Raw genomic sequence first — 144179 nt, forward strand, 5'->3', positions numbered from 1 at the left:
AGCAGGAAACCCATGATTTCCTGACACTCGGCAAGCTGGAGGAAGCAAGAAAAGAACTCCATTAAAAAGCCCAGCTTCCCTCCATGTTAGAGGCGAGCTGGAAAATGGGGAGGATTTAAGCAAAATTCCACCACGCCTTCAGCCAAGCTGGAGAACGGGTAAAACACAGGCTGCTGAGATTTCTAGACGGCCAGGAAGCCTCAAGAATTCTGTGGAAATGAGAGCTTCCTGACTCAAGCCGAAAGGGGAAAGGGATAGACCCTTTTAACAACTCCCCCAAGTGTGTGTTACCTTCCTTTCCAGTATGGCAAGCACCAGGGCATCGAGCAGCCTGGGCCGTGCCTGTCTGATCCAGGGTAGCCAAAATAAGGCAGCGTGAAGCCAAGCCTGGCGCTCGCCTCCAGACCCTGCATGTGCTTTGGAAGCAGCAGCAGCAGCAGCAGCAGCAGCAGCAGCAGTTACCGCAGCTGGAGCCGCAGGCATGAACTGCAAAGAGGGACCTGACAGCCGCCGCAGCTGCAGGGACCCCGAGGAGAAGAAGATGCTGAAGTGCGTGGTGGTCGGGGATGGCGCCGTGGGGAAGACCTGCTTGCTGATGAGCTACGCCAACGACGCCTTCCCCGAGGAGTATGTGCCCACCGTGTTCGACCACTATGCAGGTAAGAAAAAGTTGGAGACTCTCTGAGTTCCCAGATGAGCAGTGTTGGGGGCGATCCCCCCAAGTTCCGAGGGGCCTGCCTGAGTTAGAACGTTAGTGCTAAGCCCGGGCCTGGCAATCACCAGGTAGCTCAGCACAACATACAACCAAGGACTTGGCCAGAGTTGTAGGGAGAAGAAGATGTGCACTGGTTGATATTTAAGCATCTTCTCCTCACCCCTCAGAGCAAACAAATAGCCCTGGGAAAAGACCCTCCACTGCCCTCCAGACTTTGGGGCCAAGAGGTTTGACTCCATACAACTTTTTATTGTGAACATTTTTAAGTGGATTGTAATTATATCACGATTCTTTCCTATCCAAAAAAAAAAAGAGAGACTAAACACAAAACTGGTGAAACAAATATTCTTGTCACGTTTTATCTATATATTTCATGTCATTTTTTTTAATGAAAATGCTAAGTGCTAGTAAGTAAGACACATCTTTTCTATCCCCCTTGGTACCAAAATACTATACTTTCACTTTTCCTGGAGTTTTTAGATGGAGGGAGAAAAGTATTAAAAGTTTTTAAACTTCGGTCAGGCAATCTATATTTTGCATTTTAAAAATGTTTTTATTAATATGTCATAAAATACAAGTACAAATAAAATCTGAATTATTTTAAAGTACTTCTTGAAAGGACACACCTGAGAAAATATTTTAAAGCATTATAATTAACACACCGTGGCCACAACTTATTCTTTCGGAGGGGGTAGATTTTGAGTGCTCTAAAGTTCATCGGCATACTCTTCTCAGTGTGATCACATTAACTAAATTTTCCGATTTCAACTCTGGCCTTTTCTCTTAGCTTCCAAAACAAATCTTAGGAAGTTTCCCCTGTGGAAGTTCATTAAATTCTCCAGACTTGCCGTAGCGTAAGCTGCATAACTTTTTGTGAGTGTAGTGATGGGAATGGTGTGCCATCAGAGACTTGGTATTTCGTAAGAGGGCTGTTTCTTCACCTTGCCTTTGGATCAGGCACAGCAAGGAGGAAGTGGTCCACAGGAAACCAGTGTGAGTGTGTGTTTTGCTCCGTGGCCATATGAAATCCTTCCTCCATGGGACGGAGCTTCTTTTCCAGGGCTAGACAGCCACCTCTGTCTGTCCTTCTTCCAACTTGTACATGACTTACCACAAAAAGACAGAACAGATAAAGAGAGACCCAATGAGGACAGGATCCATTTCCCAGCAGGTTTTCTATCTTTGCAGAAATTATGATCAATTTTAATACTGGATCTCTTAAGTCTTTCTGAAAATATAACTATGCCCAGAGAATACCATTTTAATGAGAACAGTATAAAGAAGAAGAGATAAACTTTCATCATGAGAAAAAAAAACTATAATATTTATGGCTCTGTGGTGCTTTGAGAAAGTTACTCAGATTCTGGCCTTGAAAACATAGTAGCGAAAGTTTTTTATTCCACTTTTTTCTTCCATGAAGGGAAAATTGATGAGTTCCTTATTTTGAAAACTTTTAGGTCAAACGTTAAATTTAAAAACTGCAAAAAGGAGAAGCTTCAAATGCTCAGGAAAATTATATATCTGGATCCCCATCTATTGAGTGAACTAATTACACTGGTGTCAGGAAGAGAAGAAAATTGTCTTTAGAAATAATATCAGCCTATTAAAAAGAAAACACCTTAGAGATCAACCAAGGCTAAACCACAGCTAGATTCTGCCAGGACCCAATTATTTTCTATTTCAATTATGTACACATTTATGGCGTTTGAGCATGAAAACATCTCAAAGACTTTGGCTGCATTATTATTTTTAGCACCCAAGAAATCACAGCCACTATACCCAGAGCAATTCTTTGCACATAGTAGGCATCCTTAAACATGGCTACTTTTTTTTTTCTCTAAGGATGGAACCCGGGAGATTCTACCTCCCAACTATATTCCCAGCCCTATTTTTTGTTGTTGTTCATTATTTTGAAATCGGGTCTCACTGAGTTGCAAAGAACCTCATTAAGTAGCTGAGGCTGGCCTTGAACCATGATCCTCCTGTCTCAGCCTCCCAAATGCTGGAATCACAAGTGTGCACCACCACACCCAGCATTTATTTGCATTTTAATTCAGTTCCATAACTATGCACAAGCATATAGACTTTTTAAAAATAATAATAATAGTTACTAAAAATCTAACAGTTATCACATGTGGGTGGGGTACTAAGAACTTTACAAATATTAATTCATTTTTCTCATAAACAAATCTAACACCTTTATTGTGCCTGTTTTCACTGTGTCACAGTTGAGGTACAGAGAAGCTAAGTAATTTGTTTAAGGCCACAAGATAAATAGCATAGCCAATATTAGAACTGGCCCTTGGCCCTAGAGCTTGTCATTTTGAGCTGTATGTTTACATCCATATTATTATATTTTTGCTTTACCAGGATGAGCATTTTTTAGTGAAAAAATCTTTTTTGTGTGATAGTGGGGATGAAACCCAGGGACATTCTACCTTTGAGCTACACCCCCAGTCCTATTTTTTCTTCTTTATTTTGAAACTGGGTCTCACTGGGTTGCAAAGAACCTCACTAAGTAGCTGAGGCTACTTAGTCCACGAACCTCGATCCTTCTGTCTCAGCCTCCCAACTGCTGGGACAAGAGGGTCGCAGTTCTAGGAGAGCCTCAGCCATTTAGTGAGGTTCTTTGCAACCCAGTGAAACCCTGTTTCAAAATAAAGAAGAAAAAAATAGGGCTAGGGGTGTAGCTCAAAGGTAGAATGCCCCTGAGTCCCATCCCCAGCACTGCAAAAATAAAAATAAATAATAAAATAATAAATAAAAGATAAGAACTACAACAGGGAAAACTATAATTTTACAGGTATCTTATAGAAGTATAGTCTGTGATAGGGTATAGTTTTCCTTAACAAAATAGCTACCACATATACTGATAATTGATGACTATGTATACATAAAGTTATAGTCAGAGGAGGAGACCTTGTCAGTTTTGCATGCGTGATGTCAGAAAAATTAACAATCAACTAGAAAAAAAAAAACTTGTGTGTTTTATGAATCCTGGTTTTATCCCTTCCTCCTAACTACCAGAATGAAAAAGTAAATCTCCTCTATACAGCTTTCCTTGAGTCTCTAAGGAGAGTTTCTCATTCCATCTTTAACCATCTCCAGAAATGTGTTTACATCTCTAGGGCACATCACTGCTGTCTCTGCAGCTTGTGTGTTTCCCCACTTTCCCATCCTCAATGGGCAGGAAATGTTCCTGCCTTGCCCAATCCAGTCTTCACCTTGGTCTCTTAGAAGGCCTCAAAGGCTTCTTCTCTTAGGTTGCCCTCAGTTTATTACTATCCTTGATACACTTTCTGCACTGGGTGCCACATTCTCCTGGTGTTTATTCCACTCACCAGCAAACCTCTCTCCATCTCCTCTGCCAGCTCTTCCCAAACACTAACTGCTGAAAAACTTCAGTGTTCAGTTCCTTGAGCCTCTATTTAGGTTCATGTTGTGGTTGGCTGTATCTCATCTTGTGCTTAAAACATTATATATATGCTAACAACTTCCAAGTTGATATATCTACCCCCCAACTCTGAACACTCATATATATCTGGCCATTTGAATACTTAATGGGCATCTCAATCTTAATCTGTCCAAAGAGAAGTTTGTGTGCCCCAAATCCACTCGTCCTCTGCTCTTCTCCTTATAAAAATATAACCATTCTCTTCTAAATGTGACTATGAAAAATCTTTGGTGTTATCCTATTTGATTTCTCTTTTCCTTTGACAACACCCTCCTCCTTCACCAAATGATCAATTATTATCCTAGCTCCTTCTAGTTATCTCAGTGTTCAAAATATAATATATCCCAAACCTGACCACTTGCCACTACCTCCATTGCCTTTTCTCCTGTCCAAACCACCTTTGTCTCTCGTCCAGACTACTATAACCACCTCTCAATTCCCTACTTCCAATCTTGTTCCCTATAGTCGATTCTCCACACAATGGCAGAGAGATTCACATCTTCAATTCCTCCAATCACTTCCCTGAATGCTCAGACTTTTCTCTCCCACTTCATCCCCTAGCACTCTTCCCTTCAGGTTTTCTGCTGTGGTCCCACTATCCATCTTGCTATTCAACAAAAAGACCAAAATCCTTCTTCCTTTGCTCTTACCCTAGCCTGACACTTCCCCCAGATTCTCCTTAGTTTGAATTATCTAAGCCATTGCTCATATACACACATGTGCACATGTGTGTGCCCATACACACACTGACACTCTGACTATTCTGCTATGTCTTCCTTCCCAATATTAACACTGAATGACATTATATATTTATCTTCTATTCTCAGTATCTAAAAACGGAGCCTGACATATAGTAGACTCTCAATAGATAGTCATTAAACTAACTACTATGTCTTAATGATCCTGCTGCCGGGCGTGGTGGCGCACTCTTGTAATCCCCATGCTTGGGAGGTGGAGACAGGAGGATCGCGCAGGTTCGAAGCCAGCCTCGCTGGCTTACGAGACCCTCTTTCCAAATAAAAATATAAAAGAAAATAGGTGTTTGGGAGTGTAGCCCGGAGGTAGAAGGGCTTCCAGAAATCCCAGTACCACCAAAAAAATAAAAAAATAAAAAATAAATAAATAAAAATTTTAAAAAATGATCTTGCTCCCTCCAGCATTCAAATAGAAGTAGTCCATCAAAACTGTGCTGAATAAAAGAACAAGCTGGTCTGATAGATATATCTCTAAAGATAAACATATAAAAATGTTTATTAAATTTATTCCTATTGTTGAACTATTTTGTTCACATTTTAGATAATCATTTTACCTCTATTGTAATTGTAATACAATATTTAATTGTCTTGACCTAAGTGGCCAGTGCATCACTGATCTATGGAACAGTGATACTTTATCATGTGTATCACTTGATATTTCTCCATTTGCATTCATTTCAAAAGTTAGCCTAAATTCGGAGTGGCCCATTCAAACTCTTGCAATCATTATATACAAAGCATACTCCTGAGTAACCCCAAGTTCAACAGAGGGCTAAGACTAAAGGGTAAATGGGAGTGGGCTAAAGGTCAAAGGGTAACTCCTGGTTTTCAGTGGACCAAGTAGACATCTCTGTGCCCTGCTTCCTTCTCCCTTCAGGGACTGTCCTAAAAACCTTTGGAGCCTTCACGGTTTACCAGAGAACAAGCATGACCCCCAATCTTATCTTTTTCTTTGAGTTTTATAGTTGATCCCTTCCTGATAAAATCTTCTTATCAATTAGTGACATAAGATAAGACTTCTATTTTAAGTTTAGTTGGATTGTATGCTAAGTTAGATTGTATGCACACCTTTTCTATTTGGGTAAATAAGTGTGTAAAAAGCTAAATCCAGTTGAAAGCCCATTGTGTATGATGTACCTGATTCATTATCTCCATCCTTTGTATTAAAACATATTTTATCTAAAGATTTCTAACACCCCTCCTTCCCAGAGTTCCTCTGCCAAAAGCCATCGAATTTGGAAATTCACTTTATGCCAATATTTGCAAACCCAGACAGCTTATGCAGGAAATTAACACAATTCATGGAAAAGAGGAAAATCCAGCTACTCTGTCAGCTGAGTGAGGTAAAAAAGGAAGTTGCTTTCATAGAGAACTGAAAATCAGTTCTAACTTTTTCCATCAAGTCAAATGGTAATCTGCCCAAGGTAGACTCAGTCACAGCCAGGAAGGTGAGCAGGAGAGGAGCAGCTCCAGATCTAAGTCACAGGGGTGAGGGCAGGGGAAAAACAGAGAAATTTTTAAAAATTGAATAAAATAAAGTCTTGAGCTAGGCGTGGTGGCACACGCCTGCAATCCTAATACTTGGGAGGCAGAGACAGGAGGTTCACAGGTTCAAGGCCAGCCTCGACAACCTAATGAGGCCCATAGAAACTTAGTGAGACCCCTTCCCAAAATAAAAAATAAAATGGGGCTGGAGGTATAGCTCAGAAATACAATACCCCTGAGTTCAATCCCCAGTACCACACCCACACTGAAAAAAACGTCCTGAGCTGGGTGTGGAGGCACACACCTGTAATCCTAGTACTCAGGCGGCCAGGCTCAGCAACTTAACAAGGTTTTGTGCAACTTAGTGAGACTCAGTTTCAAAATAAAATAAGGCTGGTGGTGTAGCTCAGAAGCAGAATGCTCCTGGGTATAATCCCCAGTACCACATTAAAAAAAAAAAAAAAAAAAAGGCCTGGGTCCAGAAAAAGTTCTGCTGTATGGGTAAACAGGAGTTTCTTTTCTGCTCCTTCTGAAACACCTAAGAGTCTCTGAAGAAAGGATGCGTTTCAGTATGTATAAGCCACAAGAAAAGTTAGAGCGAGTCTCATGGGACTATGAAATAAGTCACAGGTTCTTTTTCCTCCTACCATAGGAGATATGATTATTTTTATATAAAATTTAAGAAAATCTAATAGGAAGCTATTAGAATTAAGATAGTTTGACAGTGTTTTTCAATGTAGTATCAATATGCAAAAATAAGCCTGTCCAACAAATTCTTATTATCATTATTACACATATTAATTACACAAATCAATGAGATTCACTGTGGCTTTCATACATGCGTAACCCATGCATCATGCTTTGCTCATATCCTTCCTCTAACCTTGACCCCACCCTCAAGCCCCAACAATCACCAGGTTCTGAACATCAGATAAAAACATACAAGAATGCCAGGCATGGTGGCACATGCTTGTAATCCCAGCATTTGAGAGGCTGAGACAGGAGGTTCAAGGACAGCCTTGCTAGTCAGTGAGACCCTTTGCAACTCAGTGAGACCCTGTTTCAAAATAAGGAACAAAAAATAGGGCTGGGAGGTAGAATGCCCCTGGGTTCCATCCCCAGTACTGCAAAAATAAAAATAAAATAAAATAAATACAAGAAGTTCATGAAAGACAAGACAGGACCAACTCAGTCATTCACTCTGCTCCTTCTAAACACAACGACAAAAAACAAAAACAAAAAAAAAAAAACAGTGTCCCATGGGCATCTCATTCCCCAACCTCTCTTTCTGGAGCAGTGTGATGCTTTTTCTGAACTCAAGGAGGCCAGACTAAAGGTGCAGTAGCAGGAACCTTATAGACACTTACATAGTTCCTTCCGCAGTCTACCTTGTGATGTTTAGCAGACTTCCAGGATGGAAATTGCACTCCAAAAATAAAATATACGGAGAAGGTACACTGCAAGCTTCTTAGAAGTGAGAAAGAAAAATGAATAAATGAGGAAGAAAGAAAAGTATGTTATCAGTGGCCAAAGTAGCATAGGAAAAGCCCACTCCAGGGGCAGAAATTATATCTGCCCTCCATGATTCCCTGGCATCCCAGCTTTAGCCAACCACACATCAAGGTCAGCAACCGATTCAGGCCTCAGCAGACAGGCTTTCTGTGAGCAAAGCGTAGCTTTCCACAGTCTGGCTCCTCTCACTGTACAGGTTAGGAAATGCGTCAGAAATTTGACCACCTGGTGAAGAGGTGAACTGCCCAGGTGAACAGCTCCTGGGATAGCTTTTCTAAAACCATCCACTTTTCCCTCTTCTCTTGAAGCAAATAGCAAATTTGGCTCCACAATGGTAGGCTGGATGCTCATGTCTTTGGATGTGGTACCCTGTTCTGCAAAGGCAGCATGGATGTGGATATCTCAGGACTCTCAAGGAGGGATGGGTAAGAAAACTCAGAGAAAGTGCCTCCCTCATTCATCCCGAGCATAAAGTCCGCACAGATCTATGGAGTTCCTACCCTGCAGGGGCTCATTTGTTTAAATTTTATTTTTCCACCAATAACAATCCATGAAACTTTTCTGGGTTAATTAGCAGAAACCGAACAGTGAGTCTTCTGAGGATAATCTGTGCTAAACCCCATCAGGAATTCAATAGGGGCCAACTCTGAGTCTCAGGGTGGCCTGGCATTGCTCCTGCATCCCCTGAAGTCCACCAACTCTTTGGGTGTGCCCAGCCTCCACAAACAGAAGGACGTGATTCATGTGTATTCGCTCAGCATTTTGCCCTGGTTCACAATATGGCTTTTATCTACTCTGTCCGTTCCCAATCATAGCATTGATTTCATTAGGGCTACCATGCATACCCTCACACACAATGTGGTGGTGAATCACGAAACTACTACACCACCAGGCTACCTGCTAACGGCAATAGCAAGAGCTACACACTACACAGACCTTGCCATGGGTTCAGGCATAATTGCAGTATTTCAATTATCAGTGAATGGCCTCCTCACAATGATCCGATGAAATGTTATTATCTTCTCAGTTTCACTGATGACAAAATCAGGACAAATAGATATTAATCGATTTTCCTAAGGTTAAATTGCTTGTAATGAAGCCAGATGTGGTGGTGCACACCTGGAATCCCAGCATTTGGGAGGCTGAGACAGGAGGATCACAGGTTTGCTACCAGCCTCAGAAACTTAGGATGAAAAATAAAGTAGAGCTGGGGGTGTAGCTCAGAGGTAGTATGTCCCCAGGTTCAATCCCCAGTAAACACACACACACACACACACACACACACGCGCGCGCGCGCACACACATTTATTCATAATGGGGTAAGTGGACACCATCAAATAGTAAAAAATGTAAACAGTGTATAGATTTATAAATGAGAGTATTTATCAAAAAGCCACTGTTAAGGTATACTAATCTACTATAACAAACAGACACAAACATGCAATGGATTAACTTGGTGGAAGGATATTCTTTGCTCATATTGTGTTCCTGGCCCAGGACTCAAGTTAGCAAAGCTACTTTCCACCATGGGGTCACTTGGGGCTTCAGGACAGCTCCCTCTGTGACCCTTGGATCTTGTAGCTCCCTGCATCCAATCAGCCTAATGAGAAAGAGTGTGGGAAATAGGAATGGACAGTTTATAGAAAAGGTTAGAAGGGACAGACATCATTTCGGTCACTCACCACAGGTGAGAACTTAGTCACAAGGCCACACCTCACTCTAAAGGAGACTAAGAACAAGCCTACCCATGTCCCCAAAGAGTCCGGGATGGATGTTGATGGAAACAAGCAATCTCCCCCGCCTCCTTATACACTTTTTTCCTCAAATAAAATGAAATCATCCCTTGCCCCAAAGAGACCACCCAGAGTCTCACTGTCCCTGGAACCAGACGAAAGCCCCACATTTGTAGGAGCTGCCGGGTCCTTTCAATTCAAGCTGATGTTGGCTCCGTGTTGTCCAATAAAGACTAGTTATCTAGCCCATGTGTGTAACCATTCCTCGTGCAATGGTGGAAACAGAATGGAATGATCAAAATAGTCAAACCCCCTTTCAGAAAGATAAGAATGGGAGACACATGGTGATAATAGAATCCTCATGGCAGCTTTGGGAAGCCCCTTGCCCTGGCAGTAGAGGAAAGTTCTTGAATTCACTATAAAGCTGTGGTTTGGGAAAAATAGCCCAGTCCATTATTCTTAACTTCTCCTGCCTCAGCCCTCTGGAGGCTTCTTTTTTCTTATCCATTATCTTCCATGACCCACATTTGAGTTGGCCTTGGGGACTTGGACTTTCTTGTGGACTTCACAGCTTTCTGAACCTGCTTCTTGCTTGTGTGATTTGGGGGCTCGGTTGTTTTTTTGTTTTGTTTTGTTTTTTGGTGGTACTAGGGGTGGAACCCAGAGGCTTTCTACCTCTGGGCTACACTCCCAGACCTATTTTATATTTTCTATTTGGAAACAGGGTCTCACTAAGTAGCCGAGGCTGGCTTCGAACCTGTGCGATCCTCTTGTCTCAGCCTCCCAAGAGCAGGGATTACTAGCGTGCGCCACCACGCCCGGCTCTCGGTTGTTATTTTATAGTCCAAATTTGGAGTACCTTTGGAAATATAATGTCCTCAAAAATTTGCCAGGCTATCTAGGCATGGTGGCACACAACTGTAATCTCAGATACTCAAGGGAAATTACAGGCCAGTCTTGGCAACTTAGTGAGACCATGTCTCAAAACAGAAATTATAAAAGGGCTGGGGATACAACAATAGAGTGCTTGCCTAGCATGTGGGAGGTTCTGGGTTCAATCCCCAGAAAAGGACCCCAAAAAAATTTTACCAGGCTTCTAGTGAGTTCTTCGTGCCAGTAATCACATCAAAGGTCCGTGTATGCCTTTCCTAGACATCCTCTTAAATGTGTTTAGTCTGCTTCCTTTGTTCTGAACTTAACAATAGCTACTTGGGGGCTCAGATGGGAGTATGACATCCATCGTTAATACAGAACAGATTCTCCTGATTTAACAGAAATTTTCATGTTGCTCAAATTCTTTTTTAATTGTGTCTTCTATTGCAATTTTTTAGCTTAAGGTCATTAATATCTGTGTTATATCAATCTCTGCTTAAAAGAACAACCAATTTGGCTTTTTTTACCTTGTCTTGCTAAACATATAAATTAACAATTGATGCACACTGACACTGCGGCTCGTCACAATCTTTTCGTAGAGTGCTGTAGACTTACCAAGTTTACCATCCAGGTTTCACTGACAATGGTTTTACAAAATGTTTGCAACAGTATAACCTAGATGTTCATCTATCCAACCTGCTCTGTTTTCTTACCATCTGCCACCTAATAGCTAAGCCAATGGGATACTTTTTAGGTTTTTGTAATGACAGTAGCAATCTACTAGGTTAACCAGAATGCTGTAACAAATAGATCCAAATAGTCAATGGTTGAAACTATTAGAAAGTAAATCCTTGATTATATAAGAGAACAGGGCAGGTGTTCAGGCTGGTGAGATGGATCTATTCCATGTGCTCATTAAGGGATCTGCTTCCTTCCATCATTTACTCTGCTGTTACCTAGGTTTTGTGATTATCTGTGTCTAGAGGTTGGAAGATGGAAGGCTATGGAGGAGTGGAGGCAGGGACTAGTGGTGTGGGTGAGGCTCACAAATAGACTGTGTCCCTTCCGTTCACATCTCAATGGAGAGAATTTGGACTGTGGGCTATATGTGATCTCAAGGAAGGCCAGCTATGAGCCCAAGAAACGGACAGATTTTAATTGACTATTGTTCATCTTTACCGCAATCACTAAGTTGAAATTGCTCACATCAAATGCAGTAGTCAAGCTGGGCGTGGTGGCGCACACTTGTAATCCCAGCATTCGGGAGGGAGGCTGAGACCAGAGGACCGTGTTTCGCAGACACAGCTACTTAGCGAGGCCCTTCGCACTTCAGTGAGACCCTGTTTTAAAAATTTTAAAAAGACTACAAACTAGGGCTGGGAGTGTACCTCAGAGGTACAATGCCTCTGAATTCCATCCCCAGTACCCCCCCCATATATATATATATATATATATATATATATATATATATATATATATATATATACAGGAGTCAAACTGTACTCAGCACCAGATTAAATGGCTATTTACTTAACTATAAATGACATAACTGTATTTCTCAAATTTGCCTGGTCATAAGAAAAAAAAAGTGATTGTTAAAAATGCAGATTCTTTCCAGGCGTGGTGGCGCACGCTTGTAATCCCCACGCTTGGGAGGCTGAGACAGGAGGATGGTGCAAGTTCAAAGCCATCCTCAGCTACTTAATGAGGCCCTCAACAACTTAGTGAGACCCTGTTTCCAAATAAAATATAAAATAGGGCTGAGAGAATAGCCTGGAGGTAGAAAGACTCTGGGTTCCACCCCCAGTACCACAAAAATAAATAAATAAATAAATAAATAAATAAATAAATAAATAAAATGCAGATTCTTAGGTCCATGCCTGGGCTGCTAAACCAAATCTATGTGAAAGAGACATAAATATGTATTTCAACCAGCATCTTGGGCATTTCTTATAAGGTGGAACCTTTGAAATTCCCATTTTGTAGTTCAAAACCATGTGAACCCCCCAAATGCATATAGCTCAAACTAATGTAATTTAGCAAGTTCAGTAAACCTTTCTTTATGCGATAAAGATGCCTATAAATCAAGCCAAAAGGAGCAATTCTGTAATCAGCCATCAATCAGTAAAAAGAAATTGAAAAGCAAATATGCATATAAAACTTCTCGACTTGGGAGTTTCTAACAGATTGTGTGAAACAGAAGAGGCTTTTAGAGTCTGTCAGAACCAGCTAGCGGATTCCTAAACGAGGAAGCGGGGTGTGCTCAGAAAATATCTGTACCCAGGGCTGAGGCATGAAGAGAGACCCTGGGAGAACACGGAAGCCTGAGCATCAGCAAGTGTCGGGAGGGGGCTGGTGCAGGGTGGGAAGCGATGCCTCCAAGATTCCAAACAGAAGCGCGTGGGACCCATGAGACATAGTAGTGGGGAGTGGCCAGGTCAACGTGAGGACACCGAGTACCAGCTGCTGGGAAAAAAACACTGGAGCTTGGGAATTACTTGCAAAGATGCGTAAGCCTGGATCCCCGCTGCCTGAAACTGCTGCCCGCAAAAACCAGGATGCCCCTAAGACCCTTGGAGGGTCACCGAGGGAGGCTAGAGAACACCTACTCTCATGGGAAGAAGCAGAGGAGTCGTAAAAAACAGGAAAGAGCCTGGGATCCTTGGGGTGGTTTCAGTGCAGCCCCGTCTTAGGAACTATTATTGTTCCTCAAGATCCATCTAGCCCTGTGATTATGAAATGAACAGTCAACATCTGTTTCCCCTCTGCAAACCCTTCTGTTCTGCTTCATGCTTTGACCTAACATTTAGGGGGAAAGGAGGGGGGAAAAAACAAAAACAAAAATGAAAAGCCTCCTGCAATACAATTTTTCTGAGTCCAAAAAAGGCCTCAGCTGGGGCTGGAATCTGGACCCTGAAAGAGGGAGCGTATAAATTGTGGGAGAGGCAGAAACTGCACAACTGGCACCCAGCCACCGTTGGCTGGACAATCCTATGATGAACACTCCAGCTGTGGGGACCAAGCCTTCCTGTGGGATCTCTCAGGTGTCTTCATGCAAGTTGGTAAGTCAGGCCTCAGAACGTGACCCCACTTGCTAACACGAGAGCAGCAGCGCTCCACGCAGCCTGAGCAGAATACGCCATGACCAACAGAACTGGTTCCTGATCGTTTCTGCAGTAATGGTCACAGCTTATTCATGAAAATAGCAATCAGCTCACATTAACCAGCTGAGCATTTCTCCCCCATCAAGCCCCACGCAGCCTCTGTTATCTTGCATGATCTTCACGTTTCCTTTAAGTACTAGGTTTCCTCATCTCACAGGCGAGCAAACTGAAGCTCAGGGGATTGGCTGGCCCAGCACCCTGTCGCTAGGAAGTGGCAGAATTGGGATCAATCTGTCATCACAAGTGCTACTTCATGAGGCCAGACCCCCACCCCTTATGAAAATGGCTCCTTTTTAAAACCTGTTTATTTACTCCTTAGATCTTAGCTTATTTATTTAATTGTCCACTGCTACTCTCCCCCTAAAATATGCACTTAATAAAGGCAAGGCTGTTCCTGTCCTGTGTAATATTATATCCCCAATGCCTGGGAATACATTGCATAATGCAATACAACAGTCACTGAAAATGTTTATTGAGTGTCTGGATGAAGAATGAATGGACAGTGGACAGCCGGACCCCACTGTCTTGACCATCACATTTCACCTAGCTTAGCTTTCTGTGTGCACAGTCAGGATGATTTTCTAGGTTGAGATTATTTTATTCAACCACAGCTTAGAAGGATAAGCATTGCTGAACATCCCTTCCAGAATATTGTACTGATCTTGTTTAAAACTCATAAAAAAATTAGTTTTCTAGGAAAATAATTCCAACAGATTTTGCTTCCAGTCAAATTTCAAACTCATGGGTTCGGAGTGCTTTAACTTGGCATAAAGTTGTTTTCCTAATTATATTAAGGACTTGATTTATTTCTGTTTTTCTGATGCTATATCCTATGGGCAAAAAATAATAATAATTCAATTCCTTAAGTGTGTGCTGTATAACGTTTTTCAAATAATGAGATTAATTAGAAGGAAAATAACTGGTAATATCCTTAATGTGTGCCATGGATAAACCTCCTAAGAATTATGAATGATGTTTATAAAATACAACTATTCATTTCTGAGAAAGCATGGCAATTTTCAGCTGGTATGCTTGCAAGAGCTGCAGTGAATCTGCTCATCTACACTAATAATGGGGCACTTTATACTTGTCAAAGCAGGAGTTCTTGGGAAAAGAGGCCATGCTTCCTCTCCTCAGAACTCTTTCCCTGGGCTCAAATTGGATTAGCTTGCACTACGAGTGCAAAATGCTTCTTCCTTCAACTAAAATAATTTTCATATGACATTTGCAATAGTTCGAGCTGATAAATAAAAGCCCTAAATTTTTTCAATAATAAATATGCTTTTAACCAAACCTCAAAAAACACAGAGAGTGGATGCTAAGTCTTAAGTTTCAATATTAGGCATACGCTTTGCTATAAAAGTTCTTCTCTATTCATTTGGTTCTTTTATCCCCTTACTAATGCTCCATGTCATATTCTTGATTTTCAATAAACTGAGTGTATCAGGCTGTGGATGAGAGCCAATGGCCCTCCGCAGCACTCAGCAACAATGGAGAAAACCTCATTACTCTGCTCACAATAATTGTTCTTCGTGTATTTGAAGACCAGGGAGATTTTCATCCTTCTTATCCCCAGATTTAATGATACATCCAGATTCTTTCTACTCCCCTTATATTTGACCTACTCTTCCCCTTTTTTTAATGAGAACCTTCTCATGAATTCAAGTCCATCACAACAAATTGAGCCTCACACTATAGCCAATACAGTCACTTTTCCAACTTTTTGGTAGGGATGAGTCTCCTGTCAAAATAGTTAGATGTAGTTCTAACAGAACATCTAAGTCTAGACTGTGATTTTTATATCATCTCTATCTTTTGCTTTTTTACTCTCCTTGGTTTTCAAATTAATTTAGGTCAACTTAAATAAATGTAGAGAACTGAAGTCCCCGATCAGAAAATACTACATTTCTGGCCGGGCGTGGTGGCGCACGCTTGTAATCCCCGCGCTTGGGAGGCAGAGACAGGAGGATCGTGCAGGTTCAAAGCCAGCCGCGCGCGCTGGCTTAGGAGACCCTGTTTCCAAATAAAAAATGTAAAAATAGGTCTGGGAGTGTAGCCCCGAGGTAGAAGGGCTTCCAGGAACACCAGTACCACCAAAAAAAAGAAAAAAGAAAAAAGAAAATACTACATTTCTCTTCTAACATGCTAATAAATCTCTGTCAAATTATCCCCATGTCCATATGCACTATAATATCCATACTAACGCTGTCAAAAGATAGAATTTCTTTAGTTCTTAGAAGTCAGTTACTGCTGGGCATGGTGGCTCACACTTGTAATCCCAGCATTCAGGAGGTGAAGACCAGAGGATTGTGGTTTGCGGACAGCCTTAGCTACTTAGCGAGGCAATTTCTAACTCTGTGAGACCTGTTTCAAAAATAAAAAGACTAAAAAATAGGGCTGGGGGTATAGGTCGGAGGTACAATGCCCCTGGGTTCCATCTCCAGTACCACAAAAAAAAAAAAAAAAGAAGTCAGTTACTTAGGAGATCTTCATATAAGTTCAAGGCTACATATGGCACCCTGACAAGTCTACTCCATCTTGGCTTCTCAGGTTAACAAATTTTTTGGTATTGTAAGAGACATTTTGAACAGTGTGATTACCATGTGTCACTGTGTTTTTTATTACTCAATACTTCTATTCTTTTTGGGGGGAGGATACTGAGTATTTAAAACAGGTACCTTCTACCTCCAAACTACACACCCCTAACTTTTAATTTTTCATTTATTTTGAAAGAGTCTTATTAAGTTGCTGGGGGTCTTGCTAAGTTCCGAGGCTAGCCTCGAACCTGTGATTTCCTCTTGCCTCACTCTCCCAAGTACTGAGATTACAGGCATGCGCCACCATACCCAGCTTGAATGCTCTTATCACTTTAACAGATACCCTTGCCTTACTAGATTTAGTATATGGGAAACCACAAATCGTCATTCTTACACTTAATTCCCTTTCCTCCAGCTAACACATTAAAACCTTCAAAAGATTGATGCACGTCAGCCAAACATCCTACTCAGCAACCTCATCGGCTACAACAGATTGAATGCAGATTCACACAAAAAAGTCTATACTTATACTAGGGTGATCCAGAACTCAGTGGATTTTTCTAGAGCCAACACAAAATCTTAGGCTCTCAACTATACACAAACTCAGAGGCCCCTACAAGAGACCATCAATTATTTTGGTCCTACAACATCACAACCAACAAACCTTAAGTACAGTGATACACAAGTAAAATACACTACTTCACACAGTATCTATTTCTATATGTGGGTCCTAGAGTTGTTTTCAAAACATTAAGTGATGTTAATTATGCTGTAAAGCAAGAGGAATGAGGAAGGGCTGTAGATTTCTTCTTTGGTGAATTAATCAGTGATTCAGAAGAAATAATGTGAGTCTACCCCCAGAGCAATGTCTATCAAATCTATAAAAAAAAGAAAATTAAGCAAAATGTTCCTCTCTGATTGTTCAAGGACAAGATTCTTTCGATCTCAGAACCTTGGTACTTTTTCCACTAAGATTCTTTAGGGTAAGCTGGGTACAGTGGTGCATGCCTGTAATCCCAGTTTTTGAGAGATTGAAACAGGAGGACCACAGATTCAAAGTCACTGTGGTAACTTAGTGAGATCCTGTTTCAAGATAAAAAAAAAAAAAATTGAAGGGCTGGGGGTAGAGAGAGCTCCGACGCAGGACACCCTAGGTGTATTCCCAGTATCACAAAAGGAAAGAATAGAAAGAAGGAAAGGAAAGGAAAGGAAAGGAAAGGAAAGGAAAGGAAAGGAAAGGAAAGGAAGGAAAAAGGCTTATTAGGACCCTTGCTTTGGTTCAGACAGTGGTCTTCCTCTATTACTTCCCAAATCTTTTTTCTTCTCTCATTTCAATAACAAGTCTCAAAAACAAGAAGATTATGTCTGTTCTGGGGAGAAAGAAAAGCACAAGAACCCGCTGGCTCCTGGATTCCCTGGCTGGGGAATGCCATCTCACCACCCAAGAGAAAGAATTTTGAAAGCAGGATCTGTCTGAAATCCTGGTGTGTTAGACAGAGTAGGCACAGAACTCAAGAGGGGTAGATACTCTCAGAAAAAATACACATATTGCCAAAAATATAAATGAGTGCCATTTTAACTTGATTTCTGAAACTCCATCCCCCTTCCCATATTCTATCGTTTAATCATTTAAAAAGACAAAAAGCCGGGCGTGATGAGGCACGCTTGTAATCCCCGCGCTTGGGAGGCTGAGACAGGAGGATTGCACAGGTCCAAAGCCAGCCTCAGCTTCTTAGTGAGGCTCTCGGGAACATAGTGAGACCCTGTTTCCAAATAAAGTATAAAAAATAGGGCTGGGAGTATAACCCGAGGTAGAAAGCCCCTGGGTTCCACCCCCAGTACCACCAAATAAATAAATAAATAAATAAATAAATAAATAAATACATACATACATACATACAAAAAGAGCAAATCTGGAATTCTCTCCTAAAGTATGCTCTATGTCTTAATATCTGTATTGTTGTGTTTAGTCTCTTGAGGCAATAAGATCCCCAAGTTTTCCTACTCCTCAGTCTCTGTATTCTCTCAGCTGCATGTCCCTTCAAAATAGCTGCTTTGGGGAAAGAAAACAGACCAAATAAATCTATGTGCATTTATGAACCTCATTGTTCTGTGGAATTATAATGCACCAATAAAAGATTAATAAAAATAAAAGAAAATAGCTGCTTTTATCCCCTTTGCCAAGCTATTCCTCTAAATAAAGTAAAATTCTCCTTATCACACATGGGCATAAATTACAGATTTAGTAATAAATATTGATTATATGATAATGAATATAGCACCTTTTCCAGTATCCAGAACCAAATGAATGCCCAGGTGACAAGGACAGTAGGTGGCATGCCAAAGGAGATCAGCTTAAATCACAAAAGGAGGGATTTAGCTAGGTGTGGTGGCCCACACCTATAGTCCCAGCTACTTGAGAGCCTGAGGCGGGAAGATCACGAGTTCTCAGGTGCAAGACCAGCCTGGGTGATATAGCAAGAACTTGTCTGGGGAAAAAAATCCTTAATATGAAATGGGGATTCAGACTAGATAGGTGTGAAGATGATATTACTATATAATTTCCAAAAGGTAGTGGCATCTTCCTTCTGAGGACCTGATGTGCTATCGATGCAAGTGAAATCATTTCATAATGAAAGCAGTCTGGTATGGGGATGGTTCTGAATCTCATTCAAGCAGAGAATGGGAGCTTTCTTTTGTGTGTGTGTGTGTGGTAATGGGGGGTGGAACCCAGGGACTTTTCTACCTCCGGGCTATATTCCCAGTCCTATTTTATACTTTATTTGGAACAGGGTCTCACTAAGTTGCTGAGAGCCTCACTAAGTTGCTGAGGCTGGCTTCAAACCTGTGCGATCCTCCTGTCTCAGCCTCCCAAGCGCGGGGATTACAAGCGTGTGCCACCACTCCCGGCTGTATAAGAGCTTTCAAAGATCAGCTGGTGTCTTGCCCTCATCAACTCTGCTATCTGGCGAACACAAAGAAGCAAAGTGGGAAGGACGGAGACAGAGTAGCCTGCCCTCTACTCACCTCTCATGGTGGAATGGCAAGTGCAGGGTTGAGTCAGAGCAGAGTCTGGGGCTGGTGGGCAATTCTGCGGCTCCTGAATTTGTTTTCTGCAGACTTGACAGGTATGCATCACTTGTGATGTTCTATCTTGGAGGCACTCCCTACACTCCATTGGGTGTAGTTGAGAAACCAGAGATGAAGGTCAGCCACCTGGACCAGAGGTTCTAACAGGACCTATTGTACTGGGAAAGAGGTCCAGTCATTTCTTTTCATTGGGGCCCCACCTATCCTCTCTGCACTGAATGCTTCCTGCTCCCATGGACAGCTTAGTGTGACCAAAATTTTTTCTCTCTTCTCCATTCATGGTCCACATTCATACATGACATGTTTCGCCATTATCCTACTCCGCCATCATCTTAAGTGACCCACAAAGGTGCATAGAAAGGGGGTGAATTTAGTGAGCTGAAAATTGCCCACAAAACCCACTCTATCACCCCTGGATCACTGTTTCTCTTACAGTGAGATTACTGCCCACAGTATCCCATGGAAACGTTACAAACTGTTCACAGTGGTCAAGTCCCGTACATGTCTCATCAGCTTAGTAACAGGAAGGATGTTCTCAATATGAATATTCTAACAGTACATTTCATGAACATTTTGGGAAAACTGAAATGAGGGTGATCCAAATTCATGTTTCTGTTGAGTGTATGGATGTGAGACAAGACAGATGCAGAGACAAAGATGCAGAGACAAAGACACAGGTACTGTGACTCCTTTGGTGGAACAAGAAGAGGATATATATATTAATATTTTCCTCAAATATCGCCCTCCAGTGCCCCTACATAGCTGTTTTCTCAGACTAGGAGTCAACCTCATTCTAAAAAGATGATTTAAACATTTTTTTTTTTTAGAAAATATCCAGGAGAGCTCTTTAAAAGTTTTTATAACCTCTTTTCACAGTTCAATTTCACTCAACCCTGAGAGCTTCTAAAAATGTTTTGTTGAGTTTATGATCACAACTCTAACATAATTTTGCACTGAAACCAGGTATCTAGGAAATTGCCTGTCTCCTTGACAACTAGATGATGCAGGGGGCCCCAAGCAACTAATCTATGTTTGCCAAACACCCCCAAGAAATCACAAATTATATAACATACATGAAAGCATTGTGTGCTGGAAAATGCTACAGAATGTTATTATTTCTTATTAGCAATAAATCTCTTTATTTATTTAATGGGCCGTGAGTACAGAATGACATAATGCGTAATTACTCACCAGCTACAGCAAAATCATAAAACCCAGAGATGCTCCTCCTCTCCAACACTGCATCTCTAAAAATGCAATTAATCTTATTCGTTCCTTTACATACACATAAGCAATATGGGCTCAGAACTGAAGCTTCCTGTTCTGTAACTTACACACATGGTCCTCTTGCTCCTTTTATGGGTATAAATGTCTAAGAGCTGTTGGCATTATCTCAGCAGCAGGGGGAGGGGACAGATATCCAGAGCACAGATCACCCAGCTGTAATACTAAGAATTGTTTCTAATCAAGCATATAAATCCATTTTTATGACCTAAAAAGACTCACAATGAGAACATTTGGATATTAAAACACTCTATTCTAAAGACATAATTGTAATTGTACTGCTTACTGTGGATACTATACCTCAAGCAATGTGTTGCCTTATAAAAAATCTAGGCCTGCTTTATGCCAAATTCAGAGTAGTTGACATACTAGCCCCCCCTTATCTGTAACTGATATATTCCAAGACTCCAGTGAATGCCTAAAATTACTGATAGTATCAACTCTTATGACTACTGTAGTTTTTTTCTATACCAATCTATCTCTGATGAAGTTTAATTTATAAACTAGATACAGTGAGAGATTAACAATAGTAACTAATAAAATAGGATGATAGTAATAGTAAAAGTTATATGAATGTGTTGTCTCTAAATATCTTCTTCCTGTGATGATATGAGATAATAAGATGCCCATAGGATGATATCTAATGAAGTGAATGACATAGGCATTATGGCATAGTGTTGGACTACTACATCAGGGCTACTTGAATAAAAGCACTGCGATATCACAAGAGTCAACCTGTGAGATGACTACTAAGACAAAGACAAATGTGAGGGTAGCATATACAGCATGAATACACTGGACAAAAAGTGATTTACCTCCTTGTTTGGACAGACAGGGATGATGTACAATTTTATCACATAACTCAAAATGACATCCAACTGAAAAACTTATAAATTGTTTATTTCTGAAATTTTCTATTAACTATTTTGAGACCATGGTTGATCCTGGGTAATTGAAACCATAGATATCAAAACCATGAATAAAAGAGGACTCCTGTAAGCAGTTCCTACTAAAGTCCAGAATTTTTTTGAAAGATTTTGTTTCTTTACTAATTTTCCTGGCAGTCACTAATTTCTTTTTTTTTTTTTTTTTTTTTTGTGGTGGTGGTGGTGGTACTGGGGTTCCTGGAAACCTTTCTGCCTCCGGGTTACACTCCAAGACCTATTTTATATTTTTATTTGGAAACAGGGTCCCTTAAGCCAGCAAGGCTGGCTTCGAACCTGTGCGATCCTCCTGTCTCCACCTCCCAAGCGCGGTGATTACAAGCGTGCATCACCACGCCCGGTGGTCACTGATTTCTAAGTTAGTGCTTAGTTTGAGCCCACATCCCACTCTGGGCACCATTTGGTAAACTGAACCATCTTCCTCAGCCTTTCCACTACATTGTAGTTTTAGAGATGATTGAGGTCAATCTTCAAGGAAAGCCATTTTCCCAGTTGCATCAAACTATCACTATGATAGATAATTATCACTGAATATTTTTCAGCTATAGGTAGAAGTTGACGAGGAATAATTTCCCTTGGGTCAATATAAATTACCTCTGGCTTTCCAGATGGTTAATTATATTTGCTACCAAAGAGAATGTCAGCCAGGAGTAGTGGCACATGCTTATAATTTTAGCATTCGGGAGGCTGAGAAAGGAGAATTACAGTTCGAGGACAGCCTCAGCTGCTTAGTGAGGCCCTTTGCAACTCAGTGAGACCCTGTTTCAAAATAAAAAATAAAAAATAGGGCTAGGGGTGTAGCTTAGAGGCAGAATCTGCCCCTGGGTTCCATCCCCAGTGCTGCAAATAAATAAAATAAATAAATAAATAAATAAATAAATAAATAAATACTGAAACTTTTCATTTCTAAAGAAACCTCAAATCTAAAATGCCTATCCATAGCTTCTGAAAATCAATTTAATGTTTTTGTATTTATATCTATAAAAATAATAATATCTCACTGGGACTTCTGACATGACCATGATTATATAATTCAGTTTTTTCCACTCTATTTCTGAAAACCATCCAAAAGAAAAAATGAAAAACAAAAACACAAACTATATTTTCAGTAAAAATAGGATGTATGCTCCAAGATATTTTGAAAATGATGTCAAAACAGCAGAATTCACAGAAGAGACAATGAGAAGAAGTAGAAAGAAGCTGAGGAAACAAAGATTAATGGTGAAAGGTCTCAAAAACTTCCTAAGATATACTTTTTTGAAGGTAAAGGACACACCTGGAGGGAAAAATGAGTATCCTGCATATATAAAAGAGGTATATAAAGAGATTAATTGTATAGTTATCAGCAACCTCCAAAGACCTGACTTAGGTCACAGAAATTAAGGGCATCAGGAAGAATAATGGAAAGAATTAGAAGAAAAACCAATACCATCAGAGAAATATGTGTGGAGATTCCTAAGAAAACTGGGAATGATCCACCATATGATCCAGCTCTACCACTCCTGGGTAATTTTCCAAAGGGGTTGAAATCAAAGAACTACAGTAACATATGCATACCTACGTTCATAGCAGCACAATTCGTAATAGCCAAAATATGGAACCAGCCCAGGTCCCCAACAACAGATGAAGGGATTGAAAAATTATGGGAAATACAATGGAATTCTATTCCACTATAAAGAAGAACAAAATCATGTCATTTTCAAGAAGATGTAAAGACCTGGAGAGCATTATGTTAAGTGAGATCAGCCAAGCACAAAAGGAGAAGAGACATATGTTTCCTCTAACATGCCCAAACTAGGGAACATAGGGGATACCAGAGAGACTCCAGATAATGGAGGGGAAATCTCAGCAAAGTTCAAATGAAAAGATAGGAGAGGAGGAAGGCTTAACTTGATTAATGAGGGTCTATATTCGAATATGTGTAAAAGTATGAATATGGCATGGTTACCCTGGACAATCATTGGTGGGAGGGGGAGAGGAAAACAGGGGTGGGAGGGAGAGGGCACCAAGTATAGTTTAAATGTATACCATTTATTTTCAATAAAAATTTTGTATAAAAAAAGAAAAACACAGAAACAAAAACCCCATAAAAATATAGATCATATAAGATTAGATATTAAAAGTAAATAAAGTTAAACATAAACAACTTAAATTCAAAGAAAATTATATATATTTATAAGTGCAATAAATAAATAATGTATCAAAAATATGCAAAGGATATATAACCTATGTATAACTGGAGTTCTCAAAGTAATTTTTAAATAATTACAGTAAAACAGTAGGAGCAAAATAATGTCATGATATTATTCAAGAAAAACGTCCTGGAATGAAGATATAAATGTACATTTTAGAAAGATTTCACCAAGATAACTTGTCTGAAATAGTCAATATTGACACAACTCCTAGAAAAGTTAAATTTTAATAGCTTTGAAGAGACAAACAAAAAGATCAAACCACTTAATTTGGGATGTAGTCTCAAGATTTCTTCCAATTCTTGAAGATAATCAAGTAACATTTTAAAATAATCATGAAAAGGAAGTATGAGTCAACTATGCTTATATTCAACCCAATGACACTTCAAGTAAAGGTTTTGAAAAAAGTGATTTTAACACGCAATGATTCTAGGAATATTGGTGTCATGAGACTTTGTTGAGGAAGTGAATGATTAGAAATAAACTTTAGGCAACGAACAGTAAGGAACCTGCAGAACAGAAACAGAGATCACTCCTCAGTCTTTTGGCTAAGACCAAGTGAAATATCTGTTCTTGAACTTTAATATCTGATATGTCCTCTATCCATGGATAATATAGCAAATGGATTTTTGGTGCAGGAAGCTGAAATAGGAGTTTGTTTTATCCACTCCAACACATCAACCTGGTATTGCAGTAATTCCAGGAATTACGTAGCCTCCTTTCTATTGCTGGTGTCTACAGTCAGATGTGTTTGGGCCTTTCTTTCTGTGTTTACTCTTTCTTACTTTTTTCTTTTGTTTTTGTTTTGTTTTGTTTTGTGGTACTGGGGATTGAACCCAGGGGCATTTTACCTCTGAACTTCACCCCAGCCCTATAAAAGAAAATAAACAGCACTTATAGAGGTTTCCAGTAAACATTCTTAGCAGAAGATCTAAGACACAACAAATGGGAAATTGAGCTGACAGAATGCAAGGGTGCGGAAATGATACAATTAACACTTGGGTACAAAAAGAAAGAACAAGGAAGGAAAACACCACCTCTAACAAACTTAGACATGTAAATGTGATGAATCCTAAGAAAGATAGTACTATTGACCAGAGCTGGATAAAACAAAAAGGAAATGAGGAGAAGAAAAAAAGAAATATGCTCATGTTATCATTGCCAAAATGACAAGAAAATAATAAGTCCTCTCTAAAAAATTACCCATAGTACAAAACTAAAAAATAACCCATAGTACAAAACTATAAAGATTCTTAACTATCAGAACTATACAAAAATGTAAAATCAATAAAATATGCTAGAATATTTTATTAGAAATATAAAATATATAATATGAAATAAATGACAGAATTAATACCAATCAAAACTATTTTATCAGGGCCTTGACTATAATAACATCAAACAGTGAAATTCAAATCAAAATGTACAAAAAAGAAAAAAAACACTTTATAATACTAAAGGGTTCAAACCACAATGAGGATATAACTATCAATTTATGATATAACCTAGTACCAATAATCAAAAAGTAAAACTAGAGAATATAAAAAGATAATAAACAAGAATACGTTAGCAAAAGGAATTTCATATCAAGTGGAAGGAGATTTTAAAAATATAATCTGAGAAATTTGTTAAAGATCCAACAAAGAAAGAAAGAAAGAAAGAAAGAAAGAAAGAAAGAAAGAAAGGAAAGAAGGAAGGAAGAAAGGAAGGAGAAAGAAAGAAAGAAAAAGTGCTGGGCACACACTTGTAAAATCCCAGTATTGGAAGGCTGAAACAGGAGGATTGCAAGGTTCGAGGCCAGCCTCAGCTATTTAGTGAGGCCCTCCACAACTTAATGAGATCCTATGTCAAAATAAAGAATAAAAAATAGGGCTTGAGGCATAGCTTGGAGGTAGAATGCCCATGGGTTTAATCCTCAGTACCACAAAAAAAAAATCAAAAAGGACCAAGCACAGAGGGGTTTGTAGGAAGATCTTACCAAACCATTCCCATGGTAGTTAAAATATTCTAGCGCATCATAAAAAAGAAAAAGTTACCAGTACTTTGTGAAATAAACAAATCCTAATATCAAAGCCCAACAAAGATTTAACCAAAAGAAAACCACAATACAATTTCATTGTAGAACCAGGAGACCCGGCTTTTCTTCTCTTAGAACTCAACTCTAAGCTATAGAATCCAAGCGGCACTGAGTCACTGTGGCCAGCAGTCTCAGTGGAGCTGCTAAGCACATCAGCCCAAACAGCCACACTGTGAGTGGCCCATCTCAGAGGTTCCAAGCCAGTCCATCCCCACTCAGCCTCATGCTTCAAAATAAAAATTAAATAGGGCTGGGGGTGTGGCTCAGAGGTAGAAAGAATGCCCCTAGGTACCACCACCAAAAACAAAATTTAAAAAAAATACTTTCCAGTAGAACCCAGTCAATGCTCAAAAATGTGAGAGATAATGAAACAATTTTTTTTGTTTCACTGTGTTTTGTTTTGGCAATGGGGATTGAATCCAGGTATAGTCTATCTTCGAGCTACATCCCAGCCCTATTTTATTTTTATTTATTTTGAAACAGGGTCTCACTAGATTGAAAAGAGTCTCACCACTTGTTGAGGTTTTGTTGAATCTGCCATCCTTCTGTCGCAATGATCATTATTTTAAACCACCAATTTTTAATGTGGCTTGTTATATAGCAATAGGCAACTTATATGTTATTGTAGTGTTTGCTCATGTGGTATTTGATCCAACTTCTTTAGTGTTTGGTAATATCTCACCTCATAAATTTTATTTACCTTGGATATGATCCGTTTCCTAAATCCAAGAAATAGTAAATAACACAAATGCCCATAGATTAGACCAGTATGGATTGATATTAGTTGGTCTGTTCATAAGATACTGGAATGAGAAAGGGAGTTATGGTGTACATATAAAGCAGACACATAGCTAGAAAGACAATTGTCAAGAATAGGAGCAATATTGAACACAGGCATGGATGTGAAAGGAAAAGGAATGCTTATTACATATTGTTGGTGGGATTGTAAATTAGTTGTTACCGCTAAGGAGCTCAGTATGGAGGTTCCTCTAAAGACTATGCATGAAGCCGCCATATGACACAGCTATATCACTCCTTGGTATCTTTCCAAAAGAATTAAAATTGAAATACTACAGTGATTTATGCATTCTCCATGTGGGTAGCAGCACAATTCTCAGTAGCCTAGTTAAGGGACCAATCAAGGTGTTCATCAACAGGGAAATGGATTACGAAGGGATAGATGGAACATTAGCAAATTGAGAAGAATGTGAGGGTCGTGAGACAAGGTCTGTGGGATGAAAAGGGAAAGTTACTCAGAGGGAAAACATAGGGCTTTTATACTCAAACAATGGTCAAGAACAGAGCCTTAGGACTCAGGGAATAAGAAAAGTAAATTACAGATATATTTCTACTTACTATGGGGTTACATCTTAATAAATCCATCAAAAGTTTAAATTTCATGAATTGAAAAGTATTTAATACACCCAACCTACAGGACATTATTATAGTTCAACCTATAGAACATTATAGTTTAACATATCCTATCTTAAATGAGCTCAGGATACTTATACTATCCTACATTTAGGCAAAAATCATCTAATATGAATCTATTTTATAATAAAGTACTGATTATCTCATGTTGAATATCTGTATCCTGAAAATACTGGCAATAGTACATGAGAGTGTTGGTTATTTACCTTCATGACCTCACAGCTGGCTGGGAGCTATGACTTGGTACCACTGTCCAGTATCCAGAAGAGAGCATTATAGCAAATATTGCTAGCTCAGGAAAATATAAAAATTCAAAATTTGGTTTCTATTAAAAGCACATAGCTTTTATACCACCACTATAAAGTCAAAAAATCAAAAGTTGAACTATTCTAAGTCAGAGACCCTCTATAGGGCTTTCCATGGAGTAGGGAAATAAGAAAAAAGTTGCCTGAAGCTATTTGACAGTACTGACCCCTACATATACTATGCTTTTATCCTATATATACAAACCTGTGATAAAGTTTACTTTATAAATTTGTATACTTAAAGGTTCATAATAAAAATAATTCTAACAATATAGTATAATAAAAATTACTTAAAACTTATAAACTGTTTATTCTTAGAATGATAAAATAATTTGTAACACTGAAAATAGGGCTTCATTTGAGAAAACCGTAAAGAAGCTGGATTCCGTTAATATTTTCAGGCCATATTGACCTCAGATAAGAGAAATCCCAAAAGTCAAACTGCCATTAGGAAGAACTACCATAACTGAAGAGGGGAAAAGAGGGATGATCATGTGATCCTCTGTATATAAAGATTAAACTGAATAGTATAACTGAAATAATGCTGCGGGAAACTGTTTCAACCCCATAAAGTCATCAAGGTTCTCAGTGCCTGAATGCACATGCAGAATTTTATTTAACAGCACAGAAACGGCTGGCTAACACCAAATCACTCTTGAATCTGTCATCTCTACTCTTGTCACACATTATCTCTTCCCTGGACTCTGATAGAAGACGTTCACCCAGGCTGTCTTCTCTCTTCCCACTCATTCTGCAAAGCACCGCCAGAGACCACGCACGTCAGTGCTCTGATCTACCACTGTGTCTCCCAGTCATTTCCAGTGTAGAATCAGATATCTCTAGAAAGGCTTCAAATGCCTTTATTTTCTGTGCCTTGGCTCTTTCCCCCATATTTCCACCCATCAGCCCATGTGAACCCTTTGAGGATTGGGACAAACTTCACTATGCCATCCCCATGCTCTGTGTGTGTGCGCGCGCGCGCGCGCGTGTGTGTGTGTGTGTGTGTGTGTGTGTGTGTGTGTGTTGCTGGAGATTGAACCCAGGGGCATTCTACCTCCAAGCTACGCCCCAGTGCTCTCTATTTTTTGTTTTGAAACCGAGTCTTGCTAGATTGCTGAGAGTCTTGCTAAGTTGATGAGGCTGGTCTTGAACCTGTGATGCTCTGGTCTCGACCTCCCAAGTACTGGGGTCAGGCGTGCTCCATGACACCCGGCTCATCCCCATGCTCTTGTTTCCATTTGTACAAACTGCCTGGCGTGTCCCACCATCCTCGTCCATTGGAAACTCCTTTAAGACACAGCTCAAACCTCCCTCCTTGCAATCTGCTCTGTCTCCCCAGGTATTCTTGCTGGTGGTTCCTGCTCTGTGATCTTCATTAATCCATTGATTCAACAAATCCTTACTGAGTGGCTGCAGGACAGTGAGCTAGGCTGCTGAGTAGCACCTTGTATGTGTGTATTGCCTCCTCCCGCTAAACTGTGACCTTCAAGATGAGGGACTGCCTTTATTGTTCCTGTTTGCATCTCTGTCCCTAACACACTGTCCCTACAGACACACTGTAGTTGCTGAATAATTCTTTGGATAAATGAAAAAAAGAAAACCAAAAAGATAATTTCAATACTGTCAATATTGCCTACAATCTATTCTTTAATTTTAAAAAACTGACCTAAAAGATGTATATTTTATTGGTATTAATCATATTAATCATAGTAATGCCAGTTTTGTGGTTGTTCAGATATAAAGTCACTGGATAAGTAACATACACACACATATGTACATATGACCATACACATGTAATTATATAAGTATATATACATATATACTTTCATATTTGGACATGAAAGTGTTTTAAACATAAACCATTAACATAAGTTAACCATTTTTCCCAAAAAATAGACATGAGATTTGTTTTTGTTTTTGGTTTTTTGTTTGTTTTTTTTGGTGGTACTGGGGTTCCTGGAAGCCCTTCTACCTCCGGGCTATACTCCCAGACCTATTTTATACTTTTTTATTTTGGGAAACAGGGTCTCTTAAGCCAGCACGGCTGGCTTCGAACCTGCGTGGACCTCCTGTCTCCGCCTCCCAAGTGCAGGGATTACAAGCGTGTGCCACCACGCCCGGCTTAGACATGAGTTTTATATATGACAAGAAATGTTCTCTCTCCCCAAAGAGTTACACAAATAACTCTTTTCTTGAACCACAGCTTCTCATGTAAGCCTAAACCAACATTCCCAATAATTTGCTAAACATATCCACTGAGGGATGATGGCCTGTTAAATAAATTAATTCCCTTCTGCTTAATTTGAGGATATCTAAAAACCAGTAAACCTGGAAAAAATGCAATCTAAAAATACTATTATGTTTTCTGCCAAATTCCTTCTTTCCAATCTAATTCTCTTGGGGTTATGTTACTATGAAAGCACTTTGGTGAGTATCTCTTTACTATAGTACCAAGCTAAGTTCTTAAGGTTCTTCTTTTGTGGTTCTAAATTATTGAAAGGCATGTCAAAATTATTACTGGTTTTCCAAATGTGATACCATATGAAGGCAGGGGTAGGGGAGGATGGTGGTGGGCCCACACTAGATTAATTGCTATATTTTTATCTGATTACATCCTGATTTTCAAAGAAAAAAGCTATTAAGAACATTGTACAGGCAATTAAAGGTGTTTTAATATGGAATACTTTCAGTTATATTAAATTAATGTTAACTTTCTTGGCTATAGTGCTTATCTTAGAGGATGATCTTCTTAGGAGATGCTGCTAAGGATTTTGGGGAATATGTCATCACGCCTAAAGTTTACTTTCAGATTGTTGAGAGTGGGGGTGGGGAAGGGTAGAAGGCATCAGGTGTGTGCAAATACTGAGGGAAAGCATTTGATGCAAAATAATGTTGATTAGTCTAGGTGGCTGGGAGGGGGCAGGTATTGGGTGTACCTATTATTCTTTAAAATTTTCAGTGTGTTTCAAATTTTTCAAAACAAAAAAATTAAAATTAAATCCTCTTTGAAGGGCCGGGCGTGGTGGCGCACGCTTGTAATCCCTGCGCTTGGGTGGCAGAGACAGGAGGATCGCGCAGGTTCAAAGCCAGCCACGCGCGCTGGCTTAGGAGATCCTTTTGCCAAATAAAAATGTAAAAATAGGTCTGGGAGTGTAGCCCGGAGGTAGAAGGGCTTCCAGGAACCCCAGTAACACCAAAAAAAAAAAAAAAAAAAATCCTCTTCGAAGGAAGATGCTTTTAAAATAATACTTTGTCTATACCACACATGCACTTTTTTCTTTTAAGACGATCATTTGGTATTGAAGATGAGTAAGTCTGTGGCTGATAATTAATACTGCAGAGATGCCAGGGTTTGTTTCTGATTACTAACTCTGGCATTATGTTTAAATCAGAAAATTGACTTCTCTAATCCTACTCTAGGATTTATCAAAAAGACTTCTGGTTAGTATCATTTTCTCCAGGAAAAAATATCAAAATGCAAATTTATGGCCGGGCGTGGTGGCGCACGCTTGTAACCCCCGCGCTTGGGAGGCGGAGACAGGAGGATCGCGCAGGTTCGAAGCCAGCCGCGCTGGCGTAAGAGACCCTGTTTCAAAAATATAAAATAGTTCTGGGAGTGTAGCCCGGGGGTAGAAGGGCTTCCAGGAACCCCAGTACCACAAAAAAAAAAAAATGCAAATTTATAACTTTCTCATATAAATGTTTTTTTGGGGCTTGAGCAAGTATTCCCCAAGGAAAAAAATAAGCATATGGAAATATGTGAAAGAAATTCTCCTTTGTACTTATGTTTCTTCATTATTTCAATGGTCTAAAAAACTAAGCATACCACTCACAATGAATTTTGAGTTTTCTTTGTTTTGCTTTTGTTTTTGATTGATTTTTTTTTTTTTTTTTTTTTTTTTTTTGTGGTGGTACTGGGGTAAAACCCAGAGGCTTCCTACCTCCGGGCTATACTCCCAAACATATTTTATATTTTATTTGGAAACAGGGTCTCACTAAGTTGCTGAGAGCCTCACTAAGTAGATGAGGCTGGCTTCAAACCTGTGCGATCCTCCTGTCTCAGCCTCCCAAGCGCGGGGATTACAAGCGTGAGCCACCACGCCCAGCTAGATTGATTTTTTTTACTATTTCACATATGTAAAAATCTTCCCTTCCATGTCTTCTCTTCTTACCCTAACCCCACAGTTTGCGTATACAGTCAGCAAATTCCAAGAGGGCTAAAGGTTCTAAAAGATGATATAAGTTTCATGAATCTTTTCTTTGACATAATATATCCTTTCTTTAAATAAGATTTCCTCAACAAAGCCGGCTGTGTGAACAAACTGCTAATGCTTTCTAGAATATTCTTTCCAAAGTCTATACATAGCAAAAAAAAAAAAAAAAAAAAAAAAAAAAAAAAACGTTTTCTAATAGCCAATAAGCAGTTAAGAGTCCAAAAATTATCTTAATGGAAAGGTTTGAAACATATCCAGGTACCCATTCACGCTCACATTTACACGCAAACACGAATTCCAAAGGACTTTAAGCAGGCAAAAGAAGATGTTTTGTAAATATAATTTGCCTGTAAAAATAAGAGAAAATCTGAGCAAGAGAAAAAAAAAAAAATCAGTGTCCCTATTCGTTTGAGCACAGAGCTTGGCACTGTTAGGAAGCCAGATGACATGACCCAGAAAGCATGATCCGACAGAACATTAACGGGCTCAAGTTTATCTCAGGAGGAAAGACTTTCAAGCCTAAAAGAAATACTTTTCTTTAGCTTCCAAAGTGTTCTACACGATTCTTGGAACAGTATAAACCGCAGATCAATTGCATACCCTGGAAATTTTTCAAATTTAAACATTAAAAAGTGTCTACTCTTGAGAGTCATCATCATTTCTTAGATCCTCCTAGTTTCCCTCTTAGGTCAATAGCAGGAAAATGGTGTGTGACATGCATTCTGTTAGCCATTAGTCAAAAACTCCAATTACACACTTGTTAAGCTTCAGTTTAACTTCACACTTTATGGTTCCAGTGGGCAATTTCTTCTTCTGGCTTTCCAGTTGATATCCAAATATGGTAGACACAAGAGCTAGAACTGAGATAGGCTGATGAAAACTTAGCATAACCTACATTTTATAAATTTTATTTTTGTTATGAATTGCTACTAGCTTTGAAGGTTAGATTGAATCAGTTGATGTGTTATCATAAGACTCCTTCCATCGCAAATGCAGGAATGTCACACGTTTCTCATTCCTTAGCAAGTACAGCTTAGGTGTGAAAGGAATTTTTCTTGCCACAGAAGCCTGGCTGTTCTCCCTCCTGGCTCTGTCTTGCTGCTGCTGCAGCTGCCATCATTGGCAAGCCTCAGAGCAGATCACCACACTCCAGAGTCACTGTAATGATTTCACATCTTGGCATTGGTTTTCACCAGCAATAGATCACGGCTTGACATGGCAAATCTTTAATGTAGTGAGGAAAGTTTTCTTGGTAATTCACAAGTGCAAGATGAGAAAAAAGTATAGAGTTCAAGTATGTTTAGAAAGCTGAAATCAAATTTCAGAAGTACTATTAGAGGTAACTGCTGTGTTTTTTGTTTTTTGTTTTTTGTTTTTTGGTTTTTGTTTTTGCTTTGTTCCTGAATTTCTTTGGGCATATGAGAAAAATGTAATTCAGACCAAACCATATTTAGAAAGCAGCATAAATTGTTGACGCGAGTCATTATCAGCATGGGATAAAACTAGCATTAGAAAAATCAGAGTCACGAGAAAGTCTTGGACTGTGTAATTTTACTATTGCATAGGATGATAATGCAGGTTGGTCATCCCTAATTTTAAAATCAAAGATCTAATATGCTCCCAAATCCAAAACATGTTGAATACAACATGAAAACACTTTTGGGAAATGACCCACCTGACCTTGTGTGACAAGCCCAGTTAAAATGCAGGCACACTAAAAATAATACATAAAATTGCCTTTGGCCTTATGTATAAGTTGTATATGAAATACAGATGAATTTGTGCTTAGACTTGGGTCACATCCCCAAGATATCTCATTATATATACTAATACACTCCAAAATCAGAAAAAAATCTCTGAAACACTTCTCATCCCAAGCATTTGAAATAATGGACATTCAGTCTATACAATCCTAGAGTTTATGGAGTCCTGCTCATGCCTCAGGAAGGTTTTCATACTTATCATTACACATTCCTGGCCATTCTTAGTAGGTGAACCACGATTCCCTCATGTCTGGAAATAAGGACCATTACAACACAATAAAGAAGCATGGTGTGGTCACATCATATCTGAATGAGCAGCAGAGTTTGAATCCCATCCCATGCTCATAACCATAAAACCACATGGGCAGATTATACCCTAGGATGAGGGTGAGGGTAGTGGGAGCCCAGACTTAATGTGTGGCCTCTCTAGGTTATTACACACTGCTGAGCATAACCTATTCAAATGAATGACAACCCTTTCAAAGCTGGAATTTATTGCATAAAAGGCAGAAGTGCAAATACTCTTACAGATTCCTATGGGAAATTTAAATGCCTTCCAGTTTTTTCTGAGGGTTGCTTTGACTAGAACCACTAACTTGATTATCAGAGCCTGACATGACTGATCTCCTGCACCAATCAAGGGTTTCTTCTCTATTTCAGGAGTTAAGAAAGTCAAATCATGGTATCTATGCTGTAAGCATCATTATAGTAGGCACTGCTGTCTCTTTGCAGGACAAAGTAACAAACCTCACTCAACATGATTGGACAGAAAAGAGAAAACTCTTTACCAATCTAGCTCTAAAGTTTTCTTGAACTCACGGCAAAGGAAAGTAGAGATTACAAAGCAAGTCAACCTGGTGGATATCTGGATCTCACTCCCTTCAATCCTCAGGAGCAATGGCCCTGACTTGCATTTCCATTGCAAAGTATCACAAAATTTTATATTTTATTCTTTATGATAAGCACTCCATAAATACAGTAGAATAATAAAATAAGTAATTTGCAGCATTGAAAATAGGACTTTTGAAAAATCCTAGAGAAGCTATGTTTAGTTAATAGGAAATAGTGGTTAAACAGAAATATAAAAAGTTTTAATAACAGTATGTGAACACACTTTCTTCTGGAATAATCTAAGTGTAATAGTGTTATTTAAAAAGAAGGTAGACTTCCGGGAAGATGGCGACCGAGAAAAGCGGGGCTTAAAAGCCCCGCTAACAACCAATCTCCATTACTACAAAATCAGCGCCTTTCATAGCCAGAAAACACCATCACCAGAGAAACAAAAAAACCACCAGGCTCCAGAGAGAAAGTGGACTGAGACCAGAGCTCAGAGCCACAGAGGAGATACACCGGCCTCACGCCCGAGGATGCGACAGCAGCGCCATACTGCCGGCAGCAGCGGTGAATTCACCGGATGGCTACAGCAAGCCGAGGTGAGCCACTGCGGAAGAGCCAGGTGGAATTTTTCAGCGCAGGGAGCATCTTAAACTCCCAGTGGCTGAGCTCAGCACACACTGCAGGGACTCAGAGTGGAAATCAAAACCAAAAAGAAATACGCCAGCCTCACAGCCGAGAGCGTAGCAGTGGCGCCATATTGCCACCGGCGGCAGCAGCAGTGAATTCACCGAGTCCAGTAGAGCTACATCTGCGAACTCAAGAACAGTGAGTCAAATTGTGGGCCACAGAGGAGAAATCCCAGTACTGTACTCCCTGGGACTTGACCCAGTGGGGGAGGAGCAGTGCAGAGATATCACACCATAGGAGAACGTGCAACCTGGCACCCCCCACAGTCTAAAGCAGCCTCTATTGACTCCCCGGGTCAGAGACTCTGTGATACAACCCAGTAAAGGAGTAGTGGGGTCTGAGATACTACAGACTCAAGATCCAGAGCACCTTAAGTGAATCATAGTGACCCAAGGGAAGAACCCAGAGAAGGCACAAACTTCCGAAATCATGGGAAAGAGCAATAATACTGGAGCAATGAATGCCCACAACCCCACAACATCAGAACCCGATAAAACAGAAAATCAGAGATTTCTAGAAGATCAAATCAGGAAAATAGCTGTAGAAATAATAGAGGTGCTTCAAAAAGAACTCAGAGAGAGCCAAAAAGAGATAAAGGATGCAATTAATGAAGTAAAGGCCTCAATTCAAAGCACAAACAACCGATTAGACCACATGGAGAACAGAATCTCGCTCTTAGAAGATGATCATTCCAAAAATGAACACATAGTTTCTAATCTAGGAAAAAATATCCGACAGCAGGAATCTGATATTGAAGAAATATGGGCCCATTTTAAGAGAGCTAACCTAAGAATAATTGGAATAGAGGAGGGAAAAGAAAGTGAAACCAAAGGGATCAACAATCTCTTCAAGGAAGTAATAGCAGAAAATTTTCCAAACATAGAGCAAGAGGTCGATACACAGGTCTAGGAAACTTATAGAACTCCCTTTAGACAGGATCAGAGAAGAGGATCCCCACGCCACATAATTGTCAAAATGACCAATGTGGAAGCCAAGCAGAGAATCTTAAAGGCAACAAAAACAAAGGGCCAAGTGACATTCAGAGGCAAGCCAATTAGAATCACTCCAGACTTCCCAAACCAAGTCATGAGAGCCAGAAGGGCTTGGAGTAACATATTCCAAACTCTGAAAGAAAACAACTTCTAGCCAAAAATTTTCTACCCAGCAAAACTTTCTATCAAATTAGATGGAAAAATAAGAAGCTTCCATGACAAACAGAAACTGAAGGAATTTATGTCTTCAAAACCAGCACTAGAGAAAATACTCAAAGAGATTAACTACAAAGAAGAAATAGGTAACACACACCAGAACCAGAGAAACAAGATTTTCCATCCAACAGACAACTAAGATTGGTTATCTGTCGAGATTCATTATTTATGTTAGTCTTTTACCTATCTCTAAATGGTATTGTTTGCCTTTATTGTTGTTAATTTTTAGGATTTCTAGGTGGAATATTAATATACCTTCAGATATAGCATTTGGAAATATTTTATCCAATTCTATCAGTAACTTTTAACTCTGTTTACATTGTCTTTGGATATACAATATTTTTTTTTATTTTTTAGGGAGTTTGTATACTCTTCTGTTGCCTGTGCCATTGAAATCATAACCAAGAAATCACTGCCAATTTCAGTGTTGTGAGGTTTTATGACCCAGATTTTCTCCTAAAAGTTTATAGTCTTAAGATTTATATTTAGGTCTTTTATCTATTCTGAGTTAATACTTGTATATGGGATTAGGTAAGGGTCCAATTTTATTCTTTTCCATGTAATTATTATTTTTCAACAATATTTAGTTAAAAGATTATTATTTCCACCACCAAATGTTCGTGGAAACCTTGTCAAAAATAACTTGACAATATAGGGAAGAATTTAGCTCTAGGCTTTTATTTAACTCCAATGGTTTATATATCTGCCTTTAGAACAGTACTATACTGTTTCAATTATTGTAGCTTTATATGGTTTGAAATCAGAAAATATATATCTTCTAGCTTTGTTCTTTTTCACGATCATTTTGGGTATCTAGAATCCATATTCCATATTAGGATAGATTTTTTTCTGAAAAATAAATATATAAATATATGATAGTTTCACCTAAAAAATAGAAAAAAATATTCTCTGGTAAGAAAGAAAGCAAAAAGAAATATTGAAATGTTATCTTTAAGTCATCAAAAGCTTGGTATCAGACAAATGAAACTGTTATGTGAGATTATCATTTTTAATTTTGGATAAATTGCTATAATACTAGATGTCAACCACTAAGCCAAGCATGGGAAGGAGGGATGGGGAGAGAATGGGGTGGGGATCGGGTAGGGGCTGACTGGGTGATGTGTGCATGTATGTCTACAAAAGTTTGTATCCCACTATGATGTATGAATACAGTGCACCAATTTTTAAAAAAAAAGAACAAAAAAGAAGGTAAAAGCAGGTGTGGTGATGCATGCTTGTAATCTCAGAATTTGGGAGGCTGAGACAGGAGGATTGGGGTTTGTGGCTAGCCTCAGCTATTACTCAGTGAGGCCCTTTGCAACTCAGTGAGACCCTGCTTCAAAATAAATAATAAAAAAATAGGGCTGGGTGTGTGGCTCAAAGGTAGAATGCCCCTGGGTTCCATCCCCAGTACCACAAAAAAAAAAAGAAGGTAAAGATCTCATACATTTCTAAAATATATATTTACTATGGTAATCAAAGCCACTAGCTACTAAGTGCTTTTTGGCATGTGATAATTTCTGATTTTGTTGTATGCACAGAAATTTGGACTGAAATCTTCCCCATTCCTTTAGGAATTATAGTATAATTCCTGCAAGTGCTGCTACAATCCAATATAACAAATACTTGCTGGTTGGTTGATCTCAGAGAAGGAAAAAAAAAAAAAGATATGGCTGAAGAAGTACAGAGCGCCAGGCAGCAGAAGAGAAATAATGAATAATTAAAGAGATGCTGGAATATTCACATTGAATACATCATAGAAACAGCAAGGGAAAGGAATGTATGATTAATGCCCAGCAGAAGCTGTCAAAACTAAAATTTAAAAGATCAGCCTCCACAAACTATAAGACCGTGTGTGTGTGTGTGTGTGTGTGTGTGTGTGTGTGTGTGTGTGTGTTACTAAGAATTGAACCCAGGGGCACTCTACCTCTGAGCTACACCTACAGTCCTATTTTATTTTTTTTTAATGCCCTCACTAAGTTGCTAAGAGTCTTGCTATGTTTCTAAGGCTGCCCTTGAACTTGTGATCTTCCTGTTTCAGCCTCCCAACTACCAAGATTACAGGCATGCACCACCATGCTTGGCTTCTTTTACATTCTTATTCTTGGGTCACACAGGAGATACTTCAGAAATACCTACTGGCCTTTACAAAACAAATTTTAAAAATTGAATCAAGTTATATCAGGATTTTCCCCCCACAAAGTTATGTTTTTCAAGGAAAACTATTTAACTCATTTAATATAACATAAGACATCTGTAACAGGATTCCACTGCATTTATTTTCTCATTTTTCATAACAGTTCCATAAAATGGCGACTATAATTTGCAGTGTGTTCAACAGTGGACGGACAATATATCTAAAGCTTTTGGTGTTGAATTCAATTTCTCCCAATATTTCACTTGCTTTCTTCCCAAAGAGCTCATGAAAAATAATGACTAATATAAATAAGTGCTATATAATAAAGACATTGCCCAGGATCGTTCCTTTGAAGGTATTATGGATTCTGGAATGCTTCACAAATGCTGCTCAGGGAAAGGTCAGGTGCAGTGGGAGATTCCGCCATATGTATATTTATTCCTTCATCATTGGAAGTCTACATAAATAAAATAGAGACTTAAGCAGTGAATTAAAAACATAATGCCATCTTAAGAGTATTGATCATCTATCTCCTAAGCTTTCTGGAAAAGCAAAGACCAAAAATCATTTACATCCTCCTGAGTCTTTGCTAGAGCCATAAATACTCAGAAGTAACAAGACAGGGAGAGGGGGAGAGATTTCTAATTTCATCAAACTTGCCAGTTTCGTTTTTGTGTATTAAACAAATACTCATCCCCCTGTCTCTGGGCACACATTCAGAAGGATGACTTGTCAATAGTTTTCGGTGGCTTCAAGGGAGGATTTCAGATTTATTGATATAAAGAAAAGCAAATATAAGAAAAGGACACTCACACTAACTACCATTGTGTGCTCTCTGCAGCTGTGCACATGACAGGGACATCAATATCCTGTTAACTCTGCAGAGCAGTTAGTGATGTTGTTTAGAAGTTAAGAGGGGAAAAGCACAGGCTGGCACCCAGAGCCTACTGGGAAGTCAGCCTGAGGCTGTGGAATGTCTACAGGAGCAAAGCCCTGCTGGTGCTGGTTGATCCAGTAACTAAATGTCAAGCTAATTTATATTCAGGCCAAGAGATTCCACAGAATAAAGATAAATGAATAAATGGTACGAGGATACCATTTTTAAAGACCACATTACCCTCAAATGAATTAAAGTGTCATGGATGAAATCACCAGAGCCTCTTGAATTCGTCTACCAAATGCCAGTGTTTGTGGAAAATGACTGCAAAGCAAATCCTTTCATGGAAAGTCCAAAGGAAGGTCAAAGACTCAGAAAGGCTGCGGAGGCGAGGGGTAGTGTATGCGAGTACCCCGTAGTGGCAACTTTATAGTTCCATGCTTTAAAGTTCCATGCTTTATCTTGGCATTCTACCCCATAAGACAGTCTTCTTTATTTGAATGTGAAAATCAAATATTTGGTTGTACTACTGAGAGCTGATGTAGCAGGCTGAAGCACCCCTTTTTTTTTTTTTTTTTTTTGTCGTACTACTCAGACTCAGTTTAAGTTGTTGTAACTGGGTTCAGATGGAAGAGCCTACTCTGAGGGTCACCATAGGTTCCTCTGGTATGATTCTCCTTTAATAAGCCTGTCTGCACTCTCAGGTTAGGTGAGAAATTCAGAAGTTCTTAGCTAAACCAAATACCATTGACAGTAGCCCCACACGAGTGGTTACATTAAGAGTGACAACTCAAAGATGCAAAATGAAATGGCCACAGTTTTTGTTGTTGTTGTTGATACATACAATAGTCACTATAAAAATGTAAAACTCTGATAAATGACTCAAGAATAAAGATTCCATCTTTTACTGAGTTTTACCACTCACATCAATATGTTGTGTCATCTATATCACTCAATACAAGTAACATATTGGATTCTGGACTCAGGGGAATATATACATACCAAGGCATAAAAATATTTAAAGCTAAAAGATGGCCAAATGGAGAAATGCAGTCCTAGTAACTTCTCATACATTTTTTAAATAAAAAAATTAAAGGATGAAAACTCCCAAGGAAAAGAGTGATAAACTATACCTCCAGGCTCTCCCCATCCCCAATCTGAACAAAGCCATCTAAAAGCCAAGGGAAGAAAAGTACTTCTCCTCCTATGTTTTGAAGTAACCCAGAGGGCATAATTATTAACCAGTCTCTTGGCTGGAGTGATGGACTCATAAGCAAGTGCTGAGACTAGCCCCTCCTATTCCTCTGCTCCTTATGACAAAATAATGTGAAACAATATTTACTATGTACCAGAAAGGACTGGACCCAATCACATGATCATAGGTGATCTTCTCCTCACTTAGGCTCTGAAAGCCCAGGAACCCTCTGGCAAGGCAAGTAGAGGTCATTTATAGAGTTGTATCAAAGGCATTGTCTCTGATGTGATGCCAAAGGTGAACTTTATAAAAAGCCTACTATATAGTTGAATGGCTATAACTGGCCAGTATCAATTCATTAACTGTATGTATCTCTGCTCAGAACAGTTTCAACATTCACTAAACAGGTGATTCTACTAACTTCTCATTCTCAGTCTCCTCATCCCCAAGATAGGAATGCTAGAGTTCTGGCCTCAGAGGTCAGAGGGAGGAATATGTGAGGTACAATAGGCCCAGAAAAAGTGTCGGCAATGGTGTATTGCAAGAAGAAAACAAATCTTAGTGGCTATCATTATTATTATTATTACTGTTGTTTGTGAAACTATCAGGGACACTATCAAATCAAGGTAATGGTTGTCAAAAATGATTAGCTTCAAAAATGAACAATGGCCACTATTTTAGCACTTATCAGCATTACACTGGTGATATTCATGTCTTTTATCTCTAATCCTTACAATAATATTATAAAAGTATTAACTGCCCAATGTCAAAAATCAAGAAAATTGAGATTAAAATATATTCAATAACTTGCCTACTTAAAAATCAATTATCAACAAATAGATAAAGTCTCATGTAAAAGGGGCTTATCTTTGATGTCATTGTACTCACTTCTGATTGTCAACGACACACGGGCATTTGTGTGTACACCTGTGCCCACACTATCCAAAAGCAATATAGCATATTCAAAATAAAATGAGCTATGGATTAAACACAAACATGAATTTAAATACAGAGGACATGCGACCCTCTCTGCATCCCAGCATCCTGAGCTATAAAAGTTGTTGTATAACTAAGAAACAAACACTTTCCACTACTTTAATTATATCTTTGGCAATATTAAAGCCAAAATGTTTCCATCTAGTCCTAAATAATTCTGTATGTATCAACCTAAATTCATTGGGTGCGGTTGTTTCTGAGCATCACTTTGCCTCACCTTTGAGGATCTCTGCACAGACACAATAATGGGACAAAGTTCAAGAGAGCCTTGCTTCATTAAAAAGAACCAAAGAAGCTGGGCGCGGTAGCACAGGCCTACAATCCTAGTACTTGGGAGACAGATAGGAGGATTGCAGGTTTCTGGCCAGCCACAGAAGTTTAAGTGAGGCCCTCCACAATTTAGTAAGACCTTGTTTCAAAATATTAAAAAAATGAAGTAGAGCTGGGGGTGCAGCTCAGCCTGGGCACCACAAAAAAGTAAAAATACAAAACTGGATGCATCAATACGCAGGACATATTATTTAGGGGTGAAAACAGTTATATAAACTGTAAAAATCTGGCCTGAGTTTAGTCCAGTATACAGATTTGGAACCGTGATAGCTTAATAACTAGATAACAAAGAAAGGGTCTGCAACACTTCTAAACTCCATAACCCGTTGGGAAGGACCTCATAGATCTCCATAGTTACAGTAGCTCAAACCATCAGAGACGTCAAATGGGAAGAGGGGTGAGAGCCCAAGCGGAATGTAAACAGACCTGAATCCTAATCCCCGGCTCTGTCACCTATTATCCATGTAAGTAATGTTATTGTTAGGTGGTTTATGACTTTCTCATAAACCCAGAGGAGACCCCCTAGTGCAAGGGGTTCTGGTAGTTTCAAGAGCCAGTTTAGGAGTGCCTCATGCTCGCCCCCCGCTCCCCGTCACCACCCCAGCTCTCCTGGGAAGGGCACAGCCAGCACCTGCTTCTTGTCACTCGCTAAGCCCTCGCTGCCTCCCTCCCCCTCTCCTCACTCCCTTGGCTCACCACACATCTCTTTTCCTGTGGTCTTCAAAATATTTTTCTTTTAGCCGGGTGTGGTAGCGCACACTTGTAATCCCCACACTTGTAATCCCATGCTTGGGAGGCTGAGATAGGAGGATCACACAGGTTTGAAGCCAGCCTCAGCTACTTAGTGAGGCTCTCAGCAACTTAGTGAGACCGTGTTTCCAAATAAAGTATAAAATAGGTCTGGGAGTATAGCCCAGGGGTAGAAAAGCCCCTGGGTTCCACCCCCAGTACCACAAAAAAAATATTTTTCTTTTAGTCTCAGGCAATTTCTCTCCTCTCTCCTTTTTCATGTATGAGTGAAAAAAGCACAGGCTACAACAATAAAAATATTAAAAGTTAAAGCCTTACTAATTTACAATCCCAACTAATTCGCAATCCTTCATTGTGTCTAAGTGTTCCTTTCCCCACACACCCTCACCAACATTTATTATTATTTGTATTCTTTTTTTTATTGGTGCACTGTATTCATACATCATAGTGGGATACAAACTTTTGTAGACATATATGCACACATCGCCCAGTCAGCCCCCACCCAAACCCCACCCCATTCTCTCCCCATCCCTCCCTCCCATGCTTGGCTTAGTGGTTGACATCTAGTATTATAGCAATTTATCCAAAATTAAAAATGATAATCTCACATAACAGTTTCATTTGTCTGATACCAAGCTTTTGATGACTTAAAGATAACATTTCAATATTTCTTTTTACTTTCTTTCTTACCAGAGAATATTTTTTCTATTTTTTTAGGTGAAACTATCATATATTTATATATTTATTTTTCAGAAAAAAAAATCTATCCTAATATGGAATATGGACTCTAGATACCCAAAACGATCTTGAAAAAGAACAAAGCTAGAAGATATATATTTTCTGATTTCAAACCATATAAAGCTACAATAATTGAAACAGTGTAGTACTATTCTAAAGGCAGATATATAAACCATTGGAGTTAAATACAAGCCTAGAGCTAAATTCTTCCCTATATTGTCAGTTATTTTTGAAAAGGTTTCCACGAACATTTGGTGGTGGAAATATTAATCTTTTAACTAAATATTGTTGGAACATAATAATTACATGGAAAAGAATAAAGTTTGACCCTTACCTAATCCCATATACAAATATTAACTCAGAATAGATAAAAGACCTAAATATAAATCTTAAGACTATAAACTTTCAGAAGAAAATCTGGGTCATAAAACCTCACAACATTGAAATTGGCAGTGATTTCTTGGATATGATTTCAATGGCACAGGCAACAGAAGAGTATACAAACTCCCTAAAAAATAAAAAAAAAATATTGTATATCCAAAGACAATGTAAACAGAGTTAACAGTTACTAATAGAATGGGATAAAATATTTCCAAATGCTATATCTGAAGGTATATTAATATTCCACCTAGAAATCCTAAAAATTAACAACAATAAAGGCAAACAATACCATTTAGAGATAGGTAAAAGACTAACATAAATAATGAATCTCCACAGATAACCAGTCTTAGTTGTCTGTTGGATGGAAACTCTTGTTTCTCTGGTTCTGGTGTGTGTTACCTATTTCTTCTTTGTAGTTAATCTCTGAGTATTTTCTCTAGTGCTGGTTTTGAAGACATAAATTCCTTCAGTTTCTGTTTGTTATGGAAGCTTCTTATTTCTCCATCTAATTTGATAGAAAGTTTTGCTGGGTAGGAAATTTTTGGCTGGAAGTTGTTTTCTTTCAGAGTTTGGAATATGTTACTCCAAGCCCTTCTGGCTCTCATGACTTGGTTTGGGAAGTCTGGAGTGATTCTAATTGGTTTGCCTCTGAATGTCACTTGGCCCTTTGTTTTTGTTGCCTTTAAGATTCTCTGCTTGGCTTCCACATTGGTCATTTTGACAATTATGTGGCATGGGGATCCTCTTCTCCGATCCTGTCTAAAGGGAGTTCTATAAGTTTCCTGGATCTCTGTATCAACCTCTTGCTCTATGTTTGGAAAATTTTCTGCTATTACTTCCTTGAAGAGATTGTTGATCCCTTTGGTTTCACTTTCTTTTCCCTCCTCTATTCCAATTATTCTTAGGTTAGCTCTCTTAAAATGGGCCCATATTTCTTCAATATCAGATTCCTGCTGTTGGATATTTTTTTCTAGATTAGAAACTATGCGTTCATTTTTGGAATGATCATCTTCTAAGAGCGAGATTCTGTTCTCCATGTGGTCTAATCGGTTGTTTGTGCTTTGAATTGAGGCCTTTACTTCATTAATTGCATCCTTTATCTCTTTTTGGCTCTCTCTGAGTTCTTTTTGAAGCACCTCTATTATTTCTACAGTTATTTTCCTGATTTGATCTTCTACAAATCTATGATTTTCTGTTTTATCGGGTTCTGATGTTGTGGGGTTGTGGGCATTCATTGCTCCAGTTTTATTCCTCTTTCCCATGATTTCGGAAGTTTGTGCCTTCTCTGGGTTCTTCCCTTGGGTCACTATGACTTCACTTAAGGTGTTCTGGATCTCGAGTCAATAGTATCTCAGACCCCACTACTCCTTTACTGGGTTGTATCACAGAGTCTCTGACCCAGAGAGTCGATAGAGGCTGCTTTAGACTGTGGGCAGTGCCAGGTTGCACGTTCTCCTTTGGTGTGATATCTCTGCACTGCTCCTCCCCCACTGGGTCAAGTCCCAGGGAGTACAGTACTGGGATTTCTCCTCTGTGGCCCACAATTTGACTCACTGTTCTTGAGTACTCAGATGTAGCTGTACTGGATTCGGTGAATTCTCTGCTGCTGCCGCCGGTGGCAATATGGCGCCGCTGCCACGCGCTCGGCCGTGAGGCTGGCGTATTTCTTCTTGGTTTTTATTTCCACTCTGAATCCCTGCGGTGTGTGCTGAGCTCAGCCACTGGGAGATTTAGATTTTACCTGCGGCGAGAAATCCCGCCTGGCTGTTCCGCAGTGGCTCATCTCGGCTTGCTGTAGCCGTCCGGTTTCTCTGGTGATGGTGTTTTCTGGTTATGAAAGGCGCTGATTTTGTGGTAATAGAGATTAGTTGTTAGCAGGGCTCTTAAGCTCCACTTTTCTCGGTCGCCATCTTCCCGGAAGTCTTATTATTTGTATTCTTGATGATTGCCATTCTAACTAGATGTAGATGGAATCTTGGTATAGTTTGCATTTACATCTCCCTGAATGCTAATGATGCTGAAAGGTAATTGTTGTCCATTTGTATTTCTTCTCTAATTAGTGTCTGTCTGGATCAACCTCACTAGTAGGGATGGAGAGGACTGGAGTGTAGCAGGTTGAGGTATACAGGGAAACACCCCAAGAGGTACTGTATGCACATATGAATGTATCCCTTTGAATCTCACAACAATATGATTACAATGCACCAATGACATTCTAAAAAAATTGAAAGTTTTTAGTGTTTAAAAAATGAGTTTAATAATAAGCCAATAACATCAAGAACCTTGTAATGTCCAGAGGTTTTCTTCATAATTTTTATAAAAATCACACAGTAGGTAAAGCCTGGGTTTTGAAGCCAGACAAAGCTGAGGTCTATCCCCAATATGTTCTGAAGAAAATCACCAACCCTGAGACTCCTTTTTCCTTTACTCTTAAAGTGAGAAAGCAAATGAAATAATTCACATAAATCATGTATCACAGTGTCCACATCTAAGAAATTACATATATTAGAAGTACATTCATTAGAAGTAGCTATTGCAAATGTTACCCCCCACACTCCTATCTCAGGCACCTTACTTTTCTTAGACCACTAGGTTTCAAGTAAATTTTTAACAATTTTTCCACTATAACAGTATGGTGTGGAGTAAAGAAAACACAAAATCTTCTAGGGATTCTTCTTTCAGGGATTTTTAAGAAGTCATCTTTATTATGTTGGAGGCCTGCCTTGGAAGTTAGTCGCTGAGAAGTGGTGGGGTGGGTGGAAAATATATTTCAAGTTCAGCTTGACAAACGTGTTTAGAGGTCTTAAGATTTTGGGCTTCAAGTCAGTCCTAGAGTCTAGTAGAACAGACTCATCTATTCATCTTAACTGCTCCCTGGTTCCTACCCAGCTCCATCTTACAGCTTTTGAGACAGAACTGAAAGGGACTGAAGAACAAGCCTGGGATCAAAGAATTGGAGCTAATTTGGGAGATGTGAAGAAGATAATATGATGGCCTTTATCTTAGGTGAAGAATGAAACAAAGAATAGAGTAACCAGATCAAAGACTGAGTAAAACTTGTTGGCACCATATTGAAATAATGGACAGGTTTTCTAGTGTAGATGCTCCGTGTCATGTAGACTCCTTAGGTCCCCAGCAAGTCACCTAAGTAATGAACTTGCAGGAAAAAGGTCTGGAGCAGTTTATCCAGTGGTGGTTGACTGGTCACCAAATCCAAAGCGTGTGTGTGTGTGTGTGTGTGTGTGTGTGTGTGTGTGTGTGTGTTATGTGTGTGTTCTGCTGGGATTTAAAACCAGAGTTGTTCTTCTAATATGCATCCCCAGCACTCCCCTTTTTGAGACAGAATCTTGCTAAGTTCCTAGCCAGTGGTCCTCCTGTCTCAGCCGCCTAAGCACTAGGATTACATGTATGCACCCAGCTCAAAGCATGAAATTTGAAACTAATAACTTTCCCCTTTTTCTTCTGATTCTCCTTCCTTCTTTCCTATAGCCCTAGAATCTAATGTGTTCTAGTAAGTAAGAGAAAATGGAGAGAAAAAGAAAAGAGAGAAAGCAAGAAAAATAAAAAGGAAAGTATGTCAGGCATGGTGGCACATGCTTATAATCCCAGTACTGGGAGGCTGAGACAGGAGGCTTGCAGGTTCATGGCCAGTCTCAGCTACCTAGTGAAGCCCTCTGCAACTTAGTGAGATTCTGTTTCAAAATAAAGAATACAAAATAGTGCTGGGGTGTGGCTCGGAGATAGAATGCCCCTGGGTTCAATCCCTTGTACTGAAAAAAAAAAGTGGGAAAAAAGGGAGGAGGGAGAAAAGGGTAATGGGTAGAAGAGAGGGAAAAAACAGATAAAATTAAGAAATTATAATATTAAGGGGAGAAATGCTAAAAGTTTTCACTGTAAAATGACTGGAAATAAATTATTAAGTTTTCATTAGCAAATGCACACTATCCTTATTCTCACTTATAAAGTGAAATGTGTCTTTTCCTTATGTGAATGTGTCTTTGAGTAATATATTCTTATTCCTTACTTATAAAAGTGAAACATCTCTCTCATTTGAATGTATCTGTGGGTGAAATCATGATGGAGGCTTCATCATGATTTCTGGTAGCACTTCATTATTTTGATGCCTTCTTATCTATTTCTATATATGAAATAAGATTCCATATAAAATGTATTCCTAAAACCCCCAACAGACTATCATATTAATGAATTATTATATGGATCTTTGACTAGGTATACTAGTCTTGAGTACCTAAACATGGGCTTATTTTCCTTCATGACCCAGTGATTCTAAAAACACAAATATGGGCAAATTTTAATCATTGATGTCAAGGTAAATGTGATTAAATGTAGTGGAACATTTGCAGAGCTAACTTAATAATAAAATGCTTAAGTTTGGGAACTCATTGACTTACATACCTTAAATCTGAGTCAGACTTCCCTCAATACTAGCATTATGGAAAAAGAATTCGCTCCCTCCCATCCATCCCAGACCAGACACTATTACTGTTCTTTTCCATGTTACTCCTAAGGTAATCAGAAGGAATTCCTTATTTTGTTCTTTCAAATAGATTTCAGAGCCAAAAATAAAGTAGTCATGGGAGTTCAGCCCTTAACACCACATTTTTCTTCTGTGGTTATATAAACTCAGCTCTGATTTGTTTCCTCACATGGCTCGCTTTCCTCTCTTTACCGTGTATTCAGTTGGCATATGTTTATTGGAATAGTGGAGCCATGGAGTGGACAAGGCAGACACAGTCCCGTATTATTGCAAGTTTCAGGAGTATCCCTAGCTGCAGACTAAGTTTGATAGATTGCTTACACAACATCTTTCAGCCCTGCCTTCTCCGATTTCTCTCACAATTCCAAGATGACTGTCAGCAGCTCCTGGAGCAATATCCTTACTCATTTATTTCCAGTCAGAAAAAAGGCCCATTCCCCCATAGCTCAAACCAAGGACGTGGCACAGAGTCTTACCCATCTCTATGGGTCTCACTCAGGTCATATACCGACTCTTAACCAATCAATGTGATCAGGAACATGGGGTGTATGATAGGTTGAAGCTAACCAGAGCTCACTCTTGTAACCAGTCAGAGCCCACTCCATATGGATGAGAAACTCAGGCACTTTTAGGAAAGAGAGGAGGACATGAAATTGATGCTGGCAGGAAGGAGACATGTCCACTAACGTTCCTGTCCTTCCGGAGCTAATCGCCTCTAAAGAGTTGGCAGGATGATGAGAACTCACCAACTCGGTGCGCATGTGAATCATTTCTGATGCCCTGGGAATCTTCCATGGCAACAGGATGGAGACAGGCCGCACGTTCTGCTAAAAACCACCCCTGAGCAGCCGCCATATGCTCGGAGCTGCTGGCCTCTGGCAGTGATTTAGAGGTGAAACCTTTCGTGTCCAATTAGCCTACACTTTGATTCATGCCATGCCTAAGAATTCATCTTTATTTATAAAGTTCAGGATTTCAGATAAATTCAACAAGAGCTGCTGAAAGTTAAAGTGTTTGCAGGGATGTTCCTTTCCTCAATTAATCATGATTCAATTTTCCCCATGTAGAGCTGGGTTAGAGAAAATTGCACATAGCTCCATCCAATCTTGACGTTAGTAGAAATACTCTCCTTCTACCTTGCTTTCCACCTTGAATGCTGGATTGAGTTCTAACCTCACATTATATACCTCATCACCAACCTAATGCTCTCAGTCAGAGGTTCTCAACCTTGGCCACACAAGGCAATCGCTTAGGGAGCTTTAGAAAATGTCAGTGCCTACGTCTCAACAGATTCTGCCGTAATGGGTCCAGGGTGCAGCCAAGGTTACCAAGCAGAGCCTTGTTAGAGATGAAGATGTATATCCTAGGAAACGTGCCCAGTTTGCACACGGAACTGATTTAAATGCTGTAGCCAATCAGTTAGGAAATAGTTAACATCAGCCCAAGATTAAAGCAAATTCATAAATAAGGAGAAATGTTCTCCACAACACCAGCTTCCTATCTCTGCAAGCTTTGGCCTTAACTACAGACACATCTCCACATTTCTACTTAGACCATCATCTTCACCATCTTTTACTGCAGTAAACTTTCAAGATGCGAGACACACAAGCTCCTAGGCCGCCGTTCCTCCTCAATCGTTACCCTTCAGCCACACCGACCTTTCTTTCTGTCCACATCTCCCATCTCAGCACCACTGTATGCATTGTCCCCTCCGCCCACAATGTTCTCTGTACACACACCTGACCCCTTCCCACTGAACAAACAAATGTTCTGCCTTGCTCACTCTGCCTCCTGCTCAGGGCTTGGTTTAACCTCAAAAATGTTCCTCCGAACCTGATCAAAAGTAAGCTTCCTTATACTTTCTCCACACCCTATTTCATATTTTCTTAGTGAGGTGTTATTTTTACAGTATCTGCCTCCTCCTTCAAACTATAAAACCCCTAAAGACAAAGGTAATTCTGTTTTGTTGGTCTATGTATGACCCTGCACCCAGCCTTATCACAACCCATAATAGATACTCAATAAATAATTATCCAGTATAAATGAAAGAAGTGTGTTCTATCAATTTACTTTCACTGAGGAACATTGTAAAAACTAGTTTATGGAGTACATACCCATATTTATGTTATACCCGATGATGTTTAGAACCCTGTACATCGCCAGGCGTGGTGGCACACACTTGTAATCCCCGCACTTGGGAGGCAGAGACAGGAGGATCGCGCAGGTTCGAAGCCAGCCGCGCTGGCTTAAGAGACCCTGTTTCCAAATAAATTATATATATATATATGTCTGAGAGTGTAGCCCGGAGGTAGAAGGGCTTCCAGGAACCCCAGTACCACCAAAAAAAAAAAGAACCCTGTATATCAGTTACTATATTGCATAACTGTTCTCTTTATAAAAAGTCTAAGAGCTTTTCACAGTCTCTGTTCTAGGAATGGTTAAATTTTTCATTAGAATCTACTTGGTTTTCGCTACCATATTTCATAAATCATGAGATTTTGACTCATAATGATTCTATAAATCATTTGCCAATTAGGCTTCTCTCTTTGCTTTGACTAATTAAGAAGCTCAAAAAGCCCCACCCCATCAGCACCAGAACAGACTGCCAAGTTGCACACTATGCATTCTAACCTCCAGCTTCGCCTACTCAACCCTGCCTTCTATTTGCTCTATATAAGGTTCTGAGAATTAGGACATAGACATCCTTGAGACCATTAGCCTACCAGCTACAGTGACATTAAATAATTAGGTAAACACCTTCCATTCTTTATTGCTTATTTTAATATTCTAATAACCTGCCTTATATACTCTCTGGAACTGAGACCTAGTAAATAAATTAAATAATGAAAAATATAACTTATTCTAAGAAAAGAGAAAAAATATCTAGGTGCTGGGTTGTGTTTCAGGCAATTTAATAAATGATATCTCTTTTCCTTGTTTGAAAGAAAGAAGAATCAAACAGAAAAAATCAGAGTGAGCTTGGGCACATGGGTGGTAGGGGGCTTCCTGATCTATCATGAACAGCATTGGGAAACAAAGGCCGACAGATGGCGGGGGGAGCAGGGGAGAGGCTCATTAGCTCTAAACTTCAGCAGGCTTTCTGCAGACAAAAGAAGGGAAGGGCTGAGCAATGCTTGCCCAATTGCTGCCCATTTACCCATAGATCATCCTGTCTACTATCTCGGGCACAGGCGATGCCCTTCACTTGGAAGCACTAAGTCAAGATAAAGGCTGTCCTCTCTCCCTAAACATCATCGATTTCCTAACACTTATTTCAGCTAGGATGTATTTTACAACAGAAAGTCACCGTGCTCGTTTCCTAATGCCACTGTGACCAATGACCACATATTTATTATCTCCTCATTCAGAAGGTCAGAAGCTCAAAATGTCTCACTAGACTAAAACCAAGGTGCCTGCAGAAAGCATCCCTGGGGAGGATGCTGGCCTTTGCCAGTTTCTGGAGGCTGCCTGCTTTCCTTGGCTCATGGCCCCTTCATAGCTCTCAACCTTTGCTTCTGCTCTGATATCCCTTTCTCTTGCCTCTCCTGCTTCCTTGCTCCCCTTATATGGAGCCCACTAGGTAACCCAGGATAAGCTCTCCCATTCAGAATCCTTCATCACACCAGCCAAGTTCTATTTGCTCTATTTAAGGTTCTGGGACTTAGGAAATAGACATCCTTGAGACTATTAACCTACCAGCCACAGTGACATTAAATAATTAGGTATCTGTAGTACGAATTTAGGAAGTGGTTAAAATCATATCAAAGAACCATCACCATTATACAATGCCATAGACTCAAACCAGCTCATGAATTCAAAGAGTTCAACACAAAGACAAAACAGTGGATACAAAACAGTTTCCACCCTGGAAAAGTAGCCCAAGAAAATTTCCAAATGCTGATTTCAACCACCCCCCACCCCCAAAAAAATCATCAGCTTCCTAGTCAGCAGCCTTCTAGCATTCACTGAGATAAAAGCGTGATCATTCTTCCTGCCTGGAATCCTCCACCCCTTCTGTTGTCCCTCAAATCCTCCACACCCATCCCCTCCCGCTCCTACCTACTCCTAACCTCCTCCCTGCACCCCTCCACACCTGCCCAAAAATGCAGCAGCCGCAAAACAGAACCAGGAAGATGGAGTGAGACGTCTCTTAAGAACAGGAACATGAAGATGAGATACTATTTAACCGAGAAATTAGGAAATTCTCCATAACTTTTTGAAAAAAGATTTGGCGTCATTTTTATACAATTTTCCAGCTTTCCTATTCGCTTCAGAAATTTTTAAATAGATTAATTGTATAAAAGTCAAGTCCTCTATCATCCTCAAGGTGGATGTCCTCCAGAGTCCAGGGTCATGTTATGCAAAGGGTCCCTCAATAGACACATGTTTGCTATTAATTCTGAGGACCAGGCTCTCATTTGCCTGCATGGGCCACTTCATAATTCACATATCTACTAAAAGTATGCTTTCCTAAACATTTCAAGAGCATGTGTAGGTTTAGATAATATTTTAAGTCATTTCTTCAGGGGTTTTTTTTATCCTTTTATTTTCTTGTATTCTTTCTTGCCTTCCTCTGCATTCTTCCAGCCAGTTCTATTTTTAGGCAGGTCAGCACTTATTGATTTGTAAGGCTACTCCCTTCTTACTGTTTCTGAACTCATATGCAGAAAACAAATAGCTACAAATGCCATAGCTCATGGTGTGCCAGAAGACTTGATCTGAGATCATGGTCTAAAACAGAAAATCCTACTGAGAGCTGAAGTGTCAACCAATGTGATAGTTTAAAAAAATGTTTGAAGTTGAGCATGGTACTGTATCCTTAAAACCCCAGAATTTGGGAGGCTAAAATAGGAGGATTGTAGGTTTAAGGCCAGCCCCAGCAAATTAGTGAGACACTGTTTTAAAATAAAAAATGAAATTGGGCTTGGGGTATAACTCAAAGGTAGAATCCCCCTTGGTTCAAGTCATACACATACACTCACATACACACACACACACACACACACACACACACACACACACACGTGCACACGCACGCCTGAAAGAAAACCACAGATTGAATTTGTCTTAAGAGATAGAGATAATGGTCATTTATACTCACTAATGTTTTCTAAATCTGGAACATAATTAGCAGATGGCCACTGTTTTTCTTTCTGCTTCTTAGCTGGAGAGAGATTTGGAGACAGATTTGCTATGGCCCAAGCAGTATTCCCCACAGTGCAACAAGCAGCTGGGGATTAGAGTGAGGCGGAGCCTTTTGAAGTTCAGGGGTCAAGGGCTTGAGCTGCTCCCCTCCCCCACCCAATGCCCTGAACTTGACAACTTCAATGACAGCTGTATGTTCCACGAGACGGGACAGAGCAGCCCAGGCTGCCATTACTGGGAGCTTGCCCAACACTCCATCACTGTCTGTTTTGGAGTGTGCCCAAGCCATGGCTCCATGGCCTTCCTTGTTTTCTAGAACTGGCCAGTTTGCCTCTGTCTCCAGCATCCACACCTGAAAGTGTCACCAGCTCCCTCCACTGTGATTCCTAAGTATGGGAACACGGCAAGGCTCCACGCCGCCCTCGCATCCCCAGACAATCCTGAGATCCCGGCTCAGGCTCCCCAGTTGCTGTGCTTCATCTCCAGGTGGACACCCCTGGGGGCGTCAGGCTACCTGTTCATTCACTACCTCCCACTGATTAAATACTCTCAAGATGCCACACTGGGCCCTGGAGGCTTGTGCTTGCCTGTACGGAGCACACAATCCAGTCATCATTAGCCATTTATAGAGTACCTTGGTGTGTGGGGAACCAGAAAACAGCGTGGATTTTGATAAGGGCAAAGAAGAAGAGAGGATACCAATTACCAAGGCCGGAGAGGACAAAACAGGATAAGGGAAATCTTCCCAGAGAGGAGAGAAGATAAATTCCTTGACAAAACCAGCTGCCCCCAGAGCCACAGCCACCCAGTCCTCATGGCAGATACATGGACACATAGCCTTTGTGGTGGACATAAAGATGGATACAGACGGACACAAAGCCAGAGTAGATACTGCCATGGATGCGGAAGCACATTTTTGTTTTGGCTTTTTTTTTTTCACGATACTAAGGCTTGAATTCAGGAGCATTCTATCTCCAAGCTCTACCCACAACATTTTTTCTTTTGAAACAGGATCTCACTAAGTTGCTGAAGCTTAGCCTCAAAACTGATATCCTCCTGTCCAGCCTCCCAAGGACTAGGGTTACAGGTATGTACCACCACACTCAACTCAGAAACACATTTTTAAAAATTAGGTCATAGAATTTGAGAAAGACACTCAGAAGTTCCCATGTAAAAGAAACTGTGCTGAGTTTGTATGGGCCTCCAAGCTGCAGGGGTACAATCCACTGAAATCTGCAAGAAGCCTCTAGCACAGCAGCCCTTTCTGCAGCTCCCTTTGCCTTCATAGCTCCCTCCCTCCCTCCCTCTCCTCCTGCTCTCAAAGTCTGAGACCAGCGTGCCCTCAGCAATGACCCACGGGAGCGAAACATTCCAAGCCCTGTGATTACTTGTTTATAATTATATCTCTTTCATCTCTTTTTGGCCAAAGTCCCTTCCATGCTTCAAATCCCCAGAGGGGAAATCAGCAACCCTCTAGGGAGGCCCCAACCCAGCAGACCCCTGCAGCTCGTCACGGGCCTCACACTGGGGTTCTGTCCCCACTGCCTTAAGTTCTGAAGACCAGAGAGGGGGCAAGGAAGACTGAGTCCTTCACTGCATCCAGTCTGTGTTTCCTCTGAGGACCATCCTTCCTGCTCTTGTGTGTATCTGAGGGGATGGAAGAGGCCGTAGTTGAAGAAGGATGAGATCACTTGTCATTGGAGTGATTCTCAGGTTAGAAGCAAGGGCAAAGATATGCAAATGATAGGAACACCTATCATCTCCCAGGTCACCTCCTCACCTTACGCCACCCCAACACACCACAGCATGCTTCTAGTTCAAATGCACCACTTCGGGGGAGGGATGTACTGGGGATAGAATCCAGTGACATTCTACCTCCAAGCTTTTTATTTTTATTTTGAAATAGGGTCTAAGTTTCTGAGGCTGGCCTCCAAGCTGTGATTCTCCTGTCTGAGCCTCTCCAGTACTGGAATCATAGGCGTGCACTATCCCACCTGGCTCAAATGTACCTTTTGATGGCAGAAAGGGATGACAAGGTCTCCAGGCTTGCTCTCTGCCCTACCTCATGCTCAACTGAAGGGCTACCACTGCAAGCACTAACTTACCTACCTCTGATTTGGAGCCACATCTCTTGGAATCTCAAGTGGCTCTTGCCTTGACTTCACCAAGAAAGTGTCCTACACTGTGAGGGGAAGGATACTTTGCATCTTGGGTGGCCAAGGCCTCTTCAAATCATCTTCCCACCTTGATTCTTCATTGATCCACGTCATGCTTCTATAGTGCAAGCCCTGTATCACTTACTCCCGGTGCTATATGCCAACTGGAAACTGACATCAGTTATAGCCTAACAAACTGTATAACTAAAAACACTCTCATATTTGTTACCCATTTGTTGAATCCCTGGAGTGGTCCCAATACTCTGCTAGCCATTAGCCTTCTAGGTAAGAGTTTCTGTACAAGACCACCCAGTTTTATCACAGTCCTACCATATAGCCTTCATTAGAAATCAGTGATTGAAGCCAGGTATAGTGGAGTATGCCTATAATCCCAGTGCTTGGGAGGCTGAGACAAGAATATCATAGGTTCAAGGAACGTCTCAGCAACATAGCAAGACTTTTAGCAACTTAGTGAGACCCTGTTTTAAAACAAAACATAAAAAGTGCTGGAGGTGTAGCTCAAAGGTAAAATGCCCCTGGATTCAATCCCCAGTGCTACACACACACACACACACACACACACACACACACACACACACACAAAGAAATCAGTGATTGGAGGAGAAAGAAACAAGCTTCACAGGTAGAGGTGCCTGAGCTACAGTGAAGGTACCGGGTATGCACCTGCGGCCTTCATGATGATACCAACCTTCACTCCTTCATAACATCTTTCATCTAATCTTGACCAGTTTCTTCTTGGAGGGCAGGGTTCATTGGCATATGAGTCCACTCAGAAAAGAAGAAGAGTTTATTGTTCTCTCTCTGCTCAGTCCTCAACATCCCTGAGAGCTCCCCTGCCACAGCCAGCTTCAATGAGTTTAAGAATGCTCCTACATTGGTATGGCATTGTCTCAGTCAACATTCTAACTCCTGTAATCCAAAACAACTGACCACACAACTTAGAGGAAGGAGGATTTATTTGCTCACAGTTCTAGAGATTTAGAGGTTTCAGTCCATGTCAGGCTGGGTCTGTGGAAATCAGGGAATGGCAGCAGGAAGCAGAAAGAGAGGAGAGGAAGAACACAAGACTCCGCTCTTATGTCATGGAGGCCAAAAGCTAAGAAAGCAATCAAGAAACCCAAGCATAGTCCCTATAGCCAACCTCCAGGGACTTACTTCTTTCAACCACATCCCACCTGCCTAGGTTACCACCCACTAAATCCATTACAATGGACTTTTCCACTGAGGGAATTATAATCTTCATGACTTAATTATATCAACTCTGAACATTAATACATGAGCTCTTCGGGGGATTGAAGAGCTGTTATCTAACCATAACAGGGATTCCCTAACTGAAGTGTCAAAGTTGGAGATTCAGAGACATACAAAAATTCCACATGTCAGAGAGCTCTCTAGGTGACCAGGTCAGTTCAGGACAATAATGGATTTATCACAGAATCTAAGTAAGGTGCAGAGAGCTTAAGTATACAGCTTGAATCAGCTCCTTGAACCTGCCCTAGAGCAGGAATTGCCCTGGAGTGAGACCCCCAGGCTTCCAAAGATTGAGTTAGAATAATCCACTCCCTCCTTTCTCTTCATCGTCTTCCCCCACCCTAACTCCATCTAGCAAATTTGAAGTGTTTTCTCCTTGATTTTTTCACAAAATTGTCATTTCTTCATAATTACCAGCAGCCACTGAACACCACCCTTCACTAGTTTCACTGCCATAGCAGGCTCTGAGTGTCACACTTCACAAGCACAGGGTAGAGCAACGGCCCCACCCCCTCTGCACATGCAAAGTCCTGACCCCTCGTTCACAGAGTTCAACATTTGCCCCGACCAAGTCCCATTATCTGATCTCTAACTCCTTTTTCTACCCTTTGGCCTTTGACCTGGTCTAGCAGAGCTTGCAGTCCCAGCCACCCATGCTGGCCTTGGCAATGCACCTAATACCGTGTGGGCTCCAAGAGAGAGATGTGGGGTTAGTAATGAGAGTAATGTAAATGACCACTTGATTGGGGCAGAAAACACCTGTATATGTCAGAGCCAAGAGGGCGTTAAATCATCTTTCCCTTCTCCATATGTTCCCCTCTTTCTGCTGAGGAAAGAAAAGACCCTGGGCCACTCAGCCCTCCTCTCTCCCAAAGCCCAAAAGGAAAGAATAAGAGCTCCAGGTAAGCCTTAGGCTTTCCTGTGCTGCCAGAAAGAAGATGAGAACATTTACAGGTGGGCTCTTGAGGAACAGAGGGTAGAGGCGAAGCTTCTAGAGAAAAACTTTGGTGTCTGTCATTCAGGAAAGATTGGAATGGTTTACAAGCACTTTGGGCTGTTGCGACTGTGTTGTCCTAAGCACAAAACCACCCTAGGACTATACACATGGTTCCCCATTTATATTGGAGTTATATTTATTAAATCTCTTTAAATGCAGACTAATCATGGCTTACCTATAACCTGAGAGAAAAACATCAGGAAAACCGAGAATATCAATCCACAGCCTCAGATCACTAATCCATCAACTCCAGTGACCCCAGTTTCAAGCCTGGCACCTGGCATCTTCCTGGCTTCTAGAGTCAACACACACCATAAGCTCTAAAGGTAGACAACATTCAGGGCATCCCCTACTGGCTTTGGATCTTTCTTAATAGGACCGGCTAGCGATGCTGCTGATAGACACCCCTAAGATTCCATGTTCTTTTTTAGATGGTTTGAGGGAAAACAATTAGGAAAAATAGGTGACTGAGAACCAAAATTGGTAGGTGCTACCTTATACAAACTCAAAGCATATACTTAATAATAAAGATACAAGCAAAAGATATTTATTGCAGCAAGGATGCAAGCATTGTTTTGTTTCAAATAATCACATATAGATAGATCTTTATCTAGAAATAGATATATATACTTTGATCACAATTATATATTAAGGAGTAAAGAATAAGGTTATCTTATTTTTACTTGAAAAAAACCTCTTACTTATTACCTGGAAAAAAAAAAACCTCTATTCTAGTTGAAGATATTAGATGAAGATAAGTTAAATAAAGAAAAAGCCCACAAAGACATAAAATTTCAGGACCCTGAATAACAACAAAGCTGATGAGTAAATATAATCTTAGGGTAACAACTGCACACCAAAGTAGGAAACAGAAAAGTCATTGAATGTTCTCCAAATTATCTTGTAACACTTGGGAAAAGAAGTTATTGAAAACAGAAACACACACTCTAAATATTCACTTGACTAGTTTATCTCACTCTGCCTAGACTTTGTCAATAAAGGGCTATATCCGAAACCAATTTACTGCTGTTGTCTATACAGCTCATATACTTCTTTTGGTTTGCAACTGATATATCTTGCTAGATTCCAGCATTCTCAAATGCACATTATTTCCTGGGTACCTTTCAAAACAAGTATAGGTAAAACATTAGTGGTTCATAATAATTCTCTGAAAAGGATGGGTTGGTTTGCAACAGGCAGTTGATAAGCTTCCAGTGCAGCAGACCAATTTATCACACATTCTCCTCATAAAAACACAAGCATGGTCCTACAGCCTAGAATAAATCTGCACAAGCCTAACACAAAAGCTTCAGGGAGTGAAGCTCAGCAAAATAACAGAATTTAAGGGATAAGAGGCAGCTCAGATGACATTTAGCTCAGTCTATATATATAACAATAATAGTGGCAGGATAATAGTCACAATTCTTGAACATCCAAATTTTTTTCTGATCATTTTACATGTTCATAGTAACAAAGAATGAGAACATAGTTTTCTACATATTGCAAATATGCAATGTAGAATATTTTCCTTTCTATCTAGACCTTATATTCTCAATATTTTACCACATTCCTCATTCTTTAAAAGGTTCCCTTGTGAGCCAGGTGTGGTAGCACATGCTTGTAATCCCAGCACTTGGGAGGCTGAGACAGGAGGATCGCACAGGTTCAAAGCCAGCCTCAGCTACTTAGTGAGGCTCTCAGCAACTTAGTGAGACCCTGTTTCCAAATAAAGTATACAAATAGGTCTGAGAGTATAGCCCAGAGGTAGAAAGCCCCGGGTTCCACACTCAGTACAAAAAAAAAAAAAAAAAAAAAAAAGGTTCTATTGTGAAGGTGCTTTGTAATGGCCCAGGACCCATCCCTTATTATTGAATATTAGGCTGCTTCCAACTTTAGCCATTAAAAATGCATTGGTGATTAATATTTTTACTTGGAATGTTATTGTGCCCTTGTATGATTATTCCTTGCAATACAGGGCAGAAAAGATTGCTGAGTCAAGGGTGAAAAAAAATGTCATGTTTAGGTTTTTAATTTCTATTACCAAATGGTGTTTCAGAAAACCCAAGGAAATTCAGAATTCCTCCAACAGTCTACAAAGGCCTCTATCTTCATGCACTCAATGCTAAGTACCCCACTTTTTTTGTGGTACTAGGGATAGAACCAGGGGTATTCTACCTGTGAGCTATACCCCCAGCCCTATTTTTTATTCTTGATTTTGAAACAGGGTCTCACTGAGTTCCAGATGGCCTCACCAAGTAGCTGAGGCTGTCCGCGAACCATGATCTTCCCATCTCAGCCTCCCAAGTGCTGGGATTACAAGCGTGCACCACCACGCCCAGCTCCCCACTCTTTAATATTGCCAGTGTAATTGACCAAAGATGTAACTGACCAAAGATGGTAATTGACCAAAGATTGTAACTGATTACTGCTGTAATCCAAAACAACTAGCCACCATATTAGAAGAAGGAAGATTTACTTCCTCACAGTTCTGGAGATTTTAGGCATTCCGCCTATGTCAGACCAAGCACAGCTCAGAGCATAGTGGTAGGAGGCAGAGAAAGGGCCAGGGCTCTGCTCTTAAATCACAAAGGCCAGAGCAAGAGAGAACTAAGAAGCAAGAAAGGGGATTCAAAACCACAAGCAGTCCCCAAGGCCACAACCCTACATCTTCAGCCACACCCACTAAGTCCATTACCTCATCCACTGATGAGCTTAAGACCCTCAAGATCAACTCTAAACATCAATACATGAGCTTTTTCAGGAGATTCTATAACAAATCATAACAGCATCTTTGCTTAATTTGTAACTCTGTAACCCTTTGCTCCAATATTCATTGACTCTTTACATTTGTTTTTGTAAAATGTCTATATTCTTTCCTTATTTTCTTTTGAGGTAGTCATTGTTGATTAGAAAGTATGTTTAGGTATCAAAGATAATAACCTTTTTTGACCCTCATAATGTGACCATTTTTTCTAGAACATATACCTTTATTTTTTGAAAGTCAGATATGCCAGTCTTTTTTCTTTATGGATTTCTTCTTTTATATTTTCAACATCCTCTTTTATTTCCAAATAGTAACCAACTATCTAAATACCATATATTTATTACTTCCTCTTTTTCTACTGATTTGAAATGCCACTTATCAGATCCTAAAATGTTACCTATAAGCCAGGCATGGTGGTGCACCCTTGGGAGGCGGAGACAGGAGGATTGCACAGTTTCGAAGCCAGCTGTGCTAGCTTAAGAGACCCTGTTTCCAAATAAAAATATAAAATAGGTCTGGGAGTGTAACCCGGAGGTAGAAGGGTTTCCAGAAACCCCAGTACCACCAAAAAAAAAAAAAAAAAAATGTTACCTGTATAGGCTAGGGATTATTCTGTTTCATTAATTTTTATGCTGCTTTCATTAATTCAATATTGCTTTAATTAGTATGATTATATAATATATAATAACATGTTACATCATATAATATGTATTAACTTATATTATTCTCATTTTAATTATTAGGTTCTTTAATTTTTCATATAACCACTATAATCACTTTGTTATGTTTCTAATTGAAAAATCCAATTGTAATTACTTTAAACTGATTAAATTGGGGAGGTCTGACATCTTTCCAATAGAGCTTCTCAAACCAGATCACTTCTTTTATTGTATCTCAGCAAAGTGTGATGCTTGTTTTCCCATAAAGGTTTTGTACATTCCAAAACACTTTATGGTTTTTGCTGTTATTGTGAAAAGGATATTTTCCACCATATTTTCCAGGTAGTTATAGCCGGTACTTGATAGAATTTTTTATGAGCCTAATAATTCTTTGAAAGTTCTTCACAGGAATGTACTGTTCCGCTTTATCATCACCTGGGTTTGGATTTCTCGGTGACTGTTTCTGGACAAGGAGAGGAGGTGCTGTCCTCCAGGGGGCAAGAAAGCCAAACAACACGTGGGCTACCTTGTCCTTGTTTTGTGTGGCAGATATGATTTTAAAAAACATGCTTCTGTGTATCTTGCACACTTTAAGTTTTTCCCCATATCTTATCTCCTGTGATACTCATATACTCTCTCTAAAGTGGACAATATATTCCACAATATCCATATTGTGCTTCTCATCTTAAGCATGAGAGAACCGAGAAACAGGTCTGAATCACTCACCTGGAGAATTTAATAGAAATGAAGACTGCTGAGCCCCCCAGACCTATTTCCTCAGAATCTTAGGGGTGAGCGTAAAACCAGGAAGCTGTGTTTTAACTAGCGCCCCCTGGTGACATACAAAATATTTATATCAGTGAATCAAAGTCAAGGCTAACATGAAAAGTTTCTGCCTCTAAATCAGGTATTTTCTCCACCATGCCTCAATGACAATTACTGTGATTTCCTGGAAATGTATGAATATGATTAAAGGAGAAAGCAAGAGTTTCTAAGTAATCTCTCTACACTGGAGATCTTATAAAAATCTTACCAAAAAATCTCTTTGTAAAGGAGATCTTTCAAAAAGCACACTACAGTCTGTGGGACACGGCCCTGACTTACAGATTTCACCCACAACCTGGCTGCTTCTTCCCAAAGTCTTAGATTACAACTCTCTTGGCCTCTGCGGTTAATCCCAGGCTGGCTGGGCTACTATGGAATCAGGACCAGAGGCAGCGGTCCTGCTCCTCTGGCCGGGAGCCTGGCGGCCTCAGAGCTGGTAGCTGACTAGAAGAGCAGAGGCCACCATAGCACAGATGCCCCAGCACAGCCACGTGGCGTGGTGTCACCTCACAGCAGATGGGCCAACTCTAGCTCAAGATGTCTGGCTGGTGACCTCGCCTGTTCGTTTAGTATCCAGAAAAGCTCACAGTGACCTTTTGGGAGATGCCAAAGACTTACCTAAAGAAAACAGGTGCCTCAAAGGAAATCTTCTATTTGGTTGAAGTTTTTGTTTTATTTTGTTTTGTTGCTTGGATATTTTGGGGTGTGTGTGTGTGTGTGTGTGTGTGTGTGTGTATACATGTGCATGTGCTGATGGTTATTGAATTCAATGATTCTACCTCCAAGCTACACGCCAGCCCTTTTTATTTGTCATCTTGAAACAGGGTCTCACCAGCTTGTTGAGAGTCTTGCTGCATTGCTGAGGCTGTACTCCAACCTGCGATCCTCCTATCTTAGTCTGCGACATACTGGGATTACAGGCATGTGCTGCCACCCCAGGCTTAATTGGGTTGAAGCTGAACACACATTTCAGCCCCTCATCTGATATTTATGGAGCTACATGCCCATCTTGGGACATAAAAATAAATAACACATAGCCTCTTTGTTACCCAGTGGGAAAGGAAGCATGCACAGAAATAGATATAAAATACTTAGAAAGCATCTAGGATTATGGAAGTAGGTTTCCTAGGCTGACAAGTAGAGGGAAAGTATTCCAAAACTTCCAAAGGGAGCAATTTAAGCAAAGATGTCCTGGGTATAATAGGCTGCAGGAAGTTTGGATTATGGGAGGGTAAAAAGTAAAAGAGAACTGGAAAGGTAAATCAGGCGCCAGATTACAAGGACCTGGGTGCTCTTAGAAGGTGTTCATCTTTGTCTTGCATTGCCTTTGGTGGCATGGAGGAGAAAGAAGCCCAGAAGATGGAGCCTAGAGAATGGGATACAGGTTAGGAGCCTTTTCCAACTGATAAGGCAGGGGACTGAATGAGGACAGCTTCATGCATGGTAAAGAGAAGACAAATTGTAAAGACACTTGGCAGATAGAACTGGCAGGATGCAGAGACCAAGTAAAGGCTGAAGAAGTAAGGTTGGGGCTGAACATGACTGAGGTTTCTGGATGTGGCAGTCTTGCATTTGTGGCTCTTTCTTTGGTCTGGCCTCATCTCCAGTCAATTGCAGGAATATTGAACAGAGCAAATCCTTCTTCCCACTCCTCCTCCTTCTGCCCCCCTCTTCTTCCATCACAGAACAACTACTGATAAGGACAGACCTTTCCTGAACACCCACCCACACCCAGAACCGAGGTTAACTCTTTCCAAGAAGCTCTGCTCCCAGTATTGTGAATTCAGAAGCCATTTGCCCGGCGATACCACCTTACACTTGTATAAGCCTTAGTGTGCAAAATCTTCACATTCGCGATCTCTTTTGTTCCTCAAACAAATCTCAAATGGCCAATAAAAAACCAAAACTTGGGGAAGCTGCAGCTTGCGCAAGGTCCCACAGCTTGCTCACAGTGAGCCCGGGGCTCCCATTTGTTCTTTCTCTTTAAAATCCAGGAAGGTTGACTACCAAACTAACGCATGTGTATGTGCATAGCCACACAATTCACCACTACCAAACTATGGGACCAGCCAAGATGTCCAACAACAGACGGATTACAAGACTATGGGATATGCACAAAATGGAATTTTACTCAACCATGAGGAAGAACAAAATTCTGCCAGGCATGGTGGCGCACGCTTGTAATCCCCGCGCTTGGGAGACTGAGACAGGAGGATTGCACAGGTTTGAAGCCAGCCTCAGCTACTTAGTGAGGCTCTCAGCAACTTAGTGAGACCCTGTTTCCAAATAAAATATAAAACAGGTCTGGGAGTATAGCCCAGAGGTAGAAAGCCTCTGGGTTCCACCCCCAATACCACCAAAAAAAAAAAATTTCCACTATTCACAGGGAAATGGATGGAACTGTAGAACATTATGCTAAGTGAGATTAGTCAGTCACAAAAAATAAGAAGTTGGACACTCTTCCTTATATGTAGAAGCTAGAAAGCAAAAGGGTCACAGGAGGAACTCTAGATAAAAAAGGAGAAACCATAGATGAGCAAATAAGGTGACCTAACTGGAGGGAGGAAGAGAGAGATTCTCTAACGTACATGATGTACATTCACAAACATATCAAAGTCAATCACTAAGCCAAACATGAGAAGGAGGGGGAGAGAAGGGGGTGGGAACTGGGGAAGGGTTGTGTGCATGTATGCCTCTAGCATCTTGTACTCCATTCAGATGTATGGCTATATTGCACCAATAAAAAAAATTAAAGAAAAGGAAATGTTACAACTACAAGCCAAATCACTGGTCACAACAGACATATCTAAAAGGGAAAAGAAGGCAACAAGGGCTTAAGGATGAATAGCCATTATCTGCCACCCTATTCAGATGGGGCTCTCTCAAGAAAAGGAAGCCCTTAGCTCAGAATATTGGATGGGTTCTCGGGAAGCCTGTTGGGTTTTCTCCCTCTGCCTTCATTCTGTGGAAACAGGACCTCATGCCAGCCCAGTAAATAAGAGACTTCCTTGAGCAAACTTTAGTTCACACACACACACACTGCCTGCTGCTCAGGTAAGGAGAGAAACCCTTGCAAGAACACAGCTGGCTGGGGCATGCTGGTTTTGATGAGTGAGAAGTGGTTCAAGCAGGGTTTAGAGGAGGGATGTGTGGGAAGGATGAATTCAACACAGTTGGGGAAACGCGGTGTATGTTTCTAACTTTGTACCAACTTCTTTCTAGCTTATTTAGATTTGGGGAGAACTTCATTCCTGGTGCTTCAAAGCATGTCCCATAACAAAATGTACACACACACTTGTGAGGCTTAGAACAGGTGGCACTCAGGCCCAAGCAGCCTCTCTGAGTGGACACAGGAACTAGATAGGTCGCTGTCCCAGAAATGGCCAATAAATACATGAAAAAAAGTTCAACATCATTAGCAACCAAGATCTTCCAGAACACAAGAAAGGAAGGAGGGTGGGGAGGAGGGTGAGTTCAGACGGGAAAGGCTCAGTGGACAGTGGACGCTGCTAAAGATCTCCAGCCAGCGTGAATATTCATTTACATTCCCCAGTTCTTACGGCCGCCCCCCCAGGTAGAGACCACCTGTTGTGATGATTGTCCTGCCTTTTGAACAGCTTTTATGCCCCTTAAAGTAAACATGATTCATTTACCTTCAGGGGGACACAAATCCACTGACCGATTGCCCATTGTCTCACCAAACAAGTAGCAAAGCACCAACTTGAATTCAGACATTATGAAAAAATTATCTGAAAGTTGGATGTAAAGCCACAAGAAGCAAAATGCTCTTCCATGTCCGGCGAGGCGTGTTTAACACATTCCCACCTCATAGGACTGTCTAAGGGAAGGTAACTTTGCCTCATTCTGCTATTCACTAAAACCTTGAACTGTGTGAGGTTACATGTTAGCCTGAGTATCTCATTGGGAAAAGATGTTATTTAGTAAGAAAAGAGAATATCACAGGTTATCTTTTCTATATAACCAGTTTTCTATTGAACCCAGTCATATTATTCCAATACTGCTTTTTATGTATCCATAAATACCTAGTTTTTCAAAGTGCTCTTTTAGACAAGATTTTCCATCTTCCTGACTCACTTATTAATAAATAAATCTTCAACAGGTGCTCATTTTGAATTAGCATGATGCTTTTAAATTCCCTAAGATTCTATTTCTTGCTATATTCGAAACCTGGTGTTTCTTCCTCCAAACCAGCACTTTTGTGGTATTACATATACCACACAGTCAGGTAGGCCTGCCCCCTCTCTCCAAACGGTACCCTCGACAGAAGTGATACAGATAGCTGGCTATGGGCTAGAAACTGAGGGGAGCTGGGGACTCCCCAACTGACCTGGCATTTCCACATTAGTGTTCTCTTTGGATTCATCATATCTTCATCATTCTGACTTCAAAATACAGCTCTTGGCAGCCAAGACAGCCCCTCCTAACAAGAGTGAGGCTTTGAACCGGGTTCCTAGTGCCGTTGATGGGCTGGGTTGATGGTTGGAGGTTGCCTTACAGGGATTAACGAACAGGTTCTCATCCAATTTGCACATGACACACAGTTATGCAAGACAACTGAAACGCTTAGGGAAGGTCCTGCCTGGAATATTTTCTCCCTAGGTGAAGCTAAAGGATCCTCAAGAGAGCAAAGCCCTAACTTAGACTTCATTAGGACCTCGTCCTGCCATGCAAAATTAACCACTTCAGTTCACTCAAGGAAGAAACATGAGGAAGCAAAGAATGTAATGGCTTTGAGCAAGCAGGCCTTCATCTTCGCATGCTTAACAGGTCACTGGCGGCTTTTCACACTTTCCTGGGAGCCATCTGAGCTATTAGCAGGTCATTTGACCCACTCTCTTGAAAATCTCTCTTAGCTCAGAAAACAACCCTAATAGCTCCCAGAATAGAAGGTAACCTGGGACTGTGGCCTGACCACCATCTACACAGCGGCTTCACCCAGCTGTCGTTGCTTCCCAGCAGTTAGTGTCCCACCAGAGAGCGCCAGGCAGTTGTGATTGTGCATTTCCTGAAGGACTCTGCTACTGAGTCACCCTGGGCTCCACTTCTGTGCCACGCACTCAGCTCTACATCTGACAAGAGCCGCACTGTGTCACTTGGAATGTAACGGGATGGACGTTCTGGCCTCAAGGTGCTTCCTCGCCAGAGAAGATATGAGATGGACCAAAATAGCTACCACATAGGCTAGAAAATGACAAATAAATCACATTACAATCCCATTACTGGCCCAATGTTGTGGTGCACGGCTTGTAATCCCAGTATTTGGGAGGCTGAGACAGGAAGATTGCACAGATTTGAAGCCAGCCTCAGCTACTTAGTGAGACTCTCTGCAACTTAGTGAGACCCTGTTTCCAAATAAAATAGAAAATAGGTCTGGGAGTGTAGCCCAAAGATAGAAAGCCTCTGGGTTTTATCCCAGAACCACAAGAAAAAATAATCTCATTATCCATGCCAGGTGTGATAGTGCACACCTATAATTCCAGTACTTGGGAGGCTGAGACAGGAAGATCGCAGGTTTGGGGCCAGCCTCAACAATTTAGTAATGCCCTCCACAACTTAGTGGGACCCTGCTTCAAATTAAAAAATGGAATAGGGTTGGGGGTATAGCTCAAAGGTAGAATGCCCTGGGTTTAATTCCTCAGCACCACAAGTAACCTCATGTGTTGGTTAACCTGCACTGAGGTATTCAGTGGAAAGCAAGACAAACTGGCCCTTGACTTTAAAATGGCTTCAACATAAAAATAAATAAGTAAAATTAAGAAGCTTGAGAAGGAAGGAAGGAAGGAAGGAAGGAAGGAAGGAAGGAGTTCAATAAGCGTCTGCTGAAAGCTGAGCAGGTTCTCAGTTCACTTCCTCCCCACAACACTCTCTCTGGTAGGTGATGTGACCCCAGGCTTAGCAGATAAGGAACCATGGGCAGGGGATGTTGGATGCCTTTTCCAAGGTTATGGCTCAAGTGACAAGTGGTGAATAGCAAAGACAGGATACAAATGCAGAATTATCTGACTTGAAAGTGCAAACACACCACATTTTATGGCACAGTTTTGCATTTTATGGGCACAGCTTCCTTCTGTGCAATGTGACTGGAGCCTTTCCTGATTCATGGAGACACAGGTTGGCAAGCAATCGGCATCCACTACCAGTCCAAGATAAGGACTCACAGAGTCACAATGGTTCAACCCACAATGCCACAGGCCCTTGACATCCTCTGGCATGAACTGTGACCCATTTGCCTTCCTCCCAATATAATGGGAGAATGAAAGGGTGGGAAGAGCCAAGGGACAAGACCCAAGCACTGCCCTCTTTGTAGGATTCCTCCAGCTGAGCCCACACACAAAGTAGAAAGCCCCACACAGTCAGCTGGAAATGCACAATGGCTTCCACACCATAAAGGGTACCCTCCCTCCCAAAGCCATGTTGCCTTAACCCAAGGAAATTATTTATTTCTCTTGCACTTTTTTTGAAGGGAGGGAAGAATTGGGGACTTTCATAGCTTAATTAAGCCTTCAGAGAAAACATGAATTAGTGATCCAGGGCAACTTGACCCTGTCCATCCACCTCTTCAACACCATCTCTCCCAGTGCATGCTGGGTAGCTCACAAACCACATCGGTTTCTCCACCAGTGCACCCTGGGTAACTCTGGACATCCTCTGGAACTTAGCTCTGATATCTCCTCCAGAAAGCATCCTGGTCTTTCTATGCCCAACACTGAGTTCACTCCAGAATCTTAATGGACCCTTGAAGAAAAGAAGGATGAACAGAGGGTCTCTGCCAGGCTCTCAACCACCCCCACCCTAACCTTCCTTGGCTATACTTGCCTGAGGCCAGGGAGATTTCCTGGAGTCAAAGGTCCCAAGGGAGGAAGGGCAGGTGGTGCCTGGGGAAGAGCAGGCTGGAGGGAATGACTGTTCTTTGGAAAATGGAAAATCTGAGCAAGCACTTTGGGGCCCAGGACAAAGATCAGAGCCATGGCTCAGGAATGTTTGCAGTGCACAGTGGGGCAGTGAGGACAGCCTGGCTCTAGTGCCCCTTCACAGATGGCCCTGAGCCTGCACGGCATGGGACAGTCCAAGGACCTCAGGAACAGCTGCCCCAAACTCCATGTACCCAGCTCACTAGAAGCAGGAAATCCCATGTTGTGACGGCTGGATTTCCTCCCTTCATTCCTGCTCCAGAACTAGGAAGTCAAATGGTCATTAAAGACACCATTTAGGCAAATTTCAGGAACAAAAGACTGGGCTTTCTTCTGCCACTATATACACAGAGATAATACAACAGGACAAAGATCTCGGGCCACATTGACTCCCCAGCACTTCCATTACTCGCCTGATTATGGACAGAATAAAAATGATTAAATGCCCTCCCCTGTTAGCACTGTAACCAGGTCCAATGGAGCTGGGTTCAGTACTTAAAAATACGCATTTGAAAGCTCACCTGGGTGGCTGCAGCCAGTTACCAAGTGGAACATATGTTGATCTTAGTGAATCAGAAAAATTGTTCCCAGTGTTTGAACAGGCAATGTCTTTAAACAAATCCTTTTCAAAAAATTATATTAAGAAATGTTTTGCAGATGAGCCGGGCGTGGTGGCGCACGCTTGTAATCCCAGCATTTGGGAGGCTGAGACAGGAGGATCGCGGTTCGCGGACAGCCTCAGCTACTTAGTGAGGCCCTCTGCAACTCAGTGAGACCCGGTTTCAAAATAAAGAATAAAAAATAGGGCAGGGGGTGTAGCCCGGAGGTCAAATGCCCCTGGGTTCCATCCCCAGACCCGCAAAAAAAAAAAAAAAAAAAAAAAAGTTTTGCAGAGCAGGACGTGATACCTGCAATCCCAGTACTTGGGGGGCTGAGAGAGGAAGATTCCAGGTTCAAGGGCAGGTTCAGAAATTTAAGAAGGCCCTCAGCAACCTAGTGAGACCCTGTGTTGAAATTTTAAAAAAAGTAAAATAGGGGCTGGGTGTATGGGGGTATAGCTCAGAGGTAGAATGCCCCTAGGTACAATAGGAAGGAAGGAAGGAAGGAAGGAAGGAAGGAAGGAAGGAAGGAAGGAAGGAAGGAAAGAAGGAAGGAAGGAAGGAAGGAAGGAAGGAAGGAAGGAAGGAAGGGAGAGAGAAAGGGTTTTGCAGGGCTGGGGATGTAGCTCAGTGGTAGAACACTTGCCTAGCATGTACAAGACCTAGGTTCCATCTCCAGTAGAAGAGAAGAGAAGAGAAGAGAAGAGAAGAGAAGAGAAGAGAAGAGAAGAGAAGAGAAGAGAAGTTTTATATACATGTAGCCCAGGTGCCTGAAAACAAATAAAAGTAAAAATCAACACCAAATCAGCAACTCTGAGCAACAGACCAGAGAATTTGGCTGGCATAGATTAGAGATAGGGTTGTAAAAGATTACCATTATATTTATTTTTCAGTTTCTGCACAGCTAATGATAGGAAGAATCAAAAATCATCTCTATATTATACTTTTTATTATACTGCACTTTACATTTATTTTTTTTTAATAAACTCAGGAAAACTCACGCTTTCAGGTTTTATTTTCTGTTTTCAAAGAGACTTGGTTTTTCTGGAGATTTAAATTTATTCTTCCCATTCACAGGAAAACTGTATTACTCCCGCCATCAATCTGTTCAGTCTCCATTGAGTTTCAGGTTGAGACTTTGCTTCATCTTCAAACACATATGGCGTGTTTGGTATCTCTGGATTACTTCTCACTTTTAGACACAATTGCCTAGCCAGGCAGTGAGCCTGCTGGGTGAACCACACTGGATACTTTTCACTCTCCATAGGCCCTGAATTTAGGCATGTGAAATGGAACCATGCATCTCCTTCTGCAACCAGGCTCCAAGATCACAATGAATCATTTGAACTAAAGCATGTGCATGTTTTTAGTGTTGCTAATCAAGATTATACTTAATTAGAAAACTTTTTTTTTTTTTGCAGTACTAGGGATGGAACTCAGGGGCATTCTACCTCCAAGCTATACCCCCAACCCTATTTTTTATTTTTCATTTTGAAACGGGGTCTCACTGAATTGCAAAGGGTTTCACTAAGTAGCTGAGGCTGTCCTCAAACTGCAATCCTCCTGTCTCAGCCTCCCAAATGCCGGGATTACAAACATGCACCACCACGGCCAGCTTGGTAGAAAAGTTTTAAAGTGTTAAGCCTTTCTTGTTTATTTGCTTTGCTTTATAGACTACAAAATATGAAAGTGGATTAATATTTTTGTTTTCTGGGTTTTGTTGGCATTTCAAAGATAGCTAAATGCTAAGCAATTTATAACAGAGAAGTTGCTCACACAATTCTGTATCTGCAAGGTGCCTCAAATCAAAGACAAAAAGACAATACTCTAACGAGAGAGAGGCCCAGCTTCCTTTTCCTTCCCTGGCTTGGCATTCTGGAACCTAGTAAGAGTCAATGGGCAGCTTACAGAGGCCCTTGTAGCACTAGTAATTTTATCTCAGTGGGGAAATTTGGACTTGGCACTGACCATCTGCTGTCACTGCGGCCCAAGGTTGCCTTTCGTTTGGAAATCATGCTGTCAGCTTGGTTTAGAATGTACACAAGTGAAGCATCTGCTTCTCCTTGCTGCCCAGGGAGACGCTGGCATGGAGAAATGTGAAGGCTCCTGACTGAAGCCGGTGTTTATGGATTCTCTTCTTCTCTTTTCCCCTAGTTACTGTGACAGTGGGAGGAAAGCAGCACTTGCTCGGACTATACGACACCGCAGGACAGGTACGTTTTTATTGTCTCACTCATTCAGGTTGAGGGAAGGAGACAGAGGAGAAAATCTGGCCTGTGACTAATTGGTCTATGACCACAACGCGCCTGCTCAGATTTTCCCAAAGAACGGTCATTCCCTCTAGCCTGGGAATCTCCCTGGCCCCAGGCAAGTGTAGCCAAGGAGATTGGGGTGGGGGTGGTTGAGAGCCTGGCAGAGACCCTCCGTCCATCTTCCTTTCTTCAAGGGTCCATTGAGATTCTGGCGTGAACTCAGTGTTGGGCATAGAAAGACCAGATACAGTTCCTCCTGTCTCCTGTTATGGAGAATGCTTTCTGAGGCATAGGTAGGCATATGGGGACTAACAGCACAGATATTCTGGTCATTTTAATTACCTACCTAAATGACAACAAGCACATTTTTAGTATTTTTTAAATTTATAACTACAAAAAAATGCCATTATATTATCCAAGGTATTAATAATGACTTATTCATTCATAAACAACTAGAAATAAACAAAACAACATACTTGAAAGTGTGTGTGTGTGTGTGTGTGTGTGTGTGTGTGTGTGTGTGTGTGTGTGTGTGTTTTACTGGGGAATGAACCCAGGAAATTCTACCTCTGAGCTACACTTCCAGCCATTTTTTAGCTTTTGTTTTGAAACAGTCTTCCTAGGTTGCTGATTTTCGCAGTACGTTGCCGAGGCTGTCTTTGAACCTTTGCTCCTTTTGTCTCAGCCCTCCAAGTACTAGGATTAGCTGTGTCTTTGAACAAGATTTTTAATTTGCTCCTACCCAAACCTATTCCAGATTCAGGATGAATGGGTTGATTTACAAATCGAAAATTAAATTTCACTTTAACAATTTTCTTCTTGCTATTTTCTTTGCTCATCCTTTATTTGGGTTGCCTGATGAACTGTGGAAAGGTCCAAAAAGAGATAGGTGGGAGAGATGAGAACAGGAGGGAGACAATGGATTAAGTGCTGGAAAAAGAGGCAGGATCCTGGATATTTTCCAAACGTGAAGGTCAATTCCTGAAAAACTGGGAGTCGACTCTAAACTCTCTTAAGATTCTTGAAATAGTCTGTCCAAAATCTTCCCTCAAGCTGGAGAACCCAGCCAACCAATGACGTAAGGTGGAGACTAAAACCCTCCACACTTGCTCAGTAAGCATGTGTTCAAGTTGGGTGAAAACGCCGCCATGCCCGGCTTTCCTCGCAGCTCATGTGTGCTATGAAGAGTATCTAATGTTACAAGTTCACAGGCTGGAGGAGGGGAAGCCAATAAGCAGTGGATGGCTGTGGCCCAATTTCTTGGATAGAGCTTATTACCATATGTCTTGGGTCATTTATTTAGGTCAAAGTCAGCGGGTTGCTCAGTCTGTCCAAATTCATACATCTTAAGTTCTTTGGAGTAAACATTAGGCCACACTATCCCCCGCTATGAGTTTCCTAGTAACTGTTATTAGTTGTGCACTTGTCTAGATCTTTTTTCACAATTACCCAAAGTCATGTCATTTTGCTCAACTTGAAAGCTCTCTACTTGAAAATAAATAAATGGAATCTCTTTGAGGATTTCTGTACACATTTGCAAGGATCACTATATAAAACGTGGGACATCAAAGGCTCATGTGATACAGGCTAGGGCAGGGAATCTGGAAAATATAACACCAGAGTCAAGGCTCCTAGGAACATCCTAATTTCCCCTCATGGGCAGATGGAATTAGAAGTGATGACCTCTTCTATCAGTAGCAAGACACATAAAAAGTATGCCTCCCCATTTCCATTAAACTGGTTCCTCTGAACTAAGGAACAAGGGCCTTTCAGCCATAGAGGGACATTGCTTTGAAGATGGAAATTGCTAACTAATACAAACACACAACCATTGGAGTGTCCCCATTTATTAGGAACTCAGAGCCCGAAAGATAGTTATATATCCTCCTCTCTCATATTCAAATGGATTGACATAACCCAGTTTGAAAAGTTGTATTTCAAGGTTTCTTTCATGATTCTGAAACTTGTGCTTTCCTCGCCTTCTAAAAAGCTCTTCATTCCCCTGGTGCCCATTCCATCCTCCCCTCTTTCATAGCAGTCCTTGACGATTCCTGCTTCTGTGCATGAATAGCCCCCAAAAACCAACTCCCTAGGCCTCCATTGAATCTCAGATACATCAAAATTATTTAAAAGCTCTAGTAGAGTTTAATTATTTTCTCTCACTTCTCCATCCTTTTTGAAAACTTTTTAAAAATAATACTAGTGTGATGCTAGCCAGGCGTGGTGGCGCACACATTCATAACCTCAATACTTGGGAGGCTGAAATGGGAGGACGGCAGATTCAAAGCCAGCCTCAGCTACTAAGCTGCCCTCTGCTACTTACTGAGACCCTGTTTTAAAATAAAGAATAAAAATGGGGCTGGGGGTATAGCTCAGAGGTAGAATGCCCCTGGATTCCATCCCCAGTACTGGGGGGGAAAAAGAGTGGAAGCTATCCAGCACTGTAAAAAAAAAAAAAAAAAAATCTTTATACTCTGAATCAAAGCAACCAAGATGACCCAAACCTTTGACACAGTGGTACATGCTGACTATATAGTCGGAGTTCTAGATAGTCCTTCAATTTAACTTTCACCTTAATGCTCTCTCTCTACCAGTTATTTAGAAAGCCCAGAGAGAGAGAAGGGTCAGAGGGCAGCAGAAAGCATGGAGAGAGGAATCAGAGTGCGGTCTCAAGTTCCTTCTAGGCCTCACAGTCTGTGATTCTGAACTCAGAAAGATAATTTGGAGAAAGCCTGAAAGAAGTGGAGTAATTAAACAAAAAGATGTGAGACAAGACCCAAGGGAGACCTTTCGGTAGTTACACTGAAGGAAAATCTATTATTCATTTTCTAGAACAGTGGCTTTCAAACTTGAGCATGCATAATCACCTGTAGGCCGGGTAAAACCCAGACACAAGGCCGCACCCTCAGAGTCTCTGGACAGATCCAAAGTGGAGCCTCCGTTTCTAACAGGTTTCCTGGTGTTGCTGCTGCTGCTGCTGCTGCTGTACAACAGACTCTGAGAACCACTGTTTGCCAAGTGCGGTGGTGCACACCTAAAATCTTAGTATTTGGGAAGCTGAGACAGGAGGATCTCAGGTGCAAGGCAATCTCAACAATTTAGTGAGGCCCTCAGCAACTTAGTGAGACCCTGTTTAAGGTAAAAATTAATCAATTTTATAGTTTATTTAAAGTATTATATAAATATTATATTTTAATTAATTTTTATCTTTTTTATGCTGGGAGTATAACGGCCCCGCAGCACCAGCATCACAGAACATGCTCTAAATGCAGACTCTTCCCAGCCCACTAAATCTTAAAATTCACTTTAAGATCCCAGGTGGAGCCAGGCACAGTGGCACATACCTATAATCGCAGTACTTAGGAGACTGAGACAGAAGGATCACAGGTTCAAGACCAGACTCAGCAACTTAGTAAGACTTTGTTTTGTTTTTGTGGTACTAGGGATGGAACCCAGGGGCATTGTACCTCCAAGCTACACCTACACCCCTAGTTTTTAGTCATTTTATTTTTGAAACCGGGCCTCACTGAGTTGCAAAGAGCCTCCCTAAGTAGCTGAGGTTGTTCACTAACCACGATCCTCCAGTCTCCACCTCCCAAATGCTAAGATTACAAGCGTGCGCCACCACACCCGGCACAGCAAGAACGTGTTTTAAAGTAAAAAATAAAATAGGGCTATAGGTGAAGATTGGAGATATACGGCCCTGGGTTCAATCCCCAACACCAAAAAAAAAAAAAAAAGACCCTAGGTAATTTTTATGCACACTAAACTTGGAAAAACATTATTCCACTATTCTCAAAGTCTTCAGTGGTTGAAGGATTGCTTCCCAGTTTAGGTGGGTAGAGTAAAAACATAACAGTAACCCAAAATGATTCCAGTTGCCCTACCATTCAGCCAAGAAGCCCTTGTAACAAATCTGATTGAGAAGCATTATCCCAAAAGCTCCATCCCCCGTCCCAGGTAGGATAATCCACTCCTCCTTAGTTATCTCCCAGTAAATGTTGCTGAGGTCACATGACCAAGGAACATTTCTAATTAATTCAAAATTACTCATTTGGCCAATGACTAATGAGGAAAGAGAAATGATCTCAAAACAGATTGATAATCCCTCAACTACAAAAACAACGGAAATGAATCTCTGCATCTGGCTATAGAGCTCCATCTTGCTTGAATAATTAGATTTTATTACATGGATGAACTAGCAGTGGTTCTCATCTTTGTCTTGATCTAACTGTAGGTCATAGTGGTATAAAATCAACCTCAAGAAAGAAATGCATTCCCAAAGGTAAAGAGACAGAAACTCATTATTTCTACTCTCAAAGTCAGCCATGCACAAAGTTCTTTGACCTTGTTTCCCTACTTGGAGGTACTAGTCAGACTGGAACACGGCTGGAGCAAAGCCCTTGCTTGAGTCTCTCCCACCCATGCTCGATTCAGTCAAACATTTGACAAAGACAGTTCATAAGGGCACTGTCAGCAGCTATTGAACCTTAGCTCCTTTCCCAAGATCCCAAAACAAGCTCACATGTGGACTTTGAGTGGAGTCCTTTGAAGATAGAGCCTTTGGAATGCTGGTCCATCTGCTGGGTAGGATTTTAAATGCTAGCTTTGGCAGTGCTAGCTGGGAGCATGCTAGGGGGCAGGAAAGCCAGTCCCCAAGCATATCTGAAGAGGTCCTGCTAACTCATCCTCAGCACAGGCCTCTGGTGGTATGTCCCTGGAAGTCTCTTGGAAGGGGACTGCTAGAGCTCCGATCCCAGAGCTGAGTGCTGTGGTATGCTCTGTGCAGTCCACTTTGTTTAGAGTATATTGTGAGACCGAGTTAAGAGAAGAGGATGGGGTGCAGCCAACCCTTGGCATTCACAGCCGAGGAACGCCAAACTGGGAGAGGGGTCTTTCCCAGATCATGGTACAACCACCTAGCGTAGAACCAGTCACGGTACTAGGACACCTCTTCTCCTCCTCTCTGTGGGCCCTCACCCAGATGAGTGAACCCATGTGAGCGAACGCTATGAAGATTGTAGCCTCTCAGACCAAACTCCAGGATGGAAATATCTCAAAGATGGCAATTCTCAAATGTGGCAGGTAAGGCCACACATGCGGTGGTGCACACCTGTAATCCCAGTACTTTGGAGGCTCCAGGCCAGCCTCAGCAACTTAGGAAGACTCTGTTTCAAAATAAAAAATAAAGCTGGGCATGATGGTGCATGCCTGTAATCCTAGTACTCAGGAGACTGAAAAAGGAGAATTGCAGGTTTAAGGCGAGCCTCAGCAATTTAGAGAGACCCTGTTTCAAAGTAAACAATAATTTTAAAGGGGGATATAGCTCCTAGGTTCAATCCCCAGTACCACAAAAGGGGGAGGGTGGCCAATAGCAGCACTGCCTGGGATAAATGAGCTCCTGGTGGCAGGACTGTGCAGCGTGCCGGCAGCCATCCGCTGGCAGCAGAGTCTGGCACCCAAGTTTCTCAGCAAGTAAACCCCTGAGTCTACCACACGTGTGCTTCACACACTCGGGGTTGCCTACACTTGGGCAAGCACAGAACAATGTCTGTCACTGAGAAATTGGAGACAGGGCAGCCATCAGCCAAGACTCTAGCTCAACCGGGGCTCCAGGCAACTCATCTTTGCCCAGATCTGATTTCTAAAGCTCCTGTTTCCCCCAAGAGCTGGAGAAGGAGGCAGGCAGGCAGGAGGTAAGTGCAGCTGGGGTTCATTAATGGCAACCCAAGGTCCACTTGGAAGCGCACAGGCTTTGCTATTGGCTGACGCAATGGGACCATCTGGAGCACAGGATCTGGCCTGGACCCACTATGGAAAGTTTGCCTAAAACCTCAGAACAAATGTTTTCCCTCAATGAGCAACACAAACTTTCTCACTCACGCATCTACTGTGGAGTGTGCAGTGGGATTAGAGAGAAGTTTGCCCACGTGACAGCTTGTTGGTTTTAAAGCAACCCTCTTAGGACCCAAGCTTGTCCCCAGATCATGAAAAATGGAGCTGAAGGGACATTGACGGAGAGATGCAATCAGAGTTTGCAAACATTTGGATCCCATTACTACTCCGTTCAGAAAAAGTTAATTTCAGAGTCAGCCCTGGTATCCAAAGAGGGCAGGAGACAGCGCCAAGAACTGCAGCTGTTGTTGACACGGAGGGAGAATGGACTCGTTTGCTCAATCGCTGAAGTGCTTACCATTTTCAAGACCCCATTCCAAGTAGCCTACAAATACTAACACATTTTGTCCTCACAACAACCCTATGGGCCAACAAGATCATCACTGATCATCAAAGATGCAGCGAGCACTTACCCGAGGTCACACTGTAGTCGCAGGCAAGGAGGGGATTTGAACCTGGAGCATCTGTCTCCACAGCTTGAAGCACGATCCTATGTACTCAATCTATAGGGCCAACCAAGCCTGACTAATGGAAAGATAGGAAAATGAGCCTGGTGCTGGAAGACCCAGGACAGTGTCACTAAACCCATGAGGACTGGAAGCACTGTTCTACTCCCAGTTTAATGTGAGCATGGGGCAGGGAGCATGCTCAGGGCACCTCTCCTTGCTACTCACAGTGTGGTCCCTGGGCCAGCAACATGGCATCCCCTGGAAGTATGCTAGATGCGCAGACCCTCTAGTCTCACGCCATACTTGCTACTGAATAAGAGTCTGCACTTGAACGCCGTCCACAGATGATTCCAATGTATGTAAAGTCAGAGAAGTGCTGGTCTAATGGCTGTACTAATCCACCACCTGTGCCATCATGATGCTGCTGGTCCCAAACATATTTAAGACCCAGGTGTTTGGCCTATCTGCTGCTGAGGAACTTTTTTAACAATCAGCCGCAGCTCCCCACCCCCGCCCCAGAGCGCTAGCTCCTCATCCAAACTCCACACTCTCTTGCCTTCGGAGTGAAGCTGAGTGGGAAACACTCAAATTCTACCCTGCCCCCAGTCTCTACCTGTCCCTGCCCCGACTCCTCTGTCCACTTTGGCCTTTCACAGCCCCATTGAGTGGCTCTGAGAGGTTAAAGCATTGTCCTTTCAAGAAACACCTGTCTTCCATTCTCAATTTCAACATTAGAAGGGACCTCAATACCAGCTGGACCACTTACCCTCCTCAGAGTCCCCTGAAATCTTAACATGCCGTCATCCAACCTAGGGTCAAAGTGTTCTCCATCACAAAGTCGTTCAAGCTGTCCGCCAGTATGAACCCAAATTCCCAGCCTCCCACCTCCGAGCCCCCAGGCCTGAGGGAACACTTCCTCTTCTCAGTCCTGAGGCCCACACAGGAAACCCACACACCGAGCGGCTGACACGTCTCCGAAGCCTCTGCCAGCCTTGACGCTGTGTTTTTCCAAGTCATTCAAATGAGTAGTCTACATCATCGGATTAGCTAACTAAAGGTCAGGGGACCTGAGTTCACATAAGTGGAATTGTTCTGTGTATTGTCATTTTCTTTTCCCAACTCAATTGCCAGTACGTTTTACCTTATATAATAGTTCATGCCGATTCCTTAACAGTGTTATGCATTCGATAGGTAACAAATGGCCAGGGGGAGGGGGCGGTACTGGGGATTGAAGCTAGGGACATTCTGCCTCTGAGCTACACCCCAAGCCTCACTTATTTATTGAATTATTTATTCATTCTTCATTTTATTTTGAAACAGGGTCTTGCTAGGTAGCTGAGGCTGGCCTTGAACTTGCTCTCCTCCTGCCTCAGCCTCCCAAGTACTGGGGATTAAAAGTGGGTGTCACCACACCCCCCTCCCCAAAAATCTTTTTAAATTAGAAACTTAAATTTAAACCATGCAACAGGACTAAAGTTCCCACAGAAAAGAAATGCAGAATACAGAGTGCAGTGATGCCCAGTGGCGGTGCCACCAGCCATCACTCGGCTGGAGGTCCTGGGCTGCCTTGCCAGGAGCGTAAACAATCAAATCTGCACACTTCCGCCGCCTTCCCACCAACAGCCCAGCAAAACATGATTGCTTTTCTATAATGTGAGCAGAATTTTTTATGGCAGCCAGGTAAAGAATCAAATAAAATTAGCTTGATTCTTTCAAACCACCAGTTATTTGCTCCTGCCCTATCTAGTCCTGACATTTCTCCCAATCCTGTTTTGTTTTGGTGTGGGGGCTTTGAGATTTTAAATACAGTGTCTGCTGCCATCTTGTGGTAATTTCAAGTAGATGCCAGCCATCAGAAAAATCAGTGTACCCTTTGGTCTAACCTTTCTAAGCTCCCTGGCATCACAAGTCTATACTGATTCCTGAAGAGCTGAGTTTAAGAAAATGCCTAATCTATCTTTTAAAATTCTGAGCTGTAGCAATAGTGTGGTCACAAAAAAATACCTAGATCTAGATGCAGACTCAGTACCCAGGCTCAATACCTATTCCTGGGGACTCCAGATAAAAGAGGAGAAACCCCACTAGAGCAATAGAAGGGTCTAGGGAAGGTTGTGGGAGAAGAATAAATAAACACTTTCATTGATGTTGCATACATATAAGAAAATTATCAATGCTGATCTTAATATCATGTATGGGGAAGGAGAGGGGATGGGCTGGGAGCTGGGGGAAACTCGCCAAGTACTGCGCGCCTGTATGTCCCTATCACTCTGAACTTCATTATGATGTAAGACTACAATGCACCAAAACAGTCTATTTAAAAATACCCTCCTGATACTTAATTCCTCTGCAACATTTTGGTCTGTTATGAAACTTCTCTAAACCTCAACTTCTTCTATTAAATTCGGATGCTGATGGTGCCGTCTTTCCAGTGCCACTGTAAAAATTCAACGAGAACTGGTAGAAACAATGCCTGTGGCTTATTACTAAGAACTATGGTTCTTAGTAATAAGCCACAGCACACCCTTGGTTGCTGGTAAAGATATTGAAGCACACTGGCTGTTATCAAGTCCAGACCCAGCCCAGACCAATTATGCAGGATTTCCAGCTACCTGGGCCCACTCTCGAGATTCCAATTAAATTGGTCCCAGAGTAGGGATAAGATTGGAGCAAGTATTTGATTAGCTGGGCACTGGGATGTTTTAAAAGCTCCCCAGGAGATGCTAATGAAAGCCACAGTAGCAAATGGCCCACAGAAAAGCCGTGTTCATTTGAATATCACTGTAGACAGCCTTTTCCTTCAGTGACTCAACCATACTCACAGAATATATGCTGCAGATAGCATATATGCTGTAGAAAATGAGAAAAATTTAACACGGTCCCTGATCCACTTATTACAATCCAGAGGGTGAGTATGAGGTGGGTAGTGTCATGCACATTGTAGATGATAGCCTACGAAGATTTCTTAGCTTGCTACTATCTGAGGGAACACGTCAGAGAGAAAAGAGAGGCACTAACCCCATGGGCAACACCCACACAGACTCACACACGGGCACAACTCAGCTGAGAAGCACGCAGTAGATCTGGCCCCACTTCCCAGGATGACCAGTGTTTATTCAGCAACACACTCAACCCCCAATTATTTGCTTTAATAGAAATGTAGTAAAGAAACCACAATAACAGTTTTTGTTTTGTTTGAATTTTTAGGATTTTACTTCTTGCCATCTTGCATTGCATTTTGCTTAAGTACCTAAAACCTTTGCTTAAGTCATAAGAGCAGTAGCAGTCGTGGCCATGCCTACTGAGCCCTGTGTTCTGGGTACTTTGAGAAGCCCAATGATAGATCAATGTATATCCACCAACCAGAGAGGACCACACTTGACATCCTAAGGTACTACCTCCCAGTCACAAGAATTGTGCACTCCTGCTTATAAAGGCATTATTAGGGTCAGGATAAAGCTAATAAGGTTGATATTTAAAGAAAATACCTATGACCAGCCAGGTGTGAAGGTACATGCCTGTAATCCTAGTACTTGGGAGACTGAGAAAGGAGGATTGCAAGTTCAAGTCCAGCCTCAGCAAAACTTAGCAAGGCCCTCAACAACTTAGTGAGATCCTATTTCAAAATTAAATAATAAAATATGGCTGGGGGTGTAGCTCAGAGGTAGAATGTCCCTGGGTTCAATCCCCAGTACCACACACACACAATATGTATGTGTGTGTCATATACATATATATATATATATATATATATATATATATATATATATAGAGAGAGAGAGAGAGAGAGAGACATATAGACATATTAAGTTTTTAGGTGCCACAAAAATTTAACTAATCAAATTATGTTTTAAGTTAAATGTACATATTATATTAATATTCAGAAGGATAATATTAGACATTTATCATCTTTCACTAAAACAACAGATATATGAATATGGAATCAGGAACTCTTCACCCAGAAAATATTCCTTTTTTATATTTTATTTGATGCTGGGGATTGAACCCAGGGTATTTCTAATAACCGCCAGCTCTGTTTTACTTCTTATTTTGAAACAGAGTCTCACTAAGTTGTGGAGGGCCTCACTAAGTTGCTGAAGCTGATTGTGAACCTGCGATCCTCCCATCTCAGCCTCCCAAGTACTGGGATTACAAGTGTGTGCCACCAGGCCTGGCTCACCCAGAGTATATTCTGATCTGAAAAGTCCTTGGCAATATAATTTGGCATTTTATTTATTTGGCCATACTGTGAAATTGAGGTAAACTTAGAAATAAATCCCTTCTTAGCTCTAAATCGTTACCCAATGTATTTCTTCAAAACTATGGCATCTAATTCAGCAATGACTCTTTATTTTCTATTTTAATTAGCTTATCCTAAATTTAATTTTGAAACATTTTTAATTGCATAAAAGAGGATTTCTTTGTCTTGGCCAATGGCCTACTAATTTAAAGCCATGTTCCAGAGAACACAATTCCAGTGTAACAGGAGAATTGCAATAATCCTTCTCGAGTGAACTTTGGAATACACAGAAGCAGAAAATGGTCATTAAAGGGAAAAGGAGAGGCCAGAAATGGGGAGATGCTGGCCAAGGGGACAAAGTTACAGTTACATAGGATGGATAAGTGTAGAGAATTAATGTGTGCAGCACAAAAACGACAGTTAATAATAGCTATATCGTATACTGGAATTTTGATAAAGAAATTTCAGGTATTTTCATCTTTAATAAACAACTACAAGCCAGGCATGGTAGTGCACGCTTGTAATCCCCACACTTGGGAGGCTGAGACAGGAGGATCGCACAGGTTTGAAGCCAGCCTCAGCTACTGAGTGAGGCTCTCAGCAACTTAGACCCTGTTTCCAAATAAAAAAAATATAAAATAGGTCTGGGAGTGTAGCCCAGAGGTAGAAAGCCTCTGGGTTCCACCCCCAGAACAACCAAAAATAAATAAATAAATAACCATAACTACATGAGGAGTTGGATATGGTTGACTGTGGGATGGATACGTATAATGAAACATCATATTGTATTTTTCCGTGTGTGTGTGTGTGTGTGTGTGTGTGTGTGTGTGTGTGTGTTACTAGAGATAGAACCCAGGGCATTCTATCTCTGAGCTATCTCCCATCTCTTTCTAATTTTTTGTTTTGAAATAGAATCTCACTAGGTTGCTAAAATTTGGAGTTGCTGAGGCTGGCCTGGAACATGTGATCCTCCTATCTCAGCCTCCTAAGTACTAGGATTATAGGCATATGCCATCATACCTGGCATGTTTTACATCTTAAACATATATATTTAAAAAGCGAAATAGAGTGGGTGAGCCTTATAGTATATAAATTTATAAATTTTATTTAAATACTGGTGTTAAAGTCTTTTTTAAATTCAACTTAAAGGAGAGCAGTAGGTAATCTCTATCTGCAATAAGGTGTTCTCCTACCAGGCGTGGTGGCACACACCTGTAATCCCAGTACTTGGGAGGCTGAAACAGGAGGATCACAGGCACCAGGACGGCCTCAGCAAGGTCACAAGACCCTCAGCAACCTAGCGAGACCCTGTTAAAAAATGAAAAATAAAAAGGTCCGGAGGTGTAGCTCAGAGATAGAATGCCCCTGGATTCAATCCCGAGCACCCATCTCCCCCAAAATGGTATTCTCCTGCCTAATGGATCCTTTGTCTCTAGAAGCCAGATTCCCTGGAGGGGAAGGAACCCGACTGCAGTACACTGTAGCGGAATCCTACCTGTACCACCACTACCCCGGAGTTGAGGGTGGGGGATTTCTTGAGAACACCTTACATGATGGGCACAAATTCTTGTCTGCTCTTCCTACAGGAGGACTACAACCAGCTGAGGCCGCTGTCCTACCCCAACACTGATGTGTTTTTGATCTGCTTCTCTGTCGTAAATCCTGCCTCTTACCACAATGTCCAGGAGGAATGGGTGCCAGAGCTGAAGGACTGCATGCCCCACGTGCCCTACGTCCTCATTGGGACCCAGGTTACAGTGCGGGCGACGGCAGGGTGGGATGGCTGCAAAAACGGAAATGCCCCCTAGGTACATCCGGAGCAGGGTACTCCGTGCCAGGCTCTGTGGAAGAGTGTCTCCAACATACCACTCTGATGAACAGAGGTCCTAAGGGTTTGTGTGATTCTTTAGCCCATAGTTGAAAAGACAATAGAAAACTATTTAATATGAAGCAGGACGTTTGGATATGGCCTTTAAAAATTAATCTCTTCACTTTTTTTATTCACAAAGTAATTTTTAGTAGATACTCTTCTCCAGCTCTGAATCAGAGTGATGAAGATGGGGTCCCGATTATCTAATATTTCTAGAGCTAAATTCCACTGTTGTTGTTTTTAAAATCACAAAACCAGTGTTTGCATCCAAATGATACCAGCAATCAGAACGGACATATTATGACAGAACTTCTTAATAACACCCCAGAAAAGAAAGAAAGTCACTGCTCTCTATTTCTTTAAACCCTTTTAGATTTTGGAAAAGAAGTTAAAATACACAGGCAAGATAAACCAACCTGGATTATAAAGACCTTTAAAGCGTTCTGAAAGCTAATAAGGTTCCAGAGTTTGCCTTTCCAATAGTCAGCCAGTTGCATCAGTGGATTAAAAATGTCCCAATATTTTGTAGTTTTACATGGATTTTCTTCTTTGCTTTTTTAAAATTCAAATTACTAAAGACAGAAGAATGCAGGAACGCCCGAGGGCTTTGTGTGGTTATCAGTTTCATATGCTGCTTCTTTCTGTTTTTCATTTTACATTCTGCCTGACCCCCAAAAAAATTTTTTTTTAAATCATAAAGGAAAGAAAAACATTGCCTAAAGAAGAGATGGACAGATACAGTGTGTATTTACTCAGAGACCAAGTTGAGGATCCGTATGTTCACACATCAGAGCATAGTCCAGGCCTCTGCTCTGAAAGATGGTCACTTACTTGTTTAAATGAAGCCTTTCACCTTAAATTCCAGATGGTCGTGCTTGTTCCTACCGATGGAGCCTGGAGTTCTGCTGCCGCGATAGATGATGAGACATTCAAACACCTTAGTGTGATTCGAGTACATTTTATAACAGATGGGCACTTATATTGCATCAGTAAGACCAAAAATACAAAAAAAAAAATACCCCAGCTGAGCACTGAACTTATTCATGGAACATGTTGGAATATATTGGTTTTTCGTTAAGAGCCAAGCCCTGTGTGCTCACATTCCAATTCACTTACACAGTACAAATTTAAAGCAACCAAAATACTTGATTAAGTTCTCAAGCCCGCTATGTACTACCTTCAAAGCAGTTCTACCTTTGAAAAGATGAATACTTGTTCATTAAGTAAACCTTTTGGAAACGTCTCCTTGGGACTTGCCTTCCTGAACGTTCAGTCCATTTGCTAGAATACTCTTTGAGGTAGCAGATCTTCATCCCTTTGAAGGTGAACATCTGATCTGAAAAAGAAAAAAAAAGTGTATCCAGCATTAAAAAATAAGCCATTGAATAATAAGTATTATAATTAGTATTATAATTATAATTAACCCATCACCGGAAGGTAACAAAAGTATCTGTTTTTCTTATATGCCCTACCAGTGAAATCTAGAAATAAATCAAAAATTTCAAAACCACTAGACAGCAGGAGAATCAATGGAGTGAATCCTCACACCCAGAGCAGCTACTCTGAGGGAGAAAGCAAGAGGACATCCTGGCACATCCACAGACAAAGAAATCACTTTATTTTGTTAGACGTAACATGAGCAAGTGTGTGTGCTTGCCTAAAAAAAAAATTCAGCAACTGCAGAGAGATGTTCAGAAAAAAAAAAAAAATCCCTGATGTAAAAGTTTAAAATATCTGCCAGGCCTTAAAAAAAAATAAGAGTGTTCATTGCATGTGTCTTGCCAGATTGATCTCCGCGATGACCCCAAAACCTTGGCCCGCCTGCTGTACATGAAGGAGAAGCCCCTCACGTATGAGCACGGGGTCAAGCTTGCAAAAGCGGTACAGTCCCATTTTAACTCAATTTTAAATGCTTGCTAGAGAAGTGTTTGGTTTATGCTTTGGAATTCGAGAGCTACACAGAGTTTTTGGGTTTTTGTTTATTGGGGTCTTATTCATTTTTGGTTTTCGGGTTTTTTGTTGTTTTTTGTTTTTGAAGGGTATATGTGTATACATGCTACTGGGGATTGAACCCCGGGTTGGGGGTACCTCTGAGCAACATCCGCAGCCCTTTTTTTTAGTTATTTTTATTTTGAAACAGGGTCTCACAAAGTTACTGTGCACTGGCCTCAAACCTGCTATCCCTCTGCCTCAGCCCCCCAGGTCCTGCGATTACAGGCATGAGCCACTGAGCACAGTTCATAGGGTTGTGTTTTAAATCTTCTCTTTATATTCTCTCCTTTGTTCTAGAAAGGCTGGAAGGGGCTATTTGGTCTGTGTTCATGTCAGCCAGCATTGTCTGTTTTTCACTAAGAAGAAAACCTGGTGAATGTAAACAGCTGAAAAACTTAATTTCGATTTAGCAGCCTTTAAAGCATCTACTTACCATATTTAGCAAGAATTAAAGGGAGTCATTCGATTTATTTTTGTAAATCTCACTGCTTATTATCAGTGTAATTCATTTAAATCACTCCCTGTGAGGCATTTTGTGACCCCCACCCCCCCGGGAGAGTCTTAACCCAGCATATGGCAGGGTTGTATTTATCCAATATCCCTCGTCATTTAATGGACAGCCACTTAGAGAGGCTGAATTGTGTTGCAAACAGCATATGGAGAAATAGCATATACCAGAAAATAAGTACTGGTGGGATCTAAGCTGCTACTGAACAAAAAAAAAGGCAACTTGCTCAGGGATGGAACTGTCTTCGTAGATCTTTCTTCCTTCTCAAGAGTTTAACATGAAAAGGGATTTTGTTGGAGAAATTCTCCAGAAAGTATTGACCAGACTCCAAATCTGAACTTCCCCATTATCACCAAGATCTGTGCAAGCAGCCCCTAAAACAGGCACAGGGGAACGGAAGGGCCGCATGCAAGAAGAGACTTATAAATCCCATTTCCATAACCCGAATTTGCTTCCTCATTGATTTAGTTGCAAATCTATCAACCCTAGTAGAAGGCTTTAATTTTTTTTTTTATTTTCCTTTTAAGTAACTAACTGCCAAATGCAAGCCCCACAAGTTAATCACTCTCTCTAAGCCAGGGAAGAATATTATTAACTACAGATTACTCACTAACAAAAATGTATGCATTCTTCGTTGAAACTTGTTTACAGGCACCAAAAAAGTATGATGCGCTTCATTACAAATGAATTGATTAATTAAGACTGGTTTTTTATGGTGCAATGAATGGAACATCCCACAAATACTGAACACTCCCGCTCCACGTACAGTCACGTCAATAGGACCAGGACCTGCCGTTCAGAGTTCTTGGGATGCTAAACATTTTTTACAAACACTACCTCATTTCCTACTCACAATAATGCTCTTAAGAGAATCGTGTTCTTCTCGTCTAACAGGAGAGGAAATAAAGTCAAGGGAGGCAAGCAAGTTTCATTCACATCTGCAAGTCAGAAATTCTAATCTAGCTCTGGCAACATCGCCAGTTGTGTACCTGACCATTACCTAAACTGTCTCTTCTCCAACCATGTACTTTTCCCCTGGGGAAAAAAAAATGAGCATTTACCGGTAAGTTTTCCTACCTCCTCTAACACTAAGTCTCAAGTGTTCTCGCACATACATAAATACATAACTCCATAAATAATCGTATGCAGTTCCCAGCAGGAGGTCCCCTTGGCTCCCCACCAGCTCTCTGCAGGAGTGAGTCTTGGGGTCCCTCGCTTCTGGGTCTGTCTCCCACCTTCATCCTGTGAGCCTCCGAGCCTTGCTTCTCATTTGGGAAGTTGTTGGGGTTATTTTTTTCCCCCTTCTGAAAAGATGGCCCTCTGAAGCCTCCCATCTCATTTCAGACTTATTTTAGGAACAATAGCTGAGTTCACCACTTTATTGCCTTTTGCCAGTTTCTCCTAGCAACTGTGCTCGGATACGGAGAGAATCGTGTTTAGCTGGTGAAATCCAATTTAGAAGAAGAAAACCAAGTGAGATTTTAACTTGTTTCATCACAATTCATGTAATTATAGAGATGCTTTAAGTTTCTCCACTCTTTGACTTTTCTGTCAAGGAGCTTATAATAATAGTTAGCATTTATGGAGTGTTTATAATGCGCGAGGCTGGGTGCCAAGCGTTTTGCACGCTTCATCTTAATTAATCCTCACGGCAACCCCTGAGGGGTATATATTATTATCAGCACTTTCTTGGAAGAAACTGAGGCTCAGAGAGGTTAATCAAACAACTAGAGAACAGCAGAGCGGGGGTCTGGCCCCTCCTGTCGTCTGAGAAGAACCCTCGGGCTGGGGGCTTCTGTAGACCCACATTTAAACGTGCATATACTCCCCCAAACTGGAATGCTCTGCAGATTCCAGTTTCTCATCTCTGACTCTCTTTGTTCAGTGTTTTTCACCTCTCATCTCTTTTGGGTCGCAAAGGGCAACTTATTTTTAAAGGATGTCTTTATGCACACATATTTGCAATGCTTTACATTCCAGAGCCAGCCACATTGACATAAATATTTTACACCAGTTATAATAAATTGTCCTCTCATTATCCTTTACTTGTTTTGTCCTCTCTCTTTTTCAATTAGTGCATTTTTTAATCCTCAGTCTACACATCCGTATCTATCATTAGAATCATTCAATCATAACTGATTAAACACCTACTGTGTGCCAGATGCCATGCTGGATGCTACGTGAGCTGAGGATATAATCCTCTGAGTGTTCTTCTCCATTCTGTCTCATACAACCCAACCTGAGCGTGGTTTTCTAAATTCAGACCTCCAAGGTACTTTTTTTCTGGTACTGGGGATTGAACTCAGGGGCATACTACCTCCAAGCTACATCCCCAGCCCTTTTCACATTTTGAAACAGGGTCTAAGTTATGGAGAGTCTAAGTTAAGTGGCTGAGGCTGGCCTCGAACCTATGTTCCTCCTATCTCAGCCTCCAAAGTACTGAGATTACAGCCATGCACCACCATGCCTGGCTCCTAAGGTATTTCTTCTTTTTTTTTCTTTTTTCAGTCCTGGGATGGAACCCAGGGGCATTCTACCTCCGAGCTGTACCCCCAGCCCTATTTTTTATTTTATTTTTTTGAAACAGAATCTCACTAAGTTGTGTAGGGCTTCACTCAATAGCTGAGGCCAGCCACGAACCTGCGATCCTGACTCAGCCTCTCACGTGCTGGCAATTACAAGTCGAAGCCACCACACCCAGCTGGTATTTCTTGATGCAACACTTTTCTGGCTTTCTTTTCCCCTTTTTGCCCTCTCTGATCATCCTTTCTCACAGTACCTTTTATCGTTGTCCCTCCTTAACTCAGCACACATTTTCTGCCAGGTTCTTAAGACGCACAGGTGAGATTTAAAACAACGGAAGCCCTGTGATCAAGATTTAGCCAGTGTTAATCAACTCGAATCTTGAATACCATCCTCCTGAATGGAGAGACCAGCCGCCCTTCTTGTTTTGCATGTTGGCCTCTTTTTCTACCGGTCTCTGAAGCCTGGCAGAGGATGGACATGGGCAACTCGGCACATGCCCACTGGAGGAGCACAGTTACAGACATGTGTGCAAAGTGCTACGGTTGGCAGAGGTGAGGTAGTGACTGACACATTCAGGGAAAGAGGAACCAGAGACTTCTCAAGGCTGCTGACATTTCCGTCAGGTATCACCAAGGGTGAGGATGAGTTGTCAAGAGAACAAAGTTAGGGAACAAAATTCCAGACAGGAAGACCAGTATATATATATATATATATATATATATATATATATATATATATATATATATTTTTTTTTTTTTTTTTTTTCTTCAGTACTGAAGATTGAACCCAGGGGCATATTACCTCTGAGCTACATCCCAGCCCTATTTTTTATTCTATTTTTTTTTTTTTTTTTTTTGGTGGTACTGGGGTTCCTGGAAGCCCTTAAACCTCCGGGCTACACTCCCAGACCTATTTTATATTTTTATTTGGAAACAGGGTCTCCTGCGCGATCCTCCTGTCTCCGCCTCCCAAGCGCGGGGATTACAAGCGTGCGCCACCACGCCCGGCTTTTATTCTATATTTTGAAACAGGGTCTCACTAAGTTGTAGAGAGCCTCACTAAGTAGCTGAGGCTGGCCATGAACCCAGATCCTCCTGTGTCAGCCTCCCAAGTACTGGATTACAAGTGTGCGCCACCACGCCCATCACCCATGAATATTCTGATCAGTCTGCACATCTATTTTCAATGCAATAGAGTGGCCAAAATTTAACATTTTGGCAACTTTGCATAAATATACATATTTCTGGCTTCTTGAATGAATTCAGAATATCTGGTGATTCTAGGCCAGCATCTCCTCATCAACTGAAACTTTTAGACAGTCTCTTACACAAGGTGTGTGCCCTTCAGTCTGCCCTAATCCCTACCACTCCGTATTATCCTCTGCTCAAGCAGGGCACTTACATTATCTACCCTTGAGTTAGTAATCTCTCCTTTATAGTCGAGAAAGTCGGCAGCAAATCTACTCAACCCAGAAATACTTTTCCTCTTTGGCCAATTCAGTCATAAAGCTGATTGGCTAAGATGGGATGCCCCTCACAGGCTCCCTGATTCTTGTTCCTTGTCTTGACTCTCTATTTGCCTTCTCTGTGTACCTCTCCTAATTCTCAAATAAGAAATAAAGAACTGTCTGCTCCTGGCCATTTCTTCAGATCCCCGCCTACTCTGCTTCTCCTGCTGACGTTTTCTCGGCTCTTCATTGATAGGAGATGCCCCTACGTGCCTCCCCCTCTCATCGCCCTGAACACTTTCCCGTTGCTACATTCGTTTTGGTCTTTCAACCACAATTTTTGCAGATTTGCTAGAGATAACAAAGCAAAACGGTAAGACTCTGGCTCAGGAGATGGACGAATTCTAATGTCTGCCATTTTCCTAGTTGCATGGCCATAGCCTGATTATTTAGCCTCTCTGAACATGGGTTCCCTGAGCTGTAAAATAAGGCTGGGATAGACTCACCTTGTGAAGTCCTTGTACTGAGGTAGTGAGCTAATGTATCATAAGGTCTAACTCGGCAAACCACAGTTCTTAAATCGATGTTACCTTCAGATGGCTAGGAAAGACCTCTATCTTAAATATGCTTTGACTGAAGCACTGTAACATATGCCATATTGAGGTTTAGTGAGACAGAAACACACAGCACACAGCACCCAGTGTGTTTCCCTCCAGATCCTGCCCCCTTCCCCTCCCATTCATACTATTGAAATTGATATTGATAGTTTTATGAATGTACAAAGGATCGTTTGAACCGTTTCCTTCATTGCCCCCCAGTCCTCATCCCTCCCCCTCATCTATCTGAAGTCTCTTTCATTTCCCGGTTTCTGTCTAGCTTCTACATAGGAGAGAAAACATAGGACCTCTCACTTCCTGAGACTGGCTAATTTCACTTAGCGTAATAGTCTCAAGTTCCATCCATTTTTCTGCAATGACATAATTTTGTTCCTTATGGCTAAGGATATAGATATCGTGCTGCTATGAGCATGGGTGTGCGTGTATCACTGTAACACTCTGACTTCCGGGCCTCTGGAGCTCTGCCCAGGAGTGGTATGGCTGGGTCATACGGAGGCTGCATACCCAGGCTCCTGAGGAACCTCCACACTGATCTACACAGTAGTAATTTGCACTCCCGCCAACAGTGCTTAAGGGTTCCTTAATTCCCCACATCCTCATCCACATTTGCTATTGTTTTTATTCTTGATGATTACCATTCTAACTGAAGTTAGATGGAATCTGTCTCATTTTTTGGTAGTTTTGTTGTTGTTGTTGTTGTTGTTGTTGTTGTTATTTTTGTTTTTTGCAGGTCTGGGAATGGAACCCAGGGGCATTCGACCTCCAAGCTACACCCCTGCCCTATTTTTTATTCTTTATTTTGAAACCAGGTCTCACTAAGTTGCAGAGGGCCTCACTAAGTAGCTGAGGCTGTCCACAAACCGCGATCCTCTGGGTCTCAGCCTCCCGAATGCTGGGATTACAAGCGTGCGCCACCACGCCTGGCTTTTAGTGTAGTTTTGATTTGTGTTTGGAAGACTTCTTTGCCTCTCTTCCTTCCAGGTACTTTCTATCTTACTTTATAACATACCCCACTGCCACCAGCACTACCCAGAAGTATTGGGTTGCTTTAATCTTAAAGGTCTGTTTGTCTGAATTTCAGATTCTTGTATCTTCTATAAATCTATGGCATATTTCCCAGCTTTTGAAATGAGTTTAGCTACTATAAAATTATTAGAAAAGTATTCTGCTTACATACTCAGTCTCTGCTTTTTTCTTGAAAATATGTCAGTTTGGTAAAGTTTGTTCCAGATTACAAACATGTGTGCCTAAACAAGGATCCTCAAAATCCCAAATCCTTACAGATGGGTTCTAAATACTTGGCTGCGTAAATCATTTTACCCCAAATGAAGTTGCTGCCGTAAGAAACACCACGTCATTCCCTTGAGACAGTTTTCCATTCACACCTCTGAGGGCACAACTGGGTTTTTGTTTTGTTTTTTTTTTTGTTTGTTTTTTTGTTTTTTTTTTTTTCAGCAATCCTTCTGACAGGGCTGTGCCTCTTCCCTGAACCAGGATGAATTCTTCTCTGACCCGCAGAGCACTTGAAACGTGGTATCAACACTAACCTCATAACTGGGTGCTGTTTCTCACACATACTTCCCAGATCACACCCAAAATCTCTTGGCTACTTTTCCTGGAACTATCAACACAGCATAAGGTTATGCTAACCTCGTTATACAATAATGCTTTTATCTACTCTTTCATTATCTTCCGTGATGTTGGGAATGGGAGAGACAAGTTGGGGCCCCTCCTGCCTCATCAAAAGGCTAACTCTGACACGTTGTCCCCAGAGCTCTGGGGCAGGCGGAGAGAGAGCACCCCACCCTCGTGCAGGACCCCAGTGTCCACACGGCTCAGTCAGCTCCCCTGGCATTTCCAGCCCCCGTCTGAGGCTTGTGACCATTAGTGGGGAGGTCTCCAGACAGCACAGCACTTTCTAGTTATTTCTGCAGCATGATGACAAGAGCTATCACATTACACGCACGTGTTCCTTGGGCATGTGCATTAAATGAATTCTGTCCAAGCATGAACATGATCACCAAGCACAACAGATGACATTTTATGACATTTTTAGGAAAATTTTCTCTGCTCTTTATTCCCTTCTTGAATCCTATTGTTTTTACTTATTTTTGGTTTGTTTTGTTTGGAGGGTTCTAGGGATGGAACTCGGGTGCATTCTACCTCTGAGTTACATCCCCAGCCCTATTATATTTTGATTTTGAAACAGGGTCTCACTAAGTTGATGAGTGCCCGCCTAAGTTGCTGAGGCTGGCCACAAACCTGTGATCCTCCTGTCTTAGACTCCTAAGTACTGGGATTACAGGCATGAACCACCATGCCTGGTGTTTTTTATTTGGTTGGTTGATTTTTTGGTTTTGGTTTTGGTTTTTGTTTTCAGTACTAGGGATGGAACCCAGGGGCATTCTATCTCTGAGCTATACCCCCAGTCCTATTTTTTATTCTTCATTTTGAAACAGGGTCTCACTGAGTTGTAAAGGGCCTTGCTAGCTAGTAGCTGAAGCTGTCCACAAACCTTGATCCTCCTGTCTTAGCCTGCCAAATGCTGGGATTACAAGTGTATGCTACCATGCTCTGCATGCCTGGCGTTTTTAATTACTTTTCTTACAAGTTATTTTCTAGCCAGGCATGGTGGCACACACTTGTAATCTCTGGGCTTGGGAGGTGGAGACAGGAGGATCGCGCAGGCTCAAAGCCAGCCATGCTGGCTTAAGAGACCCTGTTTCCAAATAAAAAAGTATAAAATAGGTCTGGGAGTGTAGCCCTGAGGTGGAAAGGTTTCCAGGAACCCCAGTACCACCAAAAAAGAAAAAAAAAGTTATTTTCTAATCTAAAGGTCAAACTGTGGTCAAAAGGAAATCCATAAAACAGGATTTCAAATCCACTAATGGCTTCAATCTCATGCTTTTGGTGAGAATGGCTCACACAATAACCATTCTTGTCTACCACAACAACGACAAGAAGCACATACTATCTGTTGGAGAAGTCAGGACATGGTTTCTGGGCCACACCAAAACAACGTCATTCCATTCTTGGTTTTTCTGTCTGAAGCCTTCACACATGTGAGCAACCACACCACACCTCACTAGATGTCATCTTGACTGGCTTCTTGCAGAGTGAATGACAAAGGTCACAGTTGCTGTCACAAATCAAGAAAAATAACACATGTGACAAGACCCAGCTTTTATATCTCCTTTTGCACTTAATAGTTGAATGCCCTTACACAATTCATTTTACCTCCCTAGCTGTTCCCACTCTAGTCTAAGCTAAAGAACTACTTTTTGTTTGGCCCGCACATTGCAAATTGGCTGATTACAGCCAGATACATTCTACATCCATGTCCTGCTTAACCCATGGTTTTTAAATATTGGTAAATATTAAATAAGAATCCGAGGGCTGTGGGTATAGCCCAGTGGTATAGCTCTTGCCTACCATGAAATGCCAAAAGAAAATAAATTCCAAACTGGGTGCAGCAGCACAGGCCTGTAATCCCAATAGTTGAGAAACTGAGATAGGATGATCACAAGTTTGAAGCCAGTCTCAGCAACTTAGTGAGGCTCTCTACAACTTAGTGAAACTCTGTTTCCAAATAAGAAATAAAATCGGCTGAAGTATAACATGGAGGTACAATAGCTTTGGGTCAATCCCCAGTACCAAATAAATAAGTAAATAAATAAATTGATAGATTCCAAATTTCCAGCTCCTCTTGGAAAACACAAAATGAACAATCATCACCCAACAGTCCCACATGGAAGCAAAGTAATACCATCCACCCTAGATGGAGCGTGTACTTCATGTACCACCGCAGTCCCCGCCCATCCCTATCGTCTTGGACCAGCCTGCTTGGCTCAGTTTTATAAGCTCCTGACCCTAATGGGTACATAATCTGGCTACCTTATTTCATCCATTCATCTGCTTTATCTCCCAGGAGCTCACCATCTAGCCAATCTCTTCTGAATCTGCTTTCATTTTTCAAAGTTAGTCTTATAATTTAAAACATAAAATAAAAGCATTTCCCCAGATGTTCTTAATATTAGGAGGCCCACATCACATTGTTGGCTCCTACTGCGCTCATGGGCAATTAATACCCCAGGTCTCCTTCACTGAAGCTGACTGCCAAACATGATCTTCATGGCCTGTGGTTTCTTAACAAGAATCTATACCCCCAGCCTAAATCTCTGTTTCTCATAGTGATTCTGTGACTATCAAATACACCATGATATAAAATCAAAACAAGGCTTTGAAATAAAACCCTAAGCAAGTACGAATAGTTTATCATTTACGTATACAGACTGTACACTGACAAGGAAGACGGCTCTGTCAATAAATATATTTATGATTTTTTAGTTTTTCAAAGTATTTTCTAATTATTTTAATATATTCTTTTTTATGCCTTTATTGGTACATTGTATTTTTACATTGTAATGAGGTCCAAAGTGATAGGAAGATACATACATCTTTTTAAAAGCATGTTGAAATTGAATGATAATTTCAATTAGATATTACCTTGCTGAAAGATTTCTTATCGGAAGTACACTTTAATCAAGAATGATCTATAAGCCCTATTACCCACTCCCTTTCTGTATGTTTTATCAGCCTTACTACAAACAGGAGATGCATCTTGCCTGAACTTGGCTTCCCCATTCTGGATACAAATGGGAGGGTACTAAATACAGTGCATACATCCCTGTCGTGAACAAGTTCAGCTCAAATTGTATCACCAATTTTGAATCCTCTTCTAGTTCTTATGCATTCCTATGTTTATATTCTAATGTGAAGAGTAAATATTTGTGAATTTCAGAATGTGGTGTTCACCAAAAGTGATCCACGGCCATTTATTGCTAACATAAAAATGTAGAAAAATACAAAACTATGCCAGGCATAGTGACACGCACTTGTCATCCTAGTACTTGGAGGCTGAGAGAGGAGGATCACAGGTTCACAGCCCACCTCAGCTATCTAGTGAGAGGCTCTCTGCAACTTAGTGAGACCCTGTTTCAAAATTAGAAGAAAAAAATTAAAACTAGGGTGTAGCTCAAATATCCCTGGGTTCAAACCACAGTACCAAAAAAAAAAAAGGTAGCAGACGCAAATTGAATTGCAAAATTGAATACAAAAGTTAAGGTAGCAGATGCAAATTGAAATGCAAAAACATAATCCAACCCCACCCCAGGCTGTTGGGAAGGAGCAGCCTTGGCAGAGCAGAGGGTTAACCTCACCATACCATCCTCTCTCGCTTCTCTGCCCATGCCTTCCTCTCTTTTGTGTTTTAGATTGGAGCCCAGTGCTACTTGGAATGCTCGGCCCTGACTCAGAAAGGTCTCAAAGCGGTTTTTGATGAGGCGATCCTCACCATCTTCCACCCCAAGAAGAAGAAGAAACGCTGCTCCGAGTGTCACCGCTGCTGTTCAATCATCTGAGGCTGCCGAGACCCGCCTCCGCCCCACCCAAGGTGCAAACAAGCTGCCAACCTCTGCCACCCAGCCCCACCCGAAAGGAGGCCACGGCCAGCAAGGAATTCCTTCCCACAGAGCCTCTCCCACCACCCTGTGAGCCTCCCGACACAGCATCCCAGGCGGCCTGCTGCCACGTCCCCCTACCAGCCCGCAGCACCCATGCCGGGCACACCACGAGAAAGCAGAGCCCATTCCAGCGGTGCCACTCCCCAGCCTGCTGGAAGCAAAGCCAAAGGCTTTCTTGCATTCCATGTCTCCCCCTCTCAGGAGTGTGCAGCTGAGAGGAAAGGAGGAACTTGGTCCCTGCATTGGTGGCCCTCCTTGACATCGTTTACAACATTTGGGAATACATTACTAAACTTTTTCTCTGAATCTGCTCTTTTACCCACATGGTTTATGTTCATTCATATTATCACCAAAAAGTTCTTAATTTCCCAATGTACTCAGGCCTTACCAATCCATGCCAAAGTAGCCTAAAGACAAGGTGGTTTGCATTTGTTTCTACTTTCAGCACGTTTCTACCAAAGTCCTCAGAACCAACACGTACCTCCGAACGCCCGATTCAAAGAAGACAGAAGAAAACTTTAAAACTTTTGGAAATTTACAGAGCCATAGTTTTGACAGAAAACACCATCTCCATTATTGCGGGCCCACATTTTTGCCAAAGACTCACCCTACAAATGCTTTTTTTCCACGTTATATTGCCCTGGCAAGCTAAAACTGAACTGCATGTAAGAAAGCAGGATGTCAGCCTTTCATCCATTTTGCTTTGGGGAAGAGTATGGCAGAACCCATCTTTTAAAATATTCTTTGCCAGCAAAGTGGACTTCCTGCTTCCACGAGGCATGTCCTTCTCCTCCCTTGATTTTATACTTTTTATTGTATCCGATTCCTTTTGTTCTTCCCAAGCATAACCTGACCTCAAAGAAAGATCTGCACATTGGACATGAAAAAGCGAGGGGTTTTAAAACCCCAAAAGTCAAGCAAAGTGCCTTGATTCTTCTACTTGCCTGAACTGAAAGTACTTCTCAGCTCGCCCTGTGCGAGCTCCCGTTCCATTTCAATGACATTTCAGTACAACTGCCTCTCTCTCATTCTCCCAAATGTCTTTTAGGAAGATTTATGGATACCGAGCTCTGGATCTACTTCCAGAATAATGCACTACAGAGAACAGGGACTTTGGCCTTCAGGAAAAAACAAAACAAAACAAAAAAAAAACTCTCAATAAAGAATCATGTGCTCAAGCCAGGCGTGGTGGCACACGCTTGTAATACCAGAATTGGGGAGGCTGAGACGGGAGATCACTGTTGAGCCTCAGTTTCTATTTAGTGAGGCCCTTTGTAACTCAGTGAGATGCCATTTCAAAATAATGGATAAAAAAAAAATAGGGCTGAAGGTATAGCTCGGAGGTAGAATGAACCCCTGGGTTCCATCCCTAGTTCAAAAAAAAAAAAAAATCATGTGCTCCTCATATATGACAACTCCATAGATCCAAGAGTTCTTGTAGCATACAATGAGTTACTTCTTACCTTTCAATTAGAGACTATGGTGGCTTCTAATTAGACTCATTTGCTCACAAATACCCTAAAATCACCCAGATGGTCACTTATTTTTATTTTATTGCATATGCAAAGCCTTTCTTTGTAACATAAAATTACACCAATTATTTCCAGATTCAAGCTCTGTCTGTTGAAAAAAGCCAGTATTTCCCATCCCTTCTGCTCGAAGAGGAGCTACATAGAAAAGGATTGCGTAACGTGGGTCTTATCTCTTTTAAGATCTTCCTTGATACTCCTTCAGTTTTGAGAGTTCTGTTTGTTTGTTTAGAATTTCTGAAATGTGTTTTCCTCCCTTCCACGTTTCAAGTACTATTTTCCTTGTCCTCCATCTAATTGCTAAACATTTTCTTAAATATACACACCACCTAAGGCAAACAGGAGTTTTGTAAGTCAAAGCTTGACATTTAGAGAAGCAAGGATTCTCTGCCTTTGTAGACGGGAATCAACCGTGTATGAACTCGAGCTCTGCAGAGGTTATGAATTCATTCTTCACGAACAATAATGAGCATTTAGCCCTATAAAAAAAGAAGTGCTGTTGGCCAGTTTTGTTACATTACTGCATAGTTATAGCTTGCTAAAAGACCACTCTTCATTTCTCATTGATGTGGTTGAAAAACTGAAAGCAGTATGTTTGTTGCCTTCACCAAGAAGAATTTTCCAGATGTGTGCACTCACAGGGCCCCTGGCTCCCCAGGTCATCGCCTCCTTAATGGGCCACTGAGGTGCACTTGTTAATAGTGGGAAGATCACTCTCTTGCTAAGAACCAGAACCCACACAGAGACTGTGACTGGATGGACCGCAGAGTCCAAAAGGTCGTAGAAGCTGATGACCAAATAAAATAAGGTAGAACAAAGCAACTTCAGTGAGTCAGTTTCATCCAACCAAATTAATCACTCATTCCCTGTTTCATGACAAGATCTGGTTCTTTTCACTAAAAAGTGTTCTCGGCTATAAGATTGAATAAGAATGGTTTTGAAACCAAAAATATAGAGACATCAGAATCTAAAGAAGGATCGTCTAATAGTCCACACTGTCTTCCAAAGTCAACTAGTAGAAGCTAAGCTCCGGGCGAGCGTAAAGCCTTAACGCTTTCAGAGGTAGAAAAGGCCTTAGAAACTATGGTCCAAACTCAATACCCATGAGAAGCTTTGCCAGTAAGAGGAAAAGAGAAATGTGTTGTGGCAGAACTGGGACAGAGCTCAGCATTTTAGCTGCCCATCAGTGCCCTTCAACTCCATACTAGACTGTATTCATTATCACACATAGTAAGTTGGAGTTTTTAGACATATTATTGGAGTTTCGTTACTTATCCTACAGAGTCCAGCCACATTTGAACATATGATTCCATGTACTTAGGCCACTATAAATAAGGCCATCCATCAAATCATAACAGAGACCAGAATTTGAACTATGCATTAATTGCCTGGAATCCAGAATATACAGCAATGTAATCCCAATATAATGACTCAATCAAGTAGGTACTTTTACAGATTTTTTCTTCACTCAGATGGTTGGTTGATAGAATTAATGGACTCCTTGGGCTGTTTTGGAAATACAAAAGGACTAAGACACAGTCAAAGCCATGTCAATTGTAAGAAATCTGATCTGATATCTGCTAGGAAAATTAGACTCAGCAACATAAAGCCAGGAAGCCCTAAGCTACAAAGTCAAAACCTTGGATGTCAATATGTATCCAAAGAACTATTGGGAAGATTTTTGATCCATCAGAGAAGTACCAAGTAAAGCACATGTAATCATATACAACATTCATTAATGCTATTTCTGTAATACACCTACATAAGCAATATTAAAATGATAGCAAAAGAGACATGTATTTATTTTTTAAATCTTAAAATAAAGCTAAATTCAAATTTTGAATTTAACAAAAAGGTCATCACTTAAGTTTCCTGTGAGCAGCAGAGTATCCCATGGCTGACAGGGCTAATCATGCCGTGATCCACATCATTCCACCTCCGGACTTGCTAAAGTGAATGAAACCCTGGACAATGCTCTTTGGGTCTTTAATAGCAGGATGGGACCGCACCCTCTCACCATCCTTGCTCAGCCAGTCTAGGGAACTTACCAAGAAATTTGAGTGAATAAATGACTTTGAAAGTCTTCTCGCATGTGAACAAGACTCAAAAAACTAAAAAGGATGGATGACTTTGGACTCTAAAAAGACACTTATAAGGATGATAAGTATTCATCTTCAGTGGGACACTTCTAAGCAAAAAGACTGTATTTCATATGCACAAATACAGTAACAGAATGCAAAAACATAAGATAAAGCATTACTGGCATCGCTCCCATGACCAGCAAAGATCAGAAGGAACCCAGGGCACCACGGTCTCAGCTCGGCATCGCTTCAGCCACCAGGGCCTTGACCGTGCTCTTTGAGGGTCTCTTTGGATCAGGGGAAGAATGAGACAGAGTCTGGCCCAGCCTGGCTGTGAAACGGTAGGAAGTAGTTCTTGGCTTTGAAATTTCACTCAAGGAGATTAGAAAGCTGAATGATGAATTAGAAAGCTGAATGGTGAATCTTGATTGCACTCTATTATTTTTTTTTCTATTTCGGGGACAGTATATTAAAAACTAGAAAAACTAGAGTTGCTTTGGTGCATGTGTGCTTGAAACATGCTCCACCCTGGTGATTTCATTTCTCTCTGTGAGTTCCACAGTAACTCAGAAGCTTCGTGATACCACAGCTGGAGTGATTTTGTTGTGGTTTTAGCCATGTCCTCCGAGTCTCTCGGTAATACAGCCATCTTTGCTGAGCGGCACCTGATTGGTGTTATAGTGGGTGTGATGTTGGAGGTACTCTGAGGAGAAATTCCCCAGAGCCCCAACCTCAGCTTCACCTTGAAGCAACCTTACTTAACACACTTAGCCTCCCAGTGGCCCCACACAAGTCAATCTTTGGAGTTTGTTAGTTCTTTGGGGGAAAAAATAGACACACTTTCCGAGTATAGCGATGTATTTGGGGCGGCTTTGTAAATACACATCTAAAATTACCTCTCCCTGGCTTTTAAATCTTTTTTTTTTTTAACAGACTCTTTTCTCCAAGAGCTGCAGGTGAGAAAGTTAATGAAGTCTATATTCTCATCACCTGGTTCAACTGTCCTTTGCTCTGAGTAAACAGAAATTACTGTTTAAATACATCTCAGCAGGAACTATTTTTCCCAGCTGCGACAATTCACGATCCATCCAATGTAATCTCAACACAATCGAGGGAAGTACAGATGACCAGCTCAGGGGCTGGTGTTCTTACAATCTGCCTCTCATATAATGGCTCGTCTATGTACCTTTTTCATAATTAATGGAATGTTATTTCATGTACTCTTTAACCTTTTTGTTTATTTTGTGCCATGTTCTGACTTTCATGTCATTAAATAGACTTCTTTCTACTCTTGTCTGTGGGTCATCTGACGGTATCTTCATCAGACACTCATGCAAACTGTCCTCCACTGGTCTCTTTTAGAAAGAGAAATTGTCGCCGGGCGTGGTGGCGCACGCTTGTAATCCCTGTGCTTGGGAGGCTGAGACAGGAGGATCACACGGGTTCAAAGCCAGCCTCAGCTATTTAGTGAGGCTCTCAGCAACTTAGTGAGACCCTGTTTCCAAATAAAATATAAAAAAGGTCTGGGAGTATAGCCAGGAGGTAGAAAGCCCCTGGGTTCCACACCCAGTACCACCAAAAGAGAGAGAGAGAGAGAGAGAGAGAGAGAGAGAGAGAGAGAGAGATTGTCACATCAGCAGTGGCCTACACCTGTAAATCCCATACTTGGAAGGCTGAGACAGGATGATCACGGGTTTGTGGCCAGCTCCGGCAACTTATCAAGGCCCCCAACAACTTAGTGAGACCCTGTTTCAAAACAAAAAATAAAATAAGGCTGGGGGTATAGCTCAGAGGTAGAATTCCCCTGGGTTCAATTCCCAGTACCATGAGAGAAAGAGAGAGAAGAAAGAAAAAGAGAAAGAGAAATAAAGAAAGTGAATAAGAAGGAGAAAAGAAAGGGGGAAAGGAGGAAATGGTCTAGCCCCTATGGTATGGTCCAGAGACTAGGAGCATCAGCATTATGCGGGAAACACCTAGGACTGCAGAATCCCAGGCCCATTTTATTTTATTTTACTTATTTTTGTGGTACTGGGGGTTGAACCCAGAGGCATTCTACCTCCAGGCTATACCCCCAGCCCTATTTTTTATTCTTTATTTTGAAACAGGATCTCACTTAATTGCAGAGAGCCTCACTAAGTAGCTGAGGCTGGCCATGAACCTGCGATCCTCCTATCTCAGCCTTCCAAGTACTGGGATGACAAGCGTGCACCACCACGTCTAGCTCAGGCCCATTTCAGAGCAACTGAATCAGAATCTACATTTTTAACAAGACCTCACGTGACTGGTATGCACATTAAAACTAGGGAAGAACTGGCCTATGAGACAACCAATTCATCATCAGCCTCGTGCCCCAAAACAAAGCTGCCTGATGAAGAAACCGTCAGCCTCGCCTGTGTCTCAGCTGCTGCCTTGCAGGTATTCCTTCGGTTAGTATCAGAGCCGTGGGCATATAGTTGATGAACGGAGGGGCTGCCAGAAGCCCTTGCTTCTTCTCGTCATGTGCGACCCAGCTGCACTAGAAGAATGTGCATCTTTTGGAATCAAGCAGAAAAGCAGCATCTGGTTTGAAAGATCTGCTAAGTCTAAAGTATTTCTGCTCGGAAAGTCTTCTGGGTATTTATAAGGAAGAGAGGGGGAAAATGTCCTTCCAAATTACTTTCCCTGGAGAAATAAAGATTCATAACACATGAAATTATACATTTATAAAACATTTCTGAGGCATAAAACATTTGGCAAAGCTTCTGTCTTCATTGCTTAAGACACAGAGGTCTAGATGTCAGGGAAGGACCAACTGCAAACAAGCATACACAGGCTGACTATGACCCCAGACAGGACATGGACCCATGCCGCCCACTCGGGTCTCTACTGCCTTAACCACAGACCTGAGCTTGCGTGTGCTTTCCATATTCTTAGTCAACATCCCTGGGTATCATGCTTTGTTCTCCCTGTATCTCACCCTCTGTACAGAGCCCCTAAAGAATTGTGCACACAACCAAGGTGTTGTGGCACAACCTTATAATTCCAGTACTTGGAAGGCCAAGACAGGAGGATCACAGGTTCAAGGACAGTCTCAACAATATAGCAAGACCCTCCACAACTTAGTGGGACCCTGTTTCAAAATAAAATTGGGCTGAGTGTCTAACTCAAACGTAGACTGTCCCTGGATTCAATCCCCAGTACCCCCCCAAAAAAATTGTATACACACACACACACACTGAAGCCTACAATATTATTCAAACCCCACTGTTGCTGAAAAAGTTCCGAATACACACCTGCCTCAGACAAATCAGGTAAGAGCATAAGGATCATAATGTCCTAGGCCTCTGTTCAAATGGTCTAGGTGCCTCTGGGTGGGATGTCAAGGATTGCATCCCAGAATAAGAACCTGATACCACTGAGCAGGTGCTGGCAGGAAGGGACCACCTCCTCTGAGGACCCTCCAGGTTCCTCTTCCACGACAGGCTTCCCTTTATGCCAAGGACAGAGGCCTGACATTAGCAGTTGAAATCAGCTGTCCTCCTTCAGGCTCCACGCACTTGTGTCCCACCCTTCACCCCAGCAGCTTTTTTTTTTTTTTTTCCCCCAGTACTGGAGGCGGAACCCAGGGGCATTCGACCTCCAAGCTACACCCCAGCTCTATTTTTTATTCTTTATTTTGAAACAGGGTCTCACTGAGTTGCAGAGGGCCTCACTAAGTAGCTGAGGCTGTCCGGGAACCGTGGTCCTCCTGTCTCAGCCTCCCGAATGCTGGGATTACAAGCGTGCACCATTATAAGCGTGCGCCACCACGCCCGGCTTACCCCAGCAGCTTTGGAAGTGGGACCACCTTTTACGTCGGGGAGAAGCTTAGCTAGCCAAAGCAGCTAGCATTCTTGGAAGGATTTGATCAAATCTCAGAAGAGGATCTTCACAAATATTCCTAACTCCTTGTGACCGCTGATGTAAACTGCCAGAAAGTGCCTCCTGCACCAGCGACTGCTTGTCTTCCCGCAGCCGACCACCGCGTGGCACCCCTGAGTCCACTTCCTTCCCCAGGCCACAAGGAGGATCGATTTTATTCTCCTCATGAGAAACAAGTCGGGGCGTAAAATGCCTTCAGATATTGATTTCTCTTCAAGAGTTCATTTATTTGTAATTTGTAAAAGTTCGGTTCCTGGCCCCTTGACCGTGACAAAATAAAATCCCATTTCGAGTTATCTGAAAGCCTCTCCTCATTTCAATCGAATTGTTTCTGAATAAAGCACATTAAAGTAAGCGCTGAAGAAGAGAACCCACCCTCCCCACCGCAGCAGAGCCGTTTATCTTTTTTTTTTTTTTTTGGCGGGTGTGGGAATGGAACCCAGGAGCATTTGATCTCCGAGCTACACCCCTGCCCCATGTTTTATTCTTTATTTTGAAACAGGGTCTCACTAAGTTACAAAGGGCCTCACCAAGTAGCTGAGGCTGTCCGCGAACCGCGATCCTCCAGTCTCAGCTTCCTGAATGCTGGGATTACAAACTGAGATTACAAGCGTGTGCCACCGCCCGGCTATCCCGGCTATCTCTTCTTATCCCGGCTATCTCTTCTAATCTGCAGCTTAGAGCACAGAGGTTGGTGCGAGTAAATTGATGGCACATTTGTCCTTTTGACTTTGTCCTGAAGTTGGCTTAGATTTTGTGAATACTGAAATTCGCAGCCAGCCTCAGATGCACTTTGTTTCTCCTCAGATGCTAAGTTTCAGTGGGGAGATGCTTCACGTTGGCTTCTGGAGTTTGCTCAGGCAGGACCCAAAAGCTGAACAAACTTTTCCTCATATAAACATTTCCAGCCAGGCTTGGTGCTGCAGACTTGTCATCCCAGTACTTTGGAAGCTGACACAGGAGGATTGCAGGTTCAAGGACAGTTTCGGCAAATACTGAGATTTTCAAGAGACCCTGTTTCAAAATAAAAATTTAAAAAGGCTGGGGATGTAGCTCAGAGGTAGAAAGCCTCTGAATTCAATTTCTAATGCCACAAAACACATACTAAAACAAGCACACGCATGCATACACACACGTTTTTAAATGCCGGGTGTTTTAATTTCACTCATGATATTTAAATTTCAAGAGGAAATGGAAGGAAGAGGTTCCAAAGAGCCTAGAAAAGCCAGGCGTGGTGGTGCACCCTAGTAATCCCAGCATTTGGGAGGCAGAGACAGGAGGAATGAGGTTCCTGGACAGCCTCAGCTTCTTAGTGAGGCCTTTTGCAACTCAATGAGACCCTGTTTCAAAATAAAGAATAAAAAAAATAGAGCTGGGGTGTAGCTCAGAGATAGAATGCCCCTGGGTTCCATCCCCAGCACCAAAACAAAAAACAAAAAAACAAAAACAAAATCGCCTAGAAGAGTGGGTCCCCTGACCTTGATGATCCACCTGAAGGTGAGGCCTGACCTCGATGCCTCACCTCTGCAGGCTGTGGGCCTCTTAGGAACCTTTCCATAGCAACACAGTAAAGCCAAGAAAGCATATTCCGTTCACACACCTACATGGAGAACAAACTTGAAAACTAACAGGATTAAATTTATATTTCAAGCCAAGCACAATAGCACACATTTGTAATCCAGTACTTGGGAAGCTGAAATAGGAGGATTCTAAGTTCAAGGTAAGCCTCAGGAACTTAGTGAGACCCTGAGCAATTTAGAGAGACTCTGCTTCAAAACATAAAGGGCGGGAGATATTAACACAGAGGTAGAATACTATTGGGCTCAATCCCCTGTATGAAAAAAAAAAAAAAAATTCGCCGGGCGTGGTGGCGCATGCTTGTAATCCCCGCGCTTGGGAGGCGGAGACAGGAGGATCGCGCAGGTTCGAAGCCAGCCCCGCGCACTGGCTTAGGAGACCCTGTTTCCAAATAAAAATGTAAAAATAGGTCTGGGAGTGTAGCCCGGAGGTAGAAGGGCTTCCAGGAACCCCAGTACCACCAAAAAAAAAAAAAAAAACATTCTATTTTACACACATAATTCTGCTCTTATAAGATAATGACTAAATCATGAATCTCTTTTATTGTCTGTGTATTGTTTTTGTTGTTTTTGTTTGGTACTGGGGGTTGAACCCAGAAGTAGTCTACCTTTGAGCTACACCCCCAGCCCTATTTTATATTTTATTTTGAAACAAGCTCTCACTAAATTATTAAGAGTTTTAACACTAGTCACTTAGTTGCTGAGACTAACTAGGAACCTGTGATCCTCCTAGGATTATAGATATGCACCACAACACACAGCTAGTCTACATTTGATTAACAAATTTCCTTCAAATGATTTAAAGTGGTATTGTGACTTGGGGATATTTACATTTATTCCTTGGTTGTAAAGTGGTATTGTGACTTGGAGATCCTGACTTCAACATCACCAAAAGAAAATCACCATTATCATCTTGTTAAAGCAAGTGTTTTTTGTCTTCTGAGGAATGTCTGTCTGTATGGAGTCTTGGAGTGGATCAGGTTGTTTGTATTTTAGACTTTAACTGATTTTCCAAAAGCCCCATTGCCTCACAATGTCAAAGAAGCTTTCCACAAGCAACACAGTAAAGCCAAGAAAGCATGTTCTGTTCACACACCACATAGAGAACAAACCTGTAAACTAAATTTATATTTCAAGCCAAGCACAGTAGCTTGACCTCAAAAGGTCAAAGCATATAACTTATCTTGCATGTCAAGAAGCCTGATTTTGTTTAATTCAGTCATGCAGTATGCTAAAGAAATTACACTGCTGGAGGAAGACAGGGTACGAAATAAATAGATAAATAAATAAATAAATAAATAAATAAATAAAGCAAGCCAAAGAGCTTGAGAAAGGTTTACTTGACTTCTGATAATGAGGACCTAGGAAAAAGGACAGAATAATCCCCTAAATTCCTCCACTGTGAAGCCGAGGCTCTCCTCACACTGCCAATTACCTGCTCTGCACCTGGTCCCTCTTTCTCATCCTTTTTCTGTTTCTTATTCCCATTATGGACTTGTGTCCAGAGAGCCTTAGCACCCCCTTCGGGCCCTGCAGGGTCACACACCAAGCCACTAAGCCCCTTCCTGACTTCCTGTACACGATTCCAAAAATCTTATTCATCAAACCAAAGGGAGATTATTATAAAAGACATGCCAGAAGGCTTATCTTGAAAATAAGGAACATTGATTCTTATAACCTGATAGACTGCTTCACTAGTAGAGTTTCAACAGAAGTATAATATGAATTTTTTGCTACAGAATAGTTAAAAGTTACTGTGTGTGTTGTGTGTGTGTGTGTGTGTGTGTGTGTGTGTGTGTGTGTGTGTGCTAGAGAGAGAGAGAGACAGACAGACAGACAGACACAAAACACAGAGAATTAAATATCCGGGGCAATCTACTTCTGAGATATATCCTCGGCCCTTTTGTTATTTTTATTTTTTACTTATTTTTATTTTTTTCAAAACAGGGTCTTGCTAAATTATCACACCCTGACCTCAAACTTGTAATCTTCTGGTCTCAGCCTTTCAAGTACTAGGATCCCAGATGTGTGCCACTACACCCAGCTTCTTAATAGTTTGCTTAATATTCTGAAGAAGAGAGCCGAAACAGATAAAGCGCACACTATTTTGAAGAAAATGTCCGTTAGGTGAAGAAGACAAGAAGTCCTCATGAAAAGTTTTATGAAATACAATTAATCAATGTGGTGTTATTTTCAGTTATATCTATAGTTCATTTGTTATCTCTGAAGTAATTTTATTACATGAAGAAGCCAGTTCATCTGAAGTTAGGAACGTGGTGCCTTCCTGGTGGCTCATTCATTTCCCAACCAATGGGGAAGGGGAGTGTGGATCACCACTTCACTCCATGGGTCATAGACCCAGAAGTGGAATAAGCTACAAGAATTTGTATTGTATTCTCCGTTCAAAAACACTCTCATGAAGAGAAAAAAAAAATCCAGGAAATTCATCTGGCACCAATGACCTCAAACAGGAATGCCCAAACAGGAATGACCCAGAAGAAGCCGTCCTGCTCTAGTGGAAGCAGCATCATGCTCTAGTGGAAAAGGTTTGGTTCTTGGTCACAGAGAGCTGACAGGTGGTAGCTATTGGCTGTGACAACCTCAAGCAAGTTCCTTGGCCTCTCGGGGCTTTGGTTTCATCATCCATAAAGTGAAAAAATAACAACAGTGCTCACAAGTGCAATTGACAGAGAAGAAGCCGCACGGTGTGCATCTGTGTCGGTGATCACTCCGGACGCCGTACGATGTGAGACTGATGCACCAAGAAAAGTATGAAAATGCCATGTTTCACATTAAGATACTGAGGATTTTATAAATAAAATCATTTTAAACATTTAAAAGTGAAGAAATAGTATAAAGGGTCCTACTGTGGTAGGAGTTCCCAAAAGATACAATACTTATATCTTTACTTCCCAAACAGTGTTTGGCACAAAATTAGAGTTAATAAATATCTGTGAGAAGGGACAAAGGAAGGGAGGGAGGGAGGGAGGAAGAAGGAACGGAAAGAGAGGGAGTTGAAAGAGATTCAGCTTGAGCATTGGTCTAAATCCTGACAAATAGTTTCCTGGTTTTCCATTAAGAACTTTTCAACTACAACATCTATCTATTGTAAAAGTAATGCTTAGTATTGTGGACAAGGAACAGCACGGACTCCCAGCCAGCACGGTGCATCCGGCAGATCACAGCCCGGCTCCCCAGCTCTGCATTCTCCCAATTACAGCCGTGCTGCCTCTTGTGGCCGTGTATCCCCAGCTGGTCCCTGCTATCCAGAACCTCTGCCAACACCAGAAAGCCCAGTTCCATGCCAGCTTCCCCCAGCAGCAGCCATGAGGGACTTTTCTACGACACAGGTGCCCCTGCTAACACTTTCCCCATGGCTGAGAGAAGAGAGTCCTCCAACCCGCCCAGATGAACACAACCAGCTGGTGAGCTCTCTAGTCCTGGATAATAAATCCACTCCAGCAGAGCCACCTGTTGCTCCTCACAACCCCACCTGGGCAGTTCAGGCACTTCCCCTCATTTGCAAGCCACTGTTTTCCCAAAGCTTGAAGGAGCCGCCCCAACAGCACACTGGAACAAGACCCTGGTAACTCACGATGATGGTAAATCCTGAGAATACCCGATAGGGAAACTCTTCTAATCCAGTCATGCTTTCTGCCACCTACTTTCTTTTTGCCCTTGTCTAACACCCTCAAGATCCATTGCCAAGCACAACCCACCAGTTTCTGGTTTACACTGTGGAGTCCTGAAGCTCCTCAGTGGAGAATCTCATCCCACCAGCACAGGGCAGTGTTTCCCAACCAGATCATCATCTAAACTTGAGGTATTCACCTAGAACACAAAGACATTCCAGAAAGGCAAGTGTTGCCATGTAGATGGGCCAGGGCATGGTCTCCAAGCAAGGGGAGTCTGTCTCCTCTTGCAGACAGCAACAGATGAGCCCTTTCTCTCATCCAAGTACTAACCAGGCCCGACCCTTCTTAGCTTCCAAGATCGGGTGCACTCAGGTGGTATGGCCTGGTAGTAGACCAGGTGAGCGCTTTCTCCAAGGGAACCTCAACCACATCCACCTAATTGTCTTCACTCCAGGTCTCTGTGGCCCCTTCATTCCCTAGTGGGACCGTGAGTTAAGTGTAGATGTTCTAGGGTGATAGATTCAGATGAATGAGCTACAGTCATGAAGAATACAAATAATAATTGATCCTGACCCGGATGCAGGAGAGTGAGAGGAACATGTATAAACTATCGGTGGGATTGTAAATTAGTACAAACACTGCAGAGACCAGTATGGAGTTTCCTCAACAGACTGGCAATGAACCACCATATCACCCAGCAATAACACTCTTTAGTACTTACCCAAAAAAAATTAAAGATGCAAGGATGATACTTGCCTCCTCGTGTTTATAGCAGTACATGTCACACTAAGCCAAGTTATGGAATCAGCCTAGGTTCCTATAAACAAATGAATGGATAAAGAAAGCATGTTATGTACACAAATAGAGTTTTATTCATCCATAAAGAGTTAGAAAATTAGCCAGGTACAGTGGCACACATCTGTCATCCCAGTACCTGGGAGGTTAAACCAGGAGGATCATGGGTTCAAAACCAACCTCAGCAATTAAGTGAGGCTCTCCACAATTGAGACCTGTTTCAAGATAAAAATTTAAAAAGACTGGGCTGTAGCTAAGAAATAGAATGCCCCTGGGCCTAATCCTCAGTACAAAAAAAGTGCAAAATTATGTCATTTGCAAGAAAATGGGTGGAACTTTAAAACATGTGTTAAGTAAAATAAGTCAGGCTCAGAAAGCCAAGGGTCCTGTGTTTTATCTCATATGTAGAAACTAGAGAGAAAAAAAGAGGGAGAGTAGCTCATAAAAATAGAAAAGAGATCACAGAGTAAAGGAAGGGAACCAAGGAGGAGGGGAGGGAAAGGGAAGGTGCTGGAGAACAAAACTGACCAAACTAGAATATGTGCAGGAAGGAATATGTCACAGTGAATCCCACTATTGTGGATAATTATAATGCAAAAATCAATAAAGGAAAAAACCAAGGTGTAAAACTTAAAAGAGTGATAATCTTACTACATTAAAATCAACAATTTATGTAGATTACAAGATTAAATATAATCATATAAAATGTATGATTTTGAAAAATGTAAACCAATATACATATTCCTTATGATTATATGTAATAAAATATAAAGATATGTAGGTTCAAAAAAAAAAAACTGCCTTCCCAATTAGATCTTAGGCCTAATCTTTTGCAGGCTGCCTTCCAGCTGCATTAGAAGAGAACCTTCAAATGCAGTATTTATATCATGCCTGGGATGTTATGCCTGGGTTAAGATCCTGGGCTGCACTAAACAACCAACACCTGTGACCCCAGTACTTGGGAGGTGGAAACAAGAGGGTCACAGGTTTGAGGCCTGACCCAGAAATTTAGTGAGACCCTGTTTCAAAATAAAATAGGGCTGGGGGTGTAGCTCAGAGGTAGAGGACCACACACAACCAACCAGCCAATCCCACAGTTCTTATGAGTGCCTCTGTTTTCCTATCTCCCAAATGCTATAGGTATGGTAGTAGTGAACACATACCTTCCCACGGGCATCCCAGTTCATCTCGGGGAAGCCTCACTCCTTATGATACTAAAGCACGCCTTCTTGCTCTCACAGCCACATTATTTCCTCTTCCTTGTATAGAACTTCCCAAAAGATAGCTAAGATGAATTTTAGCCATCTGCCCTTGTAGATCCCCTCTCAGCTCTTCTACAATCTACTGCCAATATTTACAGACAAAATCAATGGGCTCCCTCACTCTGTCTTCCCATTTGATTCAAAAGAAGACCAGAGGATGGCAGAGGAGTAAGGATGTGGTGTCTGCCCCACTTCCTGCCAGGCATCGTTGGTAACGCCTGCATCCCCAGACCAAAGGCTGCATTCCTGTGGGGCATCCTCTCTGTAGTTCTCTTTGAGGCCCGATAAACCATCCTCTTGTTCCTTCGGCACCACGGCTGCCCGTTGCTTCTGAGCCAGAAGTGTTTCACTTCTCCTAGTTGCTTCTCTTAACCTTGCCCACGCATTTATACATCGTCTCAGCTGGGCATGGTGATGCACACCTGTGATCCCATTACTTGGGAGGCTGAGAAAGGAGGATCACCTGTTCGAGGACAGCCTCAGCAACTTAGTGAGAACCTCAACTACTTAGAGACCCTATTTCAAAATAAAATAGGGCTGTGGGTCTAGCTGAGAGGTAGAATGTCCCTGGGTTCACTCCCCAACACCACATACACATTTGTTTCCTGCAGGGCCCTCACTGAGGTGGCAGTCATCTTTTTTCAAACTCCAGCCAGCCCTTGCTGACTCAGAAGATCCTGAGGAAGGTTCCCAGTGTGGCTTGAAAACTCTTGAGCGGGACTACCGAGTATCAATGTCATCATCACCCACTGTCTCAGCAGAGACCCCGGGCACTCACTCCTCTGCGTGTTAGAGCGACTTCATTTCCCGCCAGTGGCTCTGCTGAAGATGGAAGCTTTCGCCCCTGCCCCTTGTTTCCGTTGCTCACTGAAGCATCCCCAAGCCCACCCGCCAACCTCAGTATTTGCTCCACTGTTTTTCCTGGAAGTTATTGATTCTTCTCTGAAGGAGGGCGCCTGGCTCCTGCGATACTCCAGGGACTGTGGGATGGCAGGGCACACCACCTGTGGGATCCATGCTTCCCAGAGTCATCTGTCGATGTTCCTTACTAAACTGGAAACCCCATGTTAATGCTTAAGCAAACATAACCGAGGTTCTGTTTAAGTGTTCTTCTTACTTAAGCCTGGTATAAATGCGTTATACCATGCATGGTGAAGACTAAAAAGACATTTCTGGAAGCTGGCATGAATTCAAAGACAGAGACCATGCTTTATTGGCTTTAGTATAGATTTCCAGGCATGCCATGAAAAATGAACAGGGTTAAGTCCAACCCCCTCCCAAAATGATAGAATTAAAGACATTTGCATAAAACTGGAGTTTAAAAACAGACACAGACTCAGCTGCTGTAAGATTTTAGAAAGGGCAAAAATTAGACAATCACAGACTTTTCCTCTGAGCACTCAGTACAGCTTTATCCCTACGAATGAAAAATTCCTTAGTTTAATAAATTACCATTTAAATTTAAAATATGCTAGATAGGGGAGAGTTTTTGTAAGCTGACCATCTTCCCACAGCTTTGGAAGAACATCACACTCCAAAAACACGAGTTAAGTTTCAGTGGTTTATACACCTAAATGACAGCTTCTTATTAGTCCACTTTTTTTCTGAGTTTTTAAAACACAAAGTAGGTAGCCTTTTTGTAGTAAAGATCTTAAGGAGACTTAGGGAATTTTTCTTGGGAAAAGAATTAGCCAGATCCAAACACCTTTTATGTTGAGCTATCCTCTTGATCAGTTCCCTAGTCTTTACCAATCTGAGCAGTCTCTATTTCCTGGGTAGATAATTGCTCAGTTGAAAGAGAAATGGAGTATTTTTTCTAGGGAAATATGCAGTTGGATTTCCTTTGGGGTAAGAAAAACAAATGTCTTGGGTTTGACCATTTCTAGGCCTTTAATCCTAAATCCCATCTGAGGTTGATGTTTAACTATAACATGAGAAATTAAAGACTTTCTAGCCCCATATTCTAATTATACCCAGTACATTTAAATCAGTAGTATATTGTCAATCCCAGTCAAGGGAGGCTTGTAATATACAAATTATAGTCCAAGACAGAATCAATGCAAAAAAAAAAAAAAAAAACTAATTTTCAGGAGTATGGACCAAAGAAATTATGTTGGTGAAGGCACAAATATCATCTTGCACTTTTAGCATAACCTGTAACCTCTGGACCTAGTGTCTACACTGGTCCTGAGTGATACAGGTCACCTCCTCCACAGGTATGGCCAAAATCAAAGGGTCCTTGACTCCAGGGTAGAGCTGTTCTGTCGCTCAGGCAGGTACATCTGTGAAAGTCGAGGCCATTGGCTTCAAAGGGTCTCGCACTCGGTGGTGGCCGTGGAGCAGGCCCCGCAGTCGCAGCGCACCGCCACCGGGTAGGTATAGAAGGGATCCACTCCAGGGGCGCAGCTGGGCAGCTTGACAGTCACCTGCTTGGTCTCGTTGTAGGTGCAGACTCGATGGTGGGCTTCAATGTAGGGAGGTTCCAGAATGGGTTTCTGTCCCCACAGGGAGAAAACAGGAAATGCATTAGAACAAACCATCAGATTTCATTAGCTTGACACTATCGGTACCGGATATTAACTTGGTTTTTGTTTGCGTATTGCTCTGTCTCCTCCCCGTAGAATTCAATCGCCTGAAAGCAGGAAGCAGATTTGGTTCATGACAGGAGGCTGAGCTCCCAGAAGAGCCAGGGCACACAAGCAGTGATCCACACATAGTCAGCAAATTAGTCATCTCGACCAGGCAAACGCCTTCTACTGGGTCTCCCTTCTTTTGCCATTACCCCTGCAGTCCATTTGGAACACAGCAGCCCTGAGTGGTCCTTTTAAACCAAAGTCAGATCGTGTCCTCCCTCCCCTCAAAGCTGCCCTGACTATCCATCTCACTCTGTTAAAGCCAAAGACCTGTGGCCTCCTCAGGTCCCTACCTGCTCCCGGCACTTCACCTCTGGGTCCCCGCCTCACCAACTAGCAATGTTCTAACCGAGGGGCTTTGAACTTGCCGCTCCTTCTGTCTGAACATTCTTCTCCCATAAGATTCACTCCACTAAGAGTGATCTCATGGGACTTGTGGCCATCTTAAGCTTTTGTCCAAATGTGACCCTCTTCAGGAAAGTATTTCCTAAGCATCCTATTTAAAAGCACAACACCCCACCTCCTCGCCCAAGAGCTTCCTCTCCCCCTCCCGGCTCTATCTCCCTCCATTCCACATACTTTATTTCTTTGTGGGACATTGTGCCCACTCTAGAGAGAATCCCTCCCTGGGGGCAGGGATTCTTGCCCATTTCCTCCCGACTGCGCTTCAGCACCTACACGGTACCCAGGAGGTTCTCCATGGCTCTGTGTTGAGTCAGCTAGAGAAAATAGAGCCAGGCAGCTGAATGCTTTGTGTGCCGTTCTGATAAGCAAAGAACTCACTTATTTCCTTCGCCTTTTATATACCTTGAGTTCAAAGATAATTTTGACAAACAGAATGCAAAGATCAGAGAAAACTCAGCAACAAGACAGTAGTTAAAAATCTTCAGCCTGGCCAGGAGTGGTGGCGCACCCCTGTGATCCCAGTGCTTGGGAGGCTAAGACAAGCAGATTGCAGGTTTAAGGACAGCCTGGGCAATGTAGCAAGACTCTCGGCAACCTAGGGAGAACTCGCTTCAAAACAAAATTAAAAAATAAAAGGAGCCAGGCATGGTGGCGCACGCTTGTAATCCCAGCATTTGGAAGGTTGAGACAGGAGGATCCCGGTTCATAGACAGCCTCAGATACTTAGTGAGGCCCTCCACAACTTAGTGAGGCCCTGTTTCAAAATAAAGAATAAAAAATAGGGCAGGGGGTGTAGCTCGGAAGTTGAATGCCCCTGGGTCCCATCCCCAGACCTGCAAAATAAAAAATTAATTAATTTTTTTAAATAATAAAAAAATAAAAGGGTTGGGGTAGTAGCTCAGAGGTAGGATGTCCTGGGTTCGATTCCCGGTAAAGGAGAAGGAGAAGGCGATATTCAGCCCCTAGATATTCAGGAGTCTGAGGCAGGAATGTCATAAGTTTGAGGCCAGCCTGGGCAACTTAGAGCGATCTATCTCAAAAAAAAAAAAAAAAAAAAATCTGGCAAGGGTTGGGGAGGTAGGTCAGTGGCAGAGCACATGCCTAGCATACACAAAGCCCTGGGTTCAACCTCTAGTACCATATACCCAAAAAAGAAAGAACGAAAAGAAAAGGAGCCGGGCGTGGTGGCGCACGCGTGTAATCCCAGCATTCGGGAGGCTGAGACCGGAGGATCGCGGTTCGCGGACAGCCTCAGCTACTTAGTGAGGCCCTCTGCAACGCAGTGAGACCCGCTTTCAAAATAAAGAATAAAAAATAGGGCTGGGGATGTTGCTCAGAGGTCAAATGCCCCTGGGTTCCAGACCCACCAAAAAGAAAAGAAAAGGCAAAAAAAAAAAAAAAAGTTAAAATACAGCTGAGAGGGGGGGAAAAAAACCTGGAGTCAGACCTGCTGAGCTTGAGTGTCTGTTCTAGGACTTTGAATAACTTAGGGAATTAGCTTAACTCCTCGAAGCCCCAGCTTCCTCATTTGTTAAAAAAAAAAAGTCTTGTCCTAGCGCTCCCGTGGAGAGGACGTAGGACAGCATGTGTTACATGCAACGCGCAATCTTAGCACAGAGGAAGTAGAGAAAGTATTCAACAAGTGGAACCTGTTGTTCTTATTAGAGCAATTATAAAGAAGTAATAACATTTTTTCAAAGACGGTGTCTTCACTTGTTCTGAGCAAAAGAGGTAGGAAGGTAGGTAGACAGACAGACAGACCCAAGATGAAGTCCTTGCACATTATGAAAATAACAACCTTGTGTTCACCAAGAACCACGCAGAGGAGCTGAGCGTGTCCTCAACCCTTTTCTCTTATCTTCCTTCATTTAGTTTGTGTCTTCCTGTGCTCGGGATTCTGGGAAACTAGGCAGATCAGATGCTCGGTTAAATTTGTATTGCAGAAAATTAATTTTGGAGGACAGACTTAATGCTAAAAAAATTATTTGCTATGCTATTTACCCAAAGCTTTGGTTTCTCTGGGCTTCCTAGGTTTGGGTGGGTTGGTTGGTGTCACTCTGAGGCTTGGGGGAGGTGGAGCTGGGAGAGAGATCAATAGATATGTTGGATTGGGTTAGTTTGGGTTTTCGTTTTTTGCTGTTTTTTGTTTGTTTGTTTTGCTTTGTTTTTGCTGAATCTGGCAACTCTAAACCCATGAGCAATGGTTTAATAAGTCACAAGCCATCAGCTATTTGCAGCAATAGTTCCACTTTCAAAAGTAAATGCAGCCGGGTGCGGTGGCGCACGCTTGTGATCCCCGCGCTTGGGAGGCCGAGACAGGAGGATCGCACAGGTTCGAAGCCAGCCTCAGCTACTTAGTGAGGCTCTCGGCAACTTAGTGAGACCCTGTTTCCAAATAAAATATAAAATGGATCTGGGAGTATAGCCCGGAAGTAGAAAGCCTCTGGGTTCCATCCCCAGTACCACCAAAAAAATAAAAGTAAATGCAGCCACTTTGTCAGCATGAGCATTCTTTTTTTTTTTTTTTTTTTTTTTGCGGGTCTGGAGATGGAACTCCAAGGGCTTTTGACCTCTCAGCTATACCCCCTGCCCTATTTTTTAATTTTTATTTTGAAACCGGGCCTCACTAAGTTGCGAAGGGCCTCACTAAGTAGCTGAGGCTGTCCGCGAACCGCGATCCTCCGGTCTCAGCCTCCCGAACGCTGGGATTACACACGTGCGCCACCACGCCCAGCTCATCATGAGCATTCTTGTTTTCATACTCCCCAGTTAAGCCACCAAAAAAAAAAAGTGCTCTTCATTTCAGAGACTTTCTAGTTGCTGGAGAAAAATTAATATCATTCTTGTATTCATTCCCATAGATAACCTTTTTCCTAACACAGTAAAGACACAAATAAAAGTCAGCCCAAATTAGAAAGAATCCGGTTCTTCCACCTCACCTGCAGCTCGGGGTCTCTTGATAACCAGCTGCCTGTTTACTTGTTAATTTGTTTGTTTGTGGTACTGGAAATTGAACCGAAGCATTCTACCTCTGAGCTATACTCCCAGCCCTATTTTTTCATTTATTTATTTTTATTTAGAAACAGAGTCTCACTAAGTAGCTGAGGGCCTCACAAAGTTGCTGAGGCTGGCCTCAAAACTGTGATCCTCCTGTCTCAGCCTCCCAATACTGGGATTACAAGTGTGTGCCAATATGCCCGGCCCAGCTAACTTTATCACAGATGAAGGAATACAGTGGAAAGACTGGCTTACAGGCTTGAACTGACAATTTATTCCCAACTTTACACTTTGACTCTAATTGCTTACCCCTTAAATCCTCCTTGTCAGCCGGGCATGGTGGTGCACACTTGTAATTCCAGTACTTGGGAGGCTGAGACAGGAGGATCCCCATTCACAGCCAGCCCCAACTACTTAGTGAGGCCCTCCACAACTTAGTGAGACCCTGTTTCAAAATAAAGAATAAAAAAAATCATGCTGGCTGGGGGTATAACTGGGAGGTAGAATGCACCTGGGTTCAATCCCCCGTACCGCACACACACAAAAAAGAAAATCCTCCTTGTGATCCGTTAAATGGGTAGAATAGTAGCACACCTCTACCTCCCAGAGATGTTTTCCAGATACCCAGCTACCGTGGAAATCAAGTTATTGGTCTTATCAATGCTTTGTTGAAGGGACAAAATCACATTTTCCATATTATGTTTTTTCAGATGACAACTGATTATGCTCTGTGTGTGTGTGTGTGTGTGTGTGTGTGTGTGTGTGTGTACAACAGACATCTCAGTTCTATCTGCTCTCACTAAAGCAGTGAACCTTCAGAACCAGGCCCACGTGGCTGACCCCGGGGGCCAAGTGTTGCCACCTGAGCCTGTCTTACCTCCCAAGTCTCGCACCGGCCCCAGCAGGCATCCGTGGTGATTCGAAGGCCCCGGCAGCCTGGCTTCTTGGCCAGAAAAGTGAACTCCCTGACGGCACAGCCCACGAAGGAGCGCAGGTCCCTGCCGGAGGTGCCGAGGACAGAGCCATAGCCACACAGGAGGAGGGCAGCGGCGCTGAGGAAGAGGTGTGCCAGCTTCATGCTGTACCTCAAAGAGGGGGAAATGGAGCTTACCAAAGCTGGCCACCCGGGTAGGCAACTGCCCTGCTGTGCTTGTTATCAAAGGGACCTTGCTTTAGCATTTCAAGAAAAAATGAGCCCAGAAATTATCAATACCCACAAACTCTAACACAGATGCCCTAAGTTCACTGCAACAGGCTCCAGGGTAGGTTTCATGGACCTTTCTGGACACTCAACTTTCAAAGCACATTCTCGGGCTTTCCCTCACTGTAACCCAACTGCTGGAGTTGACTTGTATGTTAAATAAATCTGCCCTGACGGTCCCTTCAGAACAAACACAAGATCTGAGTAACACAAAAATGATGCACAGCCTCATGGAATTCGTAAATGCGCATGCGTGCTTTTTATTCTGGTCCGGGGGATTTGGGCAGCAAACTGCATGCTTGGCTCAGAACTGTATTTTCAGCATCATGGGTGGGGAAGGTAAATAAATATGAATATTGGAGCTGGGCATGATGGCATATACCTGGAATTCCAGTTTTTAGAAGATTGAGACAGGAGGATCACAGGTTCAAGGTCAGCCTCAACAACTTAGTGAGACACTGTTTCAAACTAAAGTAAGATGGGGCTAGGGGTATAGCTCAGAGGTAGAATGCCCCTGGCTTCAATCCCAAACACCCCCAAAAATACATATATTAATGGATATATTAATAAAAAATACATATATTAATACTGGTATGCCCTGCATGTGTTACTAACTCAACCCAACACAAAAATATGGATATGCAGATTATATAAACCCTGGCACCTAGATTGGTGGCCATGCATAAACACATCCTGCCTGCGACACAGCGTATCTGCTCCATGCTTCTGCTGTAATGAGTACCTAGTTATGACTCAAATTAATTCAAATCGTGATAGCATCAGAAGCATCCAACACATAACCCCAAACTGCTGTCCTGCGGATCCCATCTGGTCTTGGTTATTTCCTGTGCTCTTGTAGTCAGACGGGCCCTTTGTGTTGGGATCCTGGACGTTGAGCGAATGCTAAGTCTTACGAAACCCCCTCCCCCATCGTCATCGCTTAAGATGGGCCACATTTCCAAATTTGCTTTCCCGGTTCTTACTTCTGACCTGGCACCACGCAGTCTCTAAGACTTCCATGCAAGAAGAATGAAGTCACAAAGATGGAAGGAGCACTTACCCGATCACACCGGGGCCAGTTCTTCTGACACTTAGAGCTGACTCGTACCCACGGTTTGAGAAAGTCACAATGAGCGGTAGGAGTTTGCTCTGGGTAAATGTCTCTCCCCTCTGTTACTGGGCTGCTCACTTGCTCACATATATAGGAAAGGTCTTGTCAATCAAAACAAAAGAAAGGCCGATCCTTACAGGAAGCACTAAGCACATCAAAGCTGTGGAATATAAAGCCAGTCTCTATTTTCCAGAACTGATTAACTTAAAGGGTGTTGCTTTGTTTCTTAACATCACCTACTGAAACAGAAAGTTGCCTTGGTGGGTGACATAATCCTAGGGAAACAGTGTGAGGTAGTTCACCTCGTTCTGAGAGAACAAATGCACTGGGGCAAGATGGATTAGATTTTCCTTCGTGGCAACCACAGGTTTTCTTTGCAACAAGGATAAGTCACTAGCAACTCATGGCAAACTCTTTCCTTTAACACAGATATGCTTCGATACATTGAAAAATGGCAAAACAAACATTCTTAGTGGAAAGAACATGGGATCACTAACTGAAAGATGGAAATCACAGTGAAAAGGTATTCTGAAAGTCTTAAAATTAGTTAAGTAGAAGATAATACTGAAATGAATCATATAGGGAAAAAAACAACACAGTCAAAGTGATGATCTTCCAACGTGGGCATTAAAGATGACTTTTCACTTTTTCTTTCACAGTTTTTCATAAATTTTTTACTTATCAGAATTTTTATATTTTCTACATGGAACAGATTTTTATTATAGAAGGTCAATTAGTATTAATATTTTTAAATTAAAATGAAGCGATATTTGTGCGTTTGTTCTGCATGCAAGGACGTTCAGTGTTGCTCTAATGGAAATGTTTCATTAGAGTTCTGGTCTTAAAAGGTTAAGAATTGAATAGTAATTTTTTATAAGTAGAGAACATAGTTTATATTCTAATCTGCAAAAACAGCATGCATATGGGTTGAAAACCTACTGATTTGTGGCATTTTTCTGGGTGTTCTAAAAGGGAAATGAAGCAGACATCATATCCTAGCAAATCATAACATCTCCAGAGACATTTAAGATGCACATTAAATAACTAATGAAACTAAACAAAGAAGCAAAGCATCCACAATTTCTGTAAAGCAAGGTATTCTTTAAATAAATATATGATTCACTAAAGACTTAATTGTTTCAGGATGTATAAGAATGCTCGGTGAGTTCATCAATGTACCACCCCTGTTTCTAGAATCAGATCATTAAATGCGTTTCGGAGACAATGGAACTGGGCTTGGAATAAAGAGCTTCTTGCAGCCCTTCAGCCTGCAAGTAGCATAACCAGAAGTGGGACATTGTGGGGACAGACTGCTACATGCCATGATCTCTCCAACTTGCTTGGCCAAGAGCTAGCCAGCGAGCTGAGAACCTCCATCCTGAGCTGCGCTTCCGCAGTGGAAATTTGAGCACAAGCCTTGGAGACTTGAACCTACATACTCATGTCTGCAGGATCACAAAATAGACAACAAAGAGAGGCCAAGAGCACCTAAATCCCTAACTGCTTTAGAAAGCGGAGCCCTGGCTCCCTGCATTCTGCCCCATCAGCGTTAACCCAACCATTTACGGTTGCTAAGCATCAGCTCTGGGCCAGGCAACTCAGAATCTGCTGTGCTCTTAAGTTTGTTACACCTCTGACAATTCAGAAAAATCAATTATTATTTTCTCCTTTTTACTTGGTAGGAAAAAAGCCTAAGTCATTTTGTAGACGCCTACTACCAAAGCCTTCAACCACATGGCATGACAAATGGATTTGTTCCTCCAGGTGGTGGCGCATGCTTATAATCCCAGTACTCGGGAGGCTGAGAGAAGGATTGAAGGTTCTCGGCCAGCCTCAGTAACTTAGGCCATTTGCAACTTAATGAGACCCTGTTTCAAAACAAAATAATAATTAGGGCTGGGAGTGTAGCTCAGAGGTAGAATGCTCCTGGGTTCAAGCCCCAGTACAACACACACACACACACACACACACACACACGCACAATGGGTTTGTTCCAGCTGTGTAACCAGCTACAGTGGATTGGAAGTGGCTGCCTGGAACACTGTGTTAAGAAGGTGACAGAAGCCGTTCCATGTGCAGAGAGCAGTCGCCTATCTGCGGCATTGAGGCTACAGCAAAGGGGAATGGTGTGTGAAGCCACTCTGCAACCCCTGAGCCCTCCACGTCCCATGTCTCCCCACAGCAGAGTGGGAGACTGAAGCATGATTGCAAAGGCTGCTTGGGCCCCAGTTCCTGCAGAATGCCTCAATGCCATGGTCTGTGCATCTGAACCTTCAAACTTCCACTGAACTCCCTACCACTGACGTCACTCTCTTGAAGCAGCAAAGATGTCAATGATGTCTCCAAACACAGGTCCCGGAGAATCTTCTCTTGCTCTGTTCCATTATCATCTTCACATGGACTCAGCATCACCTTGGAGGATGAATCACAAGATACAGATTCACCTGGGGTAAGGAAAGGGGAGAGGAGATGCTATGGTTTGGGTGTGGTTTAAACATGTCTCCTGATCTATAATGCATTGAAATATAATCCCCACTGTGAGACATTAAGAGGATGGGGAATTCAGACTATGGTGTTTGGGTGCCTTTGGAAGGTGATTAGAGTTAGATACAGTCAGGGTGGAGCCCCCATGATGGAGTCCTAGTGGTCTTATAAGAAAAGAGAGAAGCTGGTTGTGACGGTGCATGCCTGTTATTACTTGGGATGCTGAGACGAGAGAATTCCAAGTTCAAAGCCAGCCTTAGAAACTTAGCAAGATCTTGTTTCAAAATAAAAAATTTAAACAGGACTGCGGGTATAGATCAGAGGTAGAATGCCCTTGGGTTCAAAAACCAGTAAAAGGAGGAAGAAAAAGAGGAAAAGAAAAAGAAGGAGGAGGAGTCCAGAAGAAGCAACTCTGTATGCACACTCCCTGTCTCTTGCCATGTGATGCCCTGTGTCCCCTTGGGACTCCATCACTCATTACCAGATTCAGCTGCTTAACTTTTCATCTCCAGAAACGGGAGCCAAAACAACCCTCTTTTCCTCATTACTCACCTAACCTGTGGTATTGTGACACTGGGAATAGGAAACAGACTAATACCTGGTGTCCATGTGAATGATCATCTTGGAGTCTGAGGGGAGCACGTGAATGAGGAGGGATGCATGGAGTGCCATCCCGGAAGGAGTAGCTGAGCCCCTGCAGCCTGGTCCGGGGAGGCCTTGCGTTTTGCCGGAGATGGAAACACAGGAGGAGCCAGGAAATGCTCTCTTCCCTGGCTCAGCCATGCTGGTTCTCAGTGGCACAACTTCCTTTGTCCCGAGCAAGTCATTTCCCTCAGCCTCAGTTTCTTCATCTGTAACACTGTGGAGTCGCACCCCATGCCTCCTTTGGTCCTTCCCAGCTTCAAAACTTAAGGATTTGCAAACAATTTTATAAACAGAACAAGCAGAGGTCAAGTCACATGGAGACTCCGAAGGGTCATTTTCACTACAATAAAGTTATCAGATTGGAGTCAATTTGTGATTGTAGACATTTTTCACCCCACACGTCCAAGTCACTGTTTCCTACACAGTGAAAATGCCTCCTTCACAGGGGTCGCATGGGGATTCTACAAAATAATGTCTATAAATTGCTTGTCCCAGTGTTGATACCTGGGATGCTAAGGATAGAGGTTGTTTCGCTTTTCTTCCCAGGAAATGCATCATGATATGTACTGCTAAGAAATAAAAAGCTGCCAACAAAGTTAGATCATACCAGCAGTTATCAGGCATAGCCTGATCTCAAAGGTATTAGATATGGGGGAAATGTGTGAGTCTGAGAATAGAGGAAGCAAAGTCTCTGCAGACTGGGGGGCCCAAGTAACATTCTGAAACGGGGCCGTGGGTGGCCAGACCTGCTTCCTCAGTCGACCTATGGTGCTTTAATCTGACCCTAAAATTAGCATATTTTTCAGTCTGAGAAAATGTTTGACAAGTTAGAGTTAATTTTCAAGATCCAAAGGTCACACTTAGGGTGTTACAAATTTACCATAGTTGCAGAAATCAAGGCATCAATAAATCTTTGCAGATACTTCCAAATAAATTTCCACTCTGACCAAAGAAAAGTCAAACTGACTAGACCAATCAGTGAGTACAGAGCATCCAGCCTGCTCTATGGGTGCTAAGTAAAGGCCCAGAGGAACTAAGCCATTTGCTTTAGCACTTAAAATGATGTGTAAGAATTTAGAACCAGGCACGGTAGTGCCTGCCTGTAATCCCAGCTACCTGAGAGACTGGGGCAGGGGGATTACAAATTCAAGGCCAGCATGGGTGCATTAGTAAGACTGTATCTTAAAGTAAAATAAAATAATATAAACTAATAACCAGGCTTGGTGGGGCATGCCTGTACTCCCAGTACGTAGAAGGCTGAGACAGGAGGATTAAAGGTTTGAGCCCAGCCTCAGCATCTTACTGAGACGCTGTTTCAAACTGAAAGATGAAAGAGAGCTGGGAGGATAGCTTAGAGGTAGAATGTCCCTGGGTTCAACATCCCCACATTGTAGATACACACACACACACACACACACACACACACACACACTTATGCATGTATCTATACATACACACACACACACACTTATGCATGTATCTATACATACATACAAACATACATACATACATAAATAGGGCTGGGGTGTAGCTCAATGGTAGAGCATTTGTTTGGTAAGCATGAGACCCAGGGTTTAATCCCCAGTACTAAAATAAAATAAAATAAAATAAAATAAAAGATTTTAGAAATCATGTGCCCCTCCAATTTGCCTTTCCCCGAGGTACTCTCGGAATGCACAATGCTCTGCCCAAGGATCAAATTAATTACCATCATGCCTCCTTTGGGTGAATTAAAAAGCCACAAAAGAAACTACATGTTTCAAACAGCTAATAGAATTAGTGACTCTCTGCAAATTGGTACAAGAAGGGTCAGCCTGGGATCTTACAAAGTTGTATATTGCCTTTGGTATTTATTTCCAGGGGAAGAAAAGTTCTGAGCTCCCACATGAAGATGAATAGTGAAGACTTAGAAGAAATTAATTTCACTGAAAAGGCATTTCTTCCTCTGACAGCACTTGCTATCGGTGGCGCAGCTCCTCGTGTCGTTGACTTAAAGAGATAACATTTGCCCTAGATGATGGTGTCGTTGCTATGGCAATGCTTTTTTTTTTAATGAGACTAAAAATAATGAATCCTGTGTCTGATTTACCAAGACAAGTGAAGCCTTTCTCCACAACTGTCTGAAAGAAGTATCTGTCAAGTGTCACCGATTTATTTCAAATTAAGGGGCACCTGGTTTAGGCGCTGGAGTGAAATGTTTTCATTTCCGCCTGACTCTCCCACTTTTGAATGTCACAGCTTTGCCAGGCCTGGGAGACGCACGCCTGAAAGAGAAGAACAGACAGGAGTTTAATGAGTCACAAAGAGGCATTCTTTATTTCAACTGCATCCTGTATTCTCATTGGAATAAGTCCACAAGGATACTGGCCCCCAAATTCTTCATTTGTAATTCCCCGAGTAGGCGCACAGACAAGGCCCCGGTTGTCATTAGCTAAGCAACAGCGCTCTGTTTATTTATTTATTTTTGTGGTACTGGGAATTGAACCCGGGGCCATTCTACCTCTGAGTTATACACCCTGAACCCTATTTTATTTATTTTTTTATTTTGAAACAGGGACTCACTAAGCCGTGGAGAGTCTCGCTAGGCTGCCGTGAGGCTGGCCACGAACCTGCGATCCCACTGTCTCGGCCTCCCAAGTACTGGGATTGCAGGTGTGCCACGACACCTGCCTGCACTTCATTCATTAGCTGTTGACTTTGTTCCAGAAAAGATTCCTAGGGTCAAGGCCCAGAACGCACACACACGTGTCTGTGCCTGTGCTCAGGTGACAGAGCCGGGTTATAGAAGACTGGAGAAGGGGGACAGGACAGCTGAACTCCCCAGAGTCCACATTACATCACTCAACAAAAGTGGATTAAGCAACTCCTGTGTGGCAGGCACTGCTCCCCACTGGGTTCATTAAAAAATAAAAATAAAAGAAAGCCGGGCGTGGTGGTGCACGCTTGTAATCCCCACGCTTGGGAGGCTGAGGTTCGAAGCCAGCCTCAGCTACTTAGTGAGGCTCTCAGCAACTTAGTGAGACCCTGTTTCCAAATAAAATATAAAATAGGTCTGGGATACAGTCTGGAGATAGAAAGCCCATGGGTTCCACCCCCAATACCACACACACACACACACACAAAAAAAAAAAAAAAAAAAAAAAAAAAAAAAAAACTAAAAGAAGCCAGGTATGGCACACACTTGTAATCCCAGTACTTGGGATGCTGAGACAGGAGGATCGCAGGTTTGAGCAACTTTGTCCATTCCGTAGCAACTTAGTGAGACCAGATTTCAAAATAAAATATAAAATAAATAGGGCTTGGAGTATAGCTAGAAGTTAGAACCTCCCTGGTTTCAACCTCTAATGCTGCTAAAAAAAAAAATAAGTAAAATATGAGCTGGGCATGGTGGCACATGCTTATAATCCCAATACTTGGGAGGCTGAGACAGGAGGATTGTAGGTTCAAGGACAGCCTTAGCAAGTAGTGAGACTCTCATCACCTAGCAAGACCCTATTTAGAAATAAAAATAAAATAGGGCTGAGGGTGCAGCTCAGAGGTAGAATGTCCCTGTGTTCAATCCCCAATACCACAATAAAATAATAAAATAAAATGGTATTGGAAAGCTTGGGGTAGGGATAGCTAACAAGACAGTAATAATAGGTTTTGTTTCTCCTTTCCACCTTCCTTCTTCCTGTCCTTCCATGTTTTACTGATTATTTCACTGAGTGTTACCATACACCAGACATATAACAACTACGTGTGATATAAATTTGAACAGAGCTAAGAACCTGATCTCAAAGAGCCAATACTCCAAGAAGGGTGATAAGTAAATCAACAGACATTTGACTATGAAATTGCATTCTTAGACATTCATTCTAGAGAAATGGAGATTTACATTCACACAAAGGCCTACACTTGTTCAAAGCAGCTTTATTCACAAGAGCCCCAAACTGGATACCACTCAGTTGTCCCTCAGCAGGTGCTTAACCCAACTGTGGCACATCCGTGCCACGGGTTACCATACGGCAATAAAAGGGGATGAACACACAACAGTTTAGGTGAGTATCTGGAGGATTATGCTGAGTTCTAAACACCAGTCCTGAAAGGTTACATACTGCACAATCTCATTTGTCATTATGAATTCTTGAAATGACAAAGTTGTAGAAATGAATAACAAATTAACAGTCCCTATGGATTAAGGAGAGTTGGGGTGGGAGGGAAGAAGTATGGTTATAAAAGGGCGACCAGAGAACTTTGTGATGATGGAAACATTCTGTCTCCTGACCGTGGTGATAAATACATTCAGGAAACATAAAATAAAATAACACAGAACTAAATCCACACATACACGCATGAAAACAGGTAGAATGGAAAAATCTGAACAAGAGATTGTATCAATGTCAAGACCCTGGCTATAATATTATACTATGGTTTTGTAAGATGTTATCATTAAAGAAAATGGTACATAGGCTCTCTGTATTATTTTATGACTCTACATGAATCCACAATTATTTCAAAATAATTGGTTGTATTTTAAAATAGCATAATATAAAATGTGATAAATGCTATGATAAAAATGAAAATAGCACACTATGGGAGTTTAGGGTGTGGGGGTGACGAGGCCACATTATCAGGAGAGATTTCCTGCAGAGGGGATGGTGGGTGAAAAATGTTCGTTCCAACTGGGCATGGGGTGCATCCTCTAATCCCAGTATTTGGGAAGCAGAGACAGGATGATTGCAGGTTCAAGCCTCAGCAGTGTAGCAAGACTCTCAGTAACCTAGTGAGACTCTATTTAAGAACAAAAATAAAAAGAGTTGAGGGCATAGATTGTAGGTAAAATAATCCCTGAGTCCAATCCCCAGTGCCACGAAAAAGTCAAAACAAACAAACAAACAAAAAAATCCATCAGTCCAGGAAGAGGAAATGGCTACAGATTCAGGTCTTTGTCCCGTCCACTGCTGTTTTTCCAATGCTTAGAACAGTGGCTACCTTTCAGACAATCAGCAACAACTATTTAATGAATGAAGAACTAAAAGCATGGCTGAGGATATGGTGAGTTTGTAGTTCTCCGAGGCTCCAGATAGCATGAGCTCAGGAAGAGTCAGGGAAGAGGACAGTAGCAGCAGGTGAGGGCCTGGCCAGCACTGTGGAAGACCCTGGGGGTGGATAAGGCAAGAGAACGGAGCAAAGAGACCGGCCCTGGAGACCGCCTTGCCCACAGCGCCAGATGTCAGACATCATTCATAATAATGCCATGTCCAAGCATTGAATACAAAGAATTCAAGCCACATGGGTAGCATTAAATGTTCAAGAAGCCACAGGAAAAAGGTAAAATGAACCAGGTGAAATTATCTTCAATAGTTTATTGTAGTGTGATATATTCTAGAAGTCAAAAAAGATTTTATTTAACTCAACATTATTCAAAGTGTTTACTTTTCAACACAACATAAAAAGCTACTAGGGAAATGCTTTACCTCTTTTTTTTTTTTTTGTACTGGGGATTAAACTCAAGGACATTCTACCTCTGAGCTATACCCCCAGCCTCATTTTAGTATTTATTTTGAAACAGGGTCTCACTAAGTTGCTGAGGGCCTTGCTATGTTGCTGAGGTTGACCTCAAAACTGGAATCTTCCTGTCTCAGTCTCCCAAATGCTGGGATTACAGGCACACACCACTCTGCCTGGCTTATTTTATTTATTTATTTATTTATTTATTTATTTATTTATTAGAGTACTGAGGATGGAACCCAAGGGCATTCTACCTCCGAGCTACCCAGCCCCCCCTTTTTTTTTTTTTAAATTCTTTATTTTTGAAACAGGGTTTCATTGAGTTGCAAAGGGCCTCACTAAGTAGTAGCTGAGGCTGTCCACAAACCTCAATCCTCCTGTCTCACCCTCCCAAAGGCTGGGATTACAAGTGTGTGCCACCACACATGGCTTATTTTTTTATTATGATACACAGTCTCACTAAGTTGCCAAAGCTGGCCTCAAACCTGTCATCCTCCAATCTCAGTCTCCCAAGTACTGGGACTACAGACATGCACCACCATGCCTGACTATCTTTTTTTTTTTTAATACTATACCTTTGGAGTCTAATCATTTATAACACATATAATTGACAGCACACATCATTCAAATAAGCCACAGCTCAAAAGTGCTCATGAGTAGCACATGGTGGCTACCACCATGGTGGAGAGTGCTAGCGCCCCCCAGTGGTGAGGGGTATTATTTTAATTCTTTCTAGGCTCTTCGTGTGATGTATTATTAATTTTTCCAACCTCAATAATCCTATGAAGTATTATTACCTACCCTTATGATGAGGAAATTAAGGCTCAAAGATATTAACTGTATTAACTGTAGCTCTCCAGCTTATCTGTGGAATTAGGATTCCAACACAGCTCTGCCTGACTCATTGCGACTGTACCTGGTAGCTGTAGCCATCTTGTTACACTGTTCCAGTGAGAAACCATGGTCTACAGTGAGGGGATCATTAGATCAGCCTTCTGGAAATATCTGAGCCCTCACCAGCTGAGCCCATGCTGCTGATTCAGGCAAAATTTCAAAGCTTAAATCAGCAAGGAATCCATAAAAGATTTTTTCAGAATTGATCAAAATGCTTATTTATCCAGAACTATGATTCCTGATCTGCTGAGCCTAATTCCGTTCTTGAGAGTCACAGTCTTTGGAAATGTGCCCGTGTGTCTGACTGAACCACTACTTCTTACCTTCACCTCACTGATGAGGCTGCCTCGAATTGAATCAGAGAGAGAAATTCCTCCCGAGCAGACAGTCCTGGCGTTCAGTGAGCAATGAAGCCAGAATGACAACAACCAGGTCCAGAGAAGGGAAACTAGCATAATAAAAAAGAGGGAGAGACTTCAACACTCAAAAGAGAAGTGGAAAAAAATCACTGGCCCACACTGGACAGGCAAGAGCTGAAGGGAGACAAAGACCCGGAAGCCATGAGGGCACAGAGCACACTGGACAGCAGCGTTGTGTTGTTGTTGTTGTTGTGGTAGTGGTGGTAGTGGTGGTGGTGGTGGTGGTGGTTTTTTGGTGCTAGGGATTGAACCCAGGGGCATTCTACCTTTGAGCTACACCTCCAACCCTATTTTATTTATTTGGAAACAGGTCTTGCTAAGTTGCTAAGAGTCTCACTAAGTTGCTGAGACTGGCTTTGAACCTGCGATCCTCCCGTCTCAGCCTCCCAAGTACTAGGATTACAGGTGTGCACCAGCACACCCTGCCCAAACAGCAGCATTTTTTTAATTTTATTTTTTGTGGTACTAGGAGTGGAACCCAGAGACTTTCTACCTCCAGGCTATACTCCCAGACCTATTTTTATATTTTATTTGGAAACAGGGTCTCACTAAGTTGCTGAGAGCTTTACTAAGTAGCTGAGGCTGGCTTCGAACCTGTGTGATCCTCCTGTCTCAGCCTCCCAAGTGCTGGGATTACAAGTGTGCGCCACCACACGCCCGACTAAACAGCAGCATTTTTAACACTGATATGAAACCCATTTCTGCCTGTGGCTTCTGGGTCCTCAAACCAGTGTCTCCTGGAATCAGTGACTCTCCTTTAGAATGCTGGCCAAAGATTAGAGATATAATTTGAGACTTAAACGTTGAGCAAAGTAAAAGCCACATGCCCATGCTTCTGAGTTAAGAAGCCATAGACAGAAACCCAGGGAGGAAACAAGCCCTTCTTGATGTGCAGACCCCAGGACAAGAATACTGGGAAATATCAACACACCTTTCTCACCAGTAGATGATAGATGTGTCATCCAGGCATAAAAACTAGTCAAGAAACTTCAGACCTAAAAACTAGGATAAATAAAATGGATCTAATAGACATCTACAGAACATTTCATCAAATAACAGCTGGATTCACCTTCTTAGCTACTCATGGCATTGTCATCTGGCAATGATTTCCACCTTGATGTATTATAAGGGCAGTCCTCGCTACTCTACATGAGAAGAATTCACACAGAAAGCACAAATGGAGGGAGCATAAGAGGCTTATTTAAGAAGTGGGGAGCACAGTATTAAAGATAAAGGAGGTTACGTTCCAGAGAAAGAGTCAGGTTATGTTCCAGGAAAGGGTCTGGTTGTGTTCAAGAGGGGATTCAGAAAGGACCACTCTCTGAGACAGGAGGATCTTCTCAGACAGCCTCAGCTACTCAGTGAGGCCCTTTGCAACTCAGTGAGACCCTGTTTCAAAATAAAGAATAAAAAATAGGGCTGGGGGTATAGCTCGGAGGTAGAATGCCCTGGGTTCCATCCTTAGTACTGCAAAAAAAGAGGGGGGCACTTTCCCAGGGTGAGAAATGTCAAAATTTACAAGAGTAGAAAACAGCACACCGACTTCCATATCCTGCGTTTCAGTCAGCCTGGAAACCTTTCCCCACTGCACATGCGCTGCCGTGGTCACCATCTCTTTTGGGCCACAGTTTAGTGCAACTGGTCTGTGATGTTTTCACCCTGTTGAAGACTTTTCACAGGAGTCCTGAGGACTGTGGGGCGTGTAAAACAGCAGTTGCAGCTCCCTACTTCTCCTGAGGCTGGGCAGACCTCTGTCCCATTTCTTTCCCTGTCCTGTTTATCCCTCATCTAACCACCTAGCGGTATCTTTTCCAAAATATACCATATTTTAGGTCACAAAGCAAGTCTCAGCGAATACAAAAATATCAATATATAATTCTTGCATCTTATCAGATCATAATGGAATGAAATTAGAAATCAGGAGCAAGAAAACTATTAGACTATGTAAACTATGTAAACACCTGGTGATTGAACAATACAATTTTGAATGACAGATGAGGAGGGGAGAAATTTAAAAATTCCTAGAATCAAGTAAGAAGAGATACACAACATACCAAACTCTCTGGCACATTATGAGAGCAATTCTTGTGTGTGTGTGTGTGTGTGTGTGTGTGTGTGTGTGTGTGTGGTACTGGGGATGGAACTCAGGAATATTCTACCTCTAAGCTATACCCCTAATCTTATTTTTCATTCTTTATTTTGAAACAGGGGCTCACTAAGTTGCAGAGAGCCTCACTAAGTAGCTGAGGCTGGCTGCAAACCTATGATCCTCCTATCTCAGCTTCCCAAGTACTGGGATTAAAAGCATGTGCCACCATGCCTGGCTTATAAAAGCAATTCTAAGAGAGTTTATGGCATTGACTGCACACATGAAAAATCAGGGATTCCAAATAAAGAAAACACGAGGCATCCCAAGGCCCTAGAAAAGTAGGAACAAACGAGTCCAAAGCCAGGCGAAGGCAGGAAATAACTAACACCAGAGCTAAAATTAATGCAAGAGAGAATTTTTTTAAAAAGTCAAAGCAACAAAAAGTTGATTCTTTGAAAAGATTGATAAGCCCTGAGCCAAACCAAGCAAAAGAAAGAAAAGAATCAAATTAACAAAATTAAAGCTGAAAAGGGAGAAATCACCACAGAGTTTGGAAATACAAAGGAACTATTTTAAAAATTTATATTCCAGTAAACTGAAAAGTCAGATTTCAGAGCACATACTACCTATCTAAATTGAACCAAGACGATATAGAAAACCCAAGCAGGCCAATAACAAACAACAAGATTGAAGCAATAATAAGAAACCAACCAGCAAAGAAAAGCCCAGGACCAGATGGATTCTCAGCTGAATTGTACCAGACTTTTAAAGATTAACTAATGCCAATGTTCCTCAAATTATTCCATGGAATAAAAAGGGGAAGAATACTCCAAAATTTATTCTATGAAGATAGTATCACCCTGATACCAAAAACACATCAAGGAATATCCCTGAAGAACACACATGCAGCGATCCTTAATAAAATATTAGCAATTTGCATTTAAAATACATTAAAAATATAGCACACTATGACCAAGTCAGTTTCATTCCAGGATGAAACTGGAATGAAAGATTGGCATACCATACAAAAACCAAAAAACATAAATGAATAGAATTAAGGACAAAAATCATTTGATAATCTCAACAGATGGAGAAAAAGCATTTGACAAAATTTTATACCCATTCATGAGGAAGACACTAAAAAAAAAAAACTAAGGCTAGGAGGAATTTACCTCAGCATCATAAAGGCAACATGTGACAAGCCCAAAGCCAACATCATACTGAAGGGTGCGGGGGCTGGATGCGTTGTCTTTAAAACCAGGAACAAGACAAGTGTGCTCACTCTTATCTCTCTTCTGTAAGTAGTCAGTATAATACTTGCCATTTTAGCCAAAGCAATTAGACAAGAGATGGAAGGGACACAAATAAAAAAGTAGTCAAATTATATGTTTGCAGATGATATGATTTTCCATGCCAGAAGACTTCTAGAGCTAATAAATTTAAGAAAATAGCAGGATACAAAATTAACAAACAATACAAAAATCAATAGTTTTTCTATATGTACCAATAATGAATCTACTGAAAAATTAACCAGGAAAAGAATCCCTTTCACGATAGCCTCCAAAATAAAAATAAATAAATAAAATCCCTAGGAATAAATCTAACCAAGAAAGTGAAAGACTTCTACAATGAAAACGACAGAACCCTAAAGAAAAAAACTGAAGAAAACATTAAAAGATAGTAAAACCTCCCATCTTTTAGACCCCCTGTGTCTTAATGGGCAGAATTAATATTGTTAAAATTGGCCATGTTGCCAAAAGTGATCTACACATTCAATAAAATTTCTATGAAAATACCAATGAACCAGGCATGGTGGTGCACACCTATAAGCCCAGTGCTTAGAAGACTGAAACAAAAGGATCACAGTTTCGAATCCAGCCTCAGCAACTGAGTATGGCTTTCAGCGACTTAATGAGAACTTCTTTTAAAATAAAAAAATAAAATTGGCCTGAGGGTATAGCTCAGAGGTAGAATGCCCCGAGTTCAATATCCAGTAACACACACACACACACACACACACACACACACACACACACACGCATGCACACACACACCAGAATAGCCAAAGCAATTCTGATCAGCAAGAGCAAAGCTGGAGGCATCACAACAACCAACCTCAAATTACACTACAGAGCTTTGGTAACAAAAACAGCATGGCATTGGTATAAAAACAGACTAATGGGCCCATGGGGTAGATTAGAAGACATAGAGACAAAGACAAATCCACACACATCCAGTCATAGGATTCTTAGGGAAGGTGCCAAAAACATACATTGGAGAAAAGACAGCCTTTTATAACAAACACTGCTAGGAAAATTGGATATTCATGTGTCGAAAAACAAAACTAGATTACCATCTCAAACCCTGCACAAAAGTTAATTTAAAATGGATAAAGACCTAGCAATTAGACCAGAAACATTGCAACTTCCAGAAGAAAACTTTGGATCATACTCCAATATATAGGCACAGGCATAGAATTCCTTAATAAGACTTCTAAAGCTCAGAAAATAAAACCAAGAATCAATAAATGGATTGGCATCAAATTAAAAAGTTTCTATACAACAAAAGAAACAAATAAGAGTGTAAAAAGAGAGCCTAAAGAATGAGAGATTTTTTTTTTGCTACCTACCCTTCTGACCAAGGATTAATATGCAGAATCCTTATGTACTCAAAAAACTTAACACCAAAATTATAAATAACCAGCATATTCATGGGCAAATAAACTACACAGACATTTCTCAAAAGAAGAAATATAAATGGCTAACAAATATATGAAAAACATTCAACATCTTTGGCAATCAGGGGAATACTAATAAAAACTTTATTGAGATTTCATCTCACTTCAATTAGAATGGCAGTCATCAAGAATCCAAATAATAACAAATGCTGGCAAGGATTTGGGGGGAAAGGAACAGTTGTACACTGTTGATGGGACTGTAAATTCCCAATCTATGAATCAACATGAAGATTCCTCAAAAGACCAGGAATGGAACTACCATATGACTCAGGTATACTGCTCCTCGGTCTTCATCCCAAGTAATTAAAGTCATAATGTTTTAGTGATACGTGCATACCAATGTTTATAGCAGCACAATTCACAATAACCACGTTGTGGTATTAGCTAGGTGCCATCCACAGATTTTTTTAAAGTGTGGCATATGGACACAATGGGGTTTTACCATGCCATAAAGAAAAATGAAATTATGCCATTTGCTGGTAACTGGATGGAATGGGAGAACATTATGCTAAGTGAAATAAACCGGACTCAGAAAGTCAAGGATCACAGTTGAATAGAGGAAAGGGAGGTACTAGGAATGAAATCTACCAATATAAGCTAAGTACCTGTAAGAATATGTCACAGTGAATCTCATTTTTATGTGTAATTATAGTACACCAATTAAAAAGAGAAAACTGCCAGGCATTTGGGAGGCTGAGACAGGAGGATCATGGTTTGTGGCCAGCCTCAATTACTTAGTGAGGCCCTCTGCAACTCAGTGAGACCCTGTTTCAAAATAAAGAATAAAAAATAGGGCTGGGGGTGTAGCTCGAAGGTAGAATGTCCCTGGGTTCCGTCCCCAGTACCGAGAGAGAGAGAGAGAGAGAGAGAGAGAGAGAGAGACAGACAGACAGACAGACAGACAGACAGACTGACTGACTGACTGACTGACAGACTGAGGAGGTCCAGAACCTATGAGAAGCATGTAAACATCTAATACCATGCACTGACTTCCCCCTATCTACTTCTTATTTACATGTCCTGACACTCCTTAGCACCTCGCTCTGTTTGGTTGGGCTTAATGCTGATGTCCATTACTTGGGGAGATAAGAAACCAAGCAGTTTCCCTTGTTGCAGCTCGAACCATCGCATGAAGGAAATGTGGAGCGTATGGAAAGTAGATGTGATTGACAGCCAGCTTCCATCACTTTTGCTCCGTTGTAATTCTGCTTGGAAAATAAAAAGAAGTTTGGGCTTTTCTGACAGCCAGATAGGCAATGACATAATTGTAATAATCCTCTCCCCTCAGGGCAAAAGCAAAGGAGGAAACTTCATAATGAAATTACTGTGCCTCAAAGATGTCGTCACCAGATTTGTCCATTTTGCATTGTTCATGTCCAGGGCTCTGAAATCAAATGCATATTTCGGGCATGCCTAACACTCTTGTTAATGCTCTGGTTACTGAATTGCCTTGAGGATCCATGAGGCCTGCAGCAGACTGAGCCAAAAGCACGAAGCTTTAGAAATACTACAGAATACACACACACACACACACACACACACACACACACACACACACACACTCAACTCCACTTGCCATATAAAACTGGATCTAATGCCTCGACTTAAAAACAAAAGTACAGAAGCCTTTTCTTTTTAGTCTCCAGTCTAATTTTTTTCTTTTCAATATTATGATAGAGGTTGCTGGAGGCTTATCTCCATTCCCCACTTTTCCATAGCCGACAAGAGGGGGAAAAAATTTCAGAATAGCTCTGGTCTCTGTCTCTCCGCTTTGCACTCCCTTCATAGTCATTTTATCTGCTTGATGAGGTTGGAAAATAAAAATGGTGATTCAGCATCCTGGAGATTCAGAGTTCAGTGTGATGAAGCGGCTGGGATGGTTGGGCTGCAAGGTCTAAACAAGCCATTGAGGTGGCTTACAGTTCTTAAGTTTAAATAGCTAGAAGCCCAGAGTCGGAGAGATCTAGCAAGGTGTTGCTGCTCAACTCTGACATCAGGGACCCAGGTGCTTCTTGTTTGGGGCTCTGCCACCCTCTGAGTGTTGACATGTCCCCCAGCTCAGGATTAGTGCCTATGGAGGTCCAAAAACAGAAAGAAAGAGAAGAAGGTATCCGTCACATTTATGTCTTTATTTTGTTTTGTTTGGGTTGTTGGTTTAGGTGAGGGGTGTGTGTGTGTGTGTGTGTGTGTGTGTGTGTGTGTGTGTGTGTCCCTCTAGCCCCAGCCCTTTTTTAAATTTGGAAACAGGAGGATTGAACTTGCGATCCTCCTGTCTCAGCCTCCTCAGTACTGGGGTTACAGGCGTGCGCCACCACGCTCAGTTTAGCATCTCTCTCTCCCTTTTCAGGTCTGGGGGTGGAACCCAGGGGCATTCAACCTCCGAGCTACACCCCAACCGTATTTTTTATTCTTTATTTTGAACAGGGTCTCACTGAGCTGCAAAGGGCCTCACTAAGTAGCTGAGGCTGTCCGCGAACCTCCATCCTCCTGTCTCAGCCTCCCGAAGGCTGGGATCACAAGCGCGCGCCACCACGTCTCTCTTTTAAGAGACAGAAAGTCTAACGGAAGTTTCTTGCAGATTTCCTCTCCAATCACAGTGGCCAGAGTCCGGTCGTGTGGTCAGGCCCTACTGTGAGGGAGGCTGAGAGTGAGAACTTAGACATGTTCAGCCTCCAGAGCTGAGGTGCTGCTCTGCCAGCCAGGGAGAAAGGCGAGGAACGGCTGCGGGGCAGAGAACCACCAGTGCTGTCAAGTGTGTGGGTTCAACTGCGGGCAAAGGCCATTTGGCTGCGTGCCCAGCTGTACTCTCCAATTTAACTCTGCTCAGTAAGAAAGCCAAGATTTTTGTCTCCTCCTGTCAGATTCTTGCATCTTGTTTTCTTATTATTTCCAAGCTCAGAGCAAGTGGAAGAACAAGATTACTTATCATCCTTGAACACTCACAATTACTGCCAAGAACACCACTGACGACAAGAAAAGCAGTCACCACCCACTTTGAGCATCATTTTCTTTCTTTCTTTTTTTTTGGTAATGGGGGTGGGGAGCATCTCCAAAGCCCCTTCCAGCCCCAGCAATCCAGAAGATCAGGACTGTGCATGCAAATGTCTGTAAGCGAGGAATCCAATAACAGTCTAAGACATGTCATCAAAGAAACATATTTGACTCACATGTACTCACATCAGCCTTGGGAAATCAAAAATAGCAAATTCTAATGAACTTTGAAGCTGGTATCAATTTAATAAAAATAAGACCTAGTAACTATATTCTGAGCATGATATTGAGGGGAGCCATCTAATAGGCTGACAAAGGTTTAGAAAAATGCTCTCCCTACAAGATGAGTTTTGTAAGGCAGGCAGAAAGACAAGGCACTAACAAGGATCTCTCCATTCTCATATGGAAAAAGTCTCTAACCTCTACAAAGCGAAGTCCAAATACCTTGGCAAAACTTATAAAAAGTCCTTCCCAGCCAGACGTGGTGGCGCATGCTTGTAATCCCAGCACTTGGGAGGCTGAGATAGGAGGATTGTGCAGGTTTGAAGCCAGCCTCAGCTACTTAGTGAGGCTCTCAGCAACTCAGTGAGACACTGTTTCCAAATAAAATATTTTAAAAATTGGTCTGGGAGTGTAGCCTGAGGGTAAAAAGCCCCTGGGTTTCATCTCTAGTACCCCACACCAAAAAAAGTCCTTCCCAGCCAAGTACCAGCCCATATTTACACAAAGCCAATAATAATAATAATAATAATAATAATAATAATAATAATAATAATATCTTTAAATTGTGCTCTTGCCGGGCGTGGTGGCGCACGCTTGTAATCTCCACGCTTGGGAGGCTGAGACAGGAGGATCGCACGGGTTCAAAGCCAGCCTCAGCTACTTAGTGAGGCTCTCAGCGACTTAGTGAGACCCTGTTTCCAAATAAAATATTTTAAAAAAAGGTCTGGGAGTATAGCCTGGAGGTAGAAGGCCTCTGGGTTCCACCCCCAGTACCACCAAAAAAAAAAAAAAGTTGTGCTCTGTATTCATTTTAAAGTACTTCACATCATTGTCTCTTTCAATCCTCATAACACTAATATTGTTATAATGTCATCTCCATTTTACAAAGAAACTGAAGTGAAGTAACTTGCCCAAAGTCATTAAGCAAAAATTGGTAAAGATGGAATTTGAACATAGATAGTCTGTGTCCAGAGTTTATTCCCTTAATAAGTCTATGCTATGTGTATCTATGTTCATAACTGCACAATTCACCATAGCCAAACTATGGAACCAGCCAAGATGTCCATCAACAGATGAATGGATTACAAAACTGTGGGATATGTACACAATGGAATTTTACTCAGTCATAAAAAAAACACAATTGTAGCATTTACAGGGAAATTGTTGGAACTGGAGGATATTATGCTAAGTGAGATTAGTCAGGCACAAAAAATAAGAAATCAGATGCTTTCTCTAATATGTGAGACTTAGGGAGAAAAGAGGAGCAAACAAGTCAACCTAAAGGAGGAGAAAGGATGGGGGAAGAGGAAAATCTCTAAAGCACACAATGTACTTAAACATATCGAAGTCAATCACTAAGCCAAGCAAGGGAGGGAGGGACGGGGAGGGAATGGGGTGGGATTTGGGTAGGGGTTAAATCAGCGATGAGTACATGTTTGTACACACAAGTTTTTTACCCCAATAAGTTGTATGAATATAATGCACCAATAAAAAAATTTTTTTAAAAATAAGTCTATGCTATTTTTCTCTGATGGTATTTAAATATTATTTTTAAATTTATTTACATTTCAGGTGGGCATGAAATGTAGTGGCACATGCCTATAATGCCACTACTTAGAAGACTGAGACAGGAAGATCGCAGGCAACGTCTACAACTTAGTGAGGCCCTCAGAAACTTAGTGAGGTCCTGTTTCGAAATTAAATTTTAAAAAATATGACTGAGGGTGTAGTTCAGACATAGACTTCTCCTGGGTTCAATCCCCACCAAATACACACACACACACACACACACACACACACACACACACACACACACACACTATTTATGTTTCTATTTCTTCCACTATTTCTTTCTATTCCCTAGTAATTATATCTGACAGCTAATAGACAATAAATGATGGATAAATGAATGGATGGATGAATTTCTGCACAGACTTCCCTGTTCCTCAAATACTCTATCACGTCACTGTGCCCTAACTTCTGCTGCTTCCCCACCCAGGAAAACCCTTACCCTTCCTTCAGGAATGTGTCCACCGGTCACACCCATGCTGTTTTCTTCACATGGAAAACTAGAATCAGAGTGGCATAGATCTTACCCATTAATCAGGATCAGCTAACAACAGCCCTCACATCTTAACGGCTTAACACAATAAAATCACTACACTCAGCAGCAGAGAGCAGAGAGCAGTTCTCTGGATGGAGAATCTACCTGGTTTCCTCATCTTCAAGATGTGACCCAGACCACCATGGAAGAGAGAGAACCTGGAAATGGGCACACAACGTCCACTCACATTCCACTGGCCGTAACTCAGTTGTACGGCCCTGATCTAATGGCCAATGAGGACAAAGAATGAGGTTGTCCTGCATACCCAAAAAGATTAAATAAATTTAAGCGATGATATTATTCCCACTTCTTCACTGCAATATGGGTCAGTGCCTTCATAGTTCTAATGAAAATGATTTTCCATCATGGAATTCTATACCCCCCAAACTGTCAATCCAGTATGAGCATAGCATAATAAAAAAATATTCAAGCCGGGTGTGGTGGCGCACGTTTGTAATCCCCGCACTTGGGAGGCAGAGACAGGAGGATCGCGCAGGTTCGAAGCTAGCCTCGCTGGCTTAAGAGACCCTGTTTCCAAATAAAAATATTTAAAAAATAGGTCTGGGAAGCCAGGCGTGGTGGCGCACGCTTGTAATCCCCACGCTTGGGAAGCCGAGACAGGAGGATCGCGCAGGTTCGAAGCCAGCTGCGCACACTGGCTTAGGAGACCCTGTTTCCAAATAAAAATGTAAAAATAGGTCTGGGAGTGTAGCCCGGAGGTAGAAGGGTTTCCAGGAACCCCAGTACCACCAAAAAAAAAAAAAAAAAATCAGACATGCTAGATTTCAAATACTGTATACTACACATACCTTTTCTAAGTAAGTTACCAAATAAAGTAAAAAAGGAAGTAAATAAAGGAAGAAGAAAACATCTAATCTAGGAACCTGGAACCTAATGCACAAGAGGATTAAAAAGCAGTCCAGAAATGATAAGTGTATCATTGCCTTAGAGAGCAGTAAATTCAAACTGGAACTGAAGTGTAACTGCATTTGAAGCATGTGGAAGGGGAAATTGGCCAGCAGTCTATATTACCGACGCCTTGGCTTATACTAACCCCTCATCTTCCATCATATAAGCCTATAAATAATGCATAAAATTATAAATCTATAGTCACATAGACGAATTACTTGGAAATTGAGAAGTAAAATACAAAAGAAATAGCTAAAAAGTTTAAAATGTTTGACCTAAGAGGGGTAGAAAAGAGAAAAAGAATACCATTTGTCGTTATAACTCTTGGGATAGTACTTCACTTTTTAACCATCTATTTTTTCCTATAATTTTACATATTTTTAAATATAAAGCAAGAGGGTAAAGTAATATTTTATAACCTTTTCCTTTGGCCTATGTGAAGGTCTCACCAAGTCCCTATGATGGCCTCAAATAAAAGGTGACAGGTTAAATGCGAGACAACTTTGAATCCCAACCAGAGTAGTTTCCTTTACATCTAGCTCCTTTAAAAATACTTGCCGATGCCAGGCGTGGTGGCGCACGCTTGTCATCCCCGCGCTTGGGAGGCGGAGACAGGAGGATCGCACAGGTTCGAAGCCAGCCGCGCTGGCGTAAGAGACCCTGTTTCAAAAATATAAAATAGGTCTGGGAGTGTAGCCCAGAGGTAGAAGGGCTTCCAGGAACCCCAGTACCACCAAAAAATAAATAAATAAAATTAAATACTTGCCAATGCCCCAACTGCCTGAAGAGATCCAAGGGAAGAAGAGAAGGGCTGGGAACAACAGACTGGGTCACAATAAAGCTCCTGGAATATCACCAGTGACCATCACACATGCTGGTTCTCTTCCATTGTGCAAAAAAAAAAAAAAAAATATATATATATATATATATATAACATATAAAATATATATAATATATACAAAAATATATATAATAGGACATTTTAGGCACTTTTCTAAAATCAATATACAGTCCTTTTAATCTAATGGCATCATAACCTTTAATTTGTTTGTTTGTTTGTTTGGTTGGTTGGTTGGTTGTTCGTTCAACATGACTTTGCTGAGTTCAAGAGGGCATCCAATGGGTACTGCCTCCCTAAGTGTTCATTCACCTATTTTAAGTTGGGAAACACCTATTGACCTCTTGGCTCCCTTGCTGCCCTCCCCAAAATGTTCACTAACAATAGTTCTGCAGAAAGCCCCACAGTATCTGTTAGAAGGCTGTTTGCCAGGACCTAGATCCTCAGCCACACTGGCTGGAGGTGGGGGTCATCACCTTTTTCAGCAATATCATCCTGCAGTCATCTGGTTGGGGTGTTGAGAATAGAGGTGCAGAACATAACAGTTTACGCCATCGGTGAGCTCTCAGACCACAGAAATGGACCGACATATATGTTAATGAGGACAGCAGTGCCGAACACTGCGGTAGAGATGCACAGAGGAGCAAGGGTTGGAAGGACACCTCGCCCGGCCTAGGGGCAGAAGGAAAGGCTTTCTGGGATAACACAACCTCTGAGTATGAAGGACACAGAAATGAGTGGGTACTGAGAAGTGAAAGGGGCATTCTGGGAGAGCACATGTAAAGGTCTCCGAAGTGACAGACAACTCAGAAAGGGAGTTGAAAGTCATGTGGGCAGAGGGAGAAGCGGCAGAAGATGGTAAGATGGTGGGTACATCCGGAAGCAAACAAGAACATCGCTGTGTCCATCAGAGGATGGATGTGACCAGACGGGAGTTTTAAATAGATCCCACCAACCCAGGATGGAAGTGTGTGTGTGTGTGTGTGTGTGTGTGTGTGTGTGTGTGTGTGTGTGTGTGTGTGGTGAGACTAGTGGAAAAGTCTATGAACAGAAATGAGACCACCCAGTTACTGAAGGAGAAATCCTGTGAGCGTGGACTAAGACAGTGGCAGTGTAGAGAAAAGGGGAGAGAGCCACTGGCGTCTAAGTGGGAGGTTGACTCAACAAGATCTAGGGGGAAGGAGGAGACAGCTCAGGTAGTGTCTCTGGCGCTGCCAACAACAGGTGGATGGTTGCACCACTGGCCAGCACGGGACTAGGTTGGGGGTAACGGAGCTCATATTGTGCTGAGATCTGCCAGACACTGGCGTGCGGCATGTGAGCACTGTGGGGTCTGGCCGTGAGCTCAGGCCAAAAGAGGACCAAGTACAAGGTAACAAAGAAAGAGAAAAGCCCCCAGCCATTGCCCTTCCCCAAGAAGACCTGGCCATTAGCACACCAACCAGGGGCTGTGTTGTAGGCATTGTGTGGGACTTAGAAGACATTTCCTCACTTTAGAACCCTAGAAATTGGTTTCTGCTCTCCATTAATCCTCCCAGCACTCCCCCCACCTTGGGGGTATCAGCCTCCTTCCTGGAGATACCACCTGTGTGGACATCACAGGTGGAGGGAGAGAGCTATTCTGTGACTGCTCTATGCCAGGCTTTTGTAATCAGAACCTCTCCCTGGCACAGTTTACTGACACTGGAAATTCGCCATGGTTACAAAGTACTTTGATTTCACAAACATAAGAGATCTTCTCTTGCTAAGGTAGAAACTGTGTTTTGTTTTTCTACAGATTAACCAGGCAAGAACCACAAGCTCAGTGTCAAAAAGCCAAGAATTGTCTCCCTTCCCCAAGCCAGCAGCTCAGCAGAGAGTAGTCTATGTCTACAGTCACGGAACCAGAGAGGTAGAGAGGAAGTAAAGAAGGAAGGCTTTGCCTTTGAAAGGAGAGGGCAGCAGGCTCCAGCTGCCTGCAGGTGGCTCTAGCTTGGACCTCTGTATCCTGCTGGATACAGTCAGGGCTGCAGGCTCCGCCTAGTCCCAGAGTTCAGTCAACATTAACTAAAAGGCAAAACAGAAAAAACGGTGACAAAGCCTGAGTTCTGGGCTTTGGCTTCAGTTAGTACAATTGAGCTAAGGTCTAGGACCTCATTTGTTTAGCACTCAGGACTCTTAGGACACCTGAGACATGACAGCATCTCTCTCTCTCTCTCTCTCTCTCTCTCTCTCTCTCTCTCTGTAATGGGGACTGAACCTAGGAGCATTCTATCTCTGAGCACACTCCAGCCTTTATTTATTTATTTATTTTGCGGGTCTTGGGATGGAACCCAGGAGCATTCTACCTCTGAGCTACACCCCCAGCCCTATTTTTTATTCTTTTTGTGCGCGTGTGTGTGTGGTCCTGGGGTTCCTGGAAG

At 41.8% G+C, this 144179-nt stretch overlaps 2 protein-coding genes across 2 annotated transcripts; one reads left to right on the forward strand and one right to left on the reverse strand.

Annotated features, from left to right (window-relative positions):
* Positions 1-453: 453 nt before the first annotated feature.
* Positions 454-96724, forward strand: RHOJ (ras homolog family member J; the record flags this gene model as incomplete). Its single annotated transcript, XM_080707356.1, has 5 exons — positions 454-659; positions 71666-71724; positions 83931-84095; positions 86000-86095; positions 96578-96724. The coding sequence occupies exons 1-5, from the start codon at positions 482-484 to the stop codon at positions 96722-96724; spliced, it is 645 nt and encodes a 214-aa protein (XP_080563482.1). The 5' UTR covers positions 454-481.
* A 17187-nt stretch (positions 96725-113911) lies between these two features.
* Positions 113912-118718, reverse strand: GPHB5 (glycoprotein hormone subunit beta 5; the record flags this gene model as incomplete). The annotated part of the gene is made up of 2 exons (XM_080707161.1): positions 113912-114100; positions 118518-118718. 2 exons carry the CDS (start codon positions 118716-118718, stop codon positions 113912-113914), a joined length of 390 nt encoding a protein of 129 aa, XP_080563287.1.
* Positions 118719-144179: the final 25461 nt, after the last annotated feature.

This window comes from Muscardinus avellanarius (assembly GCF_963383645.1).
Source record: "Muscardinus avellanarius genome assembly, chromosome: 12".
NCBI lineage: Eukaryota > Metazoa > Chordata > Mammalia > Rodentia > Gliridae > Muscardinus > Muscardinus avellanarius.